Here is a 144,179-nt window from a genome sequence, read left to right as displayed (position 1 = left end):
ATCAGCTTCTTTTTTTCCCCCCTTGCAAAATTTCTTCCTGGAACACTCTACCTTTTCTTTTTCCTCATACTCACCTATTCAGTTGATTGTAGAATTCCCTGTTGACAATCACTTCCCCCTCAGACTTTAGTGTGCTTGATATCTAGGGTTTCCTGCTGAGAATTCAGAAGCTGGACCTTTTTCCTGTTCCCTTTTATGTGACCTATTCCCACACCCTCTTGGAATCATGAGTCTTTACTCCTTGTATCTGGAGCACTGAAATTTCAGGACAATGCAAAATGGTGTGCATTTATAAAATAATTGTCTTAGGTATTCAATGAGCACTTCCAATCATGGTCTTAGTTTCTTGCTGTTGGTGTTGGTGTTGTACTTGCTGTTTTTTAAAAATAATTTTTAAATCACTTCCTTTCTGTTATGTTCTGAAATGCTATTGAATTAGATGTTGGACCTTCAGAGTTAACTCTGATTATTTTGTTTTTTCTACTCCAGCTGTTTTGCCTTTCATTTTCATTCTTTATTCTGGGAGATTCCCTCGCCTTTGTTTTCCAAACTTTCTGTTGGAATTTTAATTTGGTTAATATTTCCAAGGGCTTTTCCTTGCTCTTTGGCTGCTCTGTCTTCATGGCATTCTGCTCTTGTTCCATAGGTGTAACGTGTCCTTTTATAACTGAGATAGTCACTGTCCTTCTCCTCTCATCATTGTTTTTCTAGTGTGCTTGCTTTGATCTCTTTCTTTCATATGAGACTAATCAAGTGTCCTTTGATCCTTAGTTATTCATTTATATTTGAAGGTTAGACCAAAAAAGGTCATTGAAGCTCTTAGTGTATAGATAGAATTTGCTTGACGTGCTTCATTTACAGTGATTAATCAGTGAGTTGGGTTTTCCACTGGGAGACATCGATATTGAGATTCCTGCTCCCCACTCTGAGCCATTCAGTTTCTGAAAAGAAGACTCCTCAGCCTCCTTCCCAGGAAGCATATCCCTGTGGCTGGAGGTCTGGGACCACACGGTCCCACCATTATGTTTTCAGACTCTCTTGGCATCCTTGTATTGAGCTCTGGTCCTCACCTCATTGCTTCACTGCTCTTAGTGTCCCCATAGTCAGGGTCACTGTGAGTTAGTTTTTCTTGAAAATATACATGTGATTTGTTTTCCTTGTTTTTGAAGGTAGAGAAGGAGGACAGATCCCGTATGCATCCTTTTAAGCAACCCTCCATTTTCAGTAATTTCTAGTTTCCACAGTACCTGCTGTCTCCAGTCGCTGGGCTTTCTAGGATGCTGTGCGTGTATTGACTGGCGTCTTGTTCTCCCTCTGTCCAGACATTTAGCTGGAGGCTTCCTTCATGAAGGAAATACTCTTCCATTTCCCTTCTGACTCCCCCTGAAGTTGTTCTGCCTGAATCTCAGCTGCTGCTATTTCTCTGTTTCCCATTCTCTTTGAGGGTTTAAAAATGTTTTACTCCTTTGCAGTCATTTTTGTGAGGTTATTGGAAGAAGAGAAATTAAATGCATGAGATCAATCCACATTTTAAATAGAATATTAGTTTTATTAATTTTCCAGATATTGGCACCATCAATTTGCCTTCTAATATACAGACAAATGTTGTGGAGGACATTTAGAAGGACAAATCCTATCATCCTACAGTCTATTTCTACTATAAACATATGACCTTAGTCAGAAAAAGGAAGAAAACCAGAATTGGAATTTTAGTCTGTAACTATGTGAAAGAACTAAGAACTGTTCTGCAATAAGAAGTTACTGTTTGTTGGCATAGAGAGAACGACTGTGATGAATTTGAATATTTTAGGAAAAGCAAGTTGCTAAAGTTGATGAACTCTTAGAAAATGAAAGGCTATTGTGGGAAAACAAAAATAAATCCAGCTTTTAAAAAAATGGAGAAACAATAACAATACTCACCGAAAGGAAAGCCCTCATCGTTACAACCATGTATCTTTCAATGTCATTGCTGTATTTTAGGAAGTAGAATAAAGCAAAGCCATAAATACCAGAAGAAACACAATCTGCCTGTATTTAGGTCTTTGAATTGTTTTCAGAATTGTATTTAAACAAACCATGATGAATGAAAAATTCGTTGAACAAATATCTGACATTATATTTATGCTGGTTGCTCAGATTTATTTCTCAGTAGTTCTCACAAATAAAGTTTCATTGTTCTTCTAAAACAAAAGCCAGAAAGAATGACAATAAGTTTTGAAAAATGGTTATTTGTAAGAGAATATATAAGTGTAGTTATGGATAACTTCTTTAATATCTATCTAGAATCTGGGACTCGTTTTAGTAGACCTTACATAAAAGCAGTGAAAAGATCAGTAAAATAAAATTCTAAGGTACGTTTTTCCATGCCTGAGGCAATTTAGTGACAGAATGAAGGACTGAAGTGAGGCAAAAAACAACAAACAAAAAACCGATTTGCCTGTTTATTTAACGTATGTATAGTCTGCCTATTCCAAAAACATAATTTAAGTTATTTCAAATAAATCACATATCAAGAAAATTATGATTGACCAAAATAAGGTATTAAAATATCCCAAGGACCATTAAAATGAACATATGTCATACATCATCCTTGAATAGTTGGAGAACCTTGACAATACACCCTCTTCCCTTTCAGTCTCACTTTACTGAAGTGATTACAACTAGCCCCATGGTTTCATATGAACACCCTCCATCTGCCCTTGACTCCTAAATTTGCATCACCGACCCTGATATATCTCCTTATCTCAAAATTCATATACCCAACTGCCAACTTAACATCTTGGAGATGCCTATTACACACCTAAAAAATGACATCTGCAGATCACAAATCTTATTTCGGGTAAACACATTCCTCATTTGAATAATCAATGGCAACCTATCCTCTGTTTTTTCAAGTCAAAAACTTGGGATTCATTTTCTATCACTTCTGAACTCATTTTGCACATGCAACCCATTCATAAAATCTTATCTGCAACAGCACCATACATCAAATCTGTCCATCCTGTCCATTGCCATTGCTAACATTATAAACTACAGTCATTTATTTTTGTTTGTTTCAATGTCTATGGACTATTTTACAGGAGAAATGCATAAAATGTATATGTAAAGCTTAAAAATTATTTTTCAATTAACATCCAGCTTCAGAAACCGAAAAATATCACTTGAGTACCTTGAATACATTGCTAAGCAAATTGACCTCCACTTCTCCCAAACATAACCCGTATCCTAAATCGTATGTTCATCATGTCTTGCTTTTTTAAAAAGTTTTCTTCTCTATATGTATTTTAATACATTGTTTAGTTTTGATGGTTTTGAGCGTTTCGTAAGTGGAGTTGTACAGTATATATTCTTCTGCAATCTGCATCCTTCCTCGGTATCTTGTTTGTGAGATTTGTGTGTGATAGAGTGTGAATTTGTACTTCATTCACTTTTACTGCTGTGCACCGTTTTACCATCTCACACTGTACATATTGATTATAATTTGTTTGAAGATTTAGATGGCTTCCAAATTTTTCTTGATGTTTTATTGTTCTCATCTTGAATTAAAAACAGTGCTGCTACAGACATTCTTGGAATAAGTCTATGGTGAATGTGTTAGAGTTTCCCCGAAGTATGCAGAGTGTAAGAACGAAGTCCTGAGGTTTTCACACATTCAAATGCAATGTATTCTGCCAAACTATTACATGTTTGTGCTGACTTACATTCCCACTACAGTAGAGGAGAGTAACTGTTGCTTCACTACCTCACCAATACTAATTACTATCTAATTTTTAAATTTTTGCCCATCTGAAGAATATAAGGAAGACGCATCTTCTTGTGATATAAAATTTACTTTTTTTCTGGTTACTAATGTGGTCAATCATCTTTTCCTATATTCATGTCCCTTCATGTTGCCTCTTCTCTGAAATGCATATTTGGGCATTTAAGCATCTTTTTATTGATTGTCTTATAATTATTTGTAGAAGTTTTATATTTTCCACATTATAATCTTCTCTTTGATATAATGTTGTAAATACTTTATTTCAGTTCAGATCTTGTTCTTTTACTAGTTTTTTTTGCATCTTCTGAGATAAAAACATGTTTTAATTAAGTTGAATTTATGAATATTTTCATTTTGAGTTTGGACCTTTTGAGTCTTTTTTAAGAGCATCTTTCCAAGCAATGAATCACAAGGGTATGCTCCTATATTGTCCTTTAAAACTTTTAAAGTTTTGCCTTTTACATTTAAATATTTAACATTTTGTAAAGCAAGTTTTGTGAATGGCATCTGTAGGGATTTAATTTCATTATTCATTTTGAACAAATATATACATTCCAGCACAATTCCTGAAGTGTTTACTCATTTCTAGTGACTGGTAGTGTAACAAATCAAGTCTCCTACATGTAAGAGTCTATTTTTATTTTTATGTATTTATTTTTTGTGAGAGGATTTACTTTTAGACCATTTTCTTCCATTGTCTATTTCCTATACCAGGTACTGTGTTATCTTAATCATATAACTATAGCTTTATAATAAAATTTCTTGACGTTTTGTATAGCAAGCTTCACCTAAATCTGCTTCTAGAGAATCTTGGCTATTATTGTCCCTGTATTCTTCTATATACATTTTAAATAGTTTTCAATTTTCTGTAAAGATTCTTTCAGTTTTTTTTTTAACTGCATTAAATTTATAAGCCAGTTTTGGGAAGAGTTCATCTTTAACATACTCAGCCTTTCCATCAAAAATATCATATACTTCTTCAGTTCTTTAGAACCTTTTTAAGGGCTTTTTAAAAAGTTTTATAATTCTCTCCAAATGGGTTTTTTACATATTTTAGTTACCTATTTATTTACTTGTTTATAGATACTTTATATTTTGGTTGCGTTAACAAGAGGGTTTTTTTCCTCCTGATTATCTGGTCTGCCAGTGTGCTGGAAATCAGTTTTTTCCAAACTTTTTAAACTGTAATATTGCAATAGCCTTTTAACTGGTTTCTCTGCTTCTATTTTTGTCTACTTGTAGTCTATTACCCTCACTTACCAGTGAGTTTTGAAATTTTTCTACTTATTTATTGTTTGATGTCTGTCTTCTCTGGCCAGAACTCAGCTCCCCGAAAGTAGAAACATTGTCTTTCCTTATCAACACTGTATCACTGGTGTCTTAAATAGAATGGGCCCCTCAAAAAATTGTTAAATAAGTTAATAAGTGAGTCCCATGTATTGTTAATATTTCAGAATGCATAAGTCTACACAAGGGTTTTCTTTTTTTTTCATAAATAAATAGATTGTCTTGGCTATTAATTAACCATCATAGGCCAAAATTGTGCAATTGCAAATCAAAGGATAATATTTATGGATAACAGGTAACATAAAAGGAACGGATGACAATTGGTTTATTCTCTTCTGTTCTCTGTATGCATTCACTTACAATTTATCTCTGAACATAGGGTAGACTAATACCATCAATCTCAAGTCACCTCATCCTATCTGTCATCCAATGTTCCAGCCCTCTATTGCATCTCTGCTGAGTGGATACAGGACTTCCACTGGAAGCCCTTCTGTAGCAGGCAGCACACTCTCTCCCCAGGTTGCCATTCTATCCTCAAGTAGCTCTAAATATATTAGAGCTCTTTATTCAGAACTAAATCTTTCTTCTCCGGAATCACCATCATCAATCTGAGCTCTGACTACCAGATCCTCAAAAAACAAATTTAACCTCTTTTAGCTTGATGGCTCTTCAAATATTTTAAGTAAGCTATTAGTCATATTAATTTTTCTCTTATAATCTTAAACATCTCTACTTTCATACTTGCAATCTTTCAGCGACTATTTCTTGAGTGTCTAACATGTGCTACACATAGCAGAGATGAATAGTAATTTGAGAAAACATTTCTTCTTGAATGTCATTATATGATAACTCCCCAAACTAAGCTTTAACCTTTCAGGATGTACTTGTCAACTTAAGAGATATTTAATAGAGACTTGGGGCTTCTTAATCCTAGCTACAAAAATGGGACTGTTTTTACCAAAAAGTGTGTAGGAATCTTGAACATTTTTTTTAAAGGAGTCTGTTTTTTAAAAGAGAGACTAAAGTGTTTAATCACACCAAAAATCAAGCTGTATAGAGGATCACATCTTTCCATTTCCTTCTAACATTCAAAATGATTTTGAGATAATTCCCCAAAGAATTCTGTCAAAATATCCTAAATTTCCAGGAAAGACCATCAGGTATATTTCATAAGTGTCATGTATTTTTTTTTTAAGCTGTAGACTGACTTAACCCTTTGACCAAGAAGTTTATTTCTTTGGGTAAAGAACTAAAACCCAAAACTGTACCACATTTCAGTCTTCAAGTTTGCCCCCAGTCATCCTTGTGAATTGAAAATACTTATCTAAATTTCCCAGAGTTCATCACTAAACTTATCAAAGCTTGACCTTAGCTGATTTTAAAGTTGAATAATATTTTTCAGAATGCCAGGTTAATTTAATCACATACCCATTTGGGACTGCCTGCTCTAATGCTCAGCTGTTAGTAAATTAGACTTAACATATGCACATACATGTCCCATTGAAATTGGACTGAGCTGACGTGCAGAATAAGAATCTTAAAAAGTATGATCATATACCCAGTGGAAAAAGATACTGAGCTGTAAACCATAGACTGCCTTGAAGCCCCAGATACTGAGAGCTGTATTACTCATTGTCATCAGCACATCAAAGTCCCCAGTGTCGCTAAGATTCTAATCATTGATCGCCATCTGTTTTCTCCCACTTCCTGTAGGCATTCGCTCTAATGTTTAATATATACCATATATCCCTGGTTATATATATGTCCTTGTGAAATATACAGTTTAGTGTGTGCCTATTTTTTACTAACTTACATAGAGGGTATTATGATGCAGTCTGGTATCTTGTTCAGTTTCTTGTTTTATTAAACAACATCTATCCAGGTAGCTAAATTTATGTAAAGATTTCCCTAGTTTGGCTATTTGGAAGGACTCACCAGACTCCATAGAGCATATTTACTTAAGGCTTGTAGTTAAATGTCAGACAGACGAGTACAACCAAATAAAGAGAGTGCAAGTGAGAATCAGAGGTCCAGGAGACATCCCATGTGCAAGGAACCATTATTAGGAAAACTCAAAGGGAAACGTCCCAGGGAAGCCATCTCGTGTTGCTTCGGCCACATCAGCAAGCCTGGCTGCTTACCGCAGTAGGCTAGTTGCAACTGCTGTAGAGAAACTGACCCTGTGGGTCCCCAACACATCATAAATTCCCCTGCTCTTATCTCAGCCAAGAGTGAAAACCAGACACCCAGGTGCCCCTGAAATAAAGATAGAGTTTCTCAGCACAGTTATAAATCAACTCTACCTCCACAATATATATTTAGTTTATTGTTTCTAATTGCTTGATAGTATTTCATGGCTTGCATCTTTAAGTGTTATTTGATCATTCCCCTGGAGATGGACATCCAGGTTGCCTCCAGTTTCCAGCTACCTCAAACAACACGGTGACGTACATTTCATACACATTCTCTTGTAGACCTGTGTGAGGTGCCCTGGGGAACTCAGGTGTAGAATTGCTAGGTCATCAGTAGGGCAATCATTTAGCTTCTCATCCACACTAAAGTAATTTTGAGAGTGGGAGAGGGCATTATTAACAGTTATACCGAACAACAGCGTGAACCAGAACCTGGGCAAACTGGGCTATAAAATCCTCTGAATCATAGGTGCATGCATGCACTTAATATACCTGCCTCTCCTCCAGATAGCATAAAGGTACCTGTCTTCACTCTTCCTTGTCAACACATGGCATTTTAAAATTTTTGTCAGTTTGACACGTTCAGTGTTCCTTTTATTTACATTTATCTTCACATATGTATTAGCTATAGTCTTCCCTTTCTTTTTAATTTTGGATTCACAGCTTTTCTTTTTTTCTACTCTAAATACACAGTGGGTGTCAGATTTAAACTTAGATACTATTTTCCCTCAATTTATTACCTATCCATTAACTTTATCTTTGAACATAAATCCTTATTTTTGATATAGTGAATCAATTAGACTTTTACCTTTCAGTTGTGCTGCATGTAATTTGTTAAAGAAATATTTCCATCTTAGGGTCATAAAGATATTCTTCTGTATTTTCTTCCATTGGCTATATGGTTTGGCCTTTCATAATTAGGATGTTAATTTATAATTAGCATAAACTAGAGACCAAATTTTATTTTTTCTCTATATGAAAAACCCGATTTTGACTACAGAGTTCTTGACTTTGTTTCTAACACTTACTCTCAACAAAGAAATCTTTATCTACCAAACTCTTGTATTTTCTGAGTTAGTTAATGTTTTCCTACACTTGGCCTCTCTGTTTAGCCCTCACACTAAAAGAAACTATCTACACTCTGGGATTTAAAGGCACATGGTGGCAGCAGGACCCTGCTGTCACAGAATATAGGTTTCCTGCACTTCAGGAGTGTGCAGCCTGCCAATTTGGGGTTAGCACCTGTGCCTCTAATATAACTTGCAGAGGGACACATGCCATCTTAACACATGGGTATCCAAAAGGAGCCAAACAATTATTCATTTGGATGAAGATCAGTTTTTAGCTTTTTTTTCTTCCTGTAATACCCAGTTTTTGAAAATCCATCTCTCATTCTTAGATGGAGAAAAAATGTTACCCTCACAGATTTAGAAAGTAAAATTGAAGGTTTGCCTTCTTTTGAATTATATCAACAGTTTTTGTCATCTATTTTATCTTGGCCTATTAGCTAAAATTCTTTGTTGTTCCTTTAGGATTTATAGTGTAGACTTTCAGCTTACCACAGTCTACCTGCAAGTAATGTTCTATCACTTTACATACAGCAGGAGACATTGCAATAGTTAACTTCTATTTTCCCCTAAAACTTTGCACTGTTGTTATGCATTTTACTTCTCCATGTGCTCCAAGCCCTACAATATCTTGTTTTTATTTTTTTAAACAGTAAATTTTATTTTACAGATATTAAAATTAATTTAAAAATTATTCTTGATTTATCTATATTTTTACCATTTATGGTGCTCATTAACTTTTGTATAAATTCAGGTTTTCATCTTGGATCATGTTCTTTCTACTAAAGGACATCCTTTAACATATCTTGTAATAATAAAATATGCTGGTCCTGAAGCTTTTAGCTTTCATATGTCTGAGAAATTCTTTATTTTATCTTTACATTTCAAAGATATTTTCCCTGAGTATAGAATTCTGGTGTTAGAATGTTGAAGATATTTCCCCAGTCTTTTGGCTGCCATTATTTCTGATAAGAAACCTGCTGTATTCTTATCTTTACTCCCTGTAAATGATGTCTGTTTTCTTTGACTACCCTTAAGATTTTCTCATTTCATTTTTAAGCAATTTCATTGTGATGCACCTTGATATAGTTTCCTTCATGTTTCTTGTGCTTGCTGTACAAGACGTCTTGGTTCTGTACATTTATACTTTTCATCAAATTTGAAAGTTCAACCATATTTCCTTCAAATATTGTTTGATCTACCCCTCCTTCAGGGACTCCTATTACATGTATATTAGGTAGCTTGAAAGTTTTCAAGAGTTATCTGGTGCCCTATTCATTTTTTTTTTTCTCTTTGTGCTCCGTATTGGATAGTTTCTATTGCTATATCTTCAATTTCATTAACCTGTCTTCTGCAGTATCTACTATGTGGTTAATTCCATTCATTGTATTTTTTTTTTCATCTCAGAAATTGTAGTTTTATCTCTAGAGGTTAAAGATGAGTCTTTAAAAAATATCTTCCATATTTCTAACATGCTCAGTTCTTCCTCTACCTTCTTAAACATATTGACCATCTTGTTTTCTTGCTTCCTTGTATGCTTGGTTATTTTTTATTAGATGCCATGTGCTGTGTATTTACTTCGTCAAATGCTTAATATTTTTGTATACCTATGAAAGTTATTAACTCAACATGATGCAATAGGAGCATTATGTAATCTTGCCATAAATATTTAACCTCAATTTAACCATCAGAAATTCAAATTCAGAATTTGGGATATTTTAGGAAATATGTTATGGTACTATCTTTAAAAAATTCAATTTTGTGAGAAGCAAAGACATAAACAACCCAGAAAGTCAGTCGTATCATTTTAGATAAAGATGACTTAAAGAGTCATAAAAGCCAACAGCAATGCATGAACCTTGATTATATCAAAAAGAAATCAGTTTCAAAATCATTTTGCACACAGTTGAAAAAGAATTATATATGAGATTCATATTATGTGACATGTTATTATTATTGTCTTCTTGAGGTATAATAATGGCATTTTGGTCGTGCAAAGGAATGCTATTTTTCTTAAGATATTTATTCTGAAATATTTAGCTAAGAAATGTGATATCAGAAATATGCCTTCAAATAGTTAAGCAGAGAGTGAATGAGAGAGAGTGAGAAAGAATGAAAGAGCCTAAGTGAAAGAGAGGGAACACAAATATGACAAACCGTTAACAGTCATTAAAGCCAGTGAAGTGTATGCGGAACTCTTTTTAAGAATGTCCCAATCTTTCTATCCCTTTGAGAATTTTCAAATAAAAGGTTGGTAAGTAGGGACAATACCAAGACCAGATGGTTTTACAAGCAAGTTTCATTAAATCTTTTTTGAAACTCCTGTGATGAATACCAAAATCTTTACTACAGACTCTAAGGCTCTACGTGATCTGATACATTTCTAGAATTGTCAGATATTACACTTGTCCTAGCTCTGCGGGTTCCAGCCTTGCCTTGTTTCATCCACACACTTGACGTGTCATACTTCACAGCTCACTGAGGGGCCTTTGCAAGTCATTTCCTCTTTATGAAATAGTCTAGCCTTGCTCCTCCTGCTGCCTCATTTCTATTTTTCAGCTGTCATCTCATTTCTTACTTATTCAGGAGACACAAGATCAGATTCCTCCATTTTACTCTTAAAACATTCTATACTATTCCTTCCCTCTGGGGCTCTATATAAGTTGTTGTTTATCATTTATTCATGAGGTTATATGATTAGTATCTGTTCTCCCATTAGGTTTGTATGTCCCACATATAAAATCAGAGACCACATCTGTTTACTAACCAGTGTATCCCCAATACCTAGTACAATTCTTACATGTTAAAGGTGCTTATCAAATATTTATTTAGTTGGTGAATGTATTGGCAAAGTCCCTTCATTTCATAGGATTCATTTTCTTTGATTGTAATCCCTTTGAAATGTTTTTCTTTCTGTGGATTCTTCTTCTGTGTTTTCCATTATCTTTCCAATGCGACTAGTGCAGTTGGATACAGTTTGCATGTCTCTCCCTCGATGAGGGGGCATGGGTTCTATGACTGACAACACCATCTAGAACTATGGGGTTTGGATGGAGTATTTCCCAGACAAATGGGAGGGATATGTAAATCCTGTCTATATATATATATTTAGGAAATTGCATGGAAGAGCTAATAAATTAAGCTGTATTATGAATTAGGATATATAACAGAAGAGATACCTTCAACAAAAACTAAAATGGAAATATGCTTTTCTTCATGTCTGCACTATTTATGAACATATAATCAACACTCTTCCTGAAGAAAGAGTATAAATGGCTTCAAAGATATTAAGTAAATAAGGATGATCCACAAAAAGTGAATTTTTAAAATACAATTTTAGCAGCTGTTTAATGGAGAGTGAGTAAAAAGGTAATGGTAGCTCTTTTCAGCATTTCTGTCCTTTCAAAATAACTACTTATTGAGCAGCATGAGTATGTAAGTCATAGAACTTGTGCTGTGAAGCTCATGATAAATAAGTAAGAAACTCTGTCTTCAGAGAGTTTTCCATGTGGAGAAAGGAGCTTTGCTGACATAGCTACAGTGCATGGCAGAGGCTAATAACTTTACCTCCCATGGATTGAGCCTATGCAATTGTACCAGGCCCTTTACACATATTATCTTTTTTTAATTGACGTATAGTCAGTTTACAATGTTGTGTCAATTTCTGGTGTGCAGTGTAATAGCTCAGTCATATATGTATACATACGTACATTCATTTTCATATTCTTTTTCATTATGGGTTACTATAAGATATCAAATATGATTCCTTGTGCTATGCAGTATAAACTTGTTATTTACCCATTTTATATACAGTAGTTAGTATCTGCAAATCTTGAACTCTCAATTTTTCCCTTCCCACCCCCTATCTCCCCTGGTAACCATAAGTTTGTTTTCTATGTCTGTGACTCTGTTTTTGTTTTGTAAATATATTCATTTGTCTTTTCTTTCTTTCTTTCTTTCTTTCTTTCTTTCTTTCTTTCTTTCTTTCTTTCTTTCTTTCTTTCTTTCTTTCTTTCTTTCTTTCTTTCTTTCTTTCTTTCTTTCTTACTGTTTAGATTCCACATATAAGTGATATCATATGTTATTTTTCTTTCTCTTTCTGGCTTACTTCACTTAGACTGACAGTCTCCAGGTCCATCCATGTTGCCGCAGATGGCATTATTTTATTCTTTTTTATGGCTGAGTAGTATTCCATTGTATAAATATACCACAACATCTTTATCCAGTCATCTGTCAGTGGACATTTAGGTTGTTTCTATGTCTTAGCTATTGTAAATGGTGCTGCTGTGAACATTGAGGTGCATGTATCTTTTCGAATTAAAGTTTCCTCTGGATATATATGCCCAGGGATGAAATTGCTGGATCATATGGTAGGTCTATTTTTAATCTTTTGAGGAATCTCCATACTGTTTTCCATAATGGCTGCACCAAACTACATTCCCACCAAGAGGGTAAGAGGGTTCCCTTTTCTCCACACTCTCTCCAGCATACACATATTATCTTAATCTGTATAATAATCCTTCAAAGGAAAATATACATCAGCATTCTGGCATTTGCAAATGAATAAATTAAAGGATAGAGGACTTAAGAAATTTCCCTATGATTGCACAGTGACAGAGCCAGAATTGAAATCCAGATCTGTATGCCCCAGTCTGATGCACTGCAAGCCAAGTATATAAAAGTTTTGGGTGAGTCTGATGATCCTGGAAAGTATATATAATTCTCCTCTAAGCCAATGTTTCTCAGATGTGATGCTGTGCTGGGAAAGATCCCAAGGTCAAATTAGCTTGGGAAATGCTGCGTGTCGTATACTCTAAGGGCTCTGAGAAAGTTTTTCTGTAAAGAAACAGCTTTTTCATTGCTTAACTCAGCATTTCCTAAAAGGTACTTAAACAGGAAATTTTTATGTAACATATCCTGGGAAACTGTTCCAGGCAAGAAAGGAGCTATAAAGTCTTCTTTTGTTTGTTTTTTTCTTCTAAAGCAGATCTGGGTTTCAGAAAGGCACTTTTGTAGAGCGCTCCATGTTCTTTCTCACCTCTTTTTTCTGCTCTTTGCCTGAAACACCCATGTCTTTTATGTGATACGTGATGCATTCTCATCTATACATTAGTTCAAGTGTCAGATCATCTGTGAAGTCTTCTGTTAACCCTCCACCCACAGACATACACACGTGCAATACATACGTACACACACGTGCACACACAGAATAAGCACTGAGAGTTATAAAGTAATGAAATCATACTAAATACCATTAAATTTCATGAGCATTTACTATAAAACCTGGCTCAACACATCACAAATGTAATTTAATACTCACAGTTTCCCTGTAGCTCACATACCATTTCTCTGATTCTCTGGTTTTCCTTGCATATTAGTGACAACTCCTTCATGGTCTACTTTGCTGGTTGTTGTCATTTCCACAAAGTCTAAATGTTGACCTACCCCAGCCTTTAGCAGTCCTACCATTGGTAATTTCATCACAATTCATGTTGAGTATTGTAGCTAAGAGTACAGGCCTTGGGCTAGACTGTCTGACTTTGAATCGCTGCTCAACTACTTTGTTAGATGTGCAACTTTGAGCTAATGGTCTATCCCTTCTCACTTCAGGTAGCTCATCTATGAAAATTGTGATCTTAACAGTACCTACACCAGAGAATTGTTGGAACATTAAATGAATTAATATCTGTAAAAGTGCTTAAAATAATGCCTGACATTATATGTGTTTGCTGATATTACTACTATACTCTAATGACTCATAAAACATATCTAGCCTGGACCTCTGCCATGAATTTGTGAATCATATATCCAACTACCTACAGTGTCTGTACTTAGAAGTATAATATACATCTCAAATTTATTACGTATAAAATAGAAACTCTTATCACCCTTAAGCCTACACCCAGTGGCAAAGGCTAAAAGGCTTGCAGGCATCCTTGAGTTTCTCTTTCTCTTAGATCATCTGTTCATCCGTCAAACCTAGATTGCTCTACCTTTAAGTTACCTCGAATCTTACCACTTCTTACTGCACCCATCCTAACCCTTGGTCCAAGGTTCCGGGATCCCTCACCTGAAATATTGTGCCAGCTTCCTAATTTCTGTCTCAGCTTCTGCCCTTGCTTTCCTATGGACTATATTCAAAATAGAAGAATGCTTATTTTAAAATGTCGATCAGATCATATCACTCTTCTGCTCATAAACTTCTGTGACTTCCTACTAATTAAGATCTGGAGTCCTTACAAAGCTTGTAACAGTTTTCCTAATCTGCCCCACCCACTCCCTGAAATTCTCTAATCTCATCTGCAATCTTCACTTCTTTAATTCCACCCTCACTGCTCCTGTCTCATCCTAGGTCCTCCAGCAGCTCAGGCATGCTCTTCTCTCAGGGTCTTTGCACTTGCTATTCCTTCTACCTGGACTCTTCTTTTCTCAGGCACCTGCGTGGCTCTCTCCTTCACTCTTCCAATTATTTTCTCAAAGTCCACCTTCCCAAGGCCTTCTTTGACTACCTTACTGAAAACTGCCAACACCACTCCACCCCAGATGTCTTTCTCTTCATAATTTTTTTCCCTAGAATTTAAGACAATCTGGCACACTATAGCTTTCATGCATCTGTTTCTTTATTGTTCAACTTTCCCTCTAGTTTATAAACTCACTGAAGAGTTGCATTTTTATTTCATTTGTCTATTGCATATCCACAGCACTGAGCAGCATATATGCACAAAATGGGCACTTAAGAAATAGTTTCAGAATAAGTGACTCTCCTGCACATGATGGATGAAGAGAGAGTGACTCATAGAAATAAGTGATTTGCTCTGAGCATACAAAATTTGCTTGAGGCATCCAAGGTCAGACCACAGAATTTGAGGATGCAGGTCAGTATCTAGAGTGCACATGGTTAACCAATATGTAATTTACAGAGAATAGTATTTGAGTAGTCACGTCCATATTCCTTTTCCTCACTAGAAGGTGACTTCCTTGAGCACAGGAACCGGTTTAGACATCTTTATAGCTTTGGTACCCAACACAGTGTTGGGATCACAGAAGCAGTGTTGTGCTGGGGCAGCAACTCCAGCTCGAGAGAGTCCACGGCATGCATCTCTTCCAACTCTGCTCTCAGTGACATATATTGGTAGCTTGGAATTGGCCTTAGTGGAAGTATTTATACCATGGAAATCACTAAACACTACAAGTCAAGACTTTTCCCCCAGAGAGCTGGTTGTTAAATTTACCTGCGTACAACTATGTAAAAGATACTTTTAAAACATGCTGCATGAGTGAATGTATTGGTGAGTGAAACATATAGGGGAGAGGTTTTATGCCAAGACATCTTTTAGTACACTGGTGATACAGAGAACGGGAAAAGAAGGTGGACGCTGGTGATTGGTAACTTTCAATGAACATAATAAAACAAACACATTAAAAAATAAAATCCTTGTGATAGAACATAGTTCAATTTCCTACTCCATGAGGGAATTTTATACAAAAAATCCTGAAAAGAGGATATCCAGAAATTACCAAAAATAAAAACTTCCAAAGAGAGAGAATCAAAAGAAATCAGCTAAAGTTCTACTTCTTTCTAGGACAAAAAAAGTAGATTCATGTTTCTTTCCAAGTGTATTATCCCACATAATGTATTCTCAATCTGTACTTTATCACTATATGTCTGTGAATGCATCTGACTCTTCCATTAGGTAAGTGCATGCTAAATATTTTTAAACCACCATTTCTTTTAAGAGAATCACCTCCATATAAAAATATAAAAATGTATAAAACTGAGCATACAATTTCCAGAGGAGCATAGTCCTTCAAAGCACCCTCCATAAGCCTCAGGTTAAAGACTAGGAATACAGTGCTAGAATGAGAGAACCCCAGGAGCTGACTGTCTAATTCATTTTCTATTTCCAGCAAGTGTCAGGCACATTGACATTTAAAAAAAGGAAACAAAGGAAAAAAGTAAGACTTGTAAACTGAGTAAAGAGGCAGAATGAACAGTCAGTCACTTTAGATGCCTATTACTACCCCTTGGATCTTTTTTTTTTCAAAACAACTCCCATTTAGTTAGCTATTTACTTCTAAAGTGTGATTTTCAAAACCTATCATTTTCAGATCACCCTCCTCTAAGAATTCTCCACTTTTGACCATTTGTAACATCAAACTCCATGTTCTTGATTGGTAATTGAGAACATTAAGGTTTATTGTCCACCCTCTTTTTTTCCTGGAATATATTGTTCTTTCAGTTCAGGATTCCATGCACTTTCCAGGCAGTTTTGTTATCACCCATAATCCACAGTGTTCTTTCATTTAGCTAAAATGCTAGATCTTGTCCACCTGAAATACTACTTAGCTAGGGCATTCCAATTTTCTATTTGCCCAGTGGAGTTTTAAACCTAACTCTCTATTTTTACTGTTTAATTCCATTATCAGTTTCAACCCACTGTTCCAGTCTGTGAAACTCTGCAGATTACGTAACATAATAGCTTGAACTCCCCATTTAGATTCATCCCCCAATTCATTAAATGTCTTAAATAATATCATGTCATTAAGTAGTTGATTAAAAATGATATAAAGAAAGGTCCAATAATATAAATCAGAGGCCTCCTGCAGTTTGACATTTAACCAGTATTGTCTGGTAGGAAGAGCGTATCAGCAAAAGATTCAACAACCTGCCTAGTAATCTCACCCATATACATTCATCTTAACCACAAGGGTATCTTAGGAGTTATTTCCAATGTGTTGCTGAAATCCAGGTGGTTCGGATGAGGCATCACATCATCTGTGAAACTTTTCCCTAAGATTCAAATGTACATACCTCCTTGATGTTCCCATGAAATTTTGTGCGAGTCCCCAACATAGTCCTTACCACAATATACCGAAGTTTCTTTTATATCTGGCTTCCTAAGTATTGTGAGGCCTATGGAGAATGAGCCCAGGCTTTCTTTACCTCTACATTCTCAGAGCCCTGTGCACAGCCGTTATTCAATAAATATTTGTCAAACTGATGAGTAAATAATAGATTCTCATATGCCATCTTAAGATGTGGAGTCTTGTGTATATATAAATGTGCAGTTTTCTCTGGATTTATTCTAGGATATAAATCATTAAAAATAACTCACAACAATTCAGGGGATTTGACAAGCCAGTTCACCTCTTTGTGCCTCTTTTAAAATATTCTTACTATTTTAAATTCGCGCACGTATGGAGCGTGTGACTTGGTTTTATTACAAAAAGATAATTTCCTCCTTTTAAGCTAAAATTGCCCATGCTGTTGTGGTTATTTCTCTTTTCATTCTTTGATATTGCACCTTTTGTATTTTTTTTAAATGTCAAAAACAGTAGCTCATTAACCCTCTTCAGAGAAAAGGTGCCAGTGTTTCCATTCATACACCTAAGACTTGGAGTCCTGCTTTCAAAATCATATGAAAATGATAAAATGCAATAAAATCTTAACATTCCTGAACATTTATGCCCTCTAGTATACACAATTTACATTGAACTTTCTGTTCTTTGCCCGATACTTATAAATTTATTCATGTATTTGGAGAATAAAATGCCATTATCCTATACCTACTTCTTATGGCCAAATACAGATCCATTTTTTTTTTCCCAAAGTCAATTCATTAAAGGAGATACTCACTGATGAAATATCCAGTGTTCCTGCACACAGGTGGAGTAATTAATATCTATTATAGACTGAAAAACTCAATGGAAGGAGCACAAAGTGACCTTGTACCTGATGTGCAATCTTTATTAACTGAATTCTAAGCTACCCCTTGAGATTTTTATGCAGTCTGCAACAGAAAGTTCAGTGTAATGCCAGTAAATCCTCTTGCAGTTGTTAGCTCATTCTGTGAATGCCAGAGTTGGGTGAAAATTGATTTCATTTGTTTGTAATCCAGTATTAAAGGGGCAAAAGTGATCTTCTTTTCACCATCTTACCATTTACATTACATGGAAAATAATGTTTCCAAGGAAAATCAGGGGAAAATTTTAATAGCAATGAGTGCATTAGAGATTAGTGTGTTTTCCATTTTTTAACATCTTATCATATAATGTCTGCAAAGAAATTATTTTGAATTAGAAACTAATACATATTTATAAATATTTTTATTGAACAAAACCATGTTTAAGATGGCTTTATAGGGTCCAAGAATACATCATAAATAATTTAATCCATGCCCCCAAAAAGTCAGAATCTAACAGGGAAACAGAATATTGAGAACTTACCCATAATACAAGGTAGAGTGAGGGAAACACTTTGATATCGGTCAGAAACAATGCTGCTGTAGCACAGAGGAGTCAATGATGAAATTTGGTAAAGTGGCAAAGATTTGAGTTGAGCATTAGAGTATCAAGTAGTTTTACAAGTTTTAAGGAAGATCCTAGGCAAAAACAAAATTACAGGCAAAGGCTCTGGAAATATCTAAAGATATAAAATAATTGGGAGCTGGAGTGCAGCCCTGGGTGACTGGCATACAGTGAGGAGTGATACAGATGAGCCTAGAAATGAAGAAGGGGGCTACAATGTGAAGACCTTCCTTTCCAAATCAAGCTATTTGGATATTAGCCTCCAGGCAATGAAGAACCGCAGACAGTACCTAGAAGTTGTGTGTGTTTCCCCCAGGATACCAAATTTGAAAGGAAAACATCTTCACGTTACATCAAAGAAAGTAGCTCGAGCTTATATTCCCACATATCCAGCTGCACTGGAAAAAAGTGACATGCCACACAAGCCAATAGACATCCTGTGTTAAGATGGGAAAGTATTTTGAGGAACTGACAAAAAACCAGAGCGACTAGAACAAAAAGAAGGTGGCTAAGAGAGTTGTGAGAGGAATCTAGGTTCCCTCTTGTTCCCCTAAAGCCTTGGGCTGTTTCAAAATAAGTCAAAAGGAGACACATAACTTTCAGCCTGCTTTCAGCCCTCCAATAGCAGCTAAGGCTGTGAACGAAGAATGGCCTAAACCTTTGAATGGGGGGTAGGGGAGGAGCCCAGTGAGCATTTCAGAAATATTATCATGCAACAGCATGATTTAGGAAGATTTTAAGTTCAGTCAGGGCAGATGTATGTTTTTTGATGCTTCCTTTCTTTCTCTCTGCCCTCAATTTCCATCTCCCAGGTAAACTGAATTCTTATTGCTGCCTTCTTGTTATTCAAGGACTCATCCCTACAGTGTTACCCAACTACCCTCCTTGCCCAAATCCAAATGAAATCTATGAGGAATGTGTTCATTTCCTAGGGCTGCCATAACAAATTACCATGAACTACGGGTGGCTTGAAAGAAGAGAAATTAATTCTCTCATAATTCTGGGAGTTTGAAGTCCAAAATCTAAGCAGTGGCAGGACCAGGTTCCCTCCAACGGCTCCAGGAAGAATTTTTCCCTGCCTCTTCCAGCTCCTGATGGTTTCCAGAAATCCTGATGTTCCTTGGTTTGTGGCCGCTTAAACTCCAGTCTCTGTGTCTGGCTTCCTATGGCCTTCTTTCTTGTGTGTCCCTGTGTCTCCAATTTTTTTTCTCCTTATACGAACACCAATCACTGGATTTAGGGTTCATCCTAATCCAAGGTGAACCTCATCTTAATTTCGTTATGTCTGCAAAGACTATTTCCAAATAAAATACCATTCACAGTTACTGGGAGTTAAGACTTCAACAAATCTTTTCGAGAACATAATTCAATCTACCTGGGGCTAGGGGGTAGAGGGTGGGGTGAGGGGGCTAATCTCAACTAGGTGGCTAAACCACCTGATTAAATCAATTTATATCAAAGTCAGAATTACTCTAGGGTTCATTTGCATTTTTAACAAGGACTTTGTAACACAGATGTATCAATACTGAATAGACAGGTAGGGATCAGAGCATTCCTGGAACCTGCTTTCTGTCCAGAGCTTCCAGCTCCTCAGCTTCAGCAAACCCAGGACCCAGTGATCCCCTCCCTACCCACTCCTTGGAGTGGATCAGCTACAAAAATGAAGAGGAGATACTCATGAAGAACACTTAGGTTGTGTATCTTATTTCTTTACCTTTAGTAATGTTTCCACTTTTACGATAAATATTTAAATGTTTTCCTTGGATCAAATTATATGAATAATGGCTTTGTGCTTCATTTTCATTTTCCCATAATAATGTGCATTTAGATATGCTTGTTTCCCATGCACGGTCCCTATATAAGGAACATATATGAAAACATGAAGGACATTCATGCAAAAATTTGGGCAACAGAAAATGACACAAATATAAACGGTTTTGATAGGCCTGGATTTCTTTTCTTCCAAAATACTTCCTAAGTGTGAGTAAGAAGACTGAATAGGAGCAAAGTAAAAGCGTCTTTACAAAGTTTAAATCAGGTAATCTGGACTCGTCTGTGCTTGCTTGAGAAAGTCAATTTTCATTCATAATCATGGCACACTCACCTCTGAATGGGGTAAGGAAGAAGATGTTGGTACCTTTATTGAGGCCATTAAAATCCTGAAGTTCAAGTTTTAAAATGATTCAAAAGGTGATGAATGTATTTTAAAACAAAATACGTTTCCTTGTATACAATGAGTCAGAATACAGCTTTCTGATAAAAGTGCCCTATGTTCTGAACAATATAATGAATTTTATTTTTTAATAACTTGGTTTATTCATAAATTATATGCTATCAATACACAGCTCAAACCATTGTATTTAGCTAAAATTGGAATACATGCTTTTTCTTTACCAGAACATTATTTATTTGAGAATGAGAATTTGATAAGAAATTTTGATTTTTAAAAATCATTCCTCAATCTGAACTTTAGAAAAGAAGAAATACATTATTCTAAGTTAAGTTATCATGGTATAAAATATCCATTTACATTTTTGTTAGGATTAGCCTTTCTTCTTTGTTGATTATTTAAAAGAACATCATGCTAAATTTTATTATTTTGATTATTGATTTCCCAAGAGAATTTAGTCTGAATTTAAAAGCTACAGATTAAGTTTTGTAATTAAAATTTATGGTAAAACATTTATTTTTCATGCAATTAGTTTACACTTAAGGAAAAACTTTAATGGTTATTTAACTAATCTTGAGTTTCTATAGTCCCTTTTATCGTCTTAACTGTTTTGAACACTCTGGAACTGACCTAGCAGTGATTTTTCACAGCATGGACCCTAAACATCTGTCACAAGTTCCACTGGAGGGTAGAGGGTTTGTTATATATGGAAATTCTGGACCCTACCTCCTACCCACTTATCGGCATCTCTGGAAATGTAGTTCATGAGCCTACTTTTAATAAGTCATCTCGATGATTCATATGCTTATTAGTGTTTGAGAATCCAGTATTAAAAGGACAGATTAGTAGATCTTAACCTTTTCAACCACTTTTCACACTAGTGATCTCTAAGCTCTACAGTACACTGGGAGAACCTGTTCAGTGACTGTCAACTTCTTCCAGAGAAAGTCATCCAAGGGGCAGAAGAAGATAGAAAGCCTAGCCACCTCCCAATGCCCCCAGAGTTCTGGGAGCCTGGTCAAAGGTAGCAGGCAGAACGTTTAGAGCCCAAGAGAGTCACTGACTCCACTTCCCTTTCCTCCCTCTTGCCCTCCCAACTGTCCTCCTTCAGAGATCAAAACACCGTGTGATCAAGCAAGAAGTATACTGGCTTCAGGCGAGCAGCCACTGGAGCTCAGCCCAGTGCTCATCCTGTCCATCAAAGCCCCTGGGCTACTGTCTGACCTGTCTCTCCCAAGTCCATCAATCACAAGTCTGGGCTTATCATTCATTGTATTTATTACCCCAAAGCTAGAGAAATGAGATGAAGTGCTTAAACTTCATTGGTTCAGTTTAAAGATAGGAAATATCAAACCATTTTAGACTTATATCTCAATGGAATTTTTAAAAAATAAGTTACTGTGGTCTAAACCAGAAGGCCACAACCTATGGTCAAGAGCCAAATCTGGCCTGCTGCTGGCTTTTGCAAATACGGGCTTAAAGGAATACGGCCATAGCCATGTGTTTATGTATTACTTGTCTGCTTTCATACTACAGCAGCAGTGTTGAGGAGTTGTGACCGGAACTGTAAAATAGATGAGTACCTATAGAACATCCTTGACATTACCTCTTGGCCTGCAATGCCTAAAAATATTTACCATCTGATTCTTTACTGTACAGTTTGCTAGTCCCTGGTCTAAATCAAAATATTCATGACTTATTTTCTCTGGTTTCTGAAGGCAAAATATTCACGAATTGAATTCCATATAAAATTCCACATAGAAATAGAAAACCTGGATAGACTAGTATTAGTAAATAGATAGAAACAGTAATAAAAAATCTCCCAATGAAGAAAAGCCCAGGACCAGATGGCTTCACTAGTGAATTTTACCAAACATTTAAAGACTAATAAACAGCAATCCTTCTCAAGCTCTTCCTCAAAAATCGAAGAGAAGGAAACACTCCCAAAGCCACTTCAAGAGGCCAGCATTATCCTAATACCAAAATCAGAAAAGGACACTACCAGGAAAGAAAAGTACAGACCAAAAACCCTGATGAATATGGATGCAAAAATTCTCAGTAAGATACTAGCAAACCAGATTCAGCAGCACATTTAAAGGATCATTCACAGTGATCAAGTGAGATTTATCCTTGGGATGTAAGAGTGGTTTGACATCCACAAATTAATCAGTGTGACACACCACATTAACAGAATGAAAGAAAAAAATAATATTATAATCTCAATAGACACAGAAAAAGCATTTAACAAAATTCAACATCCTACATGAAAAAAACCCTCTTAATAAATTAGACATAGAAGGAACATATCTCAACATAATAAAAGCCATATATGACTAGCTCACAGCTGATAACATATTCAATGGTGAAATACTGAAAGATATTCCTCTAAGATTGGGAACAAGACAAAAGTACCACTCTCACCACTTCTATTAGTCATGGTACTGGAAGTCCTAGCTAGAGCAATCAGACAAGAAAAAGATATAAAAGGTATCAGAATTGAAAAGGAAGAAGGAAAAGTGTCTCTGTTTGCAGTTAACATGATTTTATATACAGAAAATCCTAATGGCCACGCCAAAGAACTGTTAGATTTAAGCAACTCATTCATTAAAGTTGAAAGATAAAAAATTAACATACAGAAATCAGTAGCATTTCTATACACTAACAACAAGTTTTCTGAAAAAGAATTAAGGATATTCATTCCGTTTACAACAGCATCAAAAACAATAAAATACTTAGAAACAAATTTAACTGAGGAAATGAAAGATCTACTTTGAAAAGTACAAGATATTAATGAAAGAAATCAAAGAAGACACAAATAAATGGAAATATATCTTGTATTCACAGATTGGAAGAATTATATTGTTAAAATGACCATACTACCAAAAGCTATTTACAGATTCAGTGCAATCCCTATCAAGATTTCAAATGGCACTTCTTACAGAAGTAGAAAAAACACACCAAAAGCAAAGAAATTCTAAGAAAGAAGAATAAAACAGCAATTCTACATCCAAAGGAAATGAAAATGCCAACTGGAAAAGATATCTGCACCTGCATATTCATAGCAGGATCATATACAATAGCCAAGACGTGGAAACAACCTAAGTGTCTACTGATGGATGAATAGATAAAGAACTTGTGATGTCTATGTGTGTATGTATATATATATATATATATATATATATATATATATATATATATATATATATATATATATATATATATATATATATAAATAATGGAATATTATTGATCCATTAAAAAATTAAGAAATCTTGCCATTTTCAATAACATGGATGGACCTTGAAGGTATTACGCTACGTGACATATGCCAAAGACGGACAAATACTGTATGATCTCACTTATATGTGGAATCTAAAAAAAACAAAACAAAAAAAACCCCAAAAAAACCAAACTCAGAAAAAGAGATCAGATTTATGGTTACCAGAGATGGAGGGGAGGGGGAGGGAGAATTGGAGGAACTTAGTCGTAAGGTGCAAACTTCCAGTTATAAGATAGATAACACTAGGGATGTAATGTACAACATGATGATTATGGTTAACACTGCTGTATGATATATAGGAAAGTTGTTAAGAAAGTGTATCCTAAAAGTACTTACCACAATGGGATTTTTTTTCTTTTTTCTTTTCTTTTTATTTTATCTACAAGAGATGACAGCTGTTAGTTAAACCTATTGTGGTAATCATTTCACAATATATATAAATCAAACCATCATGATGTATGCCTTAAACTCATGCATTGATGTATGTCAATTATTTCTCAATAAAACTGCCGGAAAAAAAGATTCCTCATATACATGTTAAAACATACTATATTCTTTTCTCACTAACTAGCATAAGATAATCATAAATATGTGGGAATAACTGCTCTTATTCCCAATAACCAGCATAGCACCTGTCATAGTAGGAACTCAATAAATATTTTGTTAAATAAATAAATCTTTAAAAAGTGTGTACATTCTGCTTTATATTTATGATATATCTGTATTTTGGAATTTAAAAATTTCCCCAAATCTTTGAATAAAACAAATGCTCTAGGAAGAATGCACAATGAGCTTTCCAGGGCTGCTTCAGGCCCCAGGTGGGAGAAGCCCAGTAGTTTGCCCTGAAGGGTTCTGCAGGTTTTAAGAGAACAAAACAACTCTCTATCCCTCAAAACTTGCACATTGAAAGGTATTTCTAGGATAAAATATATGTATAACTAAGGACATATCAATTTCAAATCATGTCATATCATATCTTCTAGTATAACAATTACTAACCTGCATTCCAAGCATAAGTGTATTTTAAGTCCTCACGACCTTGGTGTTTGTTAGTGGTCTAGAGTGCTCCTCACTCCGTCTCCTGCAGCAACTCAGTGAGTAGGAGAGCCTGCATGTGTCAGGGCCAAGAGTTTCTCTTCATCACCCCGAGTCTGTTCTCTGAAGTTCACAAGGGTCTGTATCATATTCCTGCAAGGAAGAAGGATCAGGACAAGTCATCCAAGCCAGCTACTTAAGAGGGAAGGGAAGAAGAGGAAAGTTCAGCCTGTGAATGTACTCAGACAATGAAAATAACCAAGGAGCTATGTAGCAGCAAGTGCACGTCAGACTCTGCTCCCACAGCCCATGTTTCCTTCCAGCCTCGGCCAAGATGTGGACTCAGGGAGATGACCTTTAAACCATCTGGCCCAGAATTCGCCCCACAGAAAATGGTCCAAAAGCATTCATTATTCCCCTTCCTCTCCCCTTTCTTCCATACTTGGCCTTGTACTTTTAGTTTCAGGATTCTTATTTCCATTTGTATCTAATATAAAGAGCAAACCAACGTATTATACTGTGAGAAAAATAATTATTCCTTTTCCATGATTATGCAAAAGGAATCCGTCACAGCTAAAGCATCCATGTTGATTGCATGAGAGAGACCTGTGTGGCCAAGCGTGGAGTTCTGACATCAGTCCACTTGAGTTCCAGTACCGTTGCACCATTTGCCAGCTTCGTGACTTTGGGCAAATTGCTTGACCTCTCTGTGCTTCATATTCCTTTCCTCTAAAACTGGAATAATAGCTCGTAGGCTTGTTGATGAGAACAGGCATATAAAACCCTTAAAACTGTGCCTGTATATAGTTTTTTTTATTATTTTATTTTATTTTATTTTAATTACTATTCTTAGCGTGAAGGAGGTTCAAGCTCTCAGCCTGACCAAGGGGCCCTCCGGTGTCCGACCCCTGCTCACCGCGGCTGTCTCCTGCCTTCATCACACTGCCTATCTCCCTGCTGCACTAAAGCCAGGTTCTTTTTCAGTCCCAGACATGAACTGCATTATCCCTGTCCTCCTTATCGTTACTCATGCTGCGCTGCCTCGTCGTCTTGCAACGTTCACTTTGCACAGCCTGTTTTCTATTAAGCTTCAGCCAAGTGAGGCCAAGTGCCGTTACGTTTGTGCCCCTAGCCAGACGTTTTGTGCCAAGTTCTTCATTCCTCTTTCTTCCCTTCCTCCTCTTGACTATGAACCCTTCAAGGGCAGGAGAGTATTGTAGTCACCCTTCTAGCCACAGCACCTAGCAGCTGTTAGATAGAACACATTTAGAAATAAATTTATGTGGAATTTAAAAAGGTGTAAGGACCCAGTCTGGTAATTCTGGAGCCGTAAGATTCTGTTTAAAGGGCAGCCACGGGGATTGGCTCGATGACCAGCAGCAGATTTCATTTATACTATAAACTGCATAAAGTAATTGTCTCTGTTCAAAATTCAATGTCCTTTAATCACATCTGGTGAATTGAATTAAGGAACTTACTCTTATTAGTGGAATTCAGTTTCAAGCATAGCTGACATGGTACTAACTACATCACTCAGAGACCTTTAAAGTTTTTTCTTTATAAGAAAAGTAATACTTCATTTGACTATTTTCCTGTTCTCTCACTTATAAAAATTGTATTGTGTTTTTCCTAATCGTTTAAACTATCTTTAATCAGTTGATTCAAGTAATTTAAAAATATTATATAAAACAAATGTCTCCATATTTCTTTCCCTTTGGTGAATTTTACCCTGACTGAAGTACCCTACGTGAATTATCTGTGTAATTCTTACTTTTCTAATTCAACCTTTGCTAAAGAAAAAAAGAAAACTGCTCTATCATGATGGCTCAAAAATGCCTTTGAGTTTGTGAAATGGTGAAATTAATGAATAGGATTTTATCTTTTATTCAAACATATCCGAAATCCAAACACTTCTCTTCATTGTCACTGCCCTCAAATTTACAGTCACCACCGTATCTCAACTCAGTGACTGCAGTACCCTTTGGAATCTATTGCTTCTGGACTTGCCTTCTACTACTCACAGGACATTTGACAGGATATTTTAACATTTTAATCAGATCGTGTTGGTCCCCTGGTCAAAACCTCCTGTCTCCATTGTATCATGAATAAAATCTGAACCCTTTACAGTGGCCCATGTGGTCCAACATCACCTGGCCGTTGCCTGCTTATCCACCCCGCCTCCTGCCATCTTCCGCCACCCCACCCCCACCACTGGGGCCTGGGTCACTACACAACAGGCCCACAGTTGTTCCCCTACCTCCTCGAGTGTGCTGTGCTTGCTCCTGTCCTGGCCCTTTGCACCTTGTGTCCCCTCTCTTTGTGATGCTCGGTCCTGAAGATAAGGCTGATTTCCTATCTTCAGTTCAAACATGATCTCCCTGAGGCCCACCTTTCCTGACTGCCTCTGTTCAGGGTGACTCTCCAGTCCTGTTGCTGTGGCCACTCTCTGCTGATACCTCCCAATTCTTGCTCAGCTCTGTCTCTGCCTGGTGGCCCGGCTAATTCCGTTGGCCCGGGATCCTGGCGTTCAGGCCCATCAGAGTCCCTGCCGCTACACACATTGCTGCTTCCCTCTTCTGACACCTGCTTGAAGCTGAAAACCTCACAGACCTCTGTGGCTGAGTCGCTTTGCTCCCCCGAGGCCCACTTTTTCTCCATTCATTATCCATGCCACCCAATAACCTAGGGAGACCTGGGATTGGGAACCGGGCCTCTTCCTGCCCTGGGACCCTCATGATGCTACCAGGTCACCATCGAGTGCTGGCACGGGATGCACAACACAGCAAGCTCGTCTCCAAATCATAAGCAAAACCCCTGAGAACTCCCTCCCCGTAGCTGGGAATTCCCAACCTAACTAGAAGTTTCTAAAGCTAAGTGCCCCAGAGGTTTGGCCTGGAACAGCTGGGGGGAGATCACAAGGGCTGCGCAGCCACGTTCCCTCCCACTGTGCTCTTCTTTCTGCCCCCTCGCCTGGCATTTCTCACAAGAAGAGACAAAGAAGGCCCCTAAAGCTCTTTCTACATGATTTGAAACTCCTTCATAGAAAAATCTCATGGAAACCTAGTCATTTATGCTTGCTGACAAGCATCCAGATGAAAAGTAAAAAAATAAATAAATAAGTAAAACAGTGAATCATCTCCATGTTTCACCTCAATGTTTCATCCTCACTAAGCCCCTGGATCCTGGCAAAGCATCCAAATTATAGACTAATCCACCAAGCCTGGCCTTTATGTGTAAGAGGGAACTAAAGGAATTTAGAAATGCTTCTCAAGACTGCCTGTCTTTAAGCCATACATCAAAATAATGCTTTAAATAACAGAAACTGGGTGTCTATTTCCACCTCTACCCGACGTCAGGCAGATGCTTTGACTGATTTAGGAAGAAAAATAAGTATGTAGGAATGCAAAAGGGAAAAATGTATTTGTTTTATTTTTGCTTTTGTTTTTGTGTGTGTGTGTGTGCTACAGACACAACTTATGTAAGTGGAAAACATGAAAAAGAAAGACCATGGAAAGTATTTAATAACAAGATATCTTATTCATGTCCTTAGAGTTTTAATTATACCATTTATTCTTTAAAAAATATTTCTCTTACTGTACAGGCGGACCTCATTTTATTCACTTCATTTTATTGCACTTTGCAGATACTGAATTTTTTACAAACTGAAGGTTTGTAGAAACCCTGCCTCAAGCAAGATTGTCAGCGCCATGTTTCCAACAGTATTGGCTCATTTCATTGTCTGTGTCACATTTTGGTTATTCTCACAATATTTCAAGCTTTTTCATTATTATATTAGTTAGAATGATCTGTGATCAGTGATCTCTGATGATACCATTGCAAAAAGAGTGACTCACTGAAGGCTCAGATAATCGTTAACATTTTTTAGCTATAAAGTATTTTTAAATTAAGGTATGTACATTGTTTTTAAGATATAATGCCATTACACACTTAATAGTCTAAAGTATAGTGTAAACATAACTTTTGTATGCACTGGGAAGCCAAAAAATTTTCTGATTCACTCTATTGAAACCTTCACTTTATTACAGAGGTCTAGAGCATAACTGGCAATTTCTCTGAGGTCTGCCTGTATATTGAAATGACTTATACAATTCAATAACATTTTCCTAAAAAATTAAAAGAAATCATAAATTAATGTAAGAAAAGGACACAATAATACATAAAGATCTATGTTTGTAAGATATGATTTCCTTTTGTTTTCTTTTGGTTATTTAGTGACATATATAGTGCACCCAGCACATTTAACTAACATACTTTTTTTTTTCTCTCTCTCTATCCCATCAGGTTTAGAATGTAATAATTCAAGAATTTTATAATACCGTGGAATAGCTCAACAACTGTCTATGCTTCCCGTGATATGTTCTCTATATTGTAAGTATATATTTACTTTCCCAAGCTGGCTTGATTGTGAGAGAAATGTGTTCAATTAGAACTTATAAGTAACATATATTGTTACTAAAATTCTAAAATTGTTACTAAAATAAACTAAAATTCATCCAAAGAACAGAATCGTTTTAGAAGTTCATCTTATATGAAGAGATGTTCTGTGAATTTAGATTTAACATTGTATCAAAGCTAAAGCTTAATATGGTTACATCATGGTAAAATAAAATGCCCATGATGCTTAGTTTTATTTTTTATAAATATTATACTTAATATCCTTAAGATTTCTATACTATTCTTTATTTTTCTCAAAAAAACTTTGAATGTTGTACCTTGGAATTTTATGCTAAGGTATTAAAATTTCTTGAAATGTCTTTCTAAAAATATAATGTGTAATATCATTTCAAATTCAGGGCAACTTCTTTCTTTATTAGTTATCTTGGAAAACTGGTTTTAGTTTTGGCAAGATAATACCTCTACCACTAAATCATCTATCTGTATCTGTCTTTGTGAGCGCACAATTTCATTAATAAGCTAAACAAAGAGAAGAAAAATCACCTTTGCTTAGTAAGGAAACCTCTAACTATAATTTCACATTGCCGAAAAGTAAGGAGCAGAGTGAAAGGCTGGGGTTCTGTGCTTTGTTTTTGAGTTAAGAAGTACTAAGCAGAACGTACTAACTCATGGCAGTGGGAAGGAAAGGAGGCAGCCCAACCCCTTTTCCTCAGGAGAAAGTGAGCCGTGAACTGGAGACCCTCAGTAACTTGGAAGTATTCCCCAAGTTTACAGCATGTTTAGGGCATCAGGAGATGCTATTCCTTCACAGCACCTGATGCTGCCTACAACACCCACCTTATACTCTCCATTCTTCCAGCCTTTTTCCTTGCCGATGCCCCTGAGGATATGAAATCCATCACAAGTGACTTGGAACTTGGAGAGCCTTGATCCTTCTCCAGGAAGGCAGGAGAGTGAGGGTGTCTGATTATTTCATGGGAGTTGGCAGTGGTGGTGGACAGGTTATTAGCGTGCCATTTCAGAACACTGAATGCTTTTGGACATGAAATATAATTTAATATACAATATGTGGTTCTAAAGCAGGGCTGTCTAAAGAAAATATAAAGTGAGGCACATGTGTAATTTAATTTTTCTTGCAGCTACATTTTCAAAAGTAAAAGAAGCTGGTAATATGCTGAGTTTTAATAGTATATTTTATTTAACTTTATATATTCAAAAAACATTTTAACGTGATCAATGTAAAAATATTAATGAGACTTTTTACATCTTTTTCATATTAAGTCTTTAAAATCCAGTGTGCTTATAGCACGTCTCAATTTGGATACTAAATTTTTACTGATACATTTCACCTGTATTTAGATTTCATAAAATTTGCAGTTGAAAAAACAGATTCACAAAACCAAGTTTTCCCATACATACTTGAAAATAACTAAATTGAGTATCATCTTTTAATTTTAAATTCATCAGAATTAAGTCGAAACCTCAGTCACACCAGTCACATTTCTGGTACTCAACCATCCCATGTGGATAGCAGCTACATGATTGGACAATTGTCTTTCCGAGGACTATTGATACAATGCTATAATTCTGCTACCTAATGGATTTTGTAGGCCAATCTCAGCACACCAAAGGAGCATATTACTTTTAAAATTTTAACGAGAAAAAAATGTCAAATCCTACACCTCTGACTTAAAATGAAATTATGTAGAATCACCTATTTATGAGAAATTATGAATAAGAAAATATAGCAGGTCTAAACGCTCAAGCTGTAATACCTTGGAATTTGTTTGTTTTATTTGCTTCAGTGTGTATGCTCTTTTGTCACTAAAGGAATTAGCTGATCACAACCCTTCCTATTACAATGATTGAATCAAAAGCCAAAAAATAAAATTTTTAGAAATGGCTTTCTGAAAGACACTGTTAAAAGGATGAAAATATAAGCCTCAGACTTGTAAATCACATATCTGGTAAAGGATTTGTATCTAGAATATATAAAAAGCCCTCCCTTAAAACCTAATTTTGAAAAAATCCAACAACCCAATTTAAAAATTGGTAGTGGATCTGAACTTCACCAAAGAAGATATATGTTTGGTTAATAAGTATGTGGGAAAATGTTCAACATGTTTAGTCATTAGGGAGAGACATTTTAAGACCACAATGAGATACCAACAGAAACCTTTCAAAATGGATATATTTTTTAAAAATCTGACAATAGTGACTGCTGATGAGCATGCAGAACCACAAAAATGTTAAATTATTGATGAAGGAAATTCAAAATGGCACCGCTACTTTGGAAAACTGTTTGTCAGTTTCTTATAAAATTAAACATATACTTACCATGTGACCCAGCATTCTCACTCTTAGGTATTTCCCCAAGTGAATTTAAGACTTAAATTACATGAAAACCTATGTATAATTTTTTACAACAATTTTATCTATAATTGTCAAAATGTCAAAATAATAAAATATCCTTCAACTGGTTAGAATGAGCAAACCCTAGTGTATCTATGCAATAGAACAGTACTAAACTACACAAAGGAAAAAATTTTTGATTCATGCACTATCATGAATGAATCTTAAATGCGTTTTGCTAAGTGAAAGAAGAGAGACCCACATGACTAAATATTTTCTGGTTCTGTATGTATGAAATTCTAGAAAAGGCAAAATATAGAGGCAGGAAACAGATCAGTGGTTTAGAAATGCAGGGAGACTGACCACAAAGTGGATAGGGTGAGGGCATTTTGAGGGTGATGGAACTGTTCTGTGTGGTACTGCTTTGCTGGACAAATGACTGTGCACTCATCAAAACCCACAGAAATGTACAACACAGAGTGAGCTACATAGTATGCTAATTAAAAATAAGGAAACAAATAGGATGCTGGAATATCCCAAGGTAGTGTAGACTGTGACAAATGAAACTAACCAAATTACAAATGGAAGACATAACTTCACTGAAGGCCATGGGAGAAATGAATCTACCCTAAGTAACTTTGAGAAACGATGTTTTGGCAAAGGCTAAAAAGAATAATGCTATAGAGAAAAATAACCATCATGGACAGACTCTATTTGATAATTATTTTCCCTCACAGGAGTACAGGTGAATTCTGAGACTACTTTGCATGTATACTAAGGTGGAACACATAGGTAAATAAATTGTTGACAGTGGAAGCTAGGTTTCTTATTGTCACATAAGCAAGGGGAGGTAGCTAAAATTAACCTTGTAGTGCTAGATTAGAGACAGTGAGATCAATGTGAACTCATTTTTATTTTAATATACATACAGATGGATACAAAAGCAAATATAGGTATGTGTGTATACGTGGTATATATACACAACATTTATTAGCTTTACTTATGAAAAGATTCTAGAAGTAGTAACACCAGTAGCAATGAGTACACCTCATGCCCAGATTTTAGTTTAAATACCATTCTCCAATAAAAAAAGGAACCAGGACCCTCAGGAAAAATGGCTGATTCTAGCGTGAGGACTAGAAGATTACAAGATGAACTTGAAGCACTTTGAAGTGGCAGAAATTGAAATAGTGGCCAAAAATTATCGAAGCATATCACAAGAACACAGGAGCCAACCAGAAAGAGATTCCAGTGACCGAACTTCAAGCAACGAAATAAAAATCCTATTAGATGATAACCTCAGGGATAAAATAGATATTGATGATCCACACTGATATAAGTACATGATTGAATAGATAAATAAATGAGAGAAGAAAAAATCTTCCTTACAGAAAAATTTCAGTTCACCCACCTCACAGGAACTGAAGCTTAATTCCTCTCCCCTTGAGGGTGGGCTAGACTTCGTTACTCGGAGTATGCAAATGGGGAAGAAAGGTAACTTTTCCGTGGGGAAACGTAGCCACCTTTATTGAGTGATCAATGTTATCATCTCCAAGATGAGTCATGTTGACACCCTGGTATTATATGAGAATACTTTACTTCTCTGATATTCTTCCCCCAAACTAATCTTGAGGAAAAAAATGGAACAAAGAAGGACAGACTACAAAATGCCTCACACTACTCTTCAAAAGTCTCAAGATCATGAAAGGAACTACTGAGAAACACAGCAAGGAGATATGAGACATTATGACTTAATGCAATATGGTCTCCTGGATGTGATCTTGAAACAGGAAATGGGCATTAATGGGAAACTGGTGAAATCCAAATAAAGCCTGTAGTTTAGTTAATATTATTGTACCAGTGTTCTTAGTTTTGACAACTGCACCGTGGTTATGTTAACAGTGAAGGGAACTCTCTGGGTATCCTTGCAACTTCTCTGTAAATAGTAAATTACTATAAAATGAAGAAATCTTTCAAATGAATTATAATACTTGGTTGCCAATAAATCAACTTTTAGAAAGAGACCTCTTATATGTAATCTTATCCTTTCCACCCCAGGATAGCTCCATTTTGCTTTTTTTTTTTTTCTATTTACTCTAAGTCATTAAGAAACTCTGCTCTTTAAATGCCATAAAAAATGTTCATCATGACTTAAAATTTGAGAATTATTAGATCTCTTAACGTGTATTTACATTTTTAACAATTCATACTGTTTGAAATCCAAAATTATGATTCAGTTTTCATTCTTTTATGGCCATTTGGTTCCATATCCTTGGTAATACTGTCTTGCTGATCATATCAGCAACAGTTTTTATTACATAAAGCTCTGTGTGTTCAGATCGATACCAAAGAAACCAATAAATGGCCAAAATAACTCCAATGCCTTGTTAAAATTAGGACCATTAAGGACGTGTGTACTTCATCTAACACAATAATAATATTACATCATAAGGCTCAAATTCCTTTACACTTTTTTAAGAGTTTAAAGATTTCTTTATACACATCCTTACAGTAAGCAGGTAAAGTAGGAAATTCAAGTCACATTCCTTCTTTACAAATAAGAGAATAAGTCTCCAAGAGGTTAAGTGCTTTGCCTAGAGGCAGGCAGTTTGTAAGGACTGAGTGTCTACATAGAATACACCTTGCTTAACTTAACCCTTTGGCTTTTGTAAAGTCCGCATTGTATGGAAATATCCTTACTGGTTAAAGTCTGTTCTTGTTTCTCTTACCTTCCAGAGATGACCAAGCCCTTTTCCTTACTTTAAATGAAATTATAACATTTTATTTCATTAAAAAAAATTAGTCACATGTAAAGCCCAAAATCTTTCTGTTGAACTTTAAAATCTAGGCTACTGGATTAGAAATCACTGTTGCTAAATTATTTGTGTTGTATTAGACACAAGTATGCTTTCACTTTAAGGAAATCTATTATATGAGAATCAAAGAAGTCACAAAATACATAATCTGTGAAGTGATTTTGTTTTATTATAAAATGATTGTCTCACAAAAGCACTTATCATGTATTTTCTTAGATAACAATCTTCTCTGGTGCAATTTCATCAGATTTATACATAGTATTTAAGAAAAAATAGATTCATTTTATAAAGCAAAGCATACCTACCCTTGGACAATGTGATCCTTTTCTTCAGTGCTTGCATCACTATGTCTATCTGCTGCAATTTCTCTAAGTGAGAGTGATCTCATAATCCACAGGCAGTTTTAAAGTGGAGAAAATTTATAGCATCCTCTCACTTAATAAATCAAGCTTTCTCCCTATTGCTTTCCAATCACAATGCAGACTTCTAGGGGAACTTACTTTATTAGGTAATTTGAAAATGCTTTATTAGGCTATTTGAAAAGCGTCTTGAATATGAGAGGATGATAAATAATAAAAGAAGATACACCAATAGAAAAACATGGTCTGTACCTTCAAATAATAGTACAGTAGGTACAGAAGACAAACACAAAATCGATTTGCTTCATCTTATGCTTCAATTTCATTTTGTTGTCAGTAGATGTAACTGGTATCCAGGTTCTTGTCACATCCCAGCAAGAATTCAGAGACAAGACACAGAGGTTAAGGAAGTAAAGTGAGGATTTATTAAGGGATGGATAGTACACTTTCAAGGGGAGAGCAAGCAGGCTCAGGTGAGCAGCTGCCCTGAGTTTTCTTTGGCAAGATGATTACATAGATTGTAAAAATGAATGGGCGGAATATTTATTAGGGACGGAAGGATTTGGGATCGCAGTCCCTGATTTTCATCCCAACTCCACCTCCCAGATTAGAGGAGGGATTTTTGTTCTTATTTAGTCTGGATTAGAAGTGTCATGGCGTCGGTGTATGATGGGTACTTCTAATCTGCAAAGCTAGTTTTACTGAAATGAGACCGCAAAATATTACACTTGATGCTGAAGATTCCTGCCTTTTCCCACCTTTGGAGGCTGCTGGTCACCTCAAAAGGTGTGACCACTTATCAGCCCAGAGGTTCCCGCTTTTCTTTCTCTGTCCAGGGATCCCTGGTGCTTACAGGATGTATGCTTTCCTGTATTTGGCCCATGCCCCTCCTTTCTGCCCAATTCCTGCCATTTGGCCCGCCTCCCTCTTTCTCTGCTCATATCTAGCTATCTTCCTGCTCTAACAATTTGATAAGCGTTACAATGTATAAATATGCATTGAAAAAGAGATCCCCAAATCTACCTCTCTACCATATTTGAATGCTAAGAGTTCTCACTATTTTCTTTCTTCTAATCTAAACCCCTTTTACCATAGTAAAAGCTGTTTCATTTTTGTTTGGTTCTTTTTTTGTTGTTGTTGTTCAAGATATTATTCAGAAGAGTTCCTTCCTATAAGACCCGTCTCTTTTTGTGCTAAGCCTTCCTCCTGTATTACCTGATGAATAACAGATACTTCAAAACATTTGTGGTATTGAATTTCTAAATAAAATGCCATTGAGCTCATTTCTGAGTTAAGGAAACTAGGCTTAAGAGTTTAGGTAATTAGGAGTAATTACAGTAGTAAGGGTGAGGCCAGAAGTGTGAGAGCCTCCAGGCTCCCAGTGTGCAATGGGACTATTCTGTATGCAGTAGGTATCTCAAATCCTGGATGGATGTGAAGACAGACGACCTGTTCTGATGGTATAGCTTCTGGATATCTTCCATATCATAGAAAATGTTTTATCCAAATATGGAAAATGTGTTTATTTGAAGAAATCGAGAAACACATTTGTTGATAGAGAATCCTATGGAACTTGGATAATTTGGGAGAAAATTGAGGATACAGTACTTTTACCCTCTGTGCCCAGGAGAACTTACTGTTTATTTTGGTTACCCCAAAAATAGCACTTTATTTTTACCTTGATAGTAGCATCAAAATCAACACCAATAGAAGACTGTTCCTATGATAATGGCTACTTTACATTCTCTTCTGTTCTTATTCCTTAATGATGTATCTTTATTTTGAATGTGCAGATATAAGCAGCCCTAAGTGTATGTTTCAAATAATATGCTCAGGGGAAAAAAACCAGTTGACAAAGATCTCTGGAAAATCTGAATTTATTAGGTTCAAATTGGTCTTAAATTTTTATTTTTAGAGACTGTGATATCCCTGTAGTTAACATTATAAAGAGACAAGAAAACACTTCACTGTGAACCAGCTCCTCTAGGAAAAACACTGTGATGTGAATATTTATGTTATTAGGTATTTAGAATAAGTCGAAGCAGATAAACATTTCCTAAACTTTTATTTAAAATCGTGCATGTTAGCCCTGTGGAATTTCTAACCTTATAAAACAAATGATTATTCTGTAGATTTTTGAAGTTTAATTTTAATTATTTTTAACTATTTCTGTTCTAGTTCTCTTTCCTTTTCATTTTATGCTCCTATTAATTAATTAGTCTCCCCTTTCACTTTTTTATGTCCCACCACCGCTTCTTTTTTTATTGAAGTATAGTTGATTTACAGTATTGTATTAGTTTCAGGTGTACAACAGAGTGATTCTGTATTCTTGTAGATTATACTCCATTATAGATTATTACAAGATAATGCAAGATAATTCCCTGTGCTATATAGTTTATCCTTGTTGCCTATCTGTTTTATACATAGTAGTTTATATCTGTTATCCCCATATCCCTAATTTGTCCTTTCCCTTTTGCCTCTCCCCTTTGGTAACCACAAGTTTGTTTTCTATATTTGCCACCACTTCTTTTTAATTTATATTATTTTTGTACTCAAAACACTGTAGGACATTAATTAAATTTAAATTAATGTCATTTAAACCCAAAGAATGAATATAGCAATTTCTTCATTCTTATGTTTGGAATTTCATAGTCTATCTCAAAATAAATCTCTGTATTGCTGAAGGGTGGGGTCTGGCATATGCCCCTCCTCCGGTGTTATGAATACACAATATCATATCTTTATTGTGCTCAGAGTTGAGACTGAAGATGGAAAACTGTCTCACATCATAAAGTGAAGGGAACTTATCCGTATATCTTCAGGGAGGAGAAAATGAGTGATGTGCTGTGTAGCCAGAAGAATTTTAGGAAAGTAGTTGTCTGTGTTCAACACTAACTTGTGTGCTTTGCTGTGATAAAACACGTCTTCATCTAAAACTTCAGAAATTCCTGCCAACTATGTCTTAACTGAGAGTTTCAGGGGAAATCAAGAGATCAGGTTCCGTAGTCAAAGCAATCAGAGGGGAGGGAACATTTATGGTTAAGACATGACTGGAATTAGGAAATCTCCAGTGTAAAAATTCAGAGCACTATGTAATCAGGAGTTCATTAGACCTTTGGAATTCTCAGAAATCTTTTGGGACATTGGAATTTTTACAGAGCATGGAATAATTGACCGGAAACCTCAAATACAGAGACTACTATTTACTTGTGTTATTACTCAAACATTAAAGCAATATTCAAAAACTCATAAACATGTATTTTAATCAGAATCCAACCACCCCAGAAATTCACATAGTTTTTTGTTTTCTTTCATTTATAATCTACAGGCACATGCAATTTTACATAGTATAATTATAATTGTATGTTTTGATTTTGTACTCAATGCCAAGTCATAAACATTTTAACATATTTAACTCTTATCTTAGATATTTGAGTGTTGTCAGGTTTTACATATATAAACAACACTTCAGTTTAAATACCCGTATTTATCAAACATTTTTGTCCTTATTTTGGATCTTTTTCCCTTGCAGAGGAATTAGAATTCTGGCTTTAGCGTCAACCTCTAGATATTCAGAGTATACCAGGTATGTGGCTGTGGAAAAGCTTTACATTTCCTAAGCCCTATTTTCATCAAATGAAAAATGGAAATAAAAATAGGATTTATATTGTAGAATTGTTAAAAGGATTAAATGCAAAAATATACAATATACAAGATTATGCAGAGTGTCTATTTGGGCAAATTCCTAGAAATTAAACTCGATATCAAGGCAAAGAATATGACTATATATATTCTTTCCAAAACTGTTGCACAAGTTGTTAATTTCCAGAGGATTTAGCTGCCAAAACGATGAAAACTAGACTTTAACATCTTGAACAAAAAACCCACAAAGCTGAATGTATTACTAACTTAAGGAAGGGGGAACCATATTGGTGAGACAGGGACTCTTGGAGCAGAGAAGATTGCTGATATTATACAGTTTGTGGGCAGAGTGGCATTTGGTGATAGGCAGATTTTCAGATTAAAAAATATATTCATATCATTTGTAGAAACATGGTTCCTCAGGTGAGATTGTCACTGATTAATTAACCTTTAGAACTGTGCTCTTTAGAGTGAGTCCTTTTCTGATCAACTGACTTTCAGAATTTAGAATTGTTACTAATGGGTTTGCAAATGCATGTTCACTGAGGTGCATTGCCATTAATTGATCAAGTTTGTGTAAAATCAGTTCTGATGATTTCTAGAATTTTCATTGATTGAGTTAGCAGATTTAAATCCAGTTCTGGTGACTACTTGGCTACCACAACTATAGAGAAGTTAGTCATTTCCTGGGAGTGTAGGAACAGTTTATTCTCAAGTTATATTTCAAACAGCCATATGAAAAAAATGTTCCAGTGGGAAAATGATGGAGAATGACATGAGGGGCTCTTGTAAGGAAGACCAGGAACTAACTAAAAGTTCACTTTTAATGCAATCGTCATCTGGTTGACAAATACTAACTATATCAGCATCACACAGTGAAATAAATGTGGAAAGTTAGTACCCATTGAAAGAAGAGTGGAACTCAGGTAAAAAGCTAAGTACATTTATGTAAATTAATAAAGTTGTCAAAGAACACTTACTTCCTACTTCACTATCAAAAAATCATAAAATTTTACATTTTGGTGAAATCATAAATACCGTCTTTTTATTAAACGTTTCAGTTTATAGAGCTGTTTTTCTCTAAATTTATACTTATCTAGAGTGTCTGATGACATTTGTTGTTTGGTTTTTGGTTTTGTTTTTTGCATCATTTCTCTCTCCTTACCTTTAATATAAATCATGTTCTTACATGCTTGTATTTCATTCTAGAATGGCTTCCAGTCTTCTCCCAGGGAGTTGTCCCTACCAGTTTCAAAATCCTTTTTTGGCTCTCTACCTCCTGAATTTTGTTCTCCTCCTCCACAGTCAACAATTATGAATGTTCCCTCTCTATTTTGTAAATGAAATTCAGTTCTGAAATATTGGCATCTTTTGTTTCTACTTCCTTCCCTTTTATTAATCTGTCATGCATAACTAACTCTTTTCTTTTAGTTAAGCCTTCCAAACAATCTATTATTTCTCTCTCTCTCTCTTTTTTTTTTTTGACAAGCGTGTTAGTAAGATAGGTCCAGGTTAACTCATTGCAGATGATACCTGTTTCTTCCATCTGTCACTCTTCTACAACCCATTCTTGACCATCAATAGAGGACCCATTCCAGCCTGACCTGCTAAAAGGGGCTTGTATTCTAGGATCAGGTAGAATAGCAAATGATTCCATTTCATCCATCTACTGGCTGGTATGACCTTATATCAGGTGAGTAATTTAAGCTCTATGCTTAACTATAAAATATGAATTCTAGTACACAGGAGAGTTATGAAGATGTAATCAAGTTATGTATAGGAAATGCCTAGCACACTCTCTCTATGCAGGAGAAACTACATAAGCAATCTATCTTATTTATGTTTGTTATTATCACTTTCGGAATTGACTTTTTCTCAGAATTGCATAATCAAAGGACCCATGAGACCTAATGTTAAAAGCCCGATGTCTTTGCCTGTCAGGAAGTTAAGCAAGTCAATTGATCTAATTTTACTCATTTGGGAATAGTAGTAATTTCTATCAGTCTCATTGTGAGAAGGATACATTGAAATGAGATAATGATTATAGAAGTACTTGTAATTTTTATAATAACGGTAACTGTTGGCATTTTTTAGTTTGGCATTATCTAAGTGCAAGACACTGTTGGTACTTAGCATATGTGATCTTGATCTTTACAATTATCTACCAGAGAGTTAATATTATTCCTAACATGTTTGTAAGGAAACTGCAGCTCAGAGAGATGAAGTAGTTGGGCCAAAAGGACATAGCTAGGAGGGGACAGAGCTAGAATTGAGGTGCTCTGAACTTCTGTGCCTGTCCTCAGACGCCTGTGCAAGTGCCGTTGTCACAGGTGCATTGTCAGTTTCATTTCACTAAATACGATCCTTGGCCACTGCCTGTACCACGTTCCATGAGTGTGGTCCATAGACGCATAGGTTCATAATTTCAATCTACACTTGAATTCATGTCATTTACTATTTTAATTAAATATTTGATGTAAGTAAATTTCAGGAAGGCAGAGGCAGTGCCATCTCTGCATTCTTTAATTTTCTTGTAGGGCTGAGAGCACGACAAGGCAGACAATGAAAATTATAAATTGATGATTAAAACTGAAATGAACAACCATCTGTAATAATATTAAATAATTGAGAAAGGAATTTAAATCTAAGGGTCAAGACTTATTAACCTAAATAATAATTCATGAAAAATTGTTTTTATGAAGTTTCAGATTATTATGTAGCCCTGAGAGGTAATAATTTCTCTTTTTAGAAACTACTTTTTCTTTATATAACTGTAAAGAGCTTCTCGAGACAAATTTTAAAAGTAACAGACTCTACATAATCATTAAAAATGTCAGAATAAGAAAACAGATACTATAAACAAATTAAATATTTTTTTAATTTGAAAACTTGGGTGACTATATTTGCAAAAAGATATTAGACAACCACTTAATTTTGTGAAATGTGAAGAGAGTCTACAACTTAATTACCAAAAGAGAAAACAAAATAAAAGCAGCAAATAAAGTATGAATAGTCATTTCATAAAAGAGGAAATAAAAATGACCCACAAAAAAAGGGAATAATGCCCAACCTTCTTAAACAACAAACAGGAAAATGCAGTTTTGTGGTTTCATGGGATATGTTTCATTAGCATAACTTTAAATAGTTCATGACATCCATTGTTATCGAATGTTGGTAGAAATTTGGTTCTAGGTGGAAATGAGGTGAGCCTTTTTGGACATCATCATGGTGGCAATTATAAAATTAAAAAAAACGGATATCATTTGACCCAGTAATTCTACTTCTAGCAGTTTATTTATCAAAAACATTTGTACACACCACGAAGAAACCTGCACAAGAGTGTTTGTTGCAAATTTAGAATGACAAAGGCTCAAAAACAATCAAGTTAATAGAGGGAGACTAAAATCCATAATGATATATTCTTACCAATCAACGCTAAGCAACCATTGAAAATAATTTGGTGAATGTATAATGACCGAATAGAGTATCACAGTCAGATTATTCAGCATGAAAAGCAAGTCTCAGAATAACAGGCTCAATTATCTAAAAACTGTATTTGTATATATGTATGTATATATCAGTATATCTGGGCCAATACCAATATATATAAAGTTAGTGAAAAAATTCTAGAAGGATGCATGCCGAACTGAGACAAAGCTGATTATCCATTGGGGAGGAGAGTGGATTGAAAAAGTAGAAAAACAAAATTGGATATTAACTGTTTGTTCCATATATTCCTGAATTATTTCAATTTTAATAATAAAATATGTTATTATATTACTTGTGTACTTTTTATAAGTCAGTCAGATAGAGATACTACATAGTAAAATATTTTCAGAGAAAATATATTGGTGAATTATCTGTTAATTAATAATTGGTTGAAATTTTTGAACATTTTGTTAAACAATGAAACCTTTGTTATTATGTGTTTTTTAAAAAATCATACTGGTAGGGCTTAGCTTTGACTGGAATCAAATCTTTTGAGTAAATTAGGTATCAATTGGAAAAAGAAAATCAGGACCTCCTCAATAGTACCACACTGAGGGTTCAGAGAGGTGATGAGAATCTTAATCAGCATGTTTGTTGGAAGGCTAATTTCTTTGTGTTTGAAAAATCATTTTTTTTAATTTGAAAAAAAGTGAAAGAAATTAAAATTTTATTTTCTCTGCTGTGAGAGAAATTTCTTGTTGTGTACATTTATAAAATATCATAAGAAACTTGACCTGTATCCACGTGGTTACAGCACTTGTATTAAATAAGATGGAAGAAGAACAAAGGCTTGTGTGAATGCAATGTCTCATTAGAAGAGTGTGGCTGCACCGTTAGTCATATGTCTTCCCCACCATCCACTTGGACCGTCTCAACAACTCAATTTTGGAGTCTCCATGTATGGCTTGAAAAACTTAATAGACCTCTATTCTTTTGTGAAAATACTCTCAAAAAGGCAGAAATGGAGATTTCCTGGATCTTAGACATTAAAGAAATGCTGTAGTTTCACTGCAATTAATGAACCTGAGTCAAATTTTCGATTGTTGCTATGATTATTAATATTCAACCTGTCTTTATATATTCCTCCTAAAAGGATACAGAAATCATTCTTCTTTTTCCCCAGAGGTCATGCACTAAAATACTTTTTCTTCTATATGATTCTAATTGAGCTATTTATACAAGTTTTCAAACTCTGTGTGAGGATACAGCAGGTGTTCATTATCCTTCTGACTCATTCTTAAGCTGTCTCATGTGCAGGGTCAGAGGCAGCCCTCGGCACTTTGTCCTTCTCCCTTGATCGTGCAACCGTGTTGCCTGCTATTCTCCAGCATTTCTGGACTCATTGTTTTAGAAGCTCTTCAAAATTTAATCTTTTTTTTTTTTTTTTTTTACCCTTTGTTCAGGGAATCTGGATATCATAGTGGTTATCCCTGCTGGTAAAACTGAGTTAATAATAGTATCAACTTCACTGTGTTGATCTGAGAATTAGGTGAGATGAGGTATATTAATAGAAGCCCGCCACCTGACTTATATGAAGTCCTTAATAAATAACGAGCTGCTGGCGTTGTTTCCCTTCCATGAGTTCCTATTCCCCTTTTATTCTAAAATGTCACTACAAACTTCTATACTTTGCTTCTTTTCCAATTTAAATTTTATGTTGTTTCAATTGCCTACCAACCCCCTGTATAAAGAAAAGTGAAAAAATAAGTGGGTAGAACATACCGTGAATGACTATTTCCCCAAATTTAGCTATCCGGAATTGTGCAAATAATACCTGAAATGGTGGCTTGATTGTCCTCATTTTCCATTCGGCTTTTCTTTCCTTCTTCTGCCATATTTATGTCTGAAGTGGCTGCCAACACTAACCAGTAAAGTTGTGCCGACAGTTGTGGTGATGTGAAACTACACACACACACACACACACACACACACACACCCTTTGTTTCAGATCATTGTTGAGCTTAATCATAAATCTTTAACCAAAAGAAGAAATCAGACATTTGCTCCAAATTCCCATCTCTGAGGAAAAAGCTCTATTAAGACAGCTTATTTCTCATTCTACTGCTTCTTGACCTCCAGGGGAGATATGTGGTTGTTTGGTAACCTCAGGCTGCTTCAGGGCATCGCAGCTTCCACACATTCATTCCCTGAATCCCCTGGGAGTCACTCCCACAAATCCCCCAAAGAAATCAAGATTGAGAAAAGGTTTCCTATTAGTTTGCAGATATCACAGAAACCAAGAGAAGTCATCTTTCTCCTTCACCCTATGACACAAAATTTCTCTTCTGTTCCCAAAGAAGTAAACTATTTCTCTAATATATGGAGAGGAATAAGGGGAGGTGATCTAAAATTTCCTAATTGCCTAATGCATGTCAATAAATTACAATAATTATTTTTGACTATCACCATAGTCCTACGAAGAGGATATTATCATTTCCATTTCTCATCTAAACAAGCCTCAGAGAGGTTAAAGATTTGCCTAAGACCCAGCATGAAATGGAGCAGAGGCAAGTGATGCTTTTTATCAATTAATTGTATTTCCTTTCTGCCTCCCTACAAAATCACCAAATTCCCTATAATGCCTTGTGCTTTTCCACCCTAATATTTGCATCACTTAATATTGGAAGAAATATGAAAGTCTTTTGCTTTTTGTGTTATTTTTGTTACATTTTTTCCTGCAAGCTTAAATAATTTACTTGGGGTGGGAATTCTTTCCCTCTTCATTAAACATTTTTTCAAATACTCAACATCATTCAAGGCAATTAAGCAAAAAACAATGGTTGCAAGATCTTACATGTCGGCTATTTTCCTAATGAACATTTATAAGCTGTTTCTGAAAATGAGCAAAATGTCAGTTCTTCTGCCCCAAATAAAACATGTCCTTCTCTGGTTTCACCTGCACGTTGCAGTCTAGTTATTGTGTGTAGGTGTGCATTCTGCAGCAAAACCATGGTTCACATATTAGAGGAAGATGATTTAGACTGCAGAAAATACATAATATGGGAGAATATCAGTATCTTCAGTATCTTCTCAAAAAAGCCGAAAATTATCCCTGGACTGGTGGATGGGGCTGAATGACAGTTTGGGGTCTTGTCAACACTCCGCTAGACATTTTTGTTGGTCATTTATGCTTAATCAACTTTGTTTTGTTATGCTCTGCTTTTGATGATCTGGACACATTCATTTTTGATGTGAGGAAATACTTTATAATGTGTTTTGAGATATTTTAATACAATTTGTGCTACAATGTAAGAAACACGCACCAGTCCCGATAAGCTCTCTTAAAAATTTTATGAAACATGATCACCCTGAACAAAGACCTATTTGCAGACTCTTATTCTAAAAATGCAAAGCAAATATGCAAGAAGCATTTAATTCTGTTTGGTTCATTTTTCTTCTTCTTAATATTCTTGCATATTTATGTACCGAATGGATCATTTGTCTGTGTGTGGTGTGTGTGCATATGCTGGGTAATGATATAAAGTTTGTTCCTTACTGTGGGTCATAGTCAAAACTTTAAATGTCATTGCCCACAAAAAATAGCACTGAAAAAGTAAAGCTCTTAAGAAACTTTTCCGAAATCCAGAAGTCAGTCTTTTGCTTTAAATACTGTCTTCACTTCCAACTTTACTTAAATAACTATGAAGGAGTTAAAAGAAGAATACAGGATGAAGTAAAACTCAGAAAAGGAAAACAGTAATGAAATCATTGCAAACACTTGAGTAGTCAGTTGAGCTTTTGTTAAGAATACAAACATATCTTAAAATTCAGTTAATAAATGGTGAAAGCAGATGAGTAGGGTTCAGACCTCAACTCGGCAACTTGCTGACTCAGGAACCCTGGACAGTTACTTAACCACACTAGACCGCACATTCTCATCTATGAAGTGATGATTAAACTACCTCTTGTCTCTTCAGGCGGTTAACAGAATTAAGTTGTGTAATTCATGTACTGAACTTCGTGCCTCACAGGTAATAAATTTTCAACAACTATTAACTGTTACTTCTACATCTCTGCAGGAGGGATTACAAAGTACTAATTTACAGACTGACCATAGGTTGTTTTGTTTTGTTTTACCTGGTTTTGTATGTTTGTATAGTTTACATGCTATTAAAATTATCTGCAAAATTAGTAGTCTCCCAAGTGAAAAATAAATTTTGCTTTTTGATCTTTGAAGAGACGTTATTAATGTGTAAGTTCCCTATGGTCCAATGTGGATAGCAATAGTTTCACTTTGCTTAACTTTTTACTGTAAAAACTTAATAGTTGGACCAAATAGAAGTGATTTTCTTACATGATTTCAGACAGATATGTTTTTCATGACTTCTAAATAGAGAAAGCCACAAAAAATGAGATTGGTAAGTTTAAAAAATATATTAAACACAAATTTTGGAGAGCGTTGAAAGAAAAATAGAGATGTGAACAGATAGAAAGAAAATGCATTTTTAAAGTATAATTTTTTCAGATTATAAAATTAACATATTTGTTATAAAAATGCAGCTAATACAAAAAAATGAAAAGAAAAATGTTAGTATCTTGGTGTATAGGCTTTAAAGGTATTTTATGTCCATATATACAATAGATTTTATATGAGACCATGCCATATATAGAGTTTTATAAGGTTTTTTTTTGTCTCATTACTACTTCTTAGATGTTTTCTATATCAACACATACAAATCAGTAGCATTGTTTTAAGAACTGTATAGCAGTCTATTCTTTGGATCATGATTTTTAATCAATTACTTATTCAAGAACATTTACCTTATATCTAATATTTAGGGATTGTAAATAATGCTTCTATACTTGAACTTCAAATATTTCTCCTCTAGTTCCCAAATGAGGTTACTAATTATTGAATGACAACTATGTGATAATCACAGTGTTAAGAGCATTTTATAATACAACAAATATATATATAATATGTATATGTATAACATGTTATGTGCTATTAATTACATTAACCCTGAGTCAGATACTAGTATTAACTCCATTTTACCAAATAAGGTAACTGAGGATTAATACAGTTGAATAATTTAATAAAAGTCCTCACAAAGCTAGAATTATAACCAATACAGATTGATTTAAAAAAATGTTGTAATCATACACATACTACTTCTCTCTCATAATATGTACATCTTAAATTTTTATTACATGTATTAATTTGTTTCCAGAAAATTTAATTATTTTTGAGGAATAATCTAAATTCTGTTTTGAGGGACAACTAGAATTCATTTGTCTCTAGTCTCCTGTGCATGATCTGTTATGGAACCTCGTGAAATAGCAACATGACACATTCAAATTTCATGGCGTTTGCAAAAAAAGACAAATCACACAATTGCTGAGGAGTTTTTAAAACTAGTTGCAAAGTTAAAACTTATATGGTGCTTGGAAAGAAAGCAGGACAAGTTATTGGCAAAATGACTTTATTGAGTGTCATGTAATATGAATGGCAGACAAGATTGAAGAGAAACTCTTACATTTGAGTTTGTTTGCTAGCGGATTGTTTCCTCTGCAGTTACACGAAAGCTCAGATGTGGATAGTATAGTCCATTGTTAGTATATGTATGGTTGATATACATGAGGGACATTTTGTTCACTGAAAATGTATGCTAGTAGAGAAGAGATATTTCTTTAGTTACAGCTTATTATTCTTTTCAAAATACTGTAGCCTCAGACAATATCCTACTGGGTTTAGAAATGAATAAGCACCAGTTATTGTCCCCCAGGGAAGGCTATTAATAAGCAAATACCAGGGGTTGCACCTTAATGCCAATACTTAAACTGCTTTGGGCCAGAGACCAGTTGACCAGCCAATCTAATTAATCCTGACTATGGTTCAACATCAAATAATAATAACAATAATAATGAGCATTGGGAATATAATAAGATTATGGACACCAAGTGCACTGTCTAAAGATATGCTCAGCAAATGGAAAACTCTGGTTTTCCCTTCTGCAGTATGCTGGTTGTTGAAAGGCAAATACTCTTGAAAGGAAGCAGAGGAAACAAACATTTCTTCCTAAGACTAATACTACCATCTCTGTGATTCAACTGACGTCTCAAGCAGCATATCTTAATGATATATTCAGTATCTCACATAGTCAAAGCCAATTACTCACTGCCAGAACAAGTGACTTTTCTGAGATGAAGATAATAAGGTCTCCTAACGAGACCAAAAGAAAATCATACAAAAGTCCTGATCACTTATAGATTGACTTTTTTTTGGCTCCTTGGTGATTTTCTCTGTCTCCTATCTTCTTTATCTCTTTAATCATTTGAGGAATATAAGGATAGGGTATCACTGGATATATTTAAAAACCACATCCTCATGCTGCATTATATCATAAAGAAATAATTTCAGAGTAAAATACCACTAAAGCATAAATTAGAAATTCATTTACCCTTGACTTCCTAATAGTTGAATGGGTTGAATCATTTAACCTTTTAGCTTTGAGCATAATATGTTGACTTAATATCTGATGAAGCACAGGAGGTTGGATCTCAATATTCAAAACTATCTAACAGAGCCTCTGAATGCTGGCTGTAAATCTTAATAGATGTAATTGAAAGTTTAGATTTAATACTAAGAAACAGAATGCATTAGAACCTATTTATCCTGAGTCAGAAATAAATAGCACCATCCTTGTCGCAGTTGTGAAATACTGTATTATGTGTTATTATATTTTATCTTTGTATTTTAACAGTGATAACCATTTTACTGTATCTTACACTGGCAATCTTTTTGCCTACTAAGTATCCATTAAGTTGGTTTGCAGATGCTGAAAGATTGATGTCATACTCAGAAATATCTTCTTCGTAGCTCTTGTGTGCTGTCCTAATGCTTTTTACATTCAGAAGGGAGCAAATGTTATTATTCCAAAGTGTAAAGAATCAGTTAAGTGTGACAAAGTTGTGCGTTGGGGTTTGGGAACATTTTGAAGTTTTAAAGCAATAGGAGAAAAGAAATAATTGTGGTGGTACTCTCAAACCAAAAGCTATTCTCACATATCACAAATAATCAATTTATAATGAATCGATGCAGACAATTTAGTATGACTTTTAATAATTTATGAGTATAAATTTTCAATATGACTTAAGAACCAGACTTGATCTTTGCAGCATACAGACTACACACTAGAAAAATAGAATAGAGTAGAAGAATATGGAAACTTAAGACAGAGTTTATAAATCTTTGACGTTTACCTTTTCTTATTTTCTGTATGCATCAAGCCAATATTTAGATTCATCGTCATCTTTTTTTTTCTTAACATTTTTTTATTGAGTAATAGTCATTTTACAATGTTGTGTCAAATTCCAGTGTAGAGCACAATTTTTCAGTTATACATGAACATACATATATTCATTGTCACATTTTTTTTTCGCTGTGAGCTACCACAAGATCTTGTATATATTTCCCTGTGCTATACAGTATAATCTTGTTTATCTATTCTACATTTTGAAATTCCAGTCTGTCCCTTCCCACCCCCCTGCCCCCTTGGCAACCACAAATTTGTATTCTGTGAGCCTGTTTCTGTTTTAGATTCATGGTCATCTTAGATTGATCAGCAAATATTTATCAAGAACTTATTAATTCAAGGCACATTCTGAGTAGGGATAGAAACCCTAAGATAGGAGTCCTTTCCTCAGAGAAAGACTTGGTAGTGCGTCTTCCTTTTGCTTATGTCCTAAATTCTTCCTTTCACATATGCTTTCACTGGGGAGAGTACAGAAGTCTTAAAAGTATCCCGTGGTAGTCGGTTTCCTTAACAAACAGACCATGTGTCCCAGGACATGTTTTTTGTCAATTGTATTCCTTAACACAAGCCAATCCCAGATTCCTTTTCATTCTCCAGCATCTGATCAATACCTGTTCATTTAAAATGCAAAGAAGTTCTAATATTCTCCAATCAAAGCAAGAAAGTGTTTAAAAAAAAAAAAAAAAAAAAGAATGGCGATCTATCAGAGGTACAAAGAAGCCAGTGAAAGAGTAGTGTATAATGGTGCAAGTTTATCCACAAAATACACACTGTAGTATCACAGTATAACCTAATGTACAAAATGAATATCCATGAATGTATACTTATATGAATAAATGATTAAATAAATAAATGAGGGGAAACAACGTCTCCTGTTTGGAAGAATTTTAAATAATTTATGTAGATGTTTCGCCCTCAAGGAGATAGTGCGTACCTCCTAGACCTTAGGTGTGAGCTATATGCAATAACCTTCTCCCAAACTTACAGAATGGAGGTGGGGCAAAAGAACTTAATGGTGTTGAAACCTGATAAGCCCTACCTCAGCCAGCTGATAAAGATTAAGAGCAGTAGTGATAAGTCAGGCTGATAGCATGTACCCTTGGAATGACGTGATGATAAATGGCACTTTACCCTTTGGTCTTCCTCCCAAAACTCCATAACTTCAGTCTAGCCAGGAGAATAATAGCCAACAATCCAAACTGAGGGATGTTCTGCAAAACAGCAGACCAGTACCCCTCTTCAGGATCATTAAAAATAAAGTCAGAGAAAACTGCCGCAACAAAGAATTGCTTATGGAAACATGATGGCTAAATGCAATGTGGTATCCTGGATGGGCTCTTGGAACAGAAAAGGACATTAGGTAAAAACTAAGGAAATCTGAATAAAGTATAGAGTTTAGTGAATAATGATGTATCAGGATTGGTTCAATAGTTGTGGCGAATGAACCATAGTAATGTAAGACATTAACGGTAAGGGAAACTGGTAAGGGAACACACAAAAATTCTCTCTGCTATCTTTGCAACATTTCTGTAAATGTAAAACCATCCTGAATTTAAAGTTTATTTTAAAAATTATGTATAATAGACTACCTGAAGCTATAATCTAAGAAGATCTATGTAGCATCCCAGAGACACCTTAAAGAAGGAAAATGCATCTCTGTGTTCATAACTGCTCATCTGTTGCACTGCTGGACAGTTCTTTGTTTACTCTGTTAATGGAAATCCTACATACTTGATAAGCTACTAAGAGGCACAGACCTTATCAATTTTGAATTAGTTCAGCCCTCTCTTGATTAAAAAAATAGGGCAGCAATAGTTTTCCAATACAGAACTGGATATTACTGTATCCTAGTGGAAAATGACTTTGCAGAGAAGGAAAGAGGCATTTTAAGTCTTCAGATAAAAGAGGCAGCATAATCTTAGCAAAGGTGGAGTTTTGCTTGATTTTTATTCTTTACTCTTTCTTTTATGCACTTCTAATTTTTTCCTTTGTTGCATTATAAAAATAGATCTGAACGCTGACAATGAAAAATGATAGCTTCCAAAGAAAGATATGTGAAAAATTATTCTTGGGTAACAGAGTTCAAGCACCTCCATGTTCTTTTTTAACTCTTTAGTTTTACCCAAAAAAGTGAAATCTGAAATACCACTTCCTAATGCAAAAGAGAGAGCGAGAGGGAGCAAACACTGTTAGCACAGATGGTTAGCAACAAGGTTGAAGACACAATTAACAGGCTGAAATTGTATCTTACATCAGTGTGTAGTATGTCAGCAGTTCTGACGCTCTGGCAACAGCAGTCAGGACAGAGTCGGCTTCAGTAATAGGCTACCCATTCACTTCCTTTCTGTCTACCTCTAATATCACTTATCACTATAATACATAGACATTTTTAGGTGTCTGCAAATGAATTCTACTAATCAAGAAAGCCTATCCTTTCTGCATCGTGTATTAATCTCTTTTAAAGTAGAAGTTTCTCTTTCAGGAATATTTCATCTTAGTTTGTAGCATTCAGATAAAATTTCAGAGAAAAAGTGTCACACAAATTAGACACCATTAAAGCAGAGGTCATCCTGCCAGAAAAATTCATTAACCAGTTATTGACTGCCTTCAGTGTGGAAAATACAAGCCTTAGTTTAATCTCCATGTTTCAAAAAAATTGTCCAGTGGCTAGAAATTAACATTATATGTGCTAGACAGCAAGACTTTTGCCTTATGAATTACTTTCATCCTTGAGAATATTCACATTCTTCTATTTTAGTGTTCAAATATCTAAGCTACGTCATGCATTGTATACCTAAAATCTTGATGGAAATGCAGTTACATTTGAATAATAAAAGAAATGTCCTAAATTAACCTTAAAAATCAGGTAATAAATCAAAATTTCAATCTCTGGGTAACAAAGAGAAGTTTTTTTAGAATATATTTTCTTTCTTTCTTTCTTTCTTTCTTTCTTTCTTTCTTTCTTTCTTTCTTTTGTTATATCTAGGTTTTTGTGGGATTTTTTTGTTTTGTTGCTATGCCAAGGTTTATTTTTATTTCTTTGTTTAAAATTAAGGAGATTTTTCAAATTATCTTGAAGTTAATATGTTTGTGACAGGTTATCTATAACACAATACGGAAACTGTGCTTTAGTGACGTTTCTTCTGAAATATGTTTTTCTTATTTGTTTTCATGTTTTAGCAATATTGATCCTGTTGGTAAAGTCTAGACAAAATATATAGGCTAGTGGATCATTTTAGCAAATATTGGAAAACTGCTAGTTCTAAGAGGTTTTTACTTACCTTTCTATGGAGAAAAAGTGTTCCATAATCAAATAAGTTTCAGAAATGTTGCCTATCATAGTCTCATCTAAATTTCTTTCCATTGGCACATGAAATATTTTAATAGGCCCTATAGGAAGAATGTCTGCCAAAAATATTATGAGGGCAGTAGGAGTAAGACTGCAGAAGCAGATAGCATCCAAATTGTGAAGGATCTTTTTATGCCTCTCTGAAAAGTTGGAACTTTTCCAAAATGTCTTTTTAGAATGACCACTTTGGCAGCAATGTGAAGGATGGATTAGAGATCTGTTTAGGAGACTTTTTTCAGTAGTTAAAAAAAACGAGCAAAAATATTTAAACAATCTTACTGAAAAGATGTAGAAAGATTAAAAGTATGTTAGAAAGAAATAACAAGATTTGAAGAGTTCGGGATTAAATGTTAGGGATTAAAAATCAAGAGTGAATCAAGTTTATGGTTTTGGTACTTAGTGGAGATTGCAGCCATTTACTGAGATCGGGCACATAAAAGGGAACATCAGAAACAGACAGAACAAATTGGAAAACCTGTTTTAATATATGTTGAGTTTGAGTTAACTGCAGAAAATCAAGAAAAATCTAGTGTATAGCTGGATATAGAACCAAAGAATTCAAGGAAAGACCTAGACTACAGATGTGTACTAGCAAGTAGATGGTAGAGTCATGGGAATGGATGACGGCATGCAAAGACAATAGTCAGAATGTGAAATAGAGAAAGCACAAGAGCAACAAATAAGTATTAGATAACCAAGTAGACTCCACAGGTGGAAAGACATAAGTGAGCAGGGTCATAGCACCTAAGTGTAGGGAGAGTATCGAGAAAGATGGAGTAATTATCAGTAAGACAGAAAGGTCAAGTAGGAGATATATGAAACAATGTGCATTGGATTTAGTAATGAATCACTTGCTAGTGATTGTGGCCAGCACAACTTCAGTGAAACAGCAAGGCAAAACCAGATAAAAGATTAGGTGGGAGGTGTGAAAGTGGAGAGAGCAAATGTAAGCACTCACTTAGGAAGGACAGTGACAAGATAGTAAATAACAGAGACGCAAGTAGAGAATATTACTTTGTTCCTTGTTTACTTTTATATTTAAGATGGGAGATGTCCAATAAAGAGGAAAAATACTGAAAGTTTATAGGCAAAGGGATCTTTGATTAACTCAGGTTCATGAAGAAGCAGGAAGGGATGGGATCTGGAGGGATTCACCTTTCACTGTGACTAAAGGAAAAATGGTAATGATAAACACACATGCAGATGACTTAAGTTTAAATGCGTAATATTGGGGGAGCTTCCATCTATTGGATTTTATATTCTCTTTGAAGTAGAAGCAGTTTCTTCTGCTAAGAATGAAAAGAAGTTTAAATCATAGAGCCTTTAGGAAAGTTCTGAGGGTTATGAAGGAGCCACTCTGAGGAATGGCTGAGTGATCAGGGAATTTTTGGTCAGGTTACTGAAGACCCAGCTGAGTTAGGAACAATGGATTTGTATTGACACCACACTATTTGGTTGCATGATTTTGTCTGTAAGTGACTAGTGGTCTGAGTGCAGGAAATGAGAAAACAGTTGGACTGACCCAAGATCAAGATGTCAAGGAGTGGAGAGTTTTGGTGAGATAATGTCTAAGGAAGGGAATGGAGTAAAGATGGGGAGAGGATGACAAGGAAATTAGGTTCACAGCTCAAGCAAATTCAATGGCACATACAGTGGAAGCCAGGAAGTGAGAAAGGTGGGAGTATAAGACATTGTAGGATATTTGAGTGTTTAGATTTCAGAAGTAAAGCCATAGGTCACGGTGATTGGCTGTAAGGATGATGGTTGAAGGAGCTTGCAAATGGAGGTCATTGGAGATGATATAATTAAGCAACCAATTGGCCATCATGTTGGATTTGTTATCTACATAAACACAGTAGTTGCCCTCAATTTGAGCAGGATTTTTTTTTTAAAGCTGATGCTTATCTACTTTATTTACAGTAGTTTGTATCTGTTAATCTCATACTGCTAGTTTATCAGTCCCCCTTTCCCCTTTGATAACCATAAGTTTGTTTTCTATGTCTTAAGTCTGTTTCTGTTTTGTTTATGGATTGATTTGTATTATTTTTTAGATTCCACATATAAGTGATAGCATATGATATTTACCTTTTTCTGTCTGACTTACTTCACTTAGTATGATTTTCTCTAGGTCCATCCATGTGGCTGCAAATGATAATATTTCATTCATTTTTATGATTAATATTCCATTGTATATATATTTACAACATTTTCTTAAACCAGTCATCTGTTGGTGGGCACTTGAATTGTTTTCATCTTGGCTATTGTAAATAGTGCTATATAGCTCAGGGACCTATATTCAATATCTTCTAATAACCTATAATGGAAAGTAATCTGGAAATATATATAACTTAATTACTTTGCTGTACACCTGAAACTAACACAGTGTTGTAAATCAACTGTACTTCAATAAAGAAAGAAAAAAAAAAAATCTGAGAGCCAGATTCCGAAGAATTCAGGGATTGTTGGGAAAAAAATAGGAAGCAGAAACGTAGGTGGTCAAAGAAAAAAAAAGAAAAAAGTAATCTAACTAGATAGCCAGAGAATCAAATACATAAGATTTTTACCTAAAGGTAGTGGATAAAAAGTAGAAGGGTATGGAGGAGAAAGGATTCCAAGGTTGGTGGGGTGGAGGAGAATGACGACCCTCAAGTGAGAACCAGGAAATTAAGACAAAGGTTCCAGAGGACACAGAGGAGAAGCAGGGGTTTGAGTCAAAGGAGAGGAGGGCAGAGTAGCAGAGCAGCGCAGGGGTGAAAGGAGAAGAAAGGGTGGGTTTTCACAGAGGCTCGCGTTGTATGTGGTGATCCACGATGGCAGGGGTAAGAAGCATGGTGAATTGACCTGCTCCGAGCTTTCAGAGAGAGCCCTCAAATTACGTTACAAGCTGAGAACCCAGGAAATTTGGGGCATTTGACAGTGGTAGACCAGTCCTTGCTGGGATCCAACTTATGGCACACCATTACCTCTACAGATTCTCATTGTCTTCTTGAAGACGTAGCTGGTTGTGACTTGGCTACTTTTCTTTATTACAGTTCATAACTTCCCTCTCCCTGTCTGCTAGATTCCCCTCTCCCAAATTTAATCTTCTCCCCCCTCCACTGTACATCCCAGCTCCTCTGTAGGGATTGATTGTCCAAACACATCTAAACAATATATGCATATCTGTGAAAGGATATTTTAATGGCAGTGTCAGGGGTAAGGCCAGCAGCTTACACACGTGGGTATTCTGCTCATAAACTTGCCTACCAAGCTGTAAAATCCTTTTTGAAAACGAGACATTTCAGAGATGGAACCAGGTGTAGGAAGATGGCAAAGAAAATCAATCCCTTTAGAATTTTCTAGTTCTAAAGCAAGTTTCTAGCTCCTAAGTTCATCTGTACAGCTTTTTCTTATATTAGTATGTGATACTAAAGGAAACATTAATCTGTGTTTGTAGAAGTCATCAAATTATCTTCTTTCTTACCATAAATAGGAAAACAAAAACACGATTAATTTGTAAATAAGGTCAATGACCAGAAAAGGGCTGAGCTATGTCAGTATTCCATCTTAAGTCAGACCCTGAGGGAAAAAGCTGGCTGCACCTTGCCAAAAGTGAACAAAAGACCAAATTCCAGAAGATCTGCAAGGGTGGAAAATGATCAGAATCAAAACAGACTCAGATTAGGAGCTATGTGGAAGTTCATTATTAATGAGCAAAGTTAAGCTAAATGAATCTGATCTGAGATTAGAGGCTGTTTGTCCTTTTACTCTTTTGTGTTTGTTCCACCCCTACTTGAATAGTTCATCTTCTCTGGGTCTATTATGGAATAAATATTGCAGTTTATCTAGAAAATCTTATGGAAAGGACTAGCTTCCAGAAGAATCATGGTAAGTTATTTTGTTTATGCATTCTCAAAAATCTCATTAAAATGCACATGCTTTGTATCTGGAATAGTGTTTACATCAGCACACTCTATCATTGTATGTTGTGCTCATGTGGGTTTCTCATTATTATTGTTATCTTCTTCTTAATGCTATTTTTATCCAAGAAAGAGCAGAGCTATAGGGGAGAATATATAGGATCATTAAATTCTTATCATAATAATAAAGAAAATTATAGCAACATATTAAAAGTATTTTCACATAGATTATATCACATGACCCTTGTTAAAGTTCTAAGATTTCTTTTTGATTGAAGTATATCTCCTTTATTGGCTACGAGGCTTATGAAAGCAAGAACCACGTCTATTTTGCATACCATTGTATTTCATGACTTTTGAGGGGACTCATTATATACTGACTGAATAAAATGAATCAATTAATAGGGTATGATTTGTAGGTGAGGGTAAAAGACACCCCGCCTATCTTTTCTTTTTTTTTTTTTAACACATTTACTGTGATATAGTTCCTATGCAGTAAACTACACATATTTCAAATGTACAATCTGATGAATTTTGATAGATGAAACCACTAGCACAACCAAGATAGCATTTCCATCACTCCCCAAGAGGTGCAATTTTTTAATTCCCAGTTTATCCCTTCCCAACCCCTTTACTCCCAGGTAACCATTAGTTTGTTTTATGTCTGTGAATCTGTTTCTGTTACATAGGTAAGTTCATTTGCATCCTTTTTTTTTTAGATTCCACATATAAATGATATCACATGGTATTTTTCCTTCTCTTTCTGGCTTACTTCATTTAGAATGACCATCTCCAAGTCCATCTGTATTTCAGCAAATGGCATTATTTTATTCTTTTTATGGCTAAGTAGTGTTCCATTGTATAATATACCACATCTTCTTTATCAGTTCATCTGTTGATGGACATTTAGGTTGTTTCCATGTCTTGGCTATTGTAAATAGTGCTTCTGTGAACATTGGGGTGCATGTATCTTTTTGAATTTGAGTTCCCTCCAGATATATGCCCAGGAGTGGGATTGCTGGATCATATGGTAAGTCTATTTTTAGTCTTTTGAGGAATCTCCATACTGTTTTCCATAATGTCTGCACCAAACTGCATTCCCACCAGCAGTGTAGGAGGGTTCCATTTTCTCCACAGCCTCCCCAGCATTTATCATTTGTGTACTTTTTAATGATGGTCATTCTGATTGGTGTGAGATGATATCTCATTGTAGCTTTGCTCTGCATTTCTCTGATAATTAGCAATATTGAACATTTTTTCATGTGCCTGTTGGCCATTTGTATGTCTTCATTGGATAATCGCTTGTGTAGATCTTCTGCCCATTATTGGATTGGGTTGTTCATGTGTCTTTTTGAACCAAGAAGATAAGTGGGAACCACACTTCCCTGTTAGAAACTAGGAAGGGGCCTAATGACAGAGGATAACGAAAAGACATCATTTAAATAATATAAGCAGACTCCCCCAGCTACCCATCTCATCTGCTTTGCTTTTTGCCATTCAGAGATAGCTAACTCTAGTTATGCACCTGTCTCAGAAAGCCTTGATTTAGCCAGTGAAAAGGTGAGGCTTTCCAGATAAACAGTGAAATGTTCTCTTAATCAGTATGCTCTTCCTTTCCAACCTGGAGACCCTAATTGCCCGCCTCTCTCTCCATACTCTCATCTGGATATGTTTTCGTAAATGGGGTCTTTAGCCACACAGGCACACAGAGTAATGGAACATGTTTATGACATCATCTGTGACTTTTACTTTCGTAGGGAGTTAGTTTCTAATCCTCTTTCTTCCTTAGTGATTGTTTTTCCAATTAGTTGAACGAATGATGATACTTTCTTGCCGCTTCCACTTATTGCCTATAAAGAACACCAGTTATTCATTTAGGGAAATTGCTTGATCAATGCTGTGCAGGGCTATTATAACTTCTTTTCTGCTGAAAGGAGATAAGAGTGATATGCCACATTGAAACAACTGGAAAAACAGATTGCTGAATTAGCAGTGAAGATATAATTAGATGCACCCTCCAATAATTGGTTAGAATTGGAAGCATTTAAGTCTGTACATAATCAAATATTGCCTGGAAATGTTACAGCATCCTTATTTTATGCTAAATAGATTTTTATGGAAGGGCAATAAAGGAGGAAATCTGCTTGCTAATTTGATTAAAAACACAATGGATCTCTGTTATTTCAGCTATTAAGACTCCAAATAGGAGGAGGCTGATTAGAAAAGGAAAGAAGAAATTAATTTCATATTTAAGATCTATTATCAAACATTTCATATTTTAAAGTAGAATTATTCATAACAATTGAAGATGCATTTTCATAATTACTCTCAGAAAAGAATAGATATATTCCCAGCTTCTCTTTAAAATGGGAAAAAAAAAGATCTAAAGAAAATAGCACTCTGTCATCAGTATTTATGGGAGACAGAAGGCAGTTTATTAACCGTATAAGCCCATTTCACAGAAAATACAACAGAGACTGAAAAAATTCTACTTGCTGAAGGCCATCCCAAAACACAGATCTACAGAGTCCCATAACTCAAGGACTAGATCCATTCTCTCCTTATACACTTATAATTACTTTACTGTCATAGCTATTAGTGAACACATCTTTTTGGTCTTATTATTCATCCATTAAACAGATATTTACTGCGCACCTACTGTGCAGTAGGCAGCATTTCAGACACTGGGGACACAGTAGAAAATGTGAACAGCAGAGTTTCCATCAAAGATTTTGCAATCTATTTGAAAAAAGACAATGTCAAAAACAAATCAATAAAATATATAGTATATTGTGTGATAAATGCTAGGGAAGATACATATGTAGGAAAATGTAAAGTGTGGGGATGGGTTTTCATTTTGAAGATGGTGGTCAAAGAACTTACTGAGGAGAGTTTTGAGTGAAGACTTGGACGAAGTGAAAGAGTTTCCGTTGTGGATATCTGAAGAAAACTTTTATGCAGGTGTGCAAAGGCCCTGAGGCAGGCATGTGCCTCTCTGGTTGGGGCAACAAGTGAGAAAGCTTGTGTTGAAAGAGCACATCAGAGAGATGGCAGGGATGGGATAAGGCTTGGGGGTGCCTATTCTGTTAAGCCTTGTAGGTCTCAAAGTCACAGTAAGAATTTGATTTCTAATCAAAGTGATATGGGAAACTAGCTGATTTTGAGCAAAAGAGAAGTGACCTGCCTATTTTGTTAGATGTGAGCTTCTGAATGGCAGGGGCTACTGTGGACCATGCAGCTTGTACCTTTCTCCACATGATCTAACATGGTACCTCTTATGTAGAACTCAGAAATATGTTTTAAGTAAATCGTAATTCCAAAGACAACTCCAGACTCCTTTTTTATTTGTATCCTGTCACTCTGCTGGTTTGTAGGCAATTCAAGAACCTTTTTACCTAGTTTATTATTTAGTATGCAATCAACACTGCAAAGTACTTGCTAATAATTCTGATTACCTTTTACACAACAAATCTAAAATGTACTTTCTCATACTGTTCCATGTTGCCATAAAACAGCATTACTGCTTGGTGAAAGTTTTGTTTTATGATAAAATGAATTTCAAATTTATTTCAAAGAATGTGTCCAAAAGCCAGTTAAAAATGCTCACGGGTCTGCTCCAGCCATGGCTTTATTACTTTTAATTGACAAGTTCTATTGTACGACACGAAATTTGGAACTTGAACATCCTCTATCTTTGGAGAGCTGTAATTGAATCAAGCTTGCTTTCACTCTCTTATTATTTCATAATGAAATATAAAATACCTTACAAGCAAATGCCTCTCTTCCAGAAATTAAATAGAGAGGAAAGAATTCACAGGCCAAAGAGTAACAATCCGTACAAACACAGTTACCCTCTCCCATACGAGATAAAGCAATGTTCCCCTCTTTTTTTTTTCTTATCCAGTATCTCAGTACTACAATCTTTTCTCTGTACCTGTTATTCTCATCTTTACACTAACGTGAAACAATAGGATAGGGAAATGTAGGATATAGAAATACTAAAGATATTGATGTGTTTTCTGAGAAAAACTAAGTTTTCAGGAAGCATATAATTGTAGATCTTAAGACAAAAGAGTTCTTATTATATTTGAAGGCAATCTGAACATCTACCACTAGTAACATTGACCACTAGAACTCAAGTGATGGTTTCTTCTCTCTAATCATTCTGTGTTAATTGAAATAATGAAGACACCAGGGGGTTGGCCAAAAACAGTCGTCTTATACAAAGTGCTACAGCATCACTTGAAGACGGCGAACCATGATGGATTCTCGCATAACTAATCTGCAGGAATACTTTGAAGATATTACAGCTGTGCTAGATAAAAGATACTCTATGGCTGAGATATAGTTAATATTTTAGGGGAAAAAAAGGTACCTTTGATAAGGTTTCACATCAGAGATAAAGGTAAAAGAACCACTGAACATGGGATAAAGAGCACTGACGGGAAAATTAGTTTTAGAGAAAACTACAAAGAGAAGCCTTCAAAAGAAACATTTATGTTGGGGAAAAAAAAGTGCTGAAACAGTGCAGCACATGGGAAGTTAACTGAGGGCCAGTCCTTCATTAATAACCATTTTTAACCTACCAAATACCTCACAAAGCTGATGGTGACTAGAATTCTTTGTAACTGCTTCCCCTAGTAGACTCATTGTTCACTGAGCTAGAAATATGAAAAGATGAGTTCTAGTCACAGTAAATTAACAAAATGACCTTGAGCAATTAACCCATATGGATCTCAAAATCTTACCTAGAAAATGTGAAATTAAAGTTAGATAGGTCACCAAGATCTTCCTACCTCCAAAATTATTTGGTTCTAAGAGCTCCATAGAGCTCTGGGGAGTCTGGAGGATAGAAGCCCTACTCAAAACCAAATAATCAAAACGTGAGTAGGTCCTCATCAGACAAGTCCTATCATTAAGGTGGATAAAGCATGAGTGCTCTGTAGTGCATCAAAAACAGACACAGAATGCTGGCATTTCCCAATTTGACAGTTTTGCTTTTAGTAAAACTTACATGGCATAATCAGTCGAGCTATGGAAATGTGCTATGAAGGCTATGTGTTCTATGAAGGCTATTTGTTCCTGGGTTGCTGGTACTGTCATTGACCCTGTGAGGACAGTAAAATATTCCAAAGCCCAGAGTGCCCTCGGGGAAGCTTAGGCTGTAACAATTTTGTATTGTCCAAATATATATTGCTCCAGGTGTATGTTTTAGAATAGGATTGAAAAGACATTAAAATAAGACAAATCAAATAACTATTTGTATAGTGGTATAAATAAATGGAAATTTAAACAAATCTAATGTCTTTATTCCGACTCAGTGCATGTTCACAACTCCTGGCAAAATGTTCTCCAACTGCTTTGGTGCAACTGGCTTAAAACTTGGGCTGTTAGATTTCAAACCACTTGAGCAAATCGACTGCTTTCATTATGTAATTCCCTAACGTCATCTTACACAGTCAGTACTCCATGCATTTTTGCTAAATTGAATTTAATTCTTCTACCACCACCAGAGCACATTTGTTTTAATGAGCAACATGATTACTAATTTAGATAACATGCAACCAAGTTTAAGCTAGACAAAAAAGACTCTATTGGAAACCACAATGGAACATTTGGGGAATAAAATAGAGATATTGACTTGAAATTTATCCCACCATGCCTGACAACCCAAAATGGGCAGATTTTTTAATGCCTAAAACAAATGTCTTCTCAATATACCCCCTCTTAAAAAAGTACTCTTATTTTACTAAGTCACAGAAATTCAGTAGCTTCAAATCAGGCCTATGTTATCAACATCAAGCAAAACTCAATTATTCACAATCCACAGTAGAGCCAAGAATAAACCTTATTTAAATATGGACATTGCTAGAAAAAAAAAAATACAGCTGTGAGTTCCATCAAAAGCAAATCTTTCTTTGCCTAAATCTTTACTAATTGTACTTCTAGAGTAAAAGAGAATCTATGCCCACCTGGACTTTGATTCTTTTGGAGGGATAAGACAAACCCAGTAATAATTGAAATATAGAAAGAAAAAAATGGTGCAAATTAGAAACTTTCAAATAAAACACCATGAGAATTCAAAAAAAGTGATCAGGGATCAAGAAATCATTGTAAAGAAAGTGCCATTTTTGATAGGCCTGGACTATCAAAGTGTGGGAATTGGGGGCTGGGGGCTGGGTCCAGTGTTCCAAGTAGAGACAGCAATGTGGGGAAAAGCCAGGGTGAGGGAGCTGTGGGGCACGTACTGAAAACAGTGCTTGTTTCACCCAAGCCTCTCTAGTATGCCAAAGAGGACAGTGAGCAATAAGGCACCAGCTGGTGGAGTTCTGTGGATACCTGTCAGAGCCTGTGGTCATCAGACTTGGACAGGCCCGGGGATTTTGAGAAGGAGGAAAACGGAACAAGAGCTGTGCTTTAGGAGAGTTGTCCTGGCAGGAGCATGTAGGATGGACTGAAGGAGGTGGTACCAGCTCAACAGCTTGGCAGTAGCACCTAATCCATGTGCTGCTGGAAATCAGCCTGCATTCCACCTGCAGCACAAGATAGAAAGACCGTCTACCTCTTTCCAGAAGACTCCAGGTACGTGAACAGTTAAAACCTTTCTCTGCCTGAGCTGGTGGAGCACATAATTCCCTAGGATTGGTGTCAAAGGCAAAATAACATTCTAACAACTCCCACTTTGTTCCCGTTTTAGATGTTGAAGTTCTGTAATAGTATGTACTTAATTCACCTTGAGATCTCAGCTGTGCCACTGATACCAGCTTTCTAATCAGCTTATCATTATCAACGTGGCTACAGAAAGAAGTTTGATTCCATAATTTAGATTTGCAGAGAGCACCTAGAAAATGCTAATTGATATTTTGGATATATGATTTTCAAAGTCAGCAGACTTGGTAACAGCAAGAAAATGTCTTAACCTAAAGTCATTTGATGGCTAAAATAGCTGTTAAATTTAGATTCCAAAGGAAAGTGAGAAGAGCCTGGCTTCCTTGAGGCTCAGCTGCTTCGAATAAAGTTGATAGCAAGTTATCCTTGGGATAACTTCTACTGCAGGTGAGTCTCATCCCCACGGGTCAAGTCATAGAGTATACATATATATAATAGAAATCTGGGGCTTTTTCCCCCTGAAATATATTAGACTGTCTGAAGGAGATAATTTCATTTTAACAGAGAGAAAAGAAAATCCATCAAAGAGAACGGGAGAAATTGTACTTTCTTTTCTTGTCTTTGCTGCCTAAGGTGAAGTGAAATTGTTCGCCTGTTATCAGATCAAATGCAGACGTACTTTTAGGAGACTAATCTTCCCTAAAGATTTTATCAGGTAAAGACATCAGTCTTGCCTTCCTATTTGCTTCAGGGCACTGTAAATGGCCTCAGAGAACACCCATATGCTAGTTCACTTGACAAAGTCATACAGAACAAAACTCCCCTCAATCCCCAAGAGATCTGTTACACAAAGCAATGAGCGGAGCTGTGTTATATACAGATTCACCACCCTCTCAATCATGAGCTTTGAGTTCTCAACTAGGATATTTTGGACCTGAGGAATCATTTATCCTTTTTCTTTCTCCAAGAAGCAGCCATCTACTATAAAAGGAGTTACATAATTGAGGCATAACTCTGAGGTTTGAAACTATTTTTAATCACCAGAGTCTGCTTCTTATCGAAAAACAAAAGGATCTCTCAAGCATCATAATTTGAGATAGAAAACAATGACAATCTTGAAGAAATATCAGGAATAAATTAGAGGTGATGCTGAGAAGCATTCAGAAAAGGATCAGAGGGCACTGTTATTCACAGGTCCGCTTGATGCCAGGGTCTGTCGAAAAATTATTAAATATATTTAGTGCCACTGAAACTGTTCCCATCTTTACTTAGGGTGAGATCAGTATAATGTTTTGAGAAACCCTGGGGAAAGAGCTTATATTTTAAAGTTGGGTGTTACCCAGGATTCTCCTTTGGATGCTGGCCCTTTAGTGGGTCATCCTCTTCCTCTGTCATGGTTTTAACTATTACACACTGTATATGCTGGCGACACTCACATCTATAAATTCAGATCAGATCTGATCCTTGAAGTTCAGAATTGAATAGTAATCTAGGTATACCCATGGATGTCCCTCCTCCAGGCATCAGGAGCCCACCCTGTCTTCCACAGCACTCTGTCTCCTCTCCTGGTCCTCCTCGTGTTCCTTTCTAAGTGCTTACTTCATTGTCTGTCTCTCTCACTAGACCAGAGCTCTGGGAGGGCTGGGGCTACATCTGTTTTGTTTATCCTTGGATGTCTTGAAGCAGTGTACTCTCCAGCCACTGCCGATTTAAGATGAAGGGACTGTTTATTTAAGGTCACGGCACTCTGAGTCACTCTGTATGGTTTCTTTGGACTGTGATTTGCTGTGTGTCTTTGCCTATGAATATTCTGCCAAGTGCAAATAATTGAATATGACTGCCCATTCAATTGATAGAGTTATAAATGGGGAATTACTGCCTTTCAGAAGAATGTTGCTAAAAATGCATTCAAAGCCATACCTGAGGAGCATAGTAAAAAGTGTTTTCATTCCCACATGCACGGTTCAGTGGAAGCTGAGCTTTGCCTCACAGAGGGCAGGCAAATACATTTGGGTACCTTCTGAGGCAACTGTAGAAATCTAATTAGGAACAACGCTAAATGAACACAGAAATCTTACGTATAATAGAGAGGTCATTAGTTCTTCTTACTTACAGAGTGCATTAGAACAAGCTCATCATTTTCTCCCATCTATTACATGGATGTCAAACGGGGGTATTCACAAAAGTATTTAACTGTATTGTATATCTGAAAGTTGTTAAGAGAGTAGATCTCAAAAGTTCTCACTAATAAAAAAAAAATTGTGACTGTGTGAGGTGATGGATGTGTTAACTAGCCTATTTGCCCTTAATCATTTTGTAATATACACGTAAAGATATATCAAATCATTACGTTGTATACCTTAAACATACATAGAATAATATGACAATTAAACCTGGGGAAAAATATTTAAGTGTGGTAGGTAATTGGTCAAATAAATTCTGAAGATCCAAATTCTGTAAAGAAATACATGTAAATAATTTTTGAAGAGCATCAGATCGGATCATCTGAGATTCGATTCTTCTCAGCTCATCCAGGGTGTACTTTGTGTCCCCTCAGAGCACACTGCTGCAGTCCTCACCGCCCTCTCCCTGAAGTCACAAAAGGACATTCAGCATTGACTGGTGCCTTGTGCTCATCTATATCTTGGGGATACTAGAAAAACTGGTATAGTACAATATTTTATAAGTGTGTCTGACTCCTATAAGTAGACAATGTGAGAGAGAATGATGACTACTTTTCAAATATCTTCCTAAGTATGAAATTGAGAAATATCCTGAAAAGTCAGCAAAGTCAGACTGAATAACGCTAAGAAAATACCAAATCATGTGATTGTCACTAGGAAGTTGTCTGTATCCTGATAATGACCATCACATTACAGATATCTACAGAGGTCTTCACTCTGACAAGACAGTCACTTGCTCAATGAGAATATGAGAAATGCTGCCTACTTCCTGAGGTCTCCCACTTACTGCCAAGTCTTGAATTTCATTTTCCCAGAGTTTCCTTATAGTTTTCAATTATGAATGTGAGAATCACTCTTGTCATTTTAAATAATATATATAATGTCTTTATTTCTATATGCTATAAAATTTGTTTCATCCCTCTTTTAGAAACCTTTCTTTTGCTAGTAAGGGCCAGGATCCAATCTCAATCTGGAAAGAAAATGATTAAATTCTTAATTTTCCTGGAGAGGGAGCTACTACTTTTATATTTTGGTTTTGGATTTGATTATCAAGTTCTACGTTTGTACCTCATTAGCCTCATTTCAGGACTAGTTTCAGTGTGAATAGTAGGAGAAAGTGGAATAGAGACTTTCGATCCAGTGGTTAACCTTGTTTGACTCATTATTATTTCTATATACTAATGTACTTTATATTACTCTCTGAATCGTAATTTTAAATAGCTTAAAGTACTTTATAGTTAGTGCTTTAATGATATCTATCATGCTTCTTGGAGGTGGATATTAGCAAAAATAAAAGTACAAGGGCACAGGGTAGTGAAATCATTTTCCCAAATGATGGTCAGCGGTCGGTTCTGAGTTTTCAGTTCTGGTTTTCTTAATAGTGTATATAGCCACAATTATGTAACCGAGTTCTATTTTTAAAAAATACAGCTTTTCTTGTATTGCAACAAGAATAAAAAAGAAAACAGATAGCACTTAGGTTGTTAGTTGGAAGTTATAAGGTATATTAGTAAAGATAGTTTTGGTTGCAAATCACAGAAGGCATATCTTAAACTCTCTTAAAACGTAAAAGTATTAGTTTACATAATTTAAAAGTCAGGAGGTAGGGGGCTTGGGTATAGTCTGATTAAGTCTAACTCATTTTTTGTTTTGTCTTTTTTTTACAATTCTATCGGCTCTTTTTTCCTCTGCTAAAAGTTTCATTCTTAGACTTGCTTTTCTCATGGTCACACTGCTACTGCAATAGTTGCAAGCTTTACTTCCGCCCACCACATTGTTCAGAAAGGAAAAGAATTCTCTTTTTCCAGCAGCCAAAAATGCTGGGCTTAATCTTGCTTGGACCAAATTAGCTCATGTGTCCATTTCTGAATCAATAGCTGTAAATGAGTAAGTCTATACTGTATATACAGATTGGAAGACAAGAGTTGGCATTGGATTAGACCTCATGGAAATTCTCCCATGGGCTGAGGTCAGTCCTCCAAAATGCTTATGTGTAATGCAGTGTGAAGGCCATGACAGTCTCAGTACTTAACCACACTTCCTAAATATGTCTATAGGCTCTTTTTAAATCACAAAAGCATTCTCTTTATTATATAGAAAAATGGCCCACAATCAGCAGAGCAAAAGCTCTCTCAATTGTACAGCAGTTGAGTTTCACCTTCCTGTAGCACTTGCCTTTTTTTGCATGTCCTTAGCAAGCTTATAAAGATTTTAAAACCTTATTTCTAGATTTTTTTGAAATCTAGAAAGTTACTAAATTGGAAGTTAGGAGGGGAAAAAAAGACTTAATGTCAAATGATTTATTCTAAGAGGTTTTTCTTGTCTTTTATGGGGAGAAGTTGTTATATGGGCTGAATTGTGTCCACCCCAAATTCATAAGTTGAAGTCCCAATCCTCAGTACTTCTTATATAATCTTATTTGGAAATAAGGCCTTTAAAGAGGTATTAAGTTAAAAATGAAGTCATTAGGTTGGGGCTCTAATCCAACATGATTAGTGTCCTTATAAGAAGAGAAGAGACATCAGAGGCACCCAGAAAGGAACAACCATGTAAAAAGGCAGCAGAGGGTGGCCATCTGCAAGCCTAGGATAGAGTCTTCAGAAGAACTCAACCCTCCTGGCACCTTGATCTTGGACTTCTGGCCTCTAGAATTGTGAGCAAATTAATTTCTGTTGGTTAAGCCACCAAGTCTATAGCATTTTGTTGTGGCAATCCTAGCAAACTAATATGGAAGGGTTGCTTGTCTTCTGTACTAAGTAATTAGTACAGAAGTAATTAATGTCCAGTTTTATTGGTTAACATGCTTTTGTTAGGTGCATTGTAACCATTTCTGGTCTAGGACTTTCTCCTGTAGCTGGCTGTACTTGTTTATATAGCTGGAGACTATAAAACCAAGCTGTCCCTCCCCTTCTTTTAATTTAGGGTTTTGGTTGCAGGCAGGGGAGCTAATTTCACAGAAGGAAGTAGTTGCTCTGCTGCTGTTCAAGGGATACTTCTCATCCTTGGGGAGGCTGACATGTTTCTCTTCACCAGTGGCATATGGGATGCTACTGTTACGGAAACGACAGGCCAGCCAAGAAACAAGCACCACTTGGAGGGTTGGAGTACTCAGATGTATTATGCCGGCGGGCTCAGAGGGGCTTTTGCTCCAAAGCTCTGAGCACCTCCAAGACGTGCGCATGAGGTTTTATAGGGTAAATTACAAGCTTGGGGTATTCAGCCAATAGGCATGGAACAGCTTTAGCAGCATCATTATCACAAAAGTGGAGGTAGGGAGGCAGCAAACCAACATTCCAAAGCCAGATATATCTCTTTGAAAATCCAGCTGGCTAGCAAAAAACATGAACAGCAAACCAACACTAATTAACTTAGATTTACGAGTTAATCCAGCAGAACCCAGATCAGTATTCTGATACTTAGATTTGTGAGTTATCCTGCCAGCCCAGCCCAGCTTTTCCTTCACATTCCTAGACTTGTGAGTTATCTTGTTAGCCCAGCCCAGCTTTTCCTTCACACTACTAGAAAGTTTTTAAAATTTCACCCTGGTGCAGGACTGGTATTTTTCCTTCCAACCTGTATATACTTTGAGGCTCAGATCTATGTGTTAGCACACCTATCACAACGATCTCTTTCTAATTTTTTTGTTGTTGTTAGCCCATCTTTTCTCCATGAGGCCTTGGAGAACAGTCTTGGGGTTTTTTTGTTTTGTTTTGTTTTTTTGTTTTGTACTATGTCTTTTCATCCCATCTCACCATAAGCTCAGCTCTTATAAAATAGAAATGAAATCTCTTCTTTTTACTGTGCACCGCGATTTGGATCTTAAATGGTGACTGCCTATATCTAAAGAACTGAAGTATGTTACCATTAAATAAAATTATGGGCAGGAAATGAGAGTTTGAAATGTTCTTTTTTCCCTCAGTTCCCATTAAGTTGGGTTGGCTTGCTGTGAAAGAAAAGAGAGAGAAAAATTAAAGGCAAAGCTTCCACCTAGAACCTTGTCCCCAGAAGAACTGATTTAACAGTACCTAGTCCTAGAGAAAACGTGACTAGCTAAGGCTAAACAAGTTCTGATTACTTCTCGCTGCTCTTTGATTCTATGTAACTGTGTCAATACCTTCACCTTCATTTCTGCATGGAATTGGGAAATGTGTGTGATACTTCTTCTGTCCATAGTACCTCAACTGTCTGTTCCCAAAAATCACTGAAAATATCACAGAGGAGGCCCTTGAGTGCCTCAAAATTTGTTAAATAGATGTTAAATGAGGTAAAATACAAAGATGTTTGGGTCTTTTCATGATTTTTCTATTCTGATAAATTTCTTTTTGTGTTTTTTGGAAGGGATTGCCTAATAACTACTTGGGGAATGTGCCCTGAATCAGAATGAACAATATTCTTAGATTTGGATGCGTTTATGTTAGTTTAAAAAAAATTTACTTTAGAATTTATTCTAGACGAATGATGACATTTGAAAATCACTCAAGATTTTAATAACTATTTAAATGAAGCAAAAGGGATGTGTAAGGATTTAAACTTCTAAACCACATAAATGCCACTGATGACTGTATAGCAAATTCAACTGATTTCAGAATATTATATAACCTATTTTTACATATATATTTTCCAAAACAAGAAATGAATCCACTTCTTAGTGGGAACTACTCAGTCTTGCAATTATAATTTGAGTCATACCGTATTAATATAGGGCAACCCTGCCCTGCATTTTTTGCTTTTTTGATAATCCAAAGATTGTTTGTCTTCAAATTTACTACTGTCTTCTCTTTAGAGACAAGCTCATTAAAGAAATATAGAGATTTTCCCAAAATGACATGATGCAGATGAAAGGAATATATTTATAGCAAGCATGATATCCACCGCTATTTAGTTTCCTCTTCAAATCTGAAATTTCATTTATATCAATTACATTATCCAGTCTTTAAGTATCACTAATAGAATAAATAATATTAGAAAATATAATTAGACATGACCTCATTAATGATGACTTTTAAATAGTACTTTTGTAATCTGCTGTTCAGAAGAAAATATGACTAGTGTTCACCTTAATTTTCACATTGCTCTTTGCCTTAACTTTATATTTCTTACTTTATGTTTCTAAGTAAATAAATGGGCACACTCTTGAAGACTCCATTTCTAATATATATTTTCAAAACAGAGTGAAAGCTTAATGGCCATTTATCATCCCCATGTGATAATGTACTTGCTGGAGAGGATTTTCTCCACTGTAAAAAGTGTGTGTTATCAAACCAGTAAACACTATACAATGTAAATTAATCTTTCTGTGTTATAAATATCAAATATGAATCTATTTAAATTTATGACCTGACAAAGAGAGTTATTGACATCTCTCAGATAGAAACCATTTGCAATAAAGCTAGAGAGATTGTTCTCAAATTCCTTAACCACTCCTCTGTGACTGTAAGGACCGAACACTCATTAACCAGCCCTCAGACAAGGAACTTGCTCAGTTCTTTTGAAGATCAAATATTTTGGGGAGACGTAAAGTATCTCTCACCATGTCCGCTGCTTCCATGACATTAGATTTGCTGGTTCCTCTCCCCAAGTGTCCTTGACTTTATTCTACCTTGAATGACTACAGTTCAAGTTCTCTCTCCTTATTCCTACATAGCCTTGAATCCTCAGAACTTTAGCAGCATTTGTTAAATTTATTTTTAAGCAATTGTTCACAGACTATCTGCTGCATCCTTTGCTTTCCACTCTGAATGATGATGTACTAACCATTAAGTTGAGCCAAAAGGAAAAAAAAAAAAAAACATTAAAAGCAATTCTCCTCTAGAACCCCCTCCCCAAAATCTTAGAATGGAGTAGGACATGAGAAATTAGAGTATAAATTATTAAGATGGGTTCTAGAAGACCAAATGCATTGGTGGAACTATTTGTATTTGCAAGGTTTTAAATATGTATAATTTGTAGAAATGTCTCCCAAAACAGGCTTTCATATCCAGGCTAAATGCACTGACTAAATCTTTTTGACCTGTTCTCTCTCACTCACATAAAGTCTTCCTACGGTATTTCAGATTACTTTTTGAGCTTTACACTGTCTTCTGCTGGAGCCAGAATTCAAGTTCCAGTCATCCTTCTGGCATCTCAGTCCCTACACAGTACTTTAATTTAGGGCTTAAGAGGAGGCCAGTATCTGTTGCATGAATGACTGGATGAATCAAGCATTACAGTTTCATAAGTGTGTCTTTTATCAATAGGATTCCACACACATTTATCATTGGCTTAAGAAGTGATGTATAGTCTTGGTGCATTGCATCACTAACTGATGCTTACTCAGTGATAAAGTCAAACATACACAGATACTTTTTGTTTTTGCCTCGGCTACTTTTTACTGTTCTACTTTATATTCACTGATTATTCCTTGGATACACTTTTTCACAGGTTTAAATTTATATTATTTTTTAAAAGACAAAATTGAATTAGGCTGAACATCAGATAAAATTAAAGAAGGAAAGAAGAATCACAGGGACACTTCTTCATTACCTAGAGATAAAAGTCTGTTTAGTTTTTTATACATATAGGCTTTCTGACTTATCCTTTTAAAAATAGTAGCATAATGTGTCTCCATCTTACAAGATGGCTCAAAGCTTAAAATGATGTTGGCAGCACTGATTTAGTTTTGGCAGCACTGGATTAAAATTGGGAATCCTGAAATTTGTGTCAATGATGAGATTGTGTCTCTCTGAAGAGTCGGGGTGGGAGGCGGGAGGGAACTTTGAATAAGATTCTGGATTGCCCAATCCTTGCAGCAACTAATTGTTTGTCTAATGAAAGATATACAGTTATGCTGTCTAGGTTTGCAGAATAAAGAGCTTTAATTTCCATCACAGACTGTGTTTCTAGTTGAACAACAAAAGCTTTGTTTACTGACTTGAATAATAGTCACTGGATCAACCCAGTGAAATAATTGGCCACTGTAGTTGGAATAATGTATTACTAAAATAAAGCTTTCAAAATGTATAAAATGCTATAAACTTTTTAAGATATTAATTTTTTAGATTGTTCATATATAATGATAAAACATTTTTCCAGCTTGATGATTCACAGTCCCAAATCAGTCAAAAATGTGGGAAAGACAGCCTAATAATGTATATTGATGATTTTTAATAATTTCACCATCATGGATAGTTGACTCTTAATTATTTATGGAAATGGGCTTTGGTGGAGGCATGGGAAAATGAAAACACAGATCTGTCTATAAATACATTTGTATTACAAATATCTTCCTTTTCCATGGCAAAAATTACACTTAGATTTTTCTCTAGTATTGCTTATTATTTAGTTAATGTGGTAGAAATAATAATGATAAGGTGATGATAATCATGAATATGTGATTGTGTATGTGAAAGAAAGCAAGAGAGAGAGAAGGTAGGAAGGAAAGAAAGAAAAGAAGGAGGGAGGGGGGTAAAGAGGGAGGGAGGGGGGTAAAGAGGGAGGGAGGAAGGAAGGAAGGAAAAACTGAATATTAATGTTCTAGATCACAACTGTGGATAGGCAAATTATAATCACTGGATAACTACCATCTACTTCTACAGGGTAAATTAAGAGGGATATATCCCTTCAGTAAAGGAAGATCTGGATTAGTTTAACTTTGTGACACCAGAATGGAAACCATAATTGGCACAAGAAAGATCAAGCTCAAGGAAGAGGTTTTACAGCTGTAACTATGTAACTGTGGATAGACATGGATGTGAACATGCAAATATAGATACAGATGTAGAAGCTTTAGATATAAACATGCACAGATTGAGTTTAACTTTTTTGGAAACAGTAAATAGTTTCAGTACTGGAGGTGACCTTCTGAATATGGACATGAATACTCATGGACCACACAAATACTTACAAGATCTAGAGACAAATTTTACACATTTAACTATACTATGAATTCAGTTTCTGTTCAATAAAAACCACATTGCATAGATAAAAGAAAATGCAGTACTTATAACATCTTTATTACTAATACAGTGAATGCCAGATATCACTATGAAAATGCACCCCCTCCTCTATGCCTTTTATCATGGCACATAAAGGAGAGGAGTTCACCATCCCAAGAATTTGTGCCAGTGGATTTTTGAGTTCCTTACTTACAGTGTACCTTAAACATAACAACTGAATTTTTGATTTCAGTCTATTTTCGGTTCTAGAATGTTCATATGGTTTTTTATACATGCCAGTTATTGAAATTCTGCATCTTTTAATCCAGTGTGTCCATTTATTAATCATAAAAATGACCATCCTTTGGACCCCCAATAAAATCACAAGATTCTCTGAGCTTTTCTTAATACTCGACTTTAAACAGAATCCCAGGTACAAGCAATATTTGAAGATTGTGACTTTAATGTTCTAAAGTTTTGTATGTTGTCTGCATAATGTGTTACATTTCTCACTGAGTCTCTTTTGTAATAAAATTATATATTCTCAGTAACGTCCAGATCCTCAGGCTGAACAATAAGGTCATACAGTAATATAGTGAAATATCACAAAATACTAGCACTGTTTCCTCCGAGCAAGCTCACCAGTTGATACAGCAAAAGAGTGGACTTGCCAAATTGAAATAGTGAGGGCATTCTACAGACAGAATCTGTTATTTGCATCACGAATAACTGGCAATACCAATTAGAAAACCATGTCTTTACCTTTCAAAGCATTTGCTTGTATCCACTACACCTCAGGTAAAATATGCCAAAAATCCAGGATGATGAAATGTTTCTAATAATAAATGTGGGGTTTATTTTGAAGGCAAACAAAAATATTGACATGATCAGGAAGTCAACCAACTCTTTCCACCTAAACTTACAACAATTGATTTACAAATCTTTGCTGGGTAGAATGTTTAAAGATTTTTTTTTTCCCCAGACTGGATTATCTGGCATTATCCAACTATTCAGAGGCTGTACTTAGAAATGAGCTCTAAGAAGCCCTAATGTCTTTCTGTAGTATCAAGGTTTGCAGATGGGTTCTTAGCAAGTGTGCCCAACAATCTAAAAGAAGTCTCAGTGTAAAATGCAAAAGCCATCAAGACCTAGCAGAGTAGGCTCACTGTTGCTTGGTTATTTAAAATCTTTGGCTAAAATTGTGACACTACAAAAGATTAGGGTACCTTTTGATCTGTTCACTGGGAAGAAAAGGTTGGAAACCTGTGGCATCCCTGGCTGGGCTTTGCTACATGTTCAGGCTCCTAGCTGGCAGGGGAGCAGGTTGGGTGCTTGATAAACCCCAGCATCTCTGGGGCTGCACAGCAGTGGTGCACGCAGCCTGGGAGTCTGTCCTGAGCGCTGCCTTCAGCGCGCCCCTTCTGAAGGCAGTGATGTTCTCTTAAGCAAGTCGTAATAGAAATTAGTTTGCTTACGTCTCTAAATATTTTCAGGACCATTTAGGTCCTGCAGAACTTTAAGATCCTGCAATTCCCCTGAGGGTGCTGGGGATTTCAGGGCAGATTGCTTGACTGCAAACGTTTTCATGCCTCCTCCCAGCTCTTCTTCAGAGGGTGTGCTGCCCTTTCTTTCCCGTGTTTGTATCTGTTAGCCAGGGCCAGATGCCACAATTTCTTTATTTTTTCCTTGTCTCTGATGACACCATTCTCTCTTAGTTTCAGCTAAAAGCACTCACTATAAATACTCATTTTCTTTTTATTTGGAAAGTTGTCCATTGATAGCACATTGTGACTATTATGTGGGCCATCCACTCTTTTATATTTCTTGATTATATGCATAATCTCTTATGAACCAATGACCGTTTTTTATCACTCCCCCACCTCCTGTGACTCTTCCTCTGACTCTGATGCTACTTTGCATATGTGCGATTATTCAGAAGATAAACACTTCAAATATCTGAGGTATTACCACATATAAAATATTATGATTTGAGAATGAAGAATGTATATAATGTTTGTGCATAATCTGCTATAGGCACAGCTGTAGCTAGTATTGGGTAGAAAGTATTTTGGGGAGCTTGCAAAGATGATTGCTTTTAGAAGTAAAAATGCATTGCTTCAAACTTCCAGAAGATGACAAGACTGCCATGCTGTCACTAGTTCTTACCTCTAAATTTGAGCCAATGATATTACCAATAGACAGAGATGATAGAGATGGTCATCAGAGTTGAACAATATGCAGTAACAGATGTCCTAGTCTAATCCTGGAGAATGTTTCAGTTTTCTCATAATCAGTGCTTCTCAAACTAATATACATACAAATCACCTGGGGTTTGTTTTTTTGGGTTTTTTTTGTTTGTTTGTTTTTGCTAAAGATGAAAATTCTGATTCAGTAGGTCTGGAGATTTTAGATTTCCTACAGGCTCCAAAGCAAGCAATGCTGCTTGTCCAAAGACCACTTTTTGAGCAGCAGGAGACTAGGGCTCTGCTGTACAATACCACAGCCACTAGCCACACGTGGCTGTTTATGGTGCTGTTCAGATCAACTATAACCTTACTAATTTCCTACTTGCTTGATCTATCAGTTACTGAAGCAGAAATGTTAAAGTCCCCAACAATAAACATATATTGGTGTGTTTTTCCCTGCAATTCTATCAGTTATTGCCTCATGTATTTTGATGCTTTGTTGTTAGCTGCATACATGTTTAGAATTGTTATGACTTCTTGGCTAATTGGCTGCTTTGTCATTATATAGTGTCTGTCTTTATCCATGATAATTGTTTTTAATTGTGAAGTGCTGTGTTTGAAATTAAGATAGCTACTTCAGCCTTCTTTTAATTCTTGTTAGCATTGTATATCTTTCTCCGTCTCTTTACTTTTAAACTATCTGAGTCTTCACATTTAAAGTAGGATTGTTGTAAGCAAAATATTGCTGACAGAAATAAATACGCAGCCTAAAAGTTGAGAGTTATGTTTTATTTGGCGGGAGGACTCCAGACGACAGATCGACAGCCTCTCAGATCATAGCTCTCAGGAACTGCTCCAAAGAGGTAGGGGAGGAGCTAGGATATATAGGAGCTTTACAACAAAGACCAGGTAGTTGGAACAATAAAAGATTACTTGTAAACTAAAGAAAACTAGGCATCTCAAGTTAAAGAATGTAGTGCTTTTCTATGTACGGGAGGAAGCAAACATTTGGGCTCATTGAATTCATTCCTTTGACAAGGATCTAGCTATCTAGGGCCAGTATCTTGTCCCTTATTATTCTGAGTCCCCTCAGGGTGCACCATTGTGAGTGGCTGCAGAGGCTGGGCTGCAGGCCTGTCCTCACTGGGGGGGTGGCGGCATAGGCTGATGACTTGGTTTCAGCATTCTTTGTTTACTGATAATTGTTGCATAATATTGATTTCGTTCATAATATTGAGTCTTATTTTTTTAATTGGTGCATTTAGAGCATTCCCATTTGAAGTGATTATTGATATAGGTGGATTAATATCTACCATGTTTGTTACTGTTTTCTATTCATTGCATTTGTTCTTTGTTTCTTTTTCTTCTCTTTCTGCTTTCTGTGGTTTTAATTGCACATGATTTTATTTTGTCTCTTTTCTCAACGTGTCAATTATACTTCTTTAAAAAAAAAATGTAGTGACTGTCTTAGAGTTTGTAATATACATTTTAAAGTAATCTAAGTCCACTTTCAAACAGCACTATGCCACTTCATTTGCAGTGAAGATCACTTATAAGAGGATTCCCAGTTCCTCCCCGCCATCCATTATGACACAGTTGTCATTGATTGCACTTATCCATTCACTAAAATCACCCAGTATGTTGTAGTATTATTACTTTAAACAGTAATCTTTTAGCTTAAGAATAAGAAAAATAAAAGATTTTATCTTCATTCATTCCTTCCTTTCCTAATGTAGATGTGGTTTCCAACATATCATTTTCTTTAACCCTGAAAGCACTCTTTTCGCATTCCTTGGAGGGCAGTTCTGCTGACAAAGAATTCCCTTAGTTTTAATTTGTCTGAGAAAGTCTTTGTTTCTCCATCACTTTAAAAAATAATTTCTCAGTATTTAGAATTCTAGAATGGTGGGATTTTTTTTTTTCAGTACTCAGTATTTCACTCCACTCTCTTTGTGTTTACATGGTTTTTGTTTTTAAAAATCCACTATAATTTTTGTCCCTGTTCCCTTTTAGGTAAGGTATTTTTTATCCCCTCTGGCTTCTTTCAAAATTTGTGTCTCTACCTTTGGTTTTCTGCAGTTTGAAAATGATACGCCAGGGGTAAGATGTTTTGTTATTTATTCTACTTGGTGTTCTCTGAACTTTCAAGATCTGTAGTTTTGGCTTCCATCATTAATTTTGGAAAATTCTTAACCATTAATGTTTCAATTAATTATTCTGCTCTATTTTCTCTTACCTCTTCATCTGATATTCTAATTTTGGGTGTGTCACTCCTTTTGAGATTGTCCAGTGGTACTTGGATGTTCTCTCCTGGTTTTTGTTGTTCTTTTTTTTTTTTTTTTGTATTTCAGTTTAGGAAGTTTCTATTGACAAATTTTCAAACTCAGATTCTTTCTTCAGCCATGTTTGGTCTACTGATAAGTCCATCAAAGACATATTTCTGTTTAGTGTTTTGAAATTTTTAATTCTTTCTTAGAGCTTTTGTTTTTCTGGCAAAATTAACCATCTGTGTTTGCAAGTCATTTGCTGTTTCCATAGAGCCCTTAACATATTAATCATTGCTATTTTAAATTCCATCTGATAATTCCAAAACCTGCACTATATCTGAATCTGGTTCTGATGCTTGTTTTTATTCTCCTCAGAATGTGTTTTTTGTTGCCTTTTAGCATGAATTATAATTTTTTGTTGAACACCAGAAACAGCGTAGAAGTCGATAGGAACTGAGGTAAGCAGGCCTGTAGTGTGAGGTGTCGTGTCCATCTGGCTTGGAGTTGGACTGTTTAGTAATTGCTGTAGTTGTACGTTCCAGAGACTTTCATTCTGCGAGTGTCCTTGTTTTACCTCCACTGTTGTCTTTGTGCTTTGTTTTCTCTCGAATGTTTTCTCTTAGAACTTAGTCCCCATATAACTCTTCCTAGATGGACCGTGCATCCTGCAGCTCTTTTGGCTACAAGCCACTGCTTTTATACAGCAGCCCTGCTGACGTGGTGGTAAGCTAGCTGCAGCCCTGGGAATGGGACGGCCCTTCAAAGAGGGCCTGCGTTAGTAAGGGGGCCAGTCCTTTGTACTCTTGCCTTGATAAGATCACAGATATAGGAGCGACTTGGGGAGAAGCGCTTAGCTATGGAGGGACTCGACTGCAAGCGGATGGTAGCCAACAGGCCCGGCAAGTGGGAAATGAGTGAACACCAAGGGCCTAGAGGAGGGAGCTGAGGCGTGGCCCACCGTGACCCACCAAGTAGTGAATAAAGATGTTTGAAATTGCTGCATGATGCTGGTGAATACCTGATCTGCTGCTGCGCAGTTTAGTGTTATTGCCCCTGGAAATTCTGATGAACGTGTAACTAGTATAATCATGCCAGTTCTAATTTCAAATTAAGCTGTGCTGATGGTTTCAGTTGCATTTTAAATTCACCCCCAGTTAAGTATAGTAAAATAATGCCATTATCGTGGAGGACAGAGTTGTTTGAAGATTCAATGAAATAGTGTAAATAAAACACTCAGCACAGTAGAGCCAGCACAAGACTAAGGACTTGATAAATGCAAGCTAAGGTAAATAAATGGAACAAAATTATAGCTCTTAAAAAGTCATAGTTTCTTTTTTCTATTATTGCTAAAAGTGTATGTATGTGTATGAGATTTGGTTTTGTTGTTGTTTTGTTTTTCTTTCTTTTGCTTTTTTTCTATTTAAGGTAAGGATTAGACTTTAATCTCTCAAGACAAAGTTCTATTTATTGAAGAAGTGCACAATCATTTTAAATTTATTTATTCAATTTCTCTCTTTGGATTTTTTTAAAATGAAAAACTACTCTAAAGTGAGAAGGCATTGTAAATAAAACCTTTTTTCTCTCAAGTTCAGGTTTCTTTCTTAATGCTATATGTTTACCACATGTTTCTCCTTTGCTCTTTAAAATTGTTTCTGATATTGACTCATTTGAAGGAATTCATATTAAAGTTTTTATTGTGTTGAGAAAGAGAAATTAATTTCATATGGTAAAGGTGAGTGAGAGATTACTTTCTTTCTGCCAGCCAAATAAATCTGAGATAAAGCTGAGTGAGTGAGTGTTTTCATTAGTCTGTGAAAAGCCTATTTATTTCCACATGTAATTATAAAACAAATAATTCTGACTTAATGAAATAAAACCAACCCTGAAAACAAATAAGACTCATTTACAGTTCCAACTAAATTAAATACTGAAAAATGTTTTCATTCTGATGTGTTTTGAAATGTCTAATGAAATTACAAATAAAATAATTCAAAGAACATATGTGTATAGATGGTATCCTAAGAAGAAGCTCAAATGCACTTTGCCATTTTAAGATTTCTCTTATTTGTAAGTCGATGGCAATAATGAGGGAAAGTTGAGTTTCCACCTAAATCTTATGGACGTGCTAATTTTCATAGGAATTGAGTGTAAGTATTTGACAACATGCACAGTAGGTCGAATTGCTACTGTGATCCTTAGAGTAAAATGCTTTATTTGATAAAGGCAAGAATCTAAGATTACTTCTTGCAGAAGTTTAAAATAGATGATCATAAATAAAGTTTAATGTTAGTGGCAGGGATTTATACCAATCATAAACTAAAAACAACCCACATTAATATGTTGAGGTCAAGAACCTACATTATATCAAAATCAAACTGTCCTTTTTTTCTTTAAAAAAAAAATAGCCAATGAACTAGTTAAAACCAGTTAAACTGAAACTCAAATCTCTTTCTTCTTCTCTCTCTCTCCTGTCTCTCTCACACATACCTGCACACACACACACATACATATATACTGTTGAGTAGGAATAAACTAAAATAATATTACTGTCACTTAGAATCATTGCCTTATAGGTTGAAGATAATGATTTTCCTATGGTTTCTGTTGTAAATTAATGAAATTCATAAAGTATGTAATAATGACAAAGAGCCTTGGGATTGGAAGGAAATATATTTTTCTAGATCTCCATTTAGACAACACATTTAAAATCCTGGAGAATGGGACATTTGGGGATTGTGCTCTCAGTCAATCAGGAACTTGAAAATCCCAGTTACCTGTAAAACTCTCCCACTTTCTCTAAGTTACTCATAACAACATAGCCTTGATTTAGGACATAAATCAATTAACTGTCTACTTTTTTAGGAACAATACATGATTTATTTACTCCTGTTTTTTTTTTTTTTTCCTTCTTTCTTCCTCTATATCCTCACTGTTTTTGTTTTAGTCTTTTCCAAAGAGCTGAGACAAAGACTGGATTGCCAATAATTTTGAGGAGCATCTGATTCTAAGGAATAGAAGCCCATAGCAGGACATGTGAAAGAGGAAAGACACAAAAGCTGGTTCTAGGATATATTGTCAAGTTGGCCACCAAACAGGTGACTGGCACTCAAGCCCGTGACACATTCTGAGAAGCCTTATGAAATATGTCAGAGCTGTTTGCTTAGGGGATGAAAGATAAAAGCATTTATCTGTCAGTTCCCATCCCTGTTTGGACAGACAGACTCCTCAGATATTAAGTTCCCGGCACATCTGAACATTTTGCAAGATTCCAAGAATATCCCACGCTCAAGTGTCAGAGAAGTCTCCAGGCAGTAAGCGGTAGTTATGTGACCCAAGGAAAAGCACTGTTGGGTTGCATCTGCCACAGCCGATGGAGGGTCGCATGGAGATGGTCACCTCACTGTAGCAGAGTTTGGAGTGCCAGGTGGGGCTCAGAGCATGGTGAAGTGGGGTGCAAGAGTTGTCTGCATCACACATCTTTCATACAATCTAGACTCTTTTTAAGCTCCACACCAAGGGCTCCCAAACACTTTGTTTTTGTCATTCTCTGAATTCCATTGTGATTTTATCTCAGATGCCTGACCCTTATTTTTCTGGAACCAGATAAAAACAAAATAGAGATATCTTTAACATTAAGTACTTTAAAAATCTCAGTATCAGCTTTAAAGAGGGACCATGCAGCAAAATATAGAATCCTTCTATCTTATTCAAGGACTCCCATCAACTTGATGAATACCCATTATTGGTTTTCTTTCATTCACCCCAACCCTTTTTTTTTTTTTAATGAAGGTACTGGGGATTCTCTTTCTACCACTTAGATATGGCACCACCCCCTCATCCTAACCCTTAAATCAATCAAGAGACCTGAAACACCATCCTGAGATCCTGTTTTGAAACATCTAGCAGAATATTTTTTTAATACTGAAGATCATTTTTGGTTGACTATCATTTGACAGTTCTCAAGGTAAAAACTTATCTCCTCAAATCATCAGTGCAAACCAACTGGAATGAAAGATTTTCTTTAATTTTTTTCTTGGGGACACTGCCATTTACCATCATATGCATTTCTATATGCATTTTGTTCCTGCTTGTTCATGATTGTGTATGGGTCTGAATACAATTTCAATTGTTTAGTCTCTATATTTGGAAAACCACACTGCATCACTGAGACATGTTCAATTTATTAACTACAAAGTCCTGTCATGTTTTGTCCCCTTTCTTGAAGATGGGAGTCTCTGCAGTGTAAGTTTCTGCATAAATTGCTGCCAAAATCCAAGCGAGAAAAAAAAGGAAGTTATTGAAAAACACTGGTCAGTCACTGAAGGCTAATCCTGAGAACTGACAGCTAGCAGCTAAGAAGCAAGTCTAAGTCCTTTAACCAAGGATTAAGTCTTGAGGATACACTGGGTACTGTGCCCAATCTGAGCGGCTTCAACTACTTTACTCTTATTTAATGTACTTCCGTCACTATTGTGCAAGTTACTGAGGTTATTACCCCCAAGGCATTCCTCTTTTCTCTTTATAAACATTATTCTAGAAGTAGAAAATCTAATGAGTAAGTCACAGACCCAGGTTCAATGGCAAGTCCTGGTAGAACTTAAACAAGCTTCAAGATTCTTATTTTGTTAATATCATATGCCCATAAGAATTATCACTATGGAGGACAAAATACATAAAGAGACACAATTCTCATTACTGAAGAGATAATTATATACTCTGAGGACATAAGAGAGCCATGCAGAAGCATTTTTATAATATGTAATTAGGTGTGAAGTTTCCCTGTACTATTGAAATAAGTTTAAAAAAATTTCTAAGGGAAAACATTTGAAAGAACTGGAGGCAAAAGGGAAGAATTTGTAGAAAATGGGAGATTTGAATTTGGACTGGTGGAGAGGGTCAAGAAATGTATTCCTTGTGAAGAATGATACAGTTCCATAAGGCACACAGCATCCTGTCTGGTCACAATGGCATTTTTCCATTTCCTCTAGTTCTTCTCTGCTGCTTTTTCTTCAGATCTTTGAAGGACTGGCTCCCACTTGTCATTTAAGTCTCCCGGTAAATACCCTAATATTATTTATGTAGGCACCAGTCACTCTCTAGTGTTTTTTTTTTTTTTTTTCTCTCCAAGTAACTTGCCTTAACTGATACTGTCTTGTTTACTTGTGTTTATTGTACTGTCTGCCATTCCCCAATAAAGTGTTATCAGCATGAGAGAAGAGAGCTTGTCTATCCCCTTTACCTGCTGTATCAACAGCAACCTGAATAGTGTTCAACATGAACTTGGGGGAAAATCATAAGGATTGAATTAATTGATGAATCTACCACATATAACCACATGACCTTACCTCTTTCTTGGTGGGAGGTGGGACTTGAGTATATCTTTTTCTCAAAGTCTTTGTGTTCACTAGAGGTTTTCTTGACTATGTCCTTGCTTCATTTAAAGTCTATTCAATTAAAAACAAAACAGAACAAAATGATGAATATTTTAAGAGATAAAAATATTTCTGCATCTGTCTCATAAAGGTATGCATTTGGCAAGATAGAACACCTAGTCTTTTGTGTTTACAGTATGATAATTTAACATATATTATGGACATTTAAAAGAAAAATCCTACAGATTTTCTATTATTTTTTTCTATTGCTATTTCATGAGATCCATTATCATCTTATAGCATTGCTAAGAGTTTTAAGGTCTTAAATAAACATGATTGCCACATAGTTGTCATTAAATTTTTTAAATCCATTTTCATAACCAAGTAGTTAATAATTTGTGTTAATCATTATTTAGCTTTTCTAAAGAGAAGTGTGGAATTTTATTCTGTGAATCAAGACTAAGAGAAATACAATAAATGTTTAATAGGGCTTCTAAAATGAGGAATTTCTGGTTGAGACAGGAAATATGGAATCTAATGGCCTAAAAACCTCTCATTTTCTTTCGAAGTCATAGGCTACTACTTGTCCCACTTTAAAGATGCACAAACAACACATTAGGGATTGAAGTAAAAAAGATAAGATTGGATAGAAACTCTTCACCACTGTATGAAATATATCAACTGAGAAAAACGCACACACGCACACACAATGTGAGAGCTGTGAGTTCAGTTTTATTTGGGACTTACTGAAAACTGTAGCCCAGGAGACAGCCTCTCAGACAGCTCTGAGGAACTGCTCTGTAGAAGTGAGGGGAAGTCAGCAGATACATGATTTCAGTGAGGGGGGTGTGTGCAATCAAGCACACATCTTGGGAGAAGTCTGCTGCTACTCACAAGGAGCAGCTGTCTCTGTTGATGATTTTAGTGCTTTTCTCGGTATGAGAAGATGCAAGCAATCGGATTTATAAAATTCTCTCCTGAAAAATATGTAACTATCTGATAAGGCTGCTGGAAACCTAAGAGTTTTCAATCACTAGAGGGATCAGGTAGAGATAAAAAACAAATGTTTCACTTCTGTTTAAAAAGGTACAATTTATCAAATTTCTATAAGCCGTAATTAGCTTGAGGAGAAGGGTTTTCTTACATCTGGAAGCACAGATTAAAAGCCAGTAATGTTTCAGACAGAGACCATAAAAATTATTACCACATTCACCAGTTCATGCAGTCTTTTGTGTCTCATCCTTTTTTTAGTTAACCATTTTATAAAGCCATCAGGTTTCTAGTCAGAATTCTTTTAATTTCTTACCCAGTTCAGTGGTATGATTTGAAAATTATCAGAAACCTATACTTATAAAAAAAAATTCCTTGCTATGAATCTTCTTGAAGAGGGAGCATATTTGCAAAGGCATCTGAGTAAAGCAATAACTGAACAGCAAAAGACTTAAGACATGCTTAAAAACCTGGTTAAAATGCAATTGAGAGAGAAACATGGTTACTGTTGTGACATACAACATCTTAAGGTAATAACTAGGATTATGACTCATGACATTTTTCCAGGACATATCAGATTTTTAGGAATTCCATGTAATTTCTAGAATGTCTAGAGTAATTACATTTACCCATACAATATAACATAAGAAGATTTATTACTCATTTAACAATACTCCCCATGTAATTTAACAGATCAAATGAACCTAATTAGTTTAACATCTATCTTTGGGATGTTTCAGGGGACCTTTGGAGCATCCCAGAATCAGCTCGCAGTCAAAAGAACTTTATTAGAATTTGACTCGTGGAAGTTTGTAAAAACATGAAGATGGTTTGATACATTTGTCAAATAGTATCACAGGTCACTGTGAAACAATACTTATTCACTCAACCAAAGGACAGTAAAAGATTTCAAAGGCAAATACAGAAAGTTTTAACAGATTACCAGTTATAGGTAAGGAAATTTTCCAACCTGTTTTCAAAAGCAGATCAATATTTTAAGAAATTTTGTCCTCTTAACAGAGAGAGAAACCAAATTCAGACTTGTACCACTTTACCTTTAATATTAAAACTCAATTAAGATTATTCTAGTCAGTTCTGGCCATACATAGAATCCCATTCTAAAGATATTTTTCTTCTCACAGACTTTCTATAACTTTCTATATCCATATTAATTTGACCCTTATTTTCTCTCCTATTTAGAAATAACTAGCTTTAAGGCAAATTATTTTCTTTTCTCTTAACAAACTGCTTTTTCATTCCTCATCCCTTCTTTTACTGAAAATCTTACTTTCTCTGCGCACCAAAACGTTTCCTTTATTATTTCTAGTAGCTTAAATTATGTATTGAAATTAGAATCTTCAACTCTTCAAAACCTTAATTTCTAGTAAAAACTAAGAAGTAAGCAATTATGAATTGTCTTTTACATTAGCAGTCTGTACATTAGCAAACTTAAAAATAGCATTAATTTCTAAAAATATGTGCTTTTTTATAGAAAATATCTCAGTGTGGCACCAAATATATTTATTCACAGTCCTAACACAGTCCAATGTTCAGTAATTAATGTTTCAGTGTCTTATTTTATTTGAGAATGACCTAGATATTCAATAAACCTCTGTCATTTAACTTAATTTAGCAAAATGCTAAAGTTTCAAGTTACCAAATATCTGGAGAGACTATTTTTAAGTAGACATTCCTAAAACATAATTATTCTTGAGGAGCTTACCTAAAAGCTCTTATCTCACTTACATTTAATATACTTATAAAAATTTTCATTATACCGAGTTACTTTGCTTGCTGACAAATTCACAACAGATATAACAAGATCTTACTTGACTTCTAGTAAACCTAGATACAATAAAAGTGTTATATTTAATGCTGATGACTTTATTTGTCTGTATTAATTAAATCAACAAAGAAATTAATTTCAATGCCAAATATTAATTGAATACTGAATATTTCCCAGTTCACTTGAACCTGAAATTCATTTGGTTTAGTTACTTTAATATTTCTGAGAGTTTATATAAGTGCTTAATTTCCTTTAAGCCAATTAAATAGCATTCATTTACAAATTAATTTTGGCAATACTATCTGGAATTAAAGAGATATATTTACAATGCACACATAGACTTATAGACAGATACAACCAGAGATTTCATAGCTTCATTTTTTAAACTTAGTTATGAATCAAGTATTATAATATAAAACTCACTAGTTTATAATAATGGTTGTAATAAGCTAAGTTTCAAAGGGCCTCTTTTCCCTTTTTTCCCCCTCAGTCTCAAGAATTAGAGATGCTCTAGGTAAGTATTCCTGGAAGCCTTCGTAGAACATTTATATCTCAAGGCACAAGGAGAGAAATGCAAGCTTCTCTTAGAAGGACTTGTTCTCTCAGGATAAGAATTCTGAAAATATGTTTTACTGAGCTGGCTTTCTCTAACTTAACTATATATGCAATAAAAGAGCCCCATTTTGGCCATTTTCAACGCAAGATTTTTCTTTAATTCCCAATTAAGTTAGTTCTTGCAACTATGTAAATACATAAACCCTGTTAGGGTGTTAGTTGGAGGCTGGCTTTCTGTTAACTCTCATTTAGGAAAGATGATAGGCCAGCTCCTCACCTATCACCTAGTGCAGACTGTTCTTTGTTTCTCAACTGAGCAAAGGGGCACTTTTTCCAAGCGTCTTTCAACTGAGTTCCCCCAGTATCTTTCACCTGGCGGGGACCTTGTAGTATCTTTCAACTTTCAACCTCTGGGAGCCAGGTACCTGTTACACACTGCCAAACAAAACACAGGATCATCAACCAACAATCAGGAGATTGGAGAACCAGGAAAGACTCACCCAAATTCTTCTGGACTCTCCGAGGAGGCGGATGGGCCCACAAGGCCTCTGCTGGTACCAAGGCTCAGATCCTCAGAGCTCAGGCGAAGGAGAGACGTCTGCTCTGGTTTCCTTCCTGGTTGCCAAAACTGTCGACTGGAGGAAAAACACACAACGTCAGAGCTGTGAGTTCAGTTTTATTTGGGGCTTACTGAGGACTATAGCCCGGGAGACGGCCTCTCAGGCAGCTCTGAGGAACTGCTCTGAGGAGGTGGTGGGGAAGGGTGGTGTATATATATGGCTTTGGTGGAGGGGTTTGTGCAGTCAAGCATACATCTTGATAGAAGGTTGCTGCTAAGTCACGAGAAGGTCGCTGTTAGTCACAAGGAGCACATGTCTCCATTAATGAGTTTAGTGCTTTTCTAGGTATGAGAAGGTACAAGAAATTGGGTTCATAAAATTTCCTCCTGAAAATGTCTAATTATCTAAAGACCTGTTCTACCAGTTTTTTTGCAGAGCACAGAGTGCCTCATTCCTGATCACCACCCTGAACTCCTTCCAGGGTGTGTTAAAGGTCAGTGACTACAGTGACTAGTGACTTCATTCTCGTAGAACCAGATGGCAAGTGAAATTCTTTAGTTGGTAAAACACTCAAATTCATGTCCTAGTAACCACAGCTTTGTATTTACAGGGTGGCACATCAGTATGAAGAGATGTTAGAGAAACTTAGATTATTATTAAAGAAAGGATAGCTGAGGGTTGTCAATAGCTATTTTCAAAAATATTAAAAACTCGGTAAAAAGGTCGGCTAGATGTTTTCTCTCTAAATGGAGAGAATCAAATTAAATGGTTGCAAATTACAATGAGAAAGATGTAAATTATACCTAAGAAAACCTTCTCCACTGTAGAAGTCTGTTGAAATGGATTTCTTGAAATTCTTTCACTGAATTACTTGGAGTCAGAGGTTTAACAGCATAGTATCTGCCAGGGTTTTTCTCCTGGCTAAAAACAGACACAGGGGTCCCCAAATTAAAAAGTCGGACACTGCCATGGTAACAGAATAAACACATTATAATCTTATTTTTCTCCTTTCATCATTATGCTTTTATTTGGAACCAGGAAAAAAAATGATAAAGGGACCCCAGAAGGCATGACTAGGTTAGAGAGATTGAAGAAGATGGAAATAAATGGGGAAGACAAGAAGACCTTAAGGAAGTGATCTGTGAATAATGGAAACCCAAGGATTACTTCTATACATGCCCACTTCTGAACAAATTATTTAGAAATCATTCCCCAAAAAAATTCCTTGAAATGAAATGCAAATCATTTCATACACTTATTTTTTTCCCTTCCTTTTTTTTTATGATAGAGGTCTAAAAGTTTTCATTTATTCAAAGGAGATTTTGATTCCAAAATGTTTCAGAATTTTATGCAAAGCATTGCCATGGACTAATTGTGTTGCTCTGCCAATCATGACTTCAACCTTAACAATTAGGAGTCAGCTAGGTTTCAGGACTTCATGTCCTTGAAGCTGCACTGAGAAAATGTCCCAACAAATATCAAGACTCTTACAGTGACTATTTAAAGCTAAAAGGATACCCTTTCAGCTTCCACTTCCCCAAGGCTATGGTTTCAAAGATACATCTTGGAGCTCATCAAAGAGAAAAATAAAGGTGCTTGTGGAGGGCATGGCCCCATCACCTTCCCAGCTAGCACACTCAGCTCTGCCTTTATTGAATAAAGGCAAGGAACTCTATTTTCACTTTCTCCCTGCCCCACTCCCACCTTCTGTCTCAACAGAGTACATCTCCAGTAGTACGTTATCTGCTAAGAAATAAATGAGAAATAAGGTTACTTTGAAAGATGCAGAGACAAATTAATATAAATCCAGTCATCAAATATGGTATCTACTCTGTGGCTAGCAGTGATAATTATATACAGATATTGTGGGCACCTAGTTTAATGTAGATTAAACTAGTAGTAAAGAGAAATGCTGAGTTCTGGCATTCCACTTGAGCCACCAAATATCGAACTAAATAAATGCACATCACATTACATTCTAAAATAAACTCTACCTGATGTTTTAGACCAGGGGTTGCAAACCTTTTCCTCAGACGACCAGACAGTAAATGTTTCAGGCCTTGTGGGCCATAGGATCCCTGTGGCAGGTATTCAAGTCTGTCACTATAACACAGAAGTGGCCATGGACAGTACATAAATGGATGGGTATGGCTGTTTTCAGTAGAACTTTATTTACAAAACAGGCAATGGCTAGATTTGGCCACCAGGCCTAGAGTTATCTGCCCCTTGATTGAAAAAGTCCATTGTGGTCATATATTTTTTATTCTCTCAGATATTGTCTCTTTTCCCCTGCTTTTCTCAGAACCTCAGATAAAACCTCCTTGCAAGAAAAGGAGGGGACGCATCTTCCTGTCTGGTTTCTTTCAGTCTCCCTGCTTCTGGCTTGCCCTGCTGTTTTAAGTTTGAGGCTGGGATCACTGTGACCTGGGACTTCCCAGTGTCGACAAAAATTAATGAATAGTCATCTAAGAAAGAAATGGAAAATTCTACTTGAGGCCACCTGAAGATTATGACCCGAGAGGCAGTCTTTCAGAGAGCTCTGACATCTGTTCCAAAGATGTGAAGGGTAGAGGCCAGCGTATGTGTGATTTTGGTGAAGGGAGTACCTGCAGTCATGCCCACATCTTGATAGAAACTCGCTACTCTTTGAGAGGAACAGAAATCTTAGCTAATGGTTTTAGTGCTTTTCTAAGTATGACGATGTAAGAAACTGGGTTCTTAAAATTTTCTCCTGAAAACATCTAACCACCTGAGGGCCAGTTCTGGCAGTTTTCCTGTAGCATAAAGTGCCTCATCCTGATCTTCACCCTGAATTCCTTCCAGGGTGTGTTGTAAGTCAGTGACTCCTGTGGCTAATGACTTGGTTCTTGTAGAACTGGCTGATGGGTAACATTCTTGATTTTACAGTTCTTTTCCTTTCAGTCTTAATTTCAATGAAAGTTTAGGAGGCATTTCGTGACCAGCTTGTCCCTTGGCACTAGGAAGGCTCAGTCCCCTGTTGGGCACGGGTTTTGTTGTTAGGCCACGCAGTGCGCTGTTACTGGACTAGGACCTATTTACAACAGCCAAAAAAACCCCTGGGCCACTCGTATTACGGGTCTGTCATGGTCCTGGAGTAGTTCCCTCTTGTTGTTTCTTCTATTATCTAGAGTTACACTCTCTCAGGCCTTGATCTGATAGGACTATATATCTGACCAATCTTTTTAAGTCACCTAGTCATCGTTAATTTTAATCAGAGGCTCAGGCACATGTTTGGTCATTCAAGAACCAGCCATCTTGTAAAATAGGCAAAATACAAGGTAGTTAACTAACATTAATAAGGTTATAAGTAAGTATTTAAGCTAAGAACTTCTATTAGGTGCAGCCCATATCTCTCCAGACTATCTGACCAGTCTGTTCTGCACCAGTCGTGATCTTTAAGGGGAAATGATTTATCGGCCTTGTACATAAAATTCACCGAAGATGTGTGCAGGTACAAGGCGAATGGTGGGCCCTCATGGCCCCTTACAGGACTGAGAAAGAAGTGTTGTCTTCTAAGGAGTTGCACGGCTGGCACCGGCAGAAGAAAAGCTGACCTTTATGGCTGAGCAGGCGTTTCTGCCCGTCGGCAGGTCTGGTTAATACATAGTGCAGAGGCGCACAGCACTCTAGAATGGAGGGAGGAGGCCCAAACAGGCAGATAAAAGTGTTTACATTTTTCTTGTCTTGTTTCAAGTACAAAATTTTTATTTCTTCACCAGTAAGGACACACAGTGGAGCAGCCTGGTTGCCATGGGTTCCCCTCTGCTTCTTTGGTGCTATGAGCAGGGGTCTGGCTGTGGCTGCCACCCAGTCTTGGGCCAGGCAGTCAGCTGTGCAGCCCTGCTGGGCCACCTCACCACATCGTGGCATTCCCCTCTAGCAAGCCTCCCAGCCACACCTCGCCCACCCAAAGCACGTATGAACCAAGGGATGCTTGGGGAAGCTGTCCCTCAAGATCTCAGGTGTCTGATGACCCTGCTCAAGTTGACTTCAAAGCTCCTGTGGTTTTTAAGAGACTACGCCACTTCCCTGTTTTTAATATCACCCTCAATTATTTAGCGCCCCCAACTTGGCCAAAGCCCAGAGAGCTTCCTTAGCCCTTGATATGTTAAAAACAGAATAAAGGCATTTGAAAAATCTCGTCTCACAATAACTGAGCTTGCATCTGAGACTACATCTCAGAAGCTGAAAATTACATTCTCCTTTCATTTTACTTCTCAAATGAATCCTAACTTACCTACCCAACTTCCCCCATAGATGGTTAGGTAGACAGACCTGCTAAGATAAAGGTCAAACATTGAGAAAGTTCAAAAAGGAAAGTATGTACAGAGTTTTCAAACTATTACTCTTTTTTGTTGCCTTATATTTCTTCACAACCACCCTTCTAGGTAGGTGGTGTTATTCCGGTTTAAAAAATACAAAGGCTCAGAGAACACACTACAGCTTGCTCAGCTGCTGTGTAAGACAGCAGGAGATGCACCTTAGAGTCTGCCTTTGTTCATCGTTCTCACTCAACCAAAATTCCTAAAAGATGCAGGATGCTAACTAGTGGGGTCAAGGGAGTGGGTCTGGGTTCTGGCCCCAAAGCCACCAAATATTAATTCTGCTCACTTGGTAAAATTCATGACATGTCAGCCTTTGTACAGGATCTTTGGGATTAAATGAGACACTGATAGTAACAGCTATCTTTCACCAAGTGCTGTCTGCATGCCAGACGATTTCCAAACACTTTGATTCATTATCTCACTTAACTCTCAAAACAGCCCTATAAGATAGTATTACGATTATTGCTATCTATGCACAGTGTGTAACAAAGTCCTCAACAGAGTCTGCCACATAGTAAATGCTCAGTAATACTAGTTATTTTTTAAATTATTCCTCTTCCATTAGATTCATGCCCACTAAGAACATTTACACAGACCTCTGTTTCCCCAGAGCAGGAACAATTTTTGACAGGCAGGCTTTGTTTGCTACCACTTTTAAAAGGCCTAGAAGAGCGTCAGACTTAAGAACAAAATTTGACTGAACTACCATTCTGTTTGGCTCCTGGGACTGCCCCAAATCCCTGTGTTCCGGGGCCTGGGACACAGACACTGTCTTGAAGGAGGAGGAAGTAAAGGGATGTATGCAGACCAGGAGGGCCAAGGCAAGATGCTACGTCGATTCAATAGCCAGGCAAGACTTCTCTTCTCAGTTACTTTTCTGTTTTACTTATCGTAATCCTAGTCCACTGAATAAGTTGCATTTGGACTTTTTTCATTTCGAATTGTTAGTATCACTACTTACTTCTCAATTTCATAAAGAGGCATTGTATTATGGAAAGTATTTGACCATAAGCCAAAATATGTGGCTTGAAATTCCTACTGTGTCACTAAATATGTGGCATTAGTAAGAAATAAACTTTTCCATGTCTATTTTCTCATTAAGCTATAAAATGAGACTGTCAGTTTAGATTATCACAAAAGATACTTTCCAGCTAAAAATTATTGCTGAATTATTTTCTATCACCATCAATACAAATGCTCACAAATCTTTCCATTTTCAGTTGATGCAAAAATTGCAAATATTTTTATTGTCAACCACTTGTCAGTCATTAATGAAGGAGACTAACTGTAGGCTTTGAATAATGCCATTATTTTTAGAAATAGCTATTTGTAAGTCTCAATTCCTAGATTGATTTACTATTTCACTGAAATAGAAATGGAAGGAATATGAACTACAATACTTAATAAGAGTATGCTAATCATTTAATATAATAAGCAGTCAAAAAGTATCAGTCTACGTTCTCACTGCTGCATGTGGTTGACTTTTGTACTGTGCCTGTTTGCTTCACTTCAGCATCTATTGTTAGAAATTCACGGAATCACGTGGTGAAAATAAATACTAAGTTCTTTTGCTTTAAGGATCTCACTTATATTTAGCTTTCACAGAGTTGCCATCTAACAACAACTAAAAAGGGCAGTTTCCCTAACTTTGGGATTTCTAAAGGATCTGAGTATTTCATACCACAAAGAGCAGACACCCCATTCTCTTAAATCTTTGAAATGTTTATGGCTGGAAATTTCTAGACATTGGGAGCTTGGGTGTCCTCATCCCATATTGCATATAACCATAGAAAATTTGTCCTCTCCACTCCAAACAAAGGAAGGAAAAATCCATGAGGTCAGAATGTTTGCTTGATATTTCATTCATGCATTTATTTATTCATTTAATCATTTAGAAAAATGCCTCCCATGTACCAGAAACTGTGAGGTAGCTAGAAAAGAAAATCAAAATAAATTTGGTTCATGTGTCCGTGGACTGTAGGGTCTAATAGGGAAGGAACACTGGCAAATCGACTTTGATCTCATGATGACATAAGTGCCATGTTGGACAGATGCACAGAAACTGTGACAGCTCAGAGAAGGAAAGTCTTTCTTATTAAGATAAAATCTTTGAAAATATTTATTATTCAACAGGACTTGTATCTTACTTTCCCACCTTTTTTTTTTTTTTTGGCTTATGAATTCTTTAAAGCAGCTTACTTAACATTCATTGTACCATCCATTTATAACACTGTGTCACATAAACACAGGAACTTAAAAAAATATTTAACGAGCATCTGCTATATGCAAAGCTTCGGGTCAGTTTGCTAGCTGTAAGGAAAAAATGGAATTTCAGTACAGAAAAGCAATGACAATTAAGAAAATGAAAATGAGTGAAAAATCACTTCTAAAGATAACACCTAAAAATATGTTTTCAGAAATTGAAGGTCAAAGAGGGGCAAAGCACATCAGAGAAAATGAGTTTCTTAATCTCATGGAACCAGATTTGCCATTTAAGCATACAGCTTATGACAAAATAATTGTCCAGTAATTACTCTAAAAGATGGAACAAAATCAAATTAAAATGGAGCAAATTGCCTTTTGCATTGTGGCCAATGACAAGTAGTGACACATTTATGCTGCAAAATACCACTTTCTTTTTTGTGAGATGTGACCTATTGCTCGGTGGTTAAGTGACTAGTTTACCCCACGTAAAATCTTCTGTAACCCCGTCTTTCAGAGGAAGTGCAAAGCTTATTACTGCTACTGCTATATGTGGCAATTTCATGTTCAGTAATGAAAAAGCATACATCTTAAGCCCTACACGTGTATGTGTAGCGAATGTTATAGTTCATAATTACTGAGTGCTTCTATGTGCCAGGTGATTTATATATATTAATTCATTTTGTATGCACAAATCAGGCAGGTAGGTAGCCTTTTTTTTCCCCCAGATGAATAACTGAGACATGGAAAGGTTGAGGATGTGCCGGAAAGCTTCATAGAGAGCTGGAGGTAGATTCAGGATTTGAAACCAGGCATACTGTGTGCAGAGCAGATGTTCTGAGTCACAGAACATGCCAGCCCACAAGCCAGTGAGTGGTCTTCCTTTTCATATCTTTTAAAGATACAATCTACCACTTATTTCACTTAGCATGAAAGTAAAAAAAAAAAACAAGTTTGAGTCATAGATGAATACATAGTGAGTGAATCACTTGTTACCTTTGTATCTACTACACTTTGATTATTACTTTTTAAGTTAGAGAAAGACAAAGAGAAGACATTGGAGAAGACCTCCTGGCACTTAGACACCAGAGGGAAGACATTCAGGATTTGTTTCTCTCCTTTCCAGGATCAGGAGAAAAAAAAAAGACTCTGTCACCGCACCTAGAGATGATCGGTCACATTAACATATACACACAGGTCATTGAATAGTGAGTTTATTCCTTTGAGAGGAGGGATATACCCTTTTGTGGATTTCATTCATAAAAGAAAAATTTATTGAGCAATACAATAAAGTAAGTGCTGTGACAGACATTCCTGATAAAAGGGATGTCAAAATGTGAAAGCCTTGGATGAGGAGGTGCCTTAGTTTGCCAGGGCTGCCATAATAAAACGCCACAGACTGGGAGGCTTATACAACAGAAACGTATTTTCTCACAGTTCTGGAAGCTAGACATTCAAGATTAAGCTGTCAGCAGGGTAGGTGTGTGGTGAGAGCTCTCTGCTTGGCTTGCAGAAGGCCACCTTCTAGCTGTGTGCTCACGTGACCTCCTTTTTGTGGGTTTGCAGGGGCAGGGAGAAAAGCAAGAGCTTTCTGGTGTCTCTTTTTATAAGGACACTAATCCTTTTGGTCCAGGGTCCCACCCTTACAACCTCATTTAATTGTAATTAATTCCTTAGAGGCCCCATCTGCAAATACAGCCACACTGGGAATTAAGGCTTAAACATATGAATTTGAGGAGGACATAAACATTCAGTCTGTAACAGGAGCTAATGCTCCATCTGACTTCTTTAAGGATAAATAAAAGTAGACACAGGGGAAATTTTGATCATAAGAAAAAATCAGAGGAAGTTACTGTTGTTGCTCTGATGTTGTTATTCTTAAAAAGTACTCTATGCAGTTAATATATCCAAAAATCCTTAATTGCCAAGGACAATTCTGGGAAAATGCAAATAATCAAAATTAACTCAAAAAATAGAGAAATAAGTAAATATATAAATAAAAGAAATTGGAAATGCTATCTGATAACTAAAAAAAGAGGAGGATCAGGGCCAACTGGTTTCACATTGTCAAGGAAAAATAATCCTCATGTTACAAAATCTTCTCAATAATACTTCCTGATGCCTAAAATAAATATTAATAATAACAGTTGACATTTATTTTGTGCTTACAATTTGTTAAGGACAGTGCAATGGTGATATTATCTCATCTAACTTGTTATGTAAATAGCCTAGCCTTAATACCAAAACTTAAGAAGGCCCTGTAACAAAAAATGCATACTAAAAAGAACAGTACAGAAAAATGGTGTTATACCAATGATTTAAGGAAGATTTATATAAGGAAACATGTTAATATTATAACACATCAAAGACCTAATAAGAAAAATCATAGGATAATTTTAGTAGAAGAAAAAGGACGTAAGTAAAACAAATGAAAAAAATAGAATCAGTAATTGATTTAAACATGGAATAAAAAGCACCTTCCTTAACATGAAAACAGTATTTCTGTCTCACACAATGGCTGGAAGTGACACAGTCCTTATAAGCAGAAATGTGCCAAAGAAGCCAACCATCATTTTTATTATTTAATGTCATTTCAAAAATTCTAAGCCACAAGCAATGTATTTTACCTATTGAAATTGTAAGGAGAAATATTATTTACATAGGTTATGCAAATATATTTTAAAAACTCAATAAAACCAATAGAAAGTTCTTAAAGTTAATAGGAGTTCTGTAAAGTGTTTCAATAAAATGTAAAAATGCAAAATCGTTAGTTTTTCTCGATTTCAGAAATAATCAGGAGATGTGAAGGGGAAAAAAAAAAGATGCTCTACCTCACAGCGACAAGGACAACAGATGAAATGCCTCAGAAAAATATTCTAGACATAAGACGCCACCAATCTTTACTCCAAGATATGAAACAATTTTAATAGAATGACACAGCGTGTTTTCATTGAAAAGAACAACTACATTTGGTATGTCATAGTTTGCAAATAACTTCAATAGACATAATGAAATACTTCTTAAATACTAACAAGATTTTTTTCAAGGATGGACTTGATGAAAATAACTCTAAAATTATCTGAAGAACAAATAGGTTATATGCAATTAAAGAAAATATTTATGAGGAGGGAAGTTATATAAACAATTTAAAACCTGCTATAATCAACAGATAGACCGATGGAATAGAATAGATAATCTTGAAATGAACTCATACATATACCTGAAAGTGTTTGATAAATAAAACAATGTGCAAAGGAAAAATTATGCAATAAATATTGTTGGGAAGAATTGGCTAGGTATTTGAAAAATATATCGTTACTCCTTACTATATGTAAAGAATAAAATAATTCCAAAGAATTAGAATGCCTAATATAAAATAAATTACAATAAAACCTAGAATAACATATTGACTAATCTTCAGGTATGAAATACTTTCTAAGTACTAACATAACGAGAAGAAAAGGGGAAAGAGATAACACATATTCAACTACAGACAATTTAATAGCTTTGTGTACCAAAAAATGCCAAAATTAAATCCAAAGACAGCCTACTAAAAACTTTGAAACAAATATAAAATTGAAGGGATATTATTACTAACAAGTATAACTGATAAAAATTTCCTTCAATATAGCAAGTTAAATAGTAAAAGCAATTTGGGAAATAATGGGGCAATCCAGATGTATACAGCAAGCATTAAGCTAATACAAATATCAGATTGTCATTTGAGACTCACTTCGATCTCAAATTCTGCCCAGTGTCAAACTTTACCAGTATTTTAAGGATGCAATCGGTCAAGTGTCAGGGAGAGGGCTGGAATGTTCTGGCCTCCCCGCAGGCTCTCCTTTCACATTACCCAAAGTCTCTGGTCAAGAACAGTAGAAGTCCTCAATGTCACCTCACACAGTGGGGAGCAGTTAAGTTATAAAACATCTCGGTTGTGAAGCTTCTGTAACATTCTCCAGGGAGCCATGCCTCATAAAGCCATACAAGTGTTTATTTGTTTACGGTGAGCAATTCTAAACCAAAAACATCTTCCTCAAAGTATTTCACAGATAAGAATTCTCCCTCCCAGCAAATATCATTAGTCTGTCAGCTCGGAGGTCAAGTTACCATGTTTGCAAGGACATTGGACTAGGTCATCTGCCTCCTTCCCTCCCACTCCCCATCTCCTGGGTAATCAGGAGGGATCTCAGGCTAGCTGGTTTAACTCCTTCCCCAGCATAACTTTTATAATAGAACTGTTTGAAAGAGATAGAAAGAAAGGCGAAAAAAGAACACTCAAGTCACAGTGTTTCCTATGGATTGAAGGAAAGCAAGACCAGTATCAGTGATAATAGTTAATGGTTCATTACAACAATCCCCGAAGTAAGCGATGCTGACCCGAACAATGAAGTAACAAAAGGATGGAGAAAAAGAATGAGACTTAATAAATGCTACAATATTTCAGTTAACTAATTGTAATAATTGACTAGATGTCAGATTAAGGGAGTCAAAGGAATAAATCATGATTTCCATTGGAGACAGGCAGGTGTATGGATGATGTGACTGCAAAGATAGAGAAAACAGAGGAGCAGTGTTGGGGAGGGTAAAGGTTCTTCAATAGAAGATGGGACTGTGATTGTGTTTAAATTCTAAGGGAAAACAACAATTAGAGATATCAAAGTTGAAGATGTAGGAAAAATCAGGGATAATAATTGAAATGAAGTCACTTTACTCATTTAGATTCCAGAATTATGAGGAGGAATGAGCCTTAGATGTGAGGACAGTGGTCTTTTCCACTGTGGAGGGGTGGGAAGAAACAACAAGAATGTTCTTTTTTGATCGCCTCCATTTTCTCTAGTATGTTCACCAAATATGGCCCTTTCTTCTGAGTATTCATCTACTTGGTAAACTGAATATTCAAAATATTATTTCTTAGGGAAGAATCCAGAGTCAGAAAGTTAGATGACCCTTGAGGATGTTTCTTTCAGGCTATAGAGAAAGAAGCCAATGGGGCCAGTTGAATTAAAATGATAGAAGTCCTCCCCTCCAAGGGCTGTAGTACTTGTATCTGTAAGATTAAGTTTCTCACTCTTGGATGTTTTTACTCCTAAATTCCACTTTTTTTGTAATAATATTGTCTTCTGTTAAGTTTGTTAGTCCATCAATCAGTTTATTTTCAGGTGACTCAGTTGCAAGTGAATTGAACTTGTAAACTTGCAACTTGCTTCTTTTCCTGCGGTCTCCTTAACCACACTTTTTCCGTGTTGTCTTTTAGGTTGTTGACTTCTTGCAGCTCATCCTTTCTATTTTAGCTCTTACTGGCCTATTCTCTTACTATAAATTTAACTTGAAGTTTCAGAAGCACCTCATTAATGACAGTGGGCTGTTTTTATTTAATCCTAGTAAAGCTGGTGCTAATTAGTTTCACATGAGCTCAAAAGATGATCAGCGTGCAAAACTTGGTCTGATCCAGAAGCTGTTGTCATGGCAATGCCCCATCTAATTCAGTGTTTCTCTCTATAGGTAGATATTCTCTCTCCAGCAGCCTCCTTCTTAGTTATCTATTACCATCCTTTGATATGCATGATGGTATCTTGTGTTTTGTTTTCATTTTTGTTTTTGTAGCTAGAAGAACAAGAATTTAACATAGAGGACAGGGGTGGAGGAAAGCGCAAAGGGAGACAAAGCAGTTTATTTCCTGTGGCTTCACTCCCTTGCCCTGTAAATTAGAATAAAGCCTCTACTATTAGTAGATAGAGGATCAAAAATAAAGGGAAACGTTCTGGGAGAGATGTTGTGAGTGTCTCAGCACAAAGTTGCTGGAGTCATTGACCAAGTCTGATTTAGAGAGCTGGTCTTCCAACTGCAACATGAACCCAGGAACCCTGGCACCCAGAGGGTTAGAGGTCAGGGAAGAGCTGCGTTTGGGTTTCTAGGTCCACACAATCAGTGGTTAGGGCAGAAATGAGGCTGCGTCAAGCGGATTCTTGGACTAGTGGAGCCACATGAGGAAGGACAAACAGGGTGGATGGGGACTGCTGCTGCCAGACCATTTGGAGTCTGCATGAATCTTTTGTGTCTTTCACAGAAACCATTGAGGGGCACCTTGAAGAAGAGACATTCCTGGTAGTGAGACATATGGAGATCAAACTGTCCTACAGTGGTGACTCAAAAGCATATGAACTTTTACAGTAATCTAGAGAGATCCAGGGAATATAGAAATTTATAGAGAAGGAATTATTTATTATGGTTTAAGTAATGATTAAAATAAATACTTGCAAGTCCATTAAAAAATACTCACCAATGACATTATGTGGGCAAACTCTGGGGTATAACTGAAAATTGTATCTAAATGATTCCTTGTCTCTTTATTGTTTTTAGGCAATCTAGCTTTTTATTTTTTTGTATATATAAATATATTTTTTTATTGAAGTATAGTCAGTTTACTATGTTGTTCAGTTTCTGGTGTGCAGCATAATGCTTCAGTCATATGTGAACATGCATCTATTCATTTTCATATTCTTTTTCACCATAAGTTACTAAAAGATACTGAATATAGTTCCCTGTGCTCTACAGTATGAACTTGTTGTTTATCTATTATATAGATATTAGTTAGTATCTGCAAATCTCGAACTCCCAACTTATCCCATCCCACCCCCGCCCCTCCCTGGTAACCGTAAGTTTGTTTTCTATGTCTGTGGGTCTGTTTTCTGTTAGGCAACCGAGATCTTTGAGGTGAGCTGATTTTCAAAGCTGACTCAGCAAAGCAGCACGTCAGGAATCCATCTGAAAGAGAACATTGCTAGCAGGATATAACTGCCTGAGAGGACGTGGGTTAGTGATTTAGCTATTCTAAATGTGTCAACAACCCTTGGCGTTCCTTGAATTGCTTTATAACATCCCAATAATAATAATGATAAAAATCTAGGCTTGTCCCTGCTTTGATTTACCTCTCTACACAATCTTGGCGGCAGGAGAAGAGTTACCTAAAACTTCCAGTATTCTGGACCGATTTCCAAAATAAGAGCAGAGAGAGAAGTGTTGCTGCACCTCGTTTGTTCTAATGAACAATGGCTCCAGAGTAATATATGTCATAAAGTGAAATTTTATTCTTACAATTCATAGACGTCTTTGCAATTGTAAGCTGAAATCTCAATTCTTAACATGTATTTTTACAGCAAAATGCACTGGGGTCAAGCCACTCGTGCTCAGATCTTGACTGACCGCTTTCTGTGTGACATGAGACAAATAGGGATCCATTTCCTCATTTGTAAAAATGAATTTTATTGTAGTGTATATTTCGTCTGGTCATGATGGAGCTAAAGGAATCACTATTTGTTAAGTGCTTAGAACCATGACGTCACATAGAAAGTGATACTTACCTGTTTGTTAAACGAAAAAAAAGAAACATTTTTCTTGAGAATTAAATGACAAAATCTACATAAAAGTCTTAGCCTGGTGCCTGGAACATTGCAAATGCTCGATAATTGTTAGTTATTTGGTCATTCCAGAAACATTTGTTGACATCAAGGATAGGCCAGCTCTGATGAGGCACTAGGGGTTAAATGCTGAGGAGAAACCCCCAGTATCTATCCTATAAGCCTAGCTGTGGTTGAACAGAGGTAATATTAACCACTCACACAAGTATAGGTGAACTTGCCACTGCAGTAAGTGCTATGCAAAAATGACACGTGGTAGCATGAGACACATACTGGGGGCCTTTGCTTTGATCTGTGTGTATATTGGGCAGTGGAGGGTGTTGGGAGGTTATCAGGGATCCTTCCATAAGCAACTTCCAGTGGAGCTGAGACCTGAAAAGTACAAAGGAGCAAATCAGCAGAGAGAGTAGGGAAACTGTTGCAGGCAGTGACCCTGTGCACGAGGGCCAAGTACCTTGCAGAGGATGCCAAAGGGAGCTTGTCATGCACGAGGCTGGAGACAGAGGCAAGGTCTCCATCATCCAAAGCTGTTTAAGCCACATTAAGACGTGTTTGACTTTATCTTAAAAGCCATTGGAATTCATATCCTTAAACAGAGGGATAACATGCAATCTATGGTTTGAAAAGTGTTTGTTGGAATCAAATGGAGGACTTTTTAAAATGGGTTTCTGGGTCTCACCCTAGAATTCACCCCAGCATTTCTGACTCCATATGTCTGGCTTTGGGTGGGAGGATTTGCATTTCTAACATTTCAGGAGATGCCAATAGTGATGCTGCCAGTCTGGGGACCACACTCTGAGAACCACTGATCTAACTGCATTGTGAATGAACTGAAAGGATCAGAAGTGAGTGCCAGGTGGACCACTTAAAAAGCAGGGTCAGTAATCCCTACAAGAGATGCTATACATTTGACCTAAGAAATGGGGAGAAGTCAACTGATCTGAGGAATATGTAGGAGGCAAAACTGGCAGGACCTGGTGCTAGGTTGGATGTGGATTTGAAGGACAAGGAAATGTCAAGGAGCATCCAGTGGGTTAATTGCTCTACTTTGTCATTGGAAAGGAAGAAACTCTTATTTTCAGAGTCAGAAACAAAATATAGTAATATTTTGACCCAAAATAAAAAATTTTCCAGGCTTCCTTGACCTTCATTGGCTGGCTGCTATGGTCTCAAACCTGACAATAATCATAGAAAGCGCTGGTGCCGACAACCAAACTATGAAAGGCTGCCTGTGAAGGGCAGCCAGAAACACACCCCCGGCCCCGTCTGTGGGACTCCCCACGGCTAGGTGGCACACGGGCCAAGTTACCCTTGGGCTCAGCGTCAGATCTGATTGCTCCAGCTGCAGCCAGAGCTGGTAAATAGAGCTGCGAAAGTGAATCGAAGCAGTGATTAAGAACTAGTGCTTGTAAGTAGAGAGAAGAGAGCAGATAAGAGATCAAACTAAAAAAAGTTAATCCCTGAATTGAAAAGAAAATTTCAAAGAGACTGAATATAGAAACTGCCCAAGATAAAGACGTGTCCAGTGCAGGAAAGTGACAGTTGGCAGTTTACACGCCAAAGGAAACAAATGTCAGAGACAAAAATGAAAGTGAAAAAAGAGAGCGATTTGAGCCTTTTGGAGGTAATATCCCTAAAGATGAAACCACAGTAGGAGCAAGTCAGGAAATTGTTAGTTACGCCAGAATGTGTTCTGAGGAATAGTCAGAAAAAGCACTGGTGACCAAAGCTGGCATATTTTGGTGGCAGCTTCTCTTGTGTTTGGAAGAATTAAAACAGAGGCTTACGCCTGGAAATACCAGAGAATATATCCAAAAGTCTTTGAGAAAGTTTCACAAACACAAATTTGATAGCATTCCAGAGATCAACCAATATCTTCTTGCCAAAAAGTAAATGGCATTTCTCCCAAAGGCAAGAGGCATTTGGCTCAGGAGCTAATGGGGAGAATTGTTGGAACCCAGCGCAAGACTGCCCAAGAGAAAGGTTTAGTGGGACGTGTGGTGTCAAGGGAAACTTTGAAAGTGAAGCGATAAATATATAAAGTTTTATGGTACTTCAGGGAAGAAGACAATTCAGTGTATAGTGTGGAAAGTATAAGGCTTATATTTCTATTCTTATAAAGGATCCTAGCACAAAAATCGTAGGGAGGAGTAAAAGCAAAGTAAAGCAATACCAAAAACAAACCTCCTCTCAGTTTCCACCCCCACCCAATGCTCAGCTCCACTGAGCTCCACAAAACTCTCCGACAGGACACCCAAAACATTTTTTAAAGGGCAATTTAAATTATGAACACTCGGCGTAGTATTCAGAAGACTTTTGCAGAATCCCAGGTACTCAATACCATGACATTAACCACCACAATGATTATATGGGGAACAGTTGTCCTCTGAGCCTGCCTAAACAGATTACATCGTCGGGCGTCACCCACCACCAAATACTAAACTCTAGGCGGAGTGAAGAGATTTGTTTGCTGTTTTGAGAATTTATATGTAGTTTTTAAAAAACCCAGATCATTGTGGATATATTTTAAAAGATTCAAGTTATATACTTCATATACTGCAGGAAGAAAAAGAGGAAGAGAGAGAATTGAGTTTTCGTGTTTTTCACTTTGCGGGTGGGGGCGGCTTGGTTAGAATTTGTTTTGTTTTGTTTTTGCTGTTTGTTTGGATCTGTCTGTTTCAAGCAATAAAACCAGTTATAACTAATGTAAACAAAAAGGAAAGGATTGCAGGTTTGTGGAGTAGCTCTTGGGACTGAAGGAATACCTGAAGTACCAAGCCCAGGAAGGCGGGATCCTGAGGTGCTTCTTGGACGCAGAGAGCAGAGTTCATATAATTGTCTTCTCGGGGAACCCTATTGTGACTCATCAGCTCCAAGATTTTCCCCTCTTGGCCCTTAGACTCAAATTTTAAAGTCCCAGAGAGAGAGTTTGAATGATCTGTCGCCCCTGCTCAACACTAGTTGGGGAGAAAGGGAGGTATTGTTCTCTGAAGTCCCAAAGATTGTACCCAGGGGAAGAGAGGTAATATCCTGATAGGAAGTTGGGGAGTTATTATCAGAAGAAGGGAGAGTGATTGCCAGTAAAAACCAGCAAATACCTGCTACAGAATCCTCTATGTATAGAATGCTTATAGAGCAAATCTTTTGTAAAAGGCTGATACCAAAAACTCTTGAAAGACCCTGTTTATAATTTGTTTTATGTATTTTATCCAGACGTTATTAATAATGAGTTATGGGGTTTTGTACTTTGTACTATGGGGTTTTGTACTGCTCTCAATTTCAATGATCTATAACCTTTCTTGAATTTTTAACTTCTTATTTCTTCCGCCTTGGACCCTTGTTCTTTGTCCAGCTGGTTGAGTTGGCCAACTTGTTCATTAATTTCCCCCAAATTGTGTAAACTTGTCAATTTCCTTCTAATTACTGTTTTAACCATATTTCACAAAATTTGACCTGTAGGACCATCAATGTCATTTAGTTTTAAAGAGTTGAGATTTCCTTCACATTCCTTCCTGAGTTCTCCGCAGCTCAAGGGTTAATTAACAGCTCCTGGACGTATTTAGTATATACATTTTCTCCTCGTGTTATTGATTGGGCAACACGGAAGCTAACTTTGATGGCCAGCCTCAGTCTTTGATTCCAACAACTGTTCTAGGAAGTGCTCCACAATCTTTGGACTTACAAAATCAACATTTAATATCTACACAGTGTCATATGCTCTAAGAAAAATTGTATAATAAAAAAATACGATTTTTTAAGTATTCAAATAAATTTAGGTAATAAAATGAAGGATAATTTCCCCCTTTTTCTGAAAGGAAACACCTAATGTTTCTACACTAGTTTAGATCAAAATTTCAAAATACTTTAATGAATCTGAAATTGATAGACCATATTATTTTGGTGAGAGGAATAATGAATTTCAGAGGATAAGTAATTTGGTCAAGAGACAGTTTGGCAAACATACTATGTATTTCTGTCTTTGTATTCACGGTCATAAGGAGGCATGAAAGTCAAAGAGGAAAGACATTGAAGACATTAAATTTTTTTAACCCTTGACTTAATATTTTAGCTGCTAAAATTCACAAGATCAATATTATTCCCCATGACATTAAATTGTTTTCTTTTGAGAATGCATATATCTTTATTTTGATAATATTAATATCATTTTAATCCTAAGAAAAACTTTTTGAATGCCCCAATACCACATAGGTGAGAATGTTGTTTTAATGCCAATAGAGCATTTGACTATCACATCCTAGTGGACATTGAGTGTACTCACAGAGCATTAAAAGTAAACAAACAAAAAAAATTTGTAAGAAAAAAATAAAAAGTAAAAGAAAGGGATTTTAATTTATCAAATTTTGCATCAGTGTACTAAAAAAACAACACAAAACAAAAAACAGACATCAAGAGTTGCCATTTGTTACAGGATGACTATTCTGATGCATTTTTAACTGTGAAGATAAACTTATACCAAGTATGAAAACATAGCGGTCTCCTTTTTAAAGTTTAATTTTCTATTGAATTCCATCTGAGTCGCAAAGTCACAAAGTGCACTCAAAAAGTGCACTAGTAAATAAGTGATTATATCAACTGGGAAATGTTCACAAATCTGATGTGATATCAAAATACTAAAACTTTTAGTCATAGCTTCAGTGATGACAGTCTTTGTCATGTCAGTTACTTTCTACAAGCAAATAAAAATATAACAGGTAAGGATGGCATTGAAAAAAATGTAACTCACCTTGAAGATATACTGGTACATTTATAGCACATTCTGACTCATTATTTATACAGTTTAGGGGAAACTTCCTTTTAAAAGCAGTTTCTTGGCTTGAATGAAAGCTCTGTTGCTAATACTGGAAAGGAAAATGCCATTGATTTTGCGATTAAGTGTATTTTAGGATGTACTACCCGTTTATCTCAAATTGTATCTCTGATCAGCACTTTATCTCTACCGCTACCTACCCCTCTATCTTTCTCTTTCTGTTTCACAGGAAAAATTATGACCTCAGCATCCAAAGGAATTCTCCGCCCATTTTTAATCGTCTGCATTATCCTGGGCTGCTTCATGGCATGTCTGCTCATTTACATCAAGCCCACCAACAGCTGGGTCTTCAGTCCCATGGAGTCAGCCAGCTCAGTGCTGAAAATGAAAAACTTCTTCTCCACCAAAACCAATTATTTCAATAAAACGACTATTCTGATTTGGGTGTGGCCATTCGGGCAGACCTTTGACCTGACATCTTGCCAAGCAATGTTCAACATCCAAGGATGCCATCTCACCACGGACCGTTCTCTGTACAACAAATCTCACGCAGTTCTGATCCACCACCGAGACATCAGTTGGGATCTGACTAATTTACCTCAGCAGGCGAGGCCACCCTTCCAGAAATGGATTTGGATGAATTTGGAATCACCAACTCACACTCCCCAAAAGAGTGGAATTGAGCACCTGTTCAATCTGACTCTGACTTATCGCCGCGACTCAGATATCCAAGTGCCTTATGGCTTCTTGACCGTGAGCACAAACCCCTTCGTGTTTGAAGTGCCAAGCAAAGAGAAGTTAGTGTGCTGGGTTGTAAGTAACTGGAACCCTGAGCATGCCAGGGTCAAGTATTACAATGAGCTAAGCAAAAGCATTGAAATCCATACCTATGGGCAAGCATTTGGAGAGTATGTGAATGATAAAAATTTGATTCCTACAATATCTACTTGCAAATTTTATCTTTCCTTTGAAAACTCAATCCACAAAGATTACATCACAGAAAAGCTCTACAACGCTTTTCTGGCTGGCTCTGTGCCTGTTGTTTTGGGGCCATCTAGGGAAAACTATGAGAATTATATTCCAGCAGATTCATTCATTCATGTGGAAGATTATAACTCTCCCAGTGAGCTAGCAAAGTATCTGAAGGAAGTAGACAAAAACAATAAATTATACCTTAGTTACTTTAACTGGAGGAAAGATTTCACAGTAAATCTTCCACGATTTTGGGAATCACATGCATGCTTGGCCTGTGATCACGTGAAAAGGCATCAAGAATATAAGTCTGTTGGTAATTTAGAGAAATGGTTTTGGAATTAGTCTTCCATCATTTGCACACTTGGCAAATTATTTTGATGAGCTATTATCCGGGTTTTGAGGATAAGAAGAGAGACAACATTTCGCTTTTGTGTCACAATTTATTTTTATCACTCTCTCTTGGGTAACATGTATATTTTGATGGAGATTTTTAAGGGTGCAGCATTAGCAATCACTCCATTTGTTTTTAAATTATCCTATATATACCTAATTATGTGCACTGAAAAATAATTTATTCTTCTCTATCATTGGTACACATTTTTTTTCTCATATTTTTGTGGTGGTCTGTAATGTAACTTTGTGATAGGACTGTTGTTTCTACATCGATCAGTTGTTTAATCCATTTGGTAAATGAAGATGCACATCTTCAAATACGAACTATTTTAATTAAATATTATCATCTCTAGTTTCAGGTTTGCATAATGTAACAAAGGAAAAGCATTTGTCATTGAATTCTAACCTCTTTGACTTCAAAGTTGAACAAAGTGTGTAACTCTCTATTTGACCTGTCTTTTTACCTGTTCACCACATTTGTGAATGTAGAATTATTCATGTTGTGAATAAGCAAGATAGTGAAGCAGAATGGTCCTATTCGGAAGGCTATTAGACTTCCCATTTATTTTCATTCATTTGACTTGAAAATGCAGCCGCATGGTCTCATGCTCTTAAGTTAAATTAAGTATTTTTAAATATCTAATTTGTTGGGATTTTTAGTACCTGGGAAGTAATCCTGGTAACACTTAAGAAAATCTAAGATGGTTTTCTTCCTGATCTTAGCACTTATTATTAAAATAAAACAAATCATCTCGTCAAGTGACAAGGGGAAAGGATATGTATAGATACAAATCATACTTATAAATGGTACATTTATGCATAATTTTAAGAATATATCAATTTAAAATATTTTTTCTGAATGCCTAATGTTTAAAGCAATTTTATTTTACCATTTGGACAAATAAATAGACATAGTTTGTCCCATCATTTAGAAGAACCTAAATAAAATTATCCTCAAGGTATTAAGTATAAGATGTTACACATAATAAAATAGGGGTCTGTAGGAAACACATCATGCAAACACAGAGTCAGATCTCAGTGCATGTCTGTTGAATGAATAAATGAATGGCATTGAAAGTCATCATAAAGTTTTTGTTTGTTCCAGTAAAGTGACAGTTCTAGCCTAGAGGTACTAACTGGAGATGATATTTTATTTTCCATTTTGTAATTATTCAAATATAGAACATATGACCATGGCCCTCAGGGTTTTACAGAACCAAAATAAGCTTTCATTCTATCAAGTTTTTGGAGAATTCATCCCTGAACTTGCAGTTGCTGTACAGTGTTTCTCCTCCATAAGGTTAAGTGCTGGATATAAGCAGAGAACAGTATTTGAGAAAAGATGGGACGATAAAGATTCTTCAAGGAAAGCAGTCCCCAAAAGAATCTTGAATGACTTTACTCCATGCAGACCAAAAACCCATCAGAAGTGTTAGAATGTTCTGATGACATCCATTTGGGTCTATTTGTGACTTATTCTAATTGCCCTATATGTGTTGACAGTAGACCTCAACTCCACAATTCTCAACATCAAATGGAAGTTAGAGAGGCAAGTTTGAATTCAGGAAAGAAGGAGCTAATTCCAACAATGCAGACTGCCTCTTGAGGGAATGAGCTCTCGGGACCATTAGAAGGATTTGAGCGAAGAAAGACTCCTGCATGAGATGAAGGACCATTTGTTTTCCGGTTCATTGCTTTATCCATGATTGAACAGACTCCCTGTGTCAAGTAATGCCCTAACCAGAGATAAAGATGAATGAGGTACCATCACTGCCTTAAAGGAATTTACAGTTAAGTGGAGAGGGACAGGGAAGCATCCTTTAAGTCTATGTTTATACACATACTACTCTCAATGGAGTTTATATGAGTCACTGCTGATTTCTTGAACATAAGTTAGCAAATTTCCCCAATTGCTTAGCTACTTGACCTGTGTCTGAGCCACAAACTTTGTTCACTCATTTGACCTAATGGAAGATTCCCTCGGTATTATCTCTTTTGACCACACTCCATACAGAAATGGAATGTCTGTATGGATGCCCTCCTGGATAAGGAAAAGTTCTCCACCCACATTTATTTCATCATGTCAAAATAAGTCAAATTCATACATTTGTGTTTACTTTGCTAGCTTTCTGGCCTACAAAATGATCTGAAGAGGATTCATTGCTAACAAGTTTAGAAAAACCTGCTTTCTTAAAAAGCAGAAACATGTTCAATAAAAAGCTTTTGCCATGGTAGATGCTCGTGATCTCAAAGAACTGAGAAACCTGAGGGCATTGCTTCTGTTGTCAACTGTGAATTTGGTCTGAGACTATGGTTATATGCCGACAATATGACTCAAGCTAAGGCAACAATACTAAGGGACTAACTAGCACATCTGTATATTAAAAACCCATTACCAAGTCCCAGAAGAATAAGTTTTCTGAAGTTGAAGTGCCAAAATGAATGAGTCAGCTTTAGTCCTGTGTCCACCGATCAGTGAGTTTTAGGGCTGGAAGAAATTATGGTAATGTTTACAAACGAGTCTCTTCATCCTGCTTATGATGTAGCTAGATCCAGAGATATTTGTTAAGACATATGTCTGCACACACACATACATGAGCTACTGACATGGCCAAGATTAGAATTTAAGGATACGATCTCTCTCGATCCTATGTTCTTTTTCATCATATTCTCATCTTATCATTGAAGTACGTCTTAATGCTAAAAATGTGAATGCCTTATTGGTATTATTAAGGCCAATAGAATGTTATGCTCTGTGTGGAAGCACTTTGGCTTTTGAAAAAGTATATGGTAAATAAAACATGGAACTTGTTAGCTTTCTTTCTGGTTTAAATATTTTAGGAGTTGAGCTTTAGCAGAAGGAAATGAGCTTTCACGACATTTTAAGTGCAATGCAACCCTCAAGATGGTGACTGTTTCTCAGTCACTTTTTAAATAAATCCTGTGGATTCCAATTCTTTTTAAAGCTATCTCATGGTGAAAGATAAAGATGTGACAGAATTATCTTGCTGCTGGTTATAAAGACAAATTTTGCTAGGAGATAGATTGTGAATATAAAAAATAGAGCATTTTAAAATTTCTTTTTAAAAATATCAAAAATCTATTACTTTCAATGTTCTAAATATTTAAATATTATTTATTGAAGGTCTTACTAGTAAGAATATATAAATATTAATTATTATAGGCCTTATTAGTAAGAATATATTCTGAATTCTCCATATCCAGCAGTATGTCATGTCCAAAAAAAAAAAAAAAATGACAGTCATAGTTTATGACAGCCATAAATTTGACAATATGAAGTAGAAGCTGAAAAAAATTTTCGAAGCGGGAAACCAATATCAGTTAAAAATTTCTATATTTACTACATAAACCGTTATAATCCAGAACTTGCAGAAACGTTTTCTGTTCTGAGGGCTTAGAAAGCTCAGAGCATTTGAGGTGTAATGACCAAATATTTAGAAATTATTTGGTGAGACTTTAAATTCTTGCCTCCAACTGGAGGGCAAATATGGAAAGAGCAGGAAACTATACTACTGAGATCTTTTTGTCTCCCTATTTTCAAACTAGATTCCATGAGTCTTAAGGTAATCGGCTAAAAAATGTCTTTGCGTGAATTAATGTTACCAAAACAAGGTTTAGATCTTTATATTATGACTTTGTGCTTGATCATATCCTTGAGTTCTCTTAAACTTTGATCTCATTCGGGGAACTTCTTAATAAATTTATTATAATCAAGCTATTAAATAAAATAAATTTTAGAATTTAAAAGATAAATCTAGTGCCTAATACAGGGGAGGATCTCAATAGATATTTGTTGAATGAATAAACATACTGCATTAGAGGTCATGCAAAATATTTCTTTTTACTGTGATAGCAGCTCCAGCAATATCTTTTATTTATTTCATTGGGCAGTTTGCTGCCTGGATGCAAAAGGAAGGCATTTTATGTCCTTCCAGTCTTACTGCATTCTAAGACCCCAAAAGGAGTAACATCCCAAGAAAGATTACAAAGGATTTGGAACATGTTAACATTCTATTCAAATATTAACCTACCAACTGTTTCCAATAGGAAAAACAATTAGTATTTAAGGAGAAAATAAAGTGCAAGCTCTGTGAAGGGTACATATTTATTACCAAACTCTGTATGGGGAAGAGTATCTTTTCTCTCCTCGCTAACTGCACTCCTTTATATCCCAAACATCAGTCAGTTAAGATAGTGTATTTTTCTGGATGTCTCTCATCTAGAGATTTTGTAGCATTTTGCAAATGGGTAAGCTCTGCTCCTCCCAAAAGTGATATTCCTCTCAGTAATTCACAATGAATGCATCGACATCCATAAGCATTAGATAGAGCATTTTCCAACATAAATGAGAGCTAGCCTGTTAAACCAGAACTCTGAGTAATGCTAGGCTGGGTTATTGCTTCAAAAAACTGTAACTTTGAGAAAGCCACTTAACTTCTCTGGACCTTGTTGTTTGTAACATTCCTTTTAGCACTAATCCACTCTCATTTAGGATCTAAATTAATATATGCGTCTATTTGCAAATACAATTCCAATGACCATCGCAAAATAATACTTTGAAGGTAAATATTCCAACACATTTCCCTCTTATTTCCCTGAATAGACAATTAAAGTATAAAACGGATTATTTAAACTAGTATTTGGAAAGAAATGAATCCAGTGCATAAAATATAGTAAGTGCTCAATTAGCTAAGCCTCTTCCTTGAACTCCTTCCTCCTTTTAGTTCTCCACTGACATCCTTTGCAACTCTTAGACTCACTACTCACTGAGAACTTAATTGCCTGCAGAAGGATGACCATATATTGGGCATTATTTTTAAATATTTTAGATTTTTCTAAACCATCCACATTCTTATTACAAGAATCTTTAATCGTTTATTGATGCAAAAATTTCAAGGAGGTGGTGGAGGCACAAAATCAATCCCCAGATGACAGTAAAATAGGGAGGCGAACTGGAGCCAGATTGAATACATCCAGACAATTTAGTTCTCTTTTAGCTTATGGCCAATATATATATTTATGCATTTAATTTACATTGAAAATATTTTAAGAAGAATTTACAAAGAACCTTTCCAACATCAGCTGCCTTTTGTCAACAGTATTGAAAAGCCTTGTTCCTGGGTCACCTCACCTAAAATCACTAGAGGTGTTTATGAACAATATGATTCCTGGGCCCTGCTCATATAATTGGAATCTCTTCAAATAAGTCCAAAACTCTGTGCCTTTAATGCTTTTCCTAAGTTATTCTGTTCCATGCTATAGTTTGTGAACCATCCTAAGCCAATGGTTCTCAAATACACGTATGTTTTGGGACTCCCTGGACCAGCTGCGTAAGAATCATTGGAAAAAGCGTTAGTATCACACAGCTTCTAATTCTCTGGGTCTGAGATGGGAGCTGGAATCTATATTTTAAAAATCTCCCCCAGGTAGTTCTGATGTGCAGTCGGTTTTGAGGTCTGCGTCTTAGCCACCTGTTAAATGGGACATGTTCTATTGCTCAATTGATATGAGCTATCACCTTTCTTTTGTTCATCTGGAATCTTCCTGTCAGTAAAGTGTTCCTTTACTTCAAGACCCAAAACATTATCTATGCCTGATTATTTCATGCAGGAGCCTAGTACTGGCCAACAAATCTCTTGACTTGGAGTAGGTTATTTACAGTCTCCAAACTTCTTTCAAGATTTGAGTGGCTTGCAGCAGGATTTCTCCAGCCTGAATGCACATCTAAGTTACCCGGAGAGGACTTAAAATTGTCGCTTCCCTCCCAACCCCCACCCAAGAGATCTGATCCAGTTGGTTAGAGATAGGACCCAGAAGTGAACAGCTGTAAAGTCTCCACCAGAGGTGACAGCCACCTCTGGGAACCACCAGTCTACGCAAAAGGCATGAACAGTTCTTGGCCTGGAGGACTTAGCAGGACAAGAAAATACTGTATACCTTGAAAAAGATATCCTTCATTCTCTTTCTCGGTTCTAACTTTATGTTTGTGTTTTGCAGCAAAAAGACGGGACTATCCAATTACTAACATCTTTCATAGCCATAAAATCTTAGGCTTCTGTGATCTGCTTATCTGCTGTATGTGTTTAAGGGACCTCTTAACCAGGTTCCAAAGTCCTTGCCTGATGAGTAGAAAGTAATTCGCAGCTGGGCTATAGCAACAAGGTGTAGCACTTGGATTTTTTTTTAAATTGAAGTATAGTTGATTTGCAGTATTATATTAGGTATACAACACAGAGATTCAGTATTTTTATAGACTGTACTCTATTTAAAGTTACAAAATAACGGCTCTATTTCTCTGTATTTACAATAAACAAGAAGGATATATTGTACAGTGCATGGATTTTTGATGACCACAGATTTAGAACTGAATCCCAGCTCTGCCACTCACTGTGTGCAAGTTACATGACATCTCTTAGCCTCAGATTTTGCATCTGAAAAGTGGAGGTAACATATTCCTGATGTGTTTTTTGTGAGGACAAATGAAATGATGTTTCATTTCAATTAGTATGGTTCACTGTTATGAAAGATCATTGTGTGGAATCCAAAATTATTTCCACAATTTCAGTTCTAAAACTCTGAAAACGTTAAGTAGGTTTACAAGAATCATTGCAAACTTAAATAAGCCAAAGGAATAATCCTCAGGAGGGGAGGAGGAAATAAATATAGTGTAGAAGCATGCATTCACATCTTCTGGAATCACTAAGTAATGGGGGGTGGCGTGGGAAGCTGGCAGTTGTATTGCACAAGCTTTGTGTACATTACTAAACATATACACCATTTCTTAAAATAATTGGAACCCAAAGCAGGCCTCATTTCCTCCCCCTGTAATGAGCAATCAGTAAATTAATAGTCAATTTAGCTTATTATCAGTTGGTCTAGCTCAAGTCACAGAAGGGAATACCAGGAAGATTCTCACATCATTTTCTGGTCAGGAAAGAAGCCTAGAAATATTCAACAACTTGAACTACTTGTCTTAATCCCTCATTTCAACTGTCCAGTAGTTTAACCACGGACCCAGTTAACGATACAAGTTAGGAGACAGAATTAAGTCTCCAACTACTTTTCCTAAAGTTTAAAAAGGATGCCAAAAGTTACTTTTTTAATGTTAGGGTATACATTCAAAAGCAGGAATGTATCTGTTTAGTCGTGCAGAAATAAAATAATTCTTAGCCAGCCTGTGATTAAGACTACTCTAATTGCTAATTGCATAATGCAAAGTTTTGACATGAATAATCTCAGCTGCTCATGTGCACAATTTCTAAGTTGTACTGTAATAAAACAAAAAGTAGACTTCAGGAAAATTTTTACTTCTAATGTATACAAAATGAATGATATTCAAAAATAGTATTTTTAAGCAGTTCCTCATCGTGTCACTTTAAAGAATATTAGAAACACTGATTATTTCAGGTACAACATTAGAAAACTTAAAAAAGGTGAATCAAGTCCTTTTTCTGAGTTCTCTGGCACCCAAGTTATTGAATTAATTGTACATGTGAAGTATTTAGCATTAGAGCTTGCTGGACTTTCACTGTGAAAAACAAATACAAGTTTGAGCTGAAAAATTTTAAGAGTGATTTCTACAGAGAGGTATGTAAACTGGTGGCCACAATCGGCCACATTCCATGTTGATTACCGAGAGTGCAAGAGATGGAAAAGCAGGCTAGGCAGAAACAGTACCCAGACTAAATTACAACCCAGTACTACTCATTATGCAAGAAATACGTGCTAGAGTTACAGCAGTGCATCCCCTGATCTCAGACAGGCCTCATTAGCCACCTTCGGTCCCTCGGATGAGATAGGCCTGAAGATGCCATCCTCACCCAAGGCGAGGTTGCCAGGAGAGAGCTCACCTTCATCTAGGGCAGGCTGTGTGCTTCCAGGGACTGTAATGAGATCAGGCCTTTCACATACTGGTTTTTTCAAGAGCCCTTGAGCAAATCAAGAATCGCTGGTTGTGTGAAACCGAGAGCAGTGCAGTTTTTAAATAACAGCTGACCTATCTCAAATACTTCACATTATTCTAAAATAATGAATCGAAGGACAAAGACTGCCTTCTTGTGACCAGAATTTTACTTAGAAGGGAAAAACAAAACAAAAAACTCAGTTTATGGATGCTCTACACTCAAATTAATGAAAGTTCTTTGCACAGGAAGATTAACAGGCAATGTGGCATCGGAAATAGAGATAGAAAAAAAAGGTTGCGAAAATAATGACACCTTTTTTACTCTTAAAAGGTTAAGTCTCTAGAGCTATCAGCATGATGGCAGTCTTCACAAACAATATATTTATTCCTGTGCTTTTTTCCCCCTCTCTTTTGTCTTTTTTCTCTTTTTTTTTTAAGGCTGGGTTTAGCAGGAGTCAGGGTTAGTGGAGCAATTGTGACAATATGGGAAATACCATTTCCATATATCCTGTGTAAGATGAAGGTAAGAAGTCATGTTTGAGGGAGGAAATGCAACCAGTCAAAATTATTTGAATGAAGTTATTGAGATTTATCATCTTCATTGGAATATTGAGGTTTATTCTGAATCTAAAAAAAAAAAAGCACATGTGGATAATAGATGTTTTTAGAGGGAAAAAGCAAAGAGCTAACAAGTCTGCAGGTAGATTCAAGCCCACAAAGCTGCAGAAAGGAGGAAAATGGAAACAAGAGACACAGAAAGGAGCAATAAATAAGGATCAGAACTCAAGTTCTCATTTACACAATCTATTGTATAATTCGCTAGCTTTTCTGGGCCACAGATTTCTCGTCTGCCAACAGAGTGCAGTGGACTTTACATTATCATCACCCGACAAGCTTTTACAAATTTTGCTTTGTTGACTCGACATCCTGGTTTAATTAGCCTGGCACAGGGCATGAGCTGTCATGTAGTCTCTTAGAATTTTTCTTCTTTCCTCCCTCCTCCCTTCCATGTGGTCATGTGGATGCTCTGTGAGCCATAAGAAAGGGGGGAAAGAAGTCAACAGGCAGTTTCTTTAGGAGCTCTAATTAAAGTGCTGCTAAAGCAAGATGCACTCGATGGAGGATTACAAAGAGTAAAGACTCCACATGCTCCCCTGATCTCATTTCCTCAAGACACACATCCAGACACACCATGCCTATCTTTTTTTTTTTTTTTAAATGTAGTTCAAGTGTAACTTGGAATAGAACGACATACACTCAAGTCAGGATGGTCAAAACTATCATGCTGAAACAAAATGTGCCAATTCTAGCCAATGTGTGACTTGTAAGGGTCAGTAGTCCATACACTATTTGGATGGTAACTGTATGTTTTATTCATGTAATGTGATTTTGCACTATTGTATTGTCATATTTAAACAGACTCTTAGAAACACCCTGAAACCTAAATGCCAAATGTACAGTTTATAGGTTCATGTTATTTCCGATAAGGATTTAATTGCATTGTGCTAATAGTTGTTTAATGCTCTTAACTTTCTGTATGTGTGTTATTGCCATGCGGACCCAGTAGGGTTGTCGTAAGCACACTAATTAGTCATCTGAATTTTTATAGATAAAAATCACACATCGATCAGAAATCACTTTTCTACTTATTTTTTTGTAGAGTATTTTTCCACACTTGAAAAAACATGATTATTTTATATCAAACATCAGCTTTTCTTTAAAATCTTATTTTAGTAGCCAGTGCATGTTTGAAATAAGATGTGCTAGAAATTCTACGACAATATTAAAGTTACATTATATGAGGTGAGAAAACGCATGCCATTGGTGACTCGTGCAACTTTGGGGGGACTCCCCTGCTAACTCACCCACAGGCATCATCTCAGTCCGTGTGCATGATTCACCTTCTTTCAAGAGTCCTTTTTAGACTTTAGTTGAGTGAAGATGTTGCTCTTAGAGCTGATGAGCCCATAGACAAAGTCACCTTGCTTATTTTCTAACTTTGCAGCGTCTTGTGGTAAATTCCACCCCACCCCGCAATTTTCTTCTTAGAATTTCTCATTGGCAATAAGACACAACGAATAAAATAGTTTGTTGGCCAATGATACAATTTAGTGTATAGCAACTTACATTATCATAAAGCATGAGGGTGTGAAAAAAATCATTTTAATCCATTCCATACTATGAACACAATATTCTGGCAGCTTTTTCTACAATCGAGAATGATATGTCTGTCTGTCTCTCTCTTTTTTTTTTTTTCTTTGACACTGCCAAAAATCAGTACTACTGCCGGGGGTGGGGGGCAACAAGAACAAAAAAATGAACAGCAAAATAAAAAACTTAAGGCCAGATCTGCAGAGCCCTAAATTGGGCAAGAACGTAGAACATCCAGGAAGTGTGGACAGCCAATCAGTGTAATTGGTGGGAGGAAAAACCATAAACCCAATCTTTCTCAGTAACTTGGATAATTAAGGGAAAAAAATGATTGCATAGAAAATAACAATTTTGGCCGCAGAGACCAAAGCTCTATATACTGATAATTTGCAGTAGTCCATGACAGAAATTACTCCATTCAGTGAAGTCTTGTTCTTATTTTTGTTTTTGTGTTCTTTTCCAGAAAATATATTTGTGCTTTTGGAAGGACTTAATTCCAAACAGATATTATATGTGGACCAATGACCATCCCCCACCCCCATGAAATTAGTTATTCATCATGATATAGTAAGGCTAGAACTTAGCACTTGGTGACTTAAAACACCAATATAACACTTACACTGTTGGAAGGTTATTTCATTGCTATGTTATTATAAAACAGTGGGGATCCTATTTATACATGTATTTATTTATTTATTTGCAGAAGTTTGGTTCATTCAGGTTATAAGAACAGCTTCAGTGAAATTAGCACAAGGGTAAGAAAATGTGACTCTAGCTACTATTCCAAGTGAAAATCATGCAGCTGAGTCTTGCTACATCTCGGAGTCAAGCATTAATCCAAATGAGGAGTAGCCAGTCCTAGCAGTGCGGAGGCCAAGTTCACCAACCAGGATGTTGTATGTTTATGACATTCAGCAAACATCGATCTTGGCTCTTAGTTTATTACCATATTGTTCCTTTCATTGATTCAACTTGTAAATAACATGATGCATTATGGCAGCTAAGCAAATATTTTAATAAGCCATGAAAGGCAAAATGCCATTGAGGGTCTGTATATTCAGCTACTTGGAGAACTTGTATTTTCCACAAATTAAATTGGAGATGTTATTTGAAAATTTCCTTTAAAAGGCCATTACAATGTGAGTTCCTGCCCATCGATGTCTTTCTGAGCTTATAAACGTATGGTGTGATTACTATAGTTGTAATTTTGTGAAATTTCGTTCAGCAATTAATAGTGACTTCAATCTGTACTAAGATCCCCGGCAGAAATAAATGTACAAATGATTTGAGCCTGTATATATAAGAAGAAATTCTCTTCAATCACATTTCTGATGTTCGGTGTAAGTACTTCACTGATTTACCACTGGAGTTATTCCTTGTATGTGTAAATAATGATGTTCTATTCAGGCCTAATGAATTCCTGTACTGTGAATACTTAAAATAAAAGAATTCAGTTTAAATGTGCAATACTTAGTGCTGGTTATTTACAATGCTTATGATCAAAATCATTCACTTGAGATTCATTTCCACTTACATGAAAATCCAGATCGCCTGTATATATGAATTAAAATTTAAAAACTAAACACATTTTGCACATTATACACTTATTACAAATACCAAATGAAAAAATGACAGTCACGGTACATATGTGAACAGTTCTACACTAGTTTGTTTCCTTGATTTTGCATTGTTTTGATGCACTTGGGGTGGAAATTGGTGTGAGGAGATTTCAACATCTAATCCCCTTCCAAACTTTCATTCACTTAGTGGCACTGTTACAAATTATGTTGCCTAAGTCAAAAACTTAGAAAGAAACAAGAAATCAACTTTCTCATGATTCTTTCTCTTCCTTTTCCATATGTCCACTTAACCAAAAATATCTCTTAAATATATCTCTTTTCTTCTAGTTCACTGCCATTGCCCCCAAACAATGAGGCTTCAACATTTCTTACATGGACTAAAGCAGTAACTTCATAAAGGCTTGAAAACCTACATTCTACCCTGCCACTGTTCAACTCTCAGCTGTATAGTTTTAGGAAGGTTCATTCTCTGTAATGCTCATTGAATAAAAATTGGGCCAGTGGTCAAAAACATTTGAAAAATGCTCCCTGAAATTTTATTTTTGAGATTTGCAAGTCACTTTCACATATTAGTCTTTAAGATATCCTTCAATAAAGGAGTTTTCATTTAACCCAGCATTTTTCAAATATATTTAATCATAGAAACTCTGATTTTCTACAATGCTAATTTACCTCCCCAAAAGTAGTGGTTGAAGTAATACTCTTTGCAAAATGCTGCTCTAAGATCAGTTGGCTTTTGCTTTCATGCAACCTGGATTCAATACATAAGGCCTTTGAGTCGGACCAGTGCTTCATGACACCTGCCTTTGCTATTAGATGGTGATGCACTTTTGCCTGGCCTGGACCCAGAAAACTAGAGTGGCTTCAGATTCACCTTCCATGCCCATCTTGGAAATCAAAAGTCCTCTCAAGCAGAAACATCAACAAGCTGCAGAGTCAGAATATTGTTCTATTTTAGGATTTCCAGTCCAGACTCTCCATTGGGATTAACTAAAACTCTTAATCATAGTTCCGCCAGTTATTTTCCAAAACGCCTGACCCTATCCAGTTCTCTCATTAGACTACCTGATAAAACCCTTTTCCTAGTATATTATATGTAATGACCAAGAACATTAAGAGTTCATCTTATATCTTGGGATTTGTGAATGTTGAGAGAAAAAAATACACTAACTCTGAATTCAGTACAAAGCACATTGACAACAACAAGTTCTATTAAGAAAAGTTCTTGATCCTGTTCCCTTTTTGACCACATCCTAATGATCTCAGGCCTCAGATAGCTTTTGGATATGATCTTGTTAACTGTCATGAGACAGGGCAAACTGAGAGAACCTAAAACCTGGAAAGTTCTGCCAATGATGCAGTGCAAGTACTAGAGAGGCAGACCCAAGTTTTAGATGATAAAGTTTATTCCAGTAAGTAAAGCATCATGTTACTGCCACAGGCTCAAGGAACAGATAACAAAGGATAGTCCAGGGACAGGCAAATGATTGGAATAGGGCAGAAGGGAGGAGCAAATACATCTCTGTATGTGAAGTGGGTTACACAAACAGGGAGACAGAACGTTGTGTAGAAGGCAGGAGCTGATGTCTAGAAGAAGAGAGTGAGGGAGGGAGGGATGGCTAGGGTCCCTTTCGCCTGAGAGAAGACTTGTGAAGACCAGACTTGGATTCTTTGAAAACAATACTTACAAGCCATCAGGGACTCAAGAAGAGACTGGACCAAAGAACGAACTCAGAAGTTCAGTATTCAGAATGGACACCAAAGGTGAGACCATCAGAGAGTCTTTGGCAGAGCTCCTTAACCAACCCGGCTTCAACTTGGACAAGTCTCTAAGCTTCTAGATGATACCCTAGGTGCTCCCATACAAGAAAAGAAGGCCAAGAGCTCTGAATTTTCTAATATCTTCTAGCTTGGGGTTGACTGGGAAAAAAAAAAGCACAATGTGAGAGTTGTGGGTTAAGTTTTATTTCTGGCAAAATGAGGACTATAGCCTGAGAGACAGCCTCTCAGATAGCTCTGAGGAACTAATCTGAAGAGGAAGGGGTGAAGGTCAGTATATATATATGTGATTTTAGTGAAGGGGGTAAATGCAATCAACCATACATTTTGGCAGAAGTTTGCTGCTAGTCATGAGGAGCAGATGTCTCTGTTAATGGTTTTAGTGCTTTTCTAGATATAAGAAGATGCAAGAATTGGGCTCATAAAATTTTCTCCTGAAAATATCCAACTATCTGAAGACCTGTTCTGCCAGTTTTTCCCAGAGCACAGAACGCCTCATTCCTGATCTCCACCCTGAACTCCTTTCAAGATATGTTAAAGGTCAGTGACTGCAGTGGCTAGTAACTTCATTCTTGTACAACCAGATCGCAAGTGACAATTTTTAGTTGGCATTAGTAATGTGGTCAAGTAATTTACTTCTTTCTAACTTCAGAAATAAGTATTTAATATTATAACTCAACAATTACTGGATTTGGAATAATTGGAAAATAATTGACATTTTCAGATATATAAACAGTGAGTTATTTTTATTCTACACTTAATTTAGTCACTAGCCTAGAATTAAAAATATGTATTTTGTCCAGATGTTTACCAGTATTATGGCAAACTGTAATTTATGAACTACTTATAGATTGTCTTCACGTCCGGCGACAGGATAAACAACCCAGACACACATTCTGGAGTCACAGATTGTTCTGGAATATGGAAACCAAATCGTCTTTGGCTCAAGATGGCCGAGGGTACACAAACTCATCAGAAGAAAAAGATTTCATACTCTGTCATTACAGATCATGGGAATACAGAGCACTTCTGTGTCTTATTCGTTTTCTTAAAAACAACCCTAGAGAGTAAACCCAAACAACTTACTTTCAGATGAAGAAATTGAGGTCCCTAACTGAAGGATGTGTGCAGATCCCCCCGCAAGTCAGTGACAAAAAAAGAGATTAAAAACAATCTCTTGACTAAATACATTGCTTATGTACTGATACACAAAACCTCATTCAATGGTGCACATTATTCAGGGCGTGGCTGAGTTTTTCCATTCATTTTTGATCTAATAACCTTGAGATTTTTACACCACTTAAGTTTTATTACATGGAAATTACATCTAATTTATCTCTACAAATACATTGGAATCGAATAAATGTAATGTAAATCAGTAATCAGGTGGCTTTAAGACTGCCTGTTAATTAGACCTGTGGTAATTTATCTAACAGATATATCACTGTGCAATCAAATTAATGTATACAATAAATTCCAAAGTGGCTCTTCTGCCATTGGAAGGCTGTAAAGCACTCTGCATACCAAGTAGTATTGAAGTGCTCTTGAAGCTACAGATTCTCTGCAATGAGTATTTGTCCTCATTTGGGAGTTAGTAACTAACTTGAGTCACATGCGTGTTCTCCCTCTTGCATAAGTAACCCAATGCCAGAGTGAGACCAAAGATTTCCCATGTAGAGATTTAGTTATGCCTCCTGCAGGTAACATCTTGCCCCATCCGCAAGCCTTTCTGTTATTAAAAATTCTGATGGGCTTATTCATGAGCCATCTCAAAGGGGTTCTTTGTCAGCACATCAGTACACCTGACAAGATGATGAGAGAGGTTGGCAGAAGGAGAAAATTGATCAATGGCTCCCTCTTATCCAAGAGACTCCAATATAGAGACAGAAGTATCCAGTAGATGAATCCTTTCTAAGCACATGAAGCTTCATAAACCTGCAAAAAGCAGGGTCATATAGAGAATGAGCAGGTCTGTCTTCAACTCGCAAATGTGTTTGTAACCTGACTTTCCATTCCTCAGAGGCATCTTTAGTAAAATGGAGTGAATGGCAGTGTCTTTCACCATAAATTAATAACTCTCTTCTGTTCTTCAAATACTCTCAACTCCAAAATGTTTAAGATATTATGCTCTGTCAGCTACTGACGAATGTGTTGATTCTACTGGAAACTTTCTTCAAAGCATACCACTTGGCTATATTTTCTTGAATTATTCAGATAAATGTCATTGCCCAACATTAAATTTTAGTGATTATTAGGAATTTTCATTAGCTTCAACATAGAATGGAGCTTTTAAACTCAATCTAGAATATTTGTTTTAGTACTAATACTATTATTACTATTTCCTTACTTAAAACTATCATTTATAGTGTGTATATCATATGACACACTATGCCAGGCCTTTCATTGATATTATCCTACTTAATACTACAAAAAAATTTATATGGTGACTATTATAGCCCCATTTTTCAGATGTAGAAACTGAGCTTGAAAGAGGTTAAGTTATCGAAAGATAACCTGGCTAATTACCTGGCAGAGCAGAACTCAACTTTATCTGACTCCAAAATTCTATCTATTCAGAAATGCTGATCTTCTCCACAAGGATTTTGAAGTGCCTTATGTTGAGATTCAAAAGCTCTGCTTTTTCACTTCACTCTGCTATCAATTCAACAAGTATTTTCTGAGACTCCTAAGTGCCAGACAAGATGCAGAGAATTGCCACGCAATGGAGAGGGAGACAAACCCGACTCCTACCCTCCCCCAGGTTACAAACCCATAATCACACCAATGAGCAGAAAGTGCCAACAGTGACAAGTGTTATGACGAAGAGCAGAGTTTCAGAAAGAGAGGTATTTGCAACATCTTTGGAGTGGGGTCGGGTGCAAAAGGCATTTTCAAAGAAGAGAAAACAAAAAGGCAAAGTAGCCAAAGCCAGCCTGGGGCAAGATGAGATGGAGGAAAAGCTCCTACGTGACCAGGGGTAGCGCAGGACACTGCGACAGGAGGAATCCTGTTAGGCTGCTGACATCGACCTGCACAATTAACTGTGTGGAGAGGGGATGAATTATTAGCCTCATCTTATCCACATGGAAACGGAAATTATACGACTACCCAGGCACAGAGCCAGCAAACAGAAGTTGAATTTGGGTGCGCCTCTCCTAAAAGCAAGCACATGTTACCACGTGACCCTGCCTGGGGACTGCCCGCTCAGCAGGCTGCTTCAGCAAACACATGCAGGAGACCATTCGCTAAAACTTCCAAGCTGATGAACACTGATTAAGAACTGCTCACTTAAGACAGAGCTCCATTGAAAAACCTCTCGGACTGCCAGGAACCAAAGGATGAGGGATCCACCAAAAGCAAAAATCATTTTTTTTAAAATTACTACTGACACGAAATAATGCTTGGATGTGAATTACTACAAAAATATCAGCCCTTGACTGTTCCCTTTCTTTACATTCTGAACTCCAACTCAACGCACACCTTTGAAAGAAAGCACTCTCATCACCTCAGTCTCAGGGAATGCTGTCAGGTTCACTGGGTTTCTCCCAGATGGCTGCAGACCGGAAAGCTAAACACATACAAAGCAATTGTGGCAAGAAGGCTGAATATTTGCCAATGTTTCCACACGAGACAGTGCATTCATTTCTCCTTGCACTGCCGAGACATTTGAATTAGGAAATGCGGCTCAGTTTAACAGAAATGCCCAGTATGTCCTAAAGCTAAAATAAAAGTATTTCTACAAGACCCATATCCTAAACTCACACAAGGTTCCTTGTCAGAAATCCTGCGCTTGTTTGTGCAAACATCTTCCAAAGCACAGACAGCACAGGAATGTTGAGATCATGGCCTAAGCTGCCTCGGACTCATTGTTTGAGTCCCTCTGGAGACTATCCATCAGGCCTTCCAGTCTCTCCAGAGAGCTTTGCTGAAATAACCTTCCTTTCTATAGTCATTTCCGAAAGCATTCCTCATTCTTCAAAGTCCAGTGTAAATAATGAATATTTTAGCAAGTTTGCCAGCTGTCCTACTCAGAATTACTTTTTCCTCCCTACGCTCCCATGGGTATGGTCCTCTACTGTCGTACCTGTTCCAATGTGACATATTAGAAATGTACCCTGTCTCCTCTGCTCACTATATGGCAAATTCCTGGAAGTCATGATGATACATTTCTTCCCCTCTCCTCCCCAGTGCATATCAGAAGGCAGTGCACAAAGACTGTATTGGTTGACTTACAGACTCTCCTTAAGAATCTAATTCTACACAGTCACACATTTGCTTTCTTATTTACAACTATTTATCATCTGTGCCTGACTTGTGGAAACATGTCCTATAATAAAAATTACGATACAGTCATCATTGGGAGAGCCAAGTTCTGTATTGCCTTCACATAATGTCTGCCATTATGTATTCAGCCTACTCCAAATTCTGAATATTCCCACACACAAAAAAACAGGCAAAACAAACACTATAGGCAAATGAGACTGCTCCCTAGGTTACGGGCAGCCCCACGTGTTCTTCCTTCTGTCCTATCTCTGGAGCTAACTGACTCACGCCGCTTGTCTAACTGTGTCTCCCAGAAGTCGAGGAGGACAAAGCAGTGCTATTTCTAACTGAGCTGTATTTAACTGCTGCAGAGCTGATAGAATCTTGGAAATTGTAGGCACCGCTTTGATTTGTAGATGACGAAATTGAATCCAGGGGAACTAAGAGAACTGCTGAGCACATTCAGAGATGGAATCAGGTCTCCATATTCCCAGCCTGCTGATCTCAAAGATCTGATACTTACAAAATGTAAAATGCTGGCTTTAGTAACTCAAGAATATGCTTCCACAATTCTAGACTATTTGGTTTGCATATTTCTTTTAAATCAGCTTTACTGAGGTGTGATTAATGTGCCATAACTTGCATCTACCTTAATTGTACGTTTCTGAGTTTTGAAAGTGTGGACAGCTGTGTAACCACCACAAAAAGATATAGAGCGTTTTCCTCTCACCAAAACATTTCCTCCAGGTTATCTTCAGTCAATTTCCACTCCACTCGCTGGGTCCAGACAACCACTGATGTGCTTTCTCTTGTAGAATAGTTTTGCTTATTTTAGAACTTCATGTAAATGGCATTATTTGGTATGTAGACAAAAATGCCTGACTTTTTTCACTTAGCGTAATCTGGGATTCATCAATGTCATTGCTTTTATCAGTAGTTGATTTTTTTTGATTAACAAAACCCCAGACTTTAAATTGATCACTATAGTAAATTTCAGAGGGAGGATAAACTGCACTGGTTTGGTAAAGAGCACAGATTTGAGGTGATACAACTATAATTTGAACTGGTGCTAATTCTTGTTTTAATGCATATACTGGTTGTGTATGACCTTAGGTGTTTTATTCATTCTCCTGAGCTTTAGATCCCTCATGTGTGAAATAAGGAAAATAATTCACAACGTGAAGTTGTTTTTCAGATTAAATAATATATGTGTATGTTTAACTTACAGTAAAAACTCAGTAAATTGTAGCTAAATAAAATGATAAAATAAATAGGGGAAAATATAGAAGACTGTATAAAATTAACGTGAGATACAAAGAATCCACAAAAAATAGAACTGACAGAATTAAAGGAATCAAATAGTTAATTCAACAAATAGTTACTGAATGACAACTTTGTGCCGGGAACCGGTGCTAGGGATTCAGTATTGTTTCCACAAAACTCACATTCTAATATGAAAGAAAAAGTTCCCATATATATATGTGTGTGTGTGTGTGTGTGTATGTATGTGTGTGTATATATATATATATATATATATATATATATATATATATATATATATATATATATATATATATCAGGAGGTGATGAGCACAATAAAGAAAATAAAGCAGGTTATGGAAATAGTGGTAGAAGACAATTGGATAGATAAGGAAAAATTACATAAGGAGACATCTGCACACTGAATATACATCTGAATGAATTGAAGAGCCAAGTTATGATTTGAGTGAAGAACATTCCAACTCAAGGAAAAAGCAGGTTAAAATGCCTCAGTGCAGATGTGAGCTTAGTATAATAGGGGAAACTCAAATAGTTCCCTGAGGCTGAAGCAGACAGAACAAGAGTAACAGTCATAGGAAATGAGGAAATGAGAGAGAAGTAGCCAGAGACTGATCTATATAAAGTTGTATAGCCATGAAAAATTTCTAAATTGTATTCTAAATGTGATGAGTCACAACAGCGTGTTTCGGTAGGAGAGTAACATGATCTGATTTGTTTTAAGAACACCTACATCTTCCGTTTTTAACATAACAGCAGAAAAGATATAAAGAGAAATATATCCAAGTACGACAGTATTTTTTTTAAAGCTAGAGGCAAAGTAAACAAAATCCACTAAGGTCAGATACAATAAGAATCTACTGAACTTTGGAACTGCATTAATCCTAGAATTGTCTCCCCATCCTGGTAGATGAGGGCTGGGATTTAACAACCTGACTTCACTGAGGACTTTAAAGACAAAAACCTGGGAAGCCTGATTAGCGATCACTGATAACACTGGAGGCCCTGGAACGTAGATCACTCAGTGGGTAAACTAGATTCCCAAAGAGGGAGACTGTGGAGGCAAAACCAAAACTTGAACTTGACTCTGAGTTTGGGGATAACAAAGAAAAAAATTACCCGTTGAAATTACAAGTCCCCATTCACACAGGTTTGCCTCTGATTTCATCCTAGCCAAACAGCCCAGAAATAATCCAAGCTGACAATTTTCCACTCATGTTTCTATTATTTCCATGCACAGGTGGGAGCAAACAGATGGAAATACATAGGACTCAAAAAATTGCCACAGTTTCAAGGAATATGCTCTCACACTAAAACCTTACTAATGATATAAGGAGACAAGCTGATATTAGGATCAGCAACGAAAACAAACTGCAGAATCTGCCCAGAATAGAAAGGTGATATTAGAATGTTCCAGTATCAAATAGAAAATAAATATTTTTAACATGCACAAATAAATAAAGGAAAGAATTACATGCATGATGAAGAATAAGAACCTATCAAACTTGACTGGTAGATTTGAAAACAAAATAAAATAGAATTATGAGATACAAATATACAAACAAAAGTAAAATTATGGGTTAACTGCAGACTAGAAAGAGGTTGAAATAAACTGAAAAATGGGTCTAATAAGATTACAAAATGGCAACACAAAGGTAAACAGGAAATATGAAGGAAGAATGAGAAGATGTAACATAAGACTTATTGGAATATCAAGTGGAGAGAATATAAAGAGATAGCAGTTGAGAATTTTCCAAAACTGAAGACAGTGCAATTTTCAGATTCTGAAATGTGAATGAAACCTGAGCAGAGTAAGTAAAAAAGAAATCCATACCAAGTCATATCATATTGAAAATAAAAGACATAAAAGACAAGAATAAGATATTAAAAACAGCTATTGATTTTTTAAGAGATAATATACAACGTTAATTCAAAGTAAATATAATTAGACTGATAGCTAATTTCTCAATAGCTATAATAAAAAATGGAAGAATGCTATTTTCAGATATGAATGAAATTAATTGTCAAACTAGTATTCTTTATTTGGTAAACAATCTTTCAAAAGTAAGACTGAACTGTAGATATTTTCAGAACCCCAAAAAGAGAGTTTACCATAACTGGTTAACAAAAGGGAGTCCTAAGGGATCTACGAAAGAAAGAAAGAAAGAAAGAAAGAAAGAAAGAAAGAAAGAAAGAAAGAAAGAAAGAAAGAAAGAAAGAAAGGAAGGAAGGAAGGAAGGAAGGAAGGAAGGAAGGAAGGAAGGAAGAAAGAAAGAAAGAAAGAAAGAAAGAAAGAAAGAAAGAAAGAAAGAAAGAAAGGAAGAAAGAAAGAAAGAAAGAAAGAATAATCGAGAAAAAAATGTCAAGGATTAAAAACAATGATAAGGAAAGAAAAATAGCTTGGGGAGTGATGGAAATGTTAGCTATCTTGATTGTGGTCGTGGTTTCATTGGTGTATGTATCTATCAAGATTCACCAAAGTGTACATCTGAAGTCTGTGTAGTTTACTGTACAGAAACCATACCACAAAAGGTGTTTTAAAAAAGCAAAAAAGAAAAAAGACAAAGAAAAATAGTAAGTTGGGTAATAAAGCTATAAACACTGAATACATTATAAAATTATAATGTCATCAGAATACAGGTGTAAACATAAAATATAAGGACAAGGAAAATATATGCGGATGTGGAAAATGTTAATCTCAGAAACTACAAAGTTCGATTCACATGAAGATAAAAGTCTAAATCTTTGTAAACGTAATAATAAAGACTGAATGCATAAAACAAAAATGTGTAGACTTCAAGAATAAATTGAGGAATATATCAAGTTGATAGCTTAAGTAGACAAAATTTAAAGATTGGAGATTTTAAAAATTACAATCCAACTCACTTGACTTAGTATATAGACTCATTATAGCCAACAACTGGAGAAAACTCTTTTTAATTTCTAAGCATATGGAACATTTTCAAAAACTGATAATTAACTAGGCCAAAAATACTAAATCTTAACACATTAATAGAATCTATATCACAAAGCACATGTTTTATGGACTACTGTGCAATTAAGTTAAGAATTAATAACAATAAGTTAAAAACAATATACTTAAAATTTTAAACTTTATTGTTAATAAAAGAAGAAACTATAATAGAAGCGAGAAAATAATTACAACTGTATAATAATGAAAATATTTCTTTTAACTTATTGGGACACAGCCATATCAGTACTTAAGAAAATGTTATCTTTAAACATTAATTTTGGAAAAGAAATAAAGCTGAAGATTAATTAAGCATATAAATTTGAAAAGAATAATGTAGAGTTAATACCTAGGAGAAGAAATAAAAGAAATAGAAAAAATTTAAATGACCTTACAAAGGATAATCAAGCCAAATTTGGCTTTTGGTAAAACTAGTAAAATTGGCAAACCTTTTCAATATTGATCAAAAAATAAAAGGGAAGAGCGCCAATTATTCACTCAAGAATATTGAAAAGGGGAACATTTTCAGATTCAGAAGAGATTAAAACTGGTGAGCGGAGGGGAGAGAGGGGAGGGTATAGCTCAAGTGGTAGAGCACGAGCTTAGCATTCATGAGGTCCTGGGTTCATGAGGCCCTGGGTTCAATCCCCAATACCTCCTCCAAATATAAATAAATAAATAAACCTAATTACCTCCCCATCATAAAACAAACAAAAAAAGCAAAACATGTGCAGAAGAGATTAAAACCAACAAAAGAGTATTATGAATAAGTTTTTTAAAATATTTTATTTATTATTGTATTATTTAATTATTTTATTTTGGTGGGTGGGAGGGGTGGGTAATTAGGCTTATTTATTTTTAGAGGAGGTACTGGGGATTAAACTCAGGACCTCACGCATGCTAAGCATGTGGTCTACCACTTGAGCTACACCCTCCCCCACTTATGAGTAAGTTCAAGTCAGTGGATCTTAAAATTTAGATGCAAAGAAGAAATCCATCTTAAATATAAATGATACCTACAAAAAAGACTGATTATCTACCATATTCCAAAATTAAAAATTGAAAGCATTTCCTTTAAAATTTGGTCTCCCACAATTATAAACTATGGTTTCCCATTATAGTTAATTAATACAACTATGAAAAAAAAATAATAAAGATAGGAAAGAAAGATCTATCATTATTTTCAGATAATATGATTTTCTATGTAGAACACCCTCAAAATATTTAAAGGTATATTACTGGACTTAATAAGAGAGTAGTAAAATTTCCTGAATATAAGATTACATAAAAAGTCAGTTAAAGTTTATTAACCAGGAGGAAGGATTAGAAACTGCAATTTGCTAGGAATAAGCTCCACCTAAAGATATGTAAGATTTTATCAAAAAAAATATGAAATGTGTTAAAATAAAGAAGACCTAAAGGGAGAAATATACCATTCCATGGAGAGTAAGTAAACATTCAATGCCATTTCTATGAAACAAAACAAAACAAACAACAGAATTTTTTGTGGTATATAGCAAGCTGATTCTAATATGTATGTGGAAGAAGGAAGGGCCAATAAAAGCCAAGACCCTAAAAGAAAAATTATTTTAATAGTGAAAAACAGAAAATAAGCAAACTTTTCAATGATAGGACAGTAACTAATTATTATAATAGGGATCATCAAAAAAAAAAATCTCTCCTTAGGGTCTGAAATTCCTTGCATAGAACTCCCTATCACCATATAGTAATTTTTCCTACTTATGGGAAGAGCATTTTATCTTACTCCATTGTTCTAGGTAAATTTGGCAAAATCATTGTTCCTTTTTTTTCCTACAAGATGTGTGTATATTTGCACCAAGGAAGGATGAATAGTATGTACAAATTCTCTCTGTTTATGTTCTTAAGGACTTTGCTGTCTCATCGCATTGAATATGTATTTCCCTAATCTACTTATAAAACATCAATACACTTACTTAAGGTCTAATAGAATTCCCTGGGACTTGACCCTGGAAAGTTTTAATGTTGTAGATATTCGCCCCCTGTTCAGATGTACACACCAACCTTCTCAGGTCCCCAGAGTGACCTCTATGGCCTTGCTTCAGCCATTGGATTTTCCTTTACAGCGTTTTAACATGAACTTCAGCTCTACACATTTTTCAAGCTAGCCATTCATGCTAGTTTATATTATAGATTGAGATGCATAATCACTACCCTTTAATTTGCTTTATTTATTAAAACTACTGAATGACCTTATAGAATAAGCAGAACAATGGGTATGGAAGCTCTTTTAGTTATGATGGCTAAGCAAGTCCTACTGAGATGATATTTGAGGACAGACTCAAATAAAGGAAGGTATTAAGAACTATGCAACGCTGGGAAAAGAGCATTTCAAACATGGAAAACAGCAAGTGCAAAGGACTTGAGGTGAGGATTTTTACCATGGGGAATTTGAGGAACGCCAAGAAGGTACCACAGCTAACGGGGTGGGGAGGTAGAAAGTGGTAGGGTGTAGGGTTAGAGACATACTCATGGGCAGATCATGTAAGGCTTCGAAGGTCATGATGAAGACTTTACATTTTGTTCAGATTATAATACAAAGCAGTAGAAGGATTTTGATGAGGGAAGCAACATGATTCGATCTACATGTTTAAAGGTTCATCCAGCTCAGCTGCAAAGTAAAGCTCTGACATTAGGGAGGTAAGAGAACAGACAATTAAGTTCCTATCAATCAGGTCCAGGACAGAGATGACTGTGGCTTAGACTAGAATGCTGGGTAGCAGTAGTGAGAAGTGGTTGAATAAAGGGTATATTTTTAAGGTATGGCCAATAGGTCTTGTTGGCAGATGGGTGTGGAGTCCTGACAAAAAAGTTGTACTGAAACTTATGTACAGAGGTACCTCGGGGAGAATTAAACTTCTGTTAGTAATGGAAGTAAACAAGGATGCCAGGTCTGATGGCATTTTTTCTGAGGATCTTTTAAAGGCAAATAGATACCCAGTTCCAGTGCCAGTTCCAGCCTCTTCTTTGAGGGATGGATTTGCTAAAGCAATTTTGTTAAATAATTCAGACAATGTTGTGGTAGATACAGAGAAGAGCATGGGAACAGGAATTGTCATTCAGAGCACAGGAAGTTCCAGGACCTCAGATAAACACTGCCCTGGACTGTGTTGAGCTCAGAGGGACGGGAGTACTACAAGGCACTCAGGGAACTCCCTGGGCCAACTTTTTATCCAAATAAGAAATTCCACTGCTTCATCCCTACATAGAGTTGATTCAATTGACAAGCAACCTGTGAAACTTCTGTCTGCAAACTAATTTTTAACATTCTAACCAAAGAAGCATTACAGATGCCTTTATCAAAAAAAAAAAAAAAAAGTGTTGTCTTTTCTTTCCCAGTAGCACATGCTGAGCAGTCCTTTAGAGAAAATGTCTGTCTGTCTCTGCAATCTGACAGATAGCTGTCTTGTCTGAGACTTTTCCGTATCCTAATAAAAGTATAAAGAGAATCAAATGACCACCTATCCTGTGATGAATGTGTGCTGTCTGACTATCCGATTCCCCTTTCTTTGGGGAACTTCCCCACCTTTACTTAGTATGATTCTAGCAGGACTGTCTCTAACTTACCTCTTTTCCTCTGTGGTGGTGGGTCTGAACCCATGATGTAGGTCTGGCCAAGAACGGTACTCATCTTCCCAAAATGGTACTCATCTGCCCAAAGTGTGCTAAAGGGTAGCATATGACCCAAATAGCACTATTGACAGTCCTGGATAAAATTATAGTTATCAAAGGGGTAGGAAAAGAGAATATGATTTTTTAAAGTCTTGAATTAAAGCTTAAATTTAATGCAAGCCAGAATCTGCCAGTTTTCATCATTTCTTCCACAGGGAGGGGACAGTCTGAGAATAGAAGAAACACAGAGAAATGGAGAACCAAGAGCTGAAGCCAAATACAGCTCTGAACAAAGCTTTGAACATAAGAATCCATATGTACCTCAGCAAGTCCTACTGTTGCAATTGTCAGTTATTAGGAGTCTTTCCCTCTAATAAATTAGCCTAAAACACTGCAGCTTAAAATGGCAAAAATGAATGACTTTAATATAGTTTCTGAGAGTCAGGAATCCAGCAGGGGATTAGATGGGTGGTCTGACTTAGGGTCTCTCATGAGGTTGCACATAAGACGTCATCTGGGGAGAGCATTATCTGAAGGCCTGCCTGGGGCTGGAGGATTCTTTACAACGTTTCTCACTCACGTCTTCTGGCTGGAGGCCTCAGTGCTTCATCACACAGATTTCTCCACAGAGCTGCTTCAGTGTCCTCATGACAAGGCAGATAGCTTCCCTTGAAGTGAGCAGTTTACGAGACAGCAAGGTAGACACTACCTTGTCCTTCATGATTTATCCTCAGAAGTTGCACATCATCACTGCTGCTGTCTGTTGGTCACACAGACTGACTCTGACACCAGTGTGGGAGGGGAGGACCCCATGACTTTCAAAGAGCAGGAAATGGGGGTCACTGAAGCCATCTTCAAGGATGAGTGCCCATTTTTTTCTTCTAAGCTATCATATTTGGGGTTTCTGTCACTGGCAGCTAAAATAGTGTTCTACCTAATATATAATTACCAAACAACTCCCCACCTCAGCAAAATCTACTCTATTTTGAAACATTTATATAATAGAAGCCATAGGGAGTACCCTAGAATGAAACCCCAAGCATATAAGTAGTGTCATTATATGTGACATTTGACAAGTCATAGACTCTGTGAGCTTCATTTCCAACTAAAAAAACACCTGGACTATACTTTCTACCATTGTGAAAACCAAATGAACATAAACAATTCTGCTATTATTTTTTAAATGAATGTATAACATTTAAAAGTTTATCAATCTTTCATATGTTTTTCTATTCAATGATTAGAATCCTGTAAAGAGATAGGTCAGGTATAGCTTCCAGCAACTTTCAGATGAGTAGATGGAAGGCAAAGGTTATCATTAACCTAAGGTCAATGTAACCCAGCGGTTCACGTGGCCCAGCTGTAGAGCCAGGCCATTTGCACAGCCACATATCTATCAGTCCAGTTTGTATCATGCTGTCCCTCTGCGCTCTCGCTCAGGCCTGCTGGCCTGGCCAAAGGCATTTCAGCCATAACAAATGTCCCTGTCCTGTTCCAGCGTTAGCTCCCTCCTGAGAATGTGACTAAGCCCATTGCCCACCTCTGTGCAAGTTTAACAAACTAATACAAATTGTACTCCAGGCTGAATAGTGATTAGTTTCAAGTCCTTCATTTATAAGAAACTGACACATGAGCTGTATTTTCAAGGCCATACTTTCCCAAAATCACATTCCATTCTGTGTGTGTATGTGTGTGTGTGTGTGTGTGTGTGTTTAACAAAGAAAGAGAAACTTGCTGGTATGTCATAGAAATAAGGACAGGAAATGAAAATTCTTGCTTTTCAGTATAAGGTGCTACAATTTAACAAGAGTCATGTTGTCATAGGAAGATATCAGTAGTGGGTAGAGGAAAAAAGCTGCTGTTTCTCCTGAAAATCATTAGAATGTTTCCTCACTCATTTTCTTACAATGGGATGTGACTATCTGCAGAATGAAACCCGCGTGGTACAAGAGGACAGTGTTACAGATTCACAGAGCAGGTGGTGACAGCCTTTCACTCCCAAACTCAAGCTTTTGCTTGTGGTTTTTAAACATAAGTAGCGCATAAGTACACTTTAAAATTACTCAATGTGCAGTGTAAGGCATTTGCATTTTAAGCCTCATTGCATTTATTTCTGACATATATAATGCAGTAAATCAACCAATAAAGAAAAATTATAAATTCTCAATAGGGACTTAAGATATGAGCCATGTTATCTCTTCTGTGAAGTTAATTACTTCCTCTGTTTTTTGGCTAAAATCTCAGCCCCTTTTCTAATCTCCCTTATAAATTTCATTCACTTTCTCCCCAAGATAACACTACATTTCCCTTATCCACCATAAGCTCTTACTCATTTTTTTAAAGTATTATCATCCCAGGGGAATTAACTCCCTTCTCAGAAAATCATTGAAAATAAAGAAGAAAAGTCTGTTGATTGTCCTACTCTTTTGGTGGCAATAGCAATTTTTCCCCATAAAATAAAAGTTAAAAAAAAAAAGAACAAAATTCAGGTCCTTCCAGCCAGGCAAATGAACCCTCAGGAAATTATATAGTAAATAATACATTAACATCTAAGCTTTGTGTGTTTATATGTGGAAAGGGCATCAGACTCAGTGACTTGACATGACTTTTCACCCAGACATTTTATTTATTTAAAAATACTAGTTGCTGACACTGAAAAAGAACACTTTGATAGGGATGAAACTTTACTCTTTTAGAAGTTATTATTATCAACAGATTACCCAAATTATTGACACACCCTTTTCTTTAGCCTCAACTTTTTAGACATCACGGCTCTCAGCATACACAGTAAGGTGACATAACATGTATGCCTGGAAAGGAAGGATGCTCAGGATGGAAGGGAATCAGGGGAGGGTGTGCTATCAGAGAGGGCGATCAATAGCCATTTTAAAATGCTCCAAATGCAATGATTTTGTGTGTTGGGACATGAAATAAATGGAAATGAAAAAAGTCCTGAGTCTGAAAGTGGACACAAAGAAATTATCTTGTCAAAATGCCATGCATCCATCCATCAACAGTAGAATCTATAAATAAGTGGTTTCAAATGGTTACAAATGGAATCTGATAACAGCAGAAAAAATAAATAAATTGCAGCTAAATACAGCAACATAAAGAGATCCTAAGAAAATAATTTTGAATGGCAAAAAAAAAATTGTAGAAAAATAAACAGCAGTATGGTTCAACTGGGTCACATAAACTTCAAACACGTACTAATCTAAACAATAGATTGTTTGGGATCTAAGCATAAAAATTAAGCTATATAGAAAAATAAGGAAATAACAAACCCAAAATTCAAGATAGTGGTTTCATCTGAGGGTGAAGGTAATGGAACGAGGACTCAGAGAGGAGCACCTGTGACCTCAAGGTGCTCTTTCCATGTTGGGCGGCAGATACACAGGTGTTTATCATGGAGGTTTTAAATACTTGCATGCATATAAAAGTACCCTTTGGATTTTATTTGTATCTAATTTTTTAAAAACAAATTTTAATAGTGTCATAGACCTCCGATACTGACCAACCCTTGAATAAAAACCCTTGAACAAACATTGATTTTCTAAAGAGATAGGTCCTGAAACTCAAACTCAGAGTGAGAAAACAGGCTTTGAGCCCCATGCTTTTGGATCTGAACACTGAGGGAGGATGTCTAAGATCTGCTCCTGAAGGTTATTTGCTGCTGTGGTACCCAGCACAAGGAGGAAAGCCAGAATGCAATTCTGGGAAAACCAGCAAGTCAGGAATTCCCAGAGAGAAAGTCAAGTCCTAGTTTAGACAGTTATTTTTAGTGGTCTGTTTCTAAGAGAGACTATTGTTTTTTTTTAAATGAATATATTCTAGAAATCCGTATTTTCAGCACTATAAAAATAAATAGCCCCTTACCTTGACCTATATAAAGTCAGAAGTGCACTAGAAAATCTCCAGCCACATGCACACATCACAGATTTATCAGAAATGACTACTGTATAATGTGTATTCAGACAGAGGATGTAGAACTGACAAGTGATAATGCATATGTTCCTATTTTATAAATTAGTCTCTAGATAAAGTTCCTTTTTTGTTTTAGCTGAGCATTCTGAGTTTCTTCGGATGGAAGGTGGTTTATGTTTATGTCTAAATTTCAAGTTACTTCCCCTGAAACTGTTATCAAATTTCCCTCCAGTACTGAACAATATTCCAGAAGAATTTGATCTTTTAGATATTGAGAGAAAAAAACAATAACATAGTAATATAATTTTTTTCCACATAATGTCTATCCTAGATTAGAATTTCCATAGCAATTTTTAAAAAATTAAAAAGGGAAGATAAAAGCTAATTTTATGTTGGCTAATTTACTGTATATAGTTATAGTTTACTGGAAGCAATAAATGTGAGAAAAAGATAGTACAGGCATGCCTCAGAAATATTGAAGGTTCAGTCCAAAATCAATGCAATAAAGCAAATATCACAATTAGTAGAGTCACACTAGTTTGTTGGTTTCCCAGTGCATATAAAAGCTGTGTTTACAGTGTACTGTAGTCTGTTAAGTGTGCAATAGCATTATGTCTAGAAACACAATGTATATACCCTAATTTTAAAATATTTTATCTCTAAAAAATGGCAACCATCCTCTGTGATGTCAGCAAGTTATCATCTTGTTGCAGTAAGGGCATCAGCCATTACTGATCACAGATCACAGATCACTATAAGAAATATCATGATTAAAAAGTTTAAAACATTGCAGGAGTTACCAAACTGTGACACAGAGACATGAAATGAGTAAATGCTGTTAGAAAACTGGAGCCTATAGAATTGTTGGATGCAGGGTTGCTACAAATCTTCAATTTCGTTAAAAAAAAAAAAAAAAAGCAGTGTATGTGAAGCACAGAAAAACAAAGTGCAATAAAACAAGGTGTGCCTGTGTCAATTCCAAGTTATCTAATAGAAATTTCTGGAGTTAAAAAAAGACAAATGACTATACAAATATATGATACATATATGTATAAGCATATATATTTATATATAAAATATGAAAAAGAACAATAAAGATGGAAACCAAAGAGAAAAATCACAGAATGTTAAGCCAAATTAAAAATGTCCAAAACATTATCACAAAGCATATAATATTCTGTTTGCAATGAATGAGTGGGAGGGTGATTAGAATGGAAGTGTCCATTCAACATATATGTGTTTATATATATAATGTATATTTATATATAATATAGACATGCAATAGTCTCATACACATAGATAATATATAATGAATAAAATAAAATAGTTAACTGAAAGTTTTTGCCTTCACAGAGCCAGTGCAATTAATGTCAATCACAACTGACTCTTCTTTTTGCTGAGTCACAGGTCTACCTGGACACCAATTACTGCTGCTAGTCTACAGGATGCCACCCCCAGGATTCATGCTGAGCACCTTCCAAGGAGTCCTTAAACTCATGGCCCAAGTCCTATGTATCAAACACAAGAGCCATATCAGTCAGAGGGGCACGTGTCATATGAAAACAGTGACCAACTGGGAGAAGAAACAAATGGATGTATCATTTCCACTAAAATCTCATATCTACATATTCTTTAAAGAAGGATACCCCCAGAAATCTGGGGGGAGAGAGTTCTGATCTAAAATCTTAACATGCTTCCTAGATCAATTCAAGTCCTGGGTGAATGGACTGGTCAACACAGATCTCTGGAACTGCAGAAGGAAAGCTCTAGGCCAAAGTTGAGATTCTGAGCCTAGAAGAAATCTATGGCAAAGTCCTGATCCTCCTAGAATGCATAGCCCCTAAACTTCTGTTGTTCTTTAAACAGTGTAGTCTTTGACGATAATGAGGTCTGGACTGAGGTCAGTTTGGAGGTCCTCCAGAAATACCTGCTTTCTGCTTTCAGAGCTGATTCATCAAGCAGTTGGTCCTAAAAAATGCAAGGATTTTTATAACTAGGAATACCAATGAGGCCCAGCTAGACCTTATTGCAAATACAACATCACTCCCCTCTTTGCGCTGCTTTCATTGTTTGCATGAAAGTAGCCCAGAAATATTTTTCTCTCAACAAAAGACATGTAATAATTTTTTTTTTAAAATCTTTGCAGGGTATCTGATATCACAGTTAAGAAAACATTAATTTTATGCCCATCAGCATTTTGAGCAACCTCTTTTTGTTGACATATTTTACTGTAAATTATGCAGCTATATATTTACTTCACTAAATGCCAAAGCAGAGATTTCCAGAATTTCCATGAAATTGTTGTTATATAATACAAATATCCCTTCCTTTTCGACAAAGACTCTTGAACAATTACATATTAACTAACATGAAAACATAGAGCAGGGATAAAAATGGAAATCATGATTTTTAATTCTTGCCTTACTAAGTCACTAGGTAAGGTTCCATAGTTTCTCTGAAACAACATTCTAAGCAGAGAAAAAAAAAAAAAAAAAACAGAGGTAAAATACCAACAAAAGCCTGGGTGTGTGGAAAAAGTAGAACTTCCTTCCAGAGATGTAGCCACTGCAGTGCCAAAGCCATACTGACAATTCTGCAGTCTGAAAGCTGAATGTTAAAGGTATAATAAAACTGCCTTCCAAAGGATTAGACTTGACTATCCTCAGACTTCATTTGTTATCAGATCAGAATGCTTTGTCCACCTACAGCCAGCAGAAGGTAATCCCAAAATACACACAGAGAGAAAGTAAAAAGTGCTTGTTAAACACAAGTGTTCAACAAGTGTGCATTTCTGCACAAGAATGAGTGACTCTGACCTGCCTCTGGGAATGTGTGGATGACACTAGGAGACAGGGGCACACCCCTGGCACTTCTCCTCAACACTTCCTCTGAGTAGAATTAGAACAAAGTCAGAAAATGATGGGCTAGCTCACCTGCCTCTAGCCACAGCCTAACGAGGCACCTGCCCAAATGTATCTTTTTTGGAAGAAACAGTAAGGTTCTACAAAGTAGGTCAAATGCCTTTGAAAATAATTTTCATAGAGGAAGGGTTTGAAAATAAGTGGAAAGGGATAAAATTGCTGGTTGTATTGTAAGGACTTTTATTCCAAAAGTATCTCTGTCACAATATCTATGAAAAAGAATTGGAACAAAAAATCCCGCACACTTAGTGTACAGCAATTTGAAACTTAACTGTGAAGTAATTCTGATATACACAGCAAGTTAACCTAAAAGAGAAAATATATTTTGTTTTATCTTAAAAAAATAAATCGCCTTAAATATCTGGCTCATCCCACTACAGAAAGTAGTCACTGGGAATGCGTAAGTTACTATCTAATGGTACATGATTTTACAATGAGTCCCAGCCATCTGCTCCCTCCTCTAATTATGAATTCAAGAAGGACATAATTCACTACATATGGTACAGAAGGCTGATGGAAAGGATTTAAGTAGCATGTATAGCTTCTTTCTAAAATGTTCCTTTTCAAGATAACACAGTTTTCAGCCTTAAAACACAAATCAGGGAAATTACTAACTCACTTTGAAAATTAGCAAATGCTTCCAAAAGAAAATGGAAATTGATAAGAAAAGAAGCTTTTGATTAAATCTATGTTTTCAGTCTATAACTCAGAAAACATTTTTTTAATATCAAAAGGTACAACCGTAAGCTTGATTTACGTATTGCTTTCAGATGGGATTTCTTTTTTTCTCTCTCTTTTTTTTTTTTTTAAGGGAGAGGGCATGCCAGAAACTAGTCTCCATTTGTTTCGCACTATTTCCCAGTGTGAAATTGACTAGAAGTAGTACAGAGCTAACAACAGGGAAAGGTGGAAATTAACAACACAAGAAGAGGACTTCTGAGCTTTTATTTTGACTAAGATAAATATTTACTGCTATTGTCTTACCTTTCATTTGTCACAGAGACAATACAGCTCATACTATCAACTCTCACATGAAGGATTCATTGTCCTTAATAAAGTGAGATAGCAATGCATTCATATTTATCTTCAAGATCCTCTTTTGCGTGTAGAGGGAATGGCTGATAAATGGAAGTAAAGCTCCGTGGAACAAACTGAAGAGAATGGCTTTGCTATTTTATGGGCAACATTAGAAATAGGTTTACGGAGCTAATTCCCAAAACAGGACAGCATTATCACCTTTAGTGCCACGCTTTGAAGAATGTCACACTTCAATTCTCAAAATTAAGAAAAGTACCACAGAACTTTTTAGTGCTGCATTTTCTTCATATTTCCATCAACCAGGATCATATTTGTCAAATGGGGGTGGGGGCGGGGAGGGAGGCTCAACATAGCTTTTAAAAGGCTGCACAAGGCCTTCTGTTCTTCTACATGTTTTATCACAGAACAAAAGGAGGTTAACGGGTTTTTTGCTAGTGTCACAGGCTGTGAGCCAAATTCTTCCATCAGATACGGCCCCCAGTTGAGACCTCTAATGGTGGAACACTCCACAAACTTCCTGAGTGTATGTGTCCAGGAAGATCCCAGGGTTGTTTTTACAGTGATGGTGTCCACTCTTTTTTAGCTGCTCACTCTCATCATTTTCCATCTTCTTCAGCGGTTAAGTACAAATCTCCCCTGGCTTCTTGTTAGTGAAGTAAACAGATAGAACCCATTCCATGGAAAATACGCTGGAGAGGGGACATGGGTAAGGTAGGGTGCCCTCCATTTTGCTCTGACCGTGAGACAGAGTAAGAGACATAGTTTCTTCAAAATCTTTCCTGTTCATGATGAGGAAACAAAGAGGAACATCACTGAAACTATAAGGAAATTCTGGCCTCACAACTTGAGGACCTTTGTAAACATAAAAATATTCGCTGTAATAAAGGGTGTGGCAAGAGAGGAATGCTGGGACCTGTGTGCATAAATACTACTAGAAGAGGAGCATGTTGGTCCATTTTGTCAAGACAGCAACTTGGAAATATGCTTAAGAGCCTTTCCACAAATTTACTTGCCTTTGACTCAGTAATTCCACTTTGAAGGCTCTGTCCTAAAGGGGGAAAAAAATCTGATGTTCCACAAAGACATATGCTATTGGAAAAGCTGGAAGCAATATAAGCACTCAACAATATATACCACATAGCTATACATATAGTATATCCTCATATATGTTCATCTATATATGTTCATGAATACATTGTATATATGAATATAGTACGTTCTAAAGAGATATGAAACATTATATAAACACTTGCCTATATATGCATATATTTAATGATATATCTATTACAATATGTTATACTTATCTAATATATTATTAATTTGTATATATAATTATTAGTTTTTGTTTCTGGATGTCAGCATTATAAATATAGGTGGATTGCATTTGATTTTTTTGTATCATCCTATATTTTTATAATTAGGTTGCATTTTTTTAGATTAGAAAAATAAATGTTAAAAATTGTCTGGCTTAGTAAACTGGAGTTAAGAAGTCATAGTACAGATCCCGGTAGTCCAAGACTTTAAAGAACCCAGTGGGAGGGACTAATACCCAGAACTGGATTAGCCTGAAGGAAGAAGGTAGGCCCTGGGGAGTACAGATTTGAATAGAAGCTCAGAAAGAAAATCACAAATGGGACATTATGTGTATCTGGAGACTAACACTAACCACAAAAAGGGCACCCAGATAGGCCGTCAACATTGGGATGCCCACCCTGAGGATGCCCTGACAGACGTGCGGAGCAGGAAGGACAGCTGTGCCCCCAGAATAGTGGCTCTTCAGAGACTCAAGCAGGCCAGATGGACAACAGCTACTCAGATAACCATCAGCTGGTTGCCACATTCCAGCCACTAGGACAGAACTTCAGTCCCCAAGGACATGGGTAATAGGAAAGGCAAGATGAGATGGGCATTGGAAACAACATAGGGCATTACATTTCCAGAAGTGTAATTCAAAGTAGAGATCGAATCTCAGGATTACAGTAGGACTAGAATGGAATATGGTCCTGGAATTAAAATAGTGGAACTTGGATTCAGGTCAGAGAAAATTCTAAAGCAAGCACAGCACGAATTGAAATGAAGGCCAGTTCAGGGACAGGTTTACAAAAAGAAATGGTGCTTGCTTTTAGACATATCATGTTTCAAGGGATACCAAAAAACAATCATGTGTAAGTGGTCAACTGACCTGGAAATTAGATTAAAGTAAGCAATCCAATTGAAAAAAAAATATTTGTAGTCATCGGCACAGAGATAACTCTTTGCCCCCTCCTGACATCGGTCTGTCTGCTCTTCTCTGCCCACCTTGCATGTCAGGAAGCTGATCTCTGTAGAACGCCCAGTCTTGCTTACCAGGTGGCTTCAGGTTGAGTTTATCCCATAGGAAGCATAGACAGGGAATTACAGAGGGTGGTACGAGCAGGAATGAGTCAGGGTATTTCTTCCTTGCTTCCAAGTCTGGCTTCTGACAGTAACTGGTTCCCTCCATGATTATAGTGCCCACTTAGCAGTGACCTCCTGCCAGTTTTCAGGTCTCACTAGGCTCCTATAAATTAGATTCCCCCTTTTCCATCAGCCCTTGAGGTGGAGAAAATTTCCCAATACCATTATTCTCTGAGTACCACACCATCCTTTTTTTGAGCCCTTAATTCTTACAACACCTCTGTAATCCTTTCATTTCAGTCTCTTCATTTGAATAATCTGGGCAAAAATTTAGTTTCCTGAATATTTCATGACTAAATCAGATGATGGGAAATATTGTATGGGGGTAGGGGGAGGACGTGGAAAGGTTTTATATAAAGAAAAGATTCCTCTTTGATCTAGAGGGTCAGGAACCAGACAGTATTGAACACTGACACTTGGGATCTTGGGGACATAGACAAAGAAGGGTAAGGAACTTAGAAAAACAAGATGTTACGGCATCACAGAAATGATGGGAAAAGAGGGAGTGAGGAAGGTTTCAGTCAGTGGTGAAATGCTGCAAAGAGGCCAGAGAGACAAAGAATAAAGAAAAGGGCATTTAATTACCAAACAGGCATTAGCGACCTTTAAGAGAAAACAGAAGATCTTTGAGTACAAACAACAGAGGGTGTATTTTCAGGGGATGTGAAAAAGGAATAGTGAAGACTTTGGAACAGAAAGACTCCATAGTTTTGGATGCTTTGGCAATATGGAAATTCAAAGCAAATGGTAACTGAAGTATAGTACAAGATAGGTCAAGGTTTGTTTTCAAACAAAAAAGAAAAGGACCTGAAGGCAGAGAGAAACAGAAAGGGAGAAACTGCAGAGGGGTGTGGTGAGGATAGGTGAAGAGTTTAGCTTTGAGAAGAAAATACCGTCAAAGGTTAAGTATGCTACTCTTCCACCTCTTTTAATGAAGGATAATGCTTTCTCCTAGACTAAAGAAAAAAAATCAAGTAGAAATATCTTATATTTTGTTTTGAAGTGAACTGTGCAGGAAGCTTGTTGTGGAAAATGGAAGGACCTCCCATGGGACTGTCTC

At 36.2% G+C, this 144,179-nt stretch overlaps 1 protein-coding gene across 1 annotated transcript; it reads left to right on the top strand.

Annotated features, from left to right (window-relative positions):
* The first annotated feature begins 29,400 nt into the window (after window positions 1-29,400).
* On the top strand, window positions 29,401-118,739 carry FUT9 (fucosyltransferase 9). The gene is made up of 2 exons (XM_074368606.1): window positions 29,401-29,488; window positions 106,065-118,739. The coding sequence occupies exon 2, from the start codon at window positions 106,073-106,075 to the stop codon at window positions 107,150-107,152; it is 1,080 nt and encodes a 359-aa protein (XP_074224707.1). The 5' UTR covers window positions 29,401-29,488; window positions 106,065-106,072; the 3' UTR covers window positions 107,153-118,739.
* The last annotated feature ends 25,440 nt before the right edge of the window (window positions 118,740-144,179 follow it).

The sequence above is a fragment of the Camelus bactrianus genome, chromosome 8, assembly GCF_048773025.1.
Source record: "Camelus bactrianus isolate YW-2024 breed Bactrian camel chromosome 8, ASM4877302v1, whole genome shotgun sequence".
Lineage (NCBI taxonomy): Eukaryota > Metazoa > Chordata > Mammalia > Artiodactyla > Camelidae > Camelus > Camelus bactrianus.
Note: the sequence above shows the minus strand (reverse complement) of the source record. Positions and strands in the feature narration are given on the sequence as shown.

Bases quoted from the DNA above. Each gene is read 5' to 3' on its own strand.
- FUT9 (XM_074368606.1), top strand. From the start codon at position 106,073: ATGACCTCAGCATCCAAAGGAATTCTCCGCCCATTTTTAATCGTCTGC.